Source organism: Hyla sarda, chromosome 2 (genome assembly GCF_029499605.1).
Source record: "Hyla sarda isolate aHylSar1 chromosome 2, aHylSar1.hap1, whole genome shotgun sequence".
Lineage (NCBI taxonomy): Eukaryota > Metazoa > Chordata > Amphibia > Anura > Hylidae > Hyla > Hyla sarda.
This window is the reverse complement of record NC_079190.1, coordinates 259,778,010-259,922,188: the sequence shown is the minus strand read 5'-3', so window position 1 is coordinate 259,922,188 and position 144,179 is coordinate 259,778,010. Positions and strand designations below refer to the sequence as shown.

At 44.7% G+C, this 144,179-nt stretch overlaps 1 long non-coding RNA gene across 1 annotated transcript; it reads left to right on the top strand.

Moving 5' to 3' along the window:
* Positions 1 to 63,974: 63,974 nt before the first annotated feature.
* LOC130357846 (uncharacterized) lies at positions 63,975 to 127,732 on the top strand. Its single transcript, XR_008889294.1, has 4 exons — positions 63,975 to 64,026; positions 64,519 to 64,659; positions 112,965 to 113,086; positions 127,614 to 127,732. It is a non-coding gene; the product is annotated as an uncharacterized LOC130357846 (long non-coding RNA).
* Positions 127,733 to 144,179: the final 16,447 nt, after the last annotated feature.

Below are 144,179 nucleotides of genomic sequence, written 5' to 3'. Positions count from 1 at the left end.
CGTGGCTGGTAGGCCTTGGGACTCCTTGGTTACAACACTTGGTAACAAGGTACATAACTACCTCAGCAATGGATCGTCCCCCCGCGATTCTACTGCAGGGTGGGGGTGATCCACCCCACTTGACCACCAATGACTGTTCAAATTACCCTATAGACGCCGCTGTCAGGTTTGACAGCGGCGATCTAAAGGGTTAATACCCGCCTGCGGTGATCGCCCCCTGTCGGCTATTAACGCCGGCCTTCAGCTACAAGAGTCAGCTTGGGGCCGTCAGGTATGGTGCGGGCTCAAGTCGGGAGCCTGCGCCATACACAGTTAATGGCACAAGAACGTCTATACACATCCTTGGTCGTTAACCAGTTATATTCTGCTGTGTGCACAGCACAGAAGAATCCCATTGAAAACAATGGGAGGCTGCTGTACCGGAATTTCCGAGCAGAATTGTTTTTACTGGATTCAATTTGGAAATTCTGCTGTGTAAAAAAAGATATGAGAGTGTGTTTTCCTAAAAAGACAAACAAACAGATGGATATTTAGGGCAGTTATATCCAACCAAAAACCAATTAATCACTTCAGAACACTATTTTGTATGGTGCAACCTTTTGTGAGATTTTTTTTTAGAAGTGCCCTCCAAACGAATTTTTGTAAGCCAGGTCTGACCTGGCTTTGCAACTTTTTTTTATGCCTACGTGCAACATTTGCCCTCCATAAATTCGCAACCACTGCAAAAGTGAAAACTGGAAGTTGCTTAAATAAAGGTTATTTGCTACTTTATGCGTACCCACAAATGTTGCGTAGGAAAAAAAGTGCTTAGGCGCACGTACAACATTTTGTGCACCCAGAGCAAGGTTTGGAGGCGGGGCCAGCCTGTCGGTGGGACTGTGATGTGCAGCCCCGCCTCCAAGTCTTACAGCAAACACAGGGCTGCTGCCAAGTAGCCCTGAGTGTCTGCTTATAGGAAAATAGGCAGCACATTTCCCGCTGTGCAGCAGATTTTGTGCAGTGTGAAATACGCTGTGTATATGCTACTTGGGACCGAACCCTAAAACTGTATTCTATAAAGATCCCCTATTATGCTTGTCAAGTTTACTTAAAAATTTGCTTGGGTCTTTATGCAACTCCCGTAGGGTATGTTCACATGGCAGAATGTCTGTGTGGAATTCCTTATTCCGCTGCAGCAGAGTCCTTTTGAATTCAATGGAATTCTGCTGCACTGTTCAGATAGTGGAATTCCCCAATTCCAGTGACCGCGAAAACAATAGACATTTTTGCGGATGTAGTCCAGAAATGCATTGCCGCCTATAAGATGCTGCGGCCGCATAGCGGACACCGGATTCTTCAAACGGGTTTTCCATGTGGACATTCCACACATATTACGCTGTGTGAACAAGGCTATAGACTTATAATGGAGCTGTTCTTTGAAGCAGGGCTTAGATTGCTGTGAGCCGGGGAATGAAGAGTGCTGCCGCTCACTTATCCCCGCTTGTTCTCCTGATCAGTGGGGGTGTCAGCTTTGAGACCCCTACCAATCAAAACTTATGACATGACACTATAATAAATTATGCATACAAATAAATAATGAAGCATATTTCTCAGCCTTATTGCCTGGAGGTTTACATTGTCCTTTTTCATATATATATGCTAATTATCACCAAACAGAAGTTGGGAGCGGTAAGGTTCCATAAATGGATGGGTTTCGCGAACCTGTGATTAAGAAAATATAGTAATAGCGCTATAACCTCCGCTTAATCTCCCATAATCTCTTTCAACTGGCCAGCCTTAAAAGCAGTTACAATCCTAGAAATGGTTTTAAGCATTCCAGTAGGGCCCAGGGGCATCTCTATAGCCCTCTTTATTGTTCAAAACCTGAATTATGACCTAAAGGCTTGATGTTTTTTTGTTTTAAAGCCGACAACTACCCTGACCAGAATATGTCTTTACACTAAAAGAGTACAAGTGTTATTGGTTAAACCACACACACACACACACACACACACACATATACATATATATATATATATATATATATATATATAGATATGTGTGTGTGTGTGTATATCTATATGTTTATAATATATATATATATATATATATATATATATATATATATATATGTATGTATATATATATACATATTATAAACATATAGAACAGCTGAACAGCTATAACATTAGAATCTTTACTATGCATAAACATGGTCCTAAACAGCTCTGTTTTTTTCAACTGTAATAATTTTTTTAAGTTTTAGAACTTTTCATTTATTTTTATTTTTTTAATTTTTTTTTTAAGTCTCCACTCTTATACAGTGGGGGTCAAAAGTTTGGCCACCCCAGGTAAAAATTTGTATTAATGTGCATAAAGAAGCCAAGGAAAGATGGAAAACTCTCAAAAAAGGCATCAAATTACAGATTAGACATTCTTATAATATGTCAACTAAAGTTAGATTTTATTTCCATCATTTACACTATCAAAATAACAGAAAACAAAAAAATGGCATCTGCAAAAGTTTGGGCACCCTGCAGAATTTATAGCATGCACTGCCCCCTTTGCAAAGCTGAGACCTGCCAGTGTCATGGATTGTTATCAGTCATCATCTGAGAAGACCAGGCGATGTCAATCTCAATGGTTTTAAATGCCCAGACTCATCTGACCTTGCCCCAACAATCAGCACCATGGGTTCTTCTAAGCAGTTGTCTAGAAATCTGAAACTGAAAATAGTTGATGCTCACAAAGCTGGAGAAGGCTATAAGAAGATACCTATTCAGATGTCAATATCCTCTGTTCGGAATGTAATTAAGAAATGGTAGTCATCAGGAACAGTGGAAGTTAAAGCAAGATCTGGAAGACCAAGAAAAATATCAGAACAGCTCGCAAGATTGAGAGAAAAACCTTTCAAAACACACGTTTGACTGCACAATCCCTCCAGAAAGATCTGGCAGACACTGGAGTTGTGGTACACTATTCCACTATAAAGAGATTCTTGTAAAAATATGGTCTTCATGGAAGAGTCATGAGAAGAAAACCTCTTCTACATCCTCACCACAAAAATCTGCGTTTGAACTTTGCAAATGAACATATAGACAAGCCTGATGCATTTTGGAAACAAGTTCTGTGGACCGATGAGGTTAAAATTGAACTTTTTGGCCGGAATGAGCAAAGGTACATTTGGAGAAGAAGGGGAACAGCATTTAATGAAAAGAACTTCTGTCCAACTGTTAAGCATTGTGGTGGATCAATCATGCTTTGCGGTTGTATTGCAGCCAGTGGCACAGGGAACATCTCACGAGTAGAAGAAAAAATGGATTCAATAAAATTTCAGCAAATTTTGGATGCTAACTTGATGCCATCTGTGAAAAAGCTGAAGTTAAAGAGAGGATGGCTTCTACAAATGGATAATGATCCTAAACACACCTCGAAATCCACGGGGGATTACATCAAGAGGCATCAACTGAAGGTTTTGCCATGGCCTTCACAATCTCCTGACCTTAACATAAATGAAAATCTATGGATAGACCTTAAAGGACAACTGCAGCGGCATTACACTTATCCCCAATCCACAGGATAGGGGATAAGTGTTTGATCGCAGGGGGTCCGATCTCTGGGACCCCCCCGATCTCCCTAATGTGGCGCCACCATAAGCGCTCATGGTGACGCCCCATCTCCTCCCCGTCCCCATACAGTTCTATGGGGGATGCGGGGAGGGACGAATGCTGCCTCCCCGCCTCTCCCATAGAGATGTATAGAGGAGGCGTGCCGGCCGCAACGTCATGCTGCGGCTGGCACGCCCCCTGCACGGGAGAGCTGCGGCCCTGTACAGGAGATCGCCGGGGGCCCCAGCGTTCAGACCCCCCCGCGATCAAACACTTATCCCCTATCTTGAGGATAGGGGATAAGTGTTTGTAACACTGCAGATGTCCTTTAAAAGAGCAGTGTGTGACAGACAGCCCAGAAATGTCAAAAAACTGGAAGACTTTTGTAAGGAAGAATGGGCAAAGATACCTCAAACAAGAATTGAAAGACTCTTGGCTGGCTACAAAAAGCATTTACAAGCTGTGATACTTGCCAAAGGGGGCAGTACAAGATATTAACTCTGCAGGGTGCCCAAACTTTTACAGACGCCATTCTTTTGTTATTTTGAAAGTGTAAATGATGGAAATAAAATCTAACTTTTGTTGACATATCATAAGAATGTCTTATCTATAATTTGATGCCTTTTGGGGATTTTTCCATCCTTCCTTGGCTTCTTTATGCACATTAATGCAAAATTTTACCTGGGGTGCCCAAACTTTTGATCCCCACTGTATGTAATCATTAGGCTACGTTTACTGTATTATTCTATGTCTATTGTATAGCATTATACAGTGTGATCGGCACTATGTTGATACCTTATTGGATCGTTGATCTGGTGGCAGGTAAAGGGATTCTCCACTGCCATTTTAACTCATCTGACCCCCTCGATCACATGTCAGGGGTCATGAGCTTCCTGAGCTAACCGGCATGTGTGACTTAATACTTTAGATGCCATGATCAACAGAGTTGAGCGAACAGTTAAAGAGATTGCCTAGGTGGGCTTGCCGTGGCAAGTGTTTCTGCTGCGGCAATTCATGTTCTGCCAATGCATGCAGAATGTCTGCCCCCAGAAATTTTCCGGATGGACATTCCACCATGTGAACAGAGCCTAACATTAATATGGTCACCCAGTTTTAAAGTGGTTTTAAGGCTCAGTTAATGTCAAAGTTATGGAAAAATAGGGTAACCCATGGCAACTAACTGCCCTTGTATGCTTTTTAACACCAAAATGAAAAGGTGCATAATGTATCTTTTGTTAGCAAATGTTTGCCGGTGTTAAAATGCAAATGGGGTATCGGAAGACTATGGCTTTTTCTAAGCAACAGGTTTGGGGTCCCAAAATTGTAAAGAAATAGCTTTTGTAAACACTGAAGAGTTAAAAAAAAAAATCATTTTTGGGATCATGGCGGGTAACAGCAGCAAGGGTGGTGGACTAGTTGTCGTAGCCAGCGTACAGGCCCTGTGATGCCGCTCCATGTGCTTAGAAAGAGCCTAAATACCTTAAAGGGGTACGCCAGTGGAAAACTTTTTTTTTTTTTTTATCAACTGGTGTCAGAAAGTTAAAAAGATTTGTAAATTACTTCTATTAAAAAATCTTAATTCTTCTAGTACTTATTAGCTGCCGAATACTACAGAGGAAATTATTTTCTTTTTGTAACACAGTGCTCTCTGCTGACATAACGAGCACAGTGCTCTCTGCTGACATCTGTCCAATTTAGGAACTGTCCAGAGCAGCATATGTTTGCTATGGGGATTTTCTCCTACTAAGGACAGTTCCTAAAATGGAGAGAGATGTCAGCAGAGAGCACTGTGGTCGTGATGTCAGCAGAGAGCACTGTGTTCCAAAAAGAAAATAATTTCCTCTGTAGTATTCAGCAGCTAATAAGTACTAGAAGGATTAATATTTTTTAATGGAAGTAATTTACAAATCTGTTTAACTTTCTGACATCAGTTGATTAAAAAAAAAAAAAAAGTTTTCCACTGGCGTACCCCTTGGTCTGTAAAATGGGCCAAAAACAGGAATCCTATGGCTCAAAAAATGGCCATATTTTTTCCCCATGAAGCTTAATAAAAATGTCACTCAGTGCCTACACCGAATAATTTTATGGCATAGTTGTTATGTACAGAAAAATTCAGTGACAGACCCTTTCATTGTCCAACGAAAAGAGAGAAACAGAAACATAACCGTACATCCACAATTTGCATTTTGATCTACTTGCTTCCGTTTACATGCTAAAATGCAGAAAATAACCCAAATTACATCCTTGTCAGAAAATGCAGTGAAATTATCAATTATGTGTATATTTATGAGCTACATCTCAGTAATTGACTGTATAATGAGTCATATGTATATTAACCAAATTAAAAGATGTACTCCGATGGAAATAAATATTTTTTTAAATCTACTGGTGCCAAAAAGTTAAACAGGTTTGTAAATTACTTCTATTTAAAAATCTTAATCCTTCCAGTACGTATCAGCTGCTGTATCCTACAGAGGAAGTTGTATAGTTCTTTTCTGTCTGACCACAATGTTCTCTGCTGACACCTCTGTCCATGTCAGGATCTATCCAGAGCAGGAAAAAATCCCCATGGCAAACCTCTCCTGCTCTGGATAGTTTCTGACATGGACAGAGTTTTCAGCTGAGAGCACTGTGGTTCGACAGAAAATAAATTAAAAATGAAAATAACTTTCTGTGGAGCATACAGCAGCTGATAAGTACTGGAAGGATTAAGATTTTTCAATAGAATTAATTTAAAAATATGTACACCAATTGATTAGAATTATTTTTTTCCAGCGAAGTACCCCTTTAATTCATTTTGCAATTACTTTTAATACAGCTTAAACAATGGCTGAAAATATCACCAGAAATTAGCCCAAAAACAAAACAAACAACAACAACAAGGAGGGCCCTTACCTGCCTCCTCGGTGTCCGATCGACGAATGACTGCTCCGTGCCTGAGATCCAGGCAGGAGCAGTCAAGCGCCGATAATGCTGATCACAGGCGTGTTAATACACGCCAGTGATCAGCATAGGAGATCAGTGTGTGCAGTGTTATAGGTCATTTAACCCCTTCCCCTAATAAAAGTTTGAATCACCCCCCTTTTCCCATAAAAAAAATAAAAAACAGTGTAAAAAAAAAATAAAACAGTGTAAAAAAATAAATAAACATATGTGCTTTCGCCGCGTGCGTAAATGTCCGAACTATAAAACTATATCATTAATTAAACCGCACGGTCAATGGCGTACGCGCAAAAAAATTCCAAAGTCCCAAAAAGCGTATTTTGGTCACTTTTTATACCATTAAAAAATTGAATAAAAAGTGATCAAAAAGTCCGATCAAAACAAAAATCCTACCGATAAAAACTTCAGATCACGGCGAAAAAAATGAGTCCTCATACCGCCCTGTATGTGGAAAAATAAAAAAGTTATAGGGGTCAGAAGATGAAATTTTTAAACGTATAAATTTTCCTGCATGTAGTTATGATTTTTTCCAGAAGTGCGACAAAATCAAACCTATATAAGTAGGGTATCATTTTAACCGTATGGACCTACAGAATAATGATAAGGTATAATTTTTACCGAAATATGCACTGCGTAGAAACGAAAGCCTCCAAAAGTTACAAAATGGCGTTTTTTTTTCGATTTTGTCGCACAATGATTTTTTTTTCCGTTTCGCCGTGCATTTTTGGGTAAAATGACTAATGTAACTGCAAATTAGAATTGGTGACGCAAAAAGTAAGCCATAATATGGATTTTTAGGTGGAAAATTGAAAGGGTTATGATTTTTAAAAGGTAAGGAGGAAAAAACGAAAGTGCAAAAACGGAAAAACCCTGAGTCCTTAAGGGGTTAAAAAAAATGACGTTTTCTATGTTTTATCTGTGCTTAAAAAAGCTCAAGAGCACATTTTCCCCCAATTCATACACAGACTTTGGACCAAAATCCGAACACAGGAAGTGCCGCCTGGAGTGCTGAGGGGGGGGTCCAACCAAAAACATATTGCAGTTATGTGTGAGAGGAGCTATGATTGGATGAGGCTGGACACCCCCCCCCCCCTCAGCACTCCAGGCAGCACTTCCTGTGTTTGGTCCAAAGTCTGTGTATGAGTTGGGGGAAAATGTGCTCGAGCTTATTTAAGCACAAATAAAACATAGAAAACTTCATTTTTTTTTAAACAAAGTATATTAGAAATATTTTTCATTTACCATAAGGCGCGCAATAGCTACATTTTTTTTTTTTTTTATAATATATTTTTATTAACCATTTTGCAAAACAAAATTATAATCATACAAAATTGACAGTATAATAAACTGTTCTAAGAGTAGCAATAATAAAGAACCAAATAATCCCCTTCCTTCACCCCTCGACTCCCGTGGGAGTCCATTTGTCATCTAGATTCATTGATCAATCAGCTCCTAGCTGTCCGGAAGCTGTAGCGCTCCCAAAGTGCTCTTTAGGAGCTCCAAAATATACCACTCTGTGTGCCTGAAGGGTCTAACTATGTCAGCTATCCCCTGGGAATCAAAGTGTGTTACAATAAAGGACTTCCATTTAGAGAAGAACTTCTTTGTTCCTGAGTTGCGATGGAGTTCTGCATCTAAACGGTCTACCCCCATATAAACCTTCAATTGGGTTATCAATAAGCTTAAGTCTGGAATCAGCTGTTCCAACCACCTCAAAAAGAGACACCGCAAAGCCACCAGTAGCACTACATGAATGATATGCGGTATATGTCTACCCTCCCCCCCCCTCCCTCCGGTGGCCTAAATTGGTGAAAGAGCAGGGCCTGAGGTGTGAAAGGGAGAGTAACCCTCCACTTATCATGTATATAAGTACATACCATCCGCCAGTAGTCAGCCGTGTCCGGACAACTCCAAACTCCATGATATAGATTAGTCAAGGGTGTGGTACATTTAGGACAACTCGTGAGTCTATCAGGAAATGTGGGTGAGGGTAGGATATTAAATCTGTAAAGAGCTGCATGAGATAATTTGTAATAAGTCTCCCTCCATCTCTCGTTGATGATGTGTTTGCGCACTAAACCCCAACCCGACAAAATATTCGTGTCCCCCGTCCAGCGTTCCCATGTGGGGAACAGTTTCTGCGGGTCCAGTTTAATAAGTCTATTCCGAAAAGAGGAGTAGAGCGAAGAAATAGACGCCCTCCTCAGCTCCAGGCCAATAACATGGTCAAGGGGGTGATCGACAGCTTCCCCTGATAGATCTCTCAACCTGGACGAGCAGAAGGAGTACAGTTGGTTGGCATAGAGTAAATGTGACTGGGGTAAACCAAAGGTCCTTAAGATATCCCCGGGTGAAAGCCAATGTGCATTGTTCTTGTCGATAAGGTGACCCGCCGTCAGTACCCCCCTAGATTCCCAAAGTCGTAACCAGTGAGAGGTGACACAGTGGGGCAGTTCGGGGTGGCCTCTAAAGGGCATGTGTTTAGAAAGGAGAAAGGGAAGGCGATACAGCTTGCGCACTTCCCTCCAAGCCACTATAGTGTCTCGTAACAAGATAGAAGACTTGACCATAGGAGGCAACTTAGCATACAATGTGTGAAGTAACGCACTCAGAGACCAAGGTGCCGCCAATGCTCGTTCTACCAATATATTAGAGTAATAGGTTGTGCCATGCAGCCAGTCCCTTACATGTCGGAATAAGCACGCCAAATTGTATCCCCGCACATTCGGGAAGTTGACTCCCTCCTCCGCCTTGCTCAGCATAAGTTTTTGTAGGGCAATTCGTGGGCGTTTCCCCTGCCATAGAAAGCGGGTGAAATCAGCATTAAGTTGACGAATATGAACATGTCGCAAAAGTATAGGCAGCGTTTGGAGAGGGTATAGGAGGCGAGGAAAGCTAATCATCTTGACCAGGTGACAACGTTCCAGAAAAGATAGTGGTAAATTTTCCCAGCGTTTTAGTTCCAATGAAATCTTTTTAAGAATGGGGGCAAAAATTTTTTTAATGAGAGTGACCCTTTAAGAGAATTTTGAGATCTGCAATCTGAAGAAGGGATATGCTGATCCCGAAACGCGTTATTGCCTGCATGCACTTTTAAACAATAGTTTTATTTATTTGATATATAAATAAACCTTTTTTAAACTTATATCTTGCCTGAACCATCCTTGGACCGAGCAGCGCTGGATACAAGGGCCTCCTCTTTCCTCCTCATTCAAGTACTCTACGGGTTCCTTCCCAGGTTACCGGTCTAGGCACCTTCAGCTGCAGCACGGATTCCACCCAATACCCCTAAAACGGGGAGATACGCTTAACCCCAAGAGGGTCACCAGGTGAGAGCACACCCTGCTGGGGGATCCACCTGGGTTTTCCTGTTTGTACGGTATCACACGAGGCGCTGCCCTCTCTTTTTTGTTTCCTCAATTTCCTTTAAGAGAAAGTATTTATCTTTTTCAAGTAAAGGGAACTGTTATACAAAAAAGGAGGATTGCAGCAGCACACATTAGTCAAAAAAATGAGGCTCTTAGCGCACTTTTTGATCAAAACGTGTCTCCCATCCACCACGGGGAGGTGGCCTCATTTAGGATGGGACCCTAGCACAAATTCTGAGCCTAACGCTCAACTATCCACTCACCTCTGCTGGGCATATAGCCTCTGACTGGGTGACATGCTGGATCCATTTAAAACTCCACCTGTGAAAAAGGGGGAGGGGTGCACAGCTAAAGAGGGTGCCATTTCCCCCTGAATTGTACATACAAGAAAAAAGAAAGATAGCCAGCACAACAGCCTAATACACAGGTGCACACTGCCATGGCAGATACAGAGTATACAAAAAAAAGAGGATTGCAGCAGCACACATTGGTCAAAAAATTGAGGCTCTTAGCGCACTTTTTGATCAAAACGTGTTAGCAAGATTGATCAAAACCTGTGCAGAGGAAAAGTTGACCAGTTGCCCATAGTAAGCAATCAGATCTCTTCTTTCAACTTTTAAAGAGGCCTCTGAAAAACAAATGAAGCAATCTGATTGGTTGCTATAGGCACCTGGTCAACTTTTTGTCTGCACAGGTTGTAATAAATGTCCCCCCAGTGAAATTTCAGTCGTTTTTATGAACCATAAAATATGGTTCAAAAATAGTGTGCACATTTGTGGTGACTAAAGGATTCCGAACGCTTGGAGTGGGCAACAGGATCATGACATCATGGCCACACCCCTCTTGACGGCATGACCCCCGACACTGCCCAGCAGCAGGACCCCTGAGATCAGACATCTTATCCTCTATCCTTTGGATAGGGTTTAAGATATCTAAGGGTACCCCTTTAAACAAAACAAAAACCTTACTTTCGACTGACACATTTTTTGTCCAACCCTCAAAAAGTTGTAGTTCCCACCTATGTGTTCTAGCTTCCGACACATATATTAAAGGAGTATTCCGGGCAAAAACATCTTATCCCCTAGCCAAAGGATAGGAGATAAGATGTCTGATCGCAGGGGGCCCGCTGCTGGGAGCCCCCCCGCGATCTCCCTGCAGCACCCGCGGGGCTGCGTCTCCAGTTTAGGAAACCTCCCGGTTTCCGGGACTGGGGACGTGACGTCACGCCACGCCCCTCCATTCACGTCTATGGGAGGGGGTGTGATGGTCATCACGCCCCCTCCTATAGACATGAATGGAGGGGGCGTGATGTCACGTCCCCAGTCCTGGAAATCCGGAGGTTTCCGAAATTGGAGACACAGCCACGCATAGAATGCGGGTGCTGCAGGGAGATCGCGGGGGTCCCAGCAGCGGGCCCCTCTCAATCAGACATCTTATCCCCTATCCAAAGATGTTTTTGGTCAGAATATCCCTTTAAAGTAATGGCAAGCATTTGACAAGCACTCGTCTTCCCGAGATGTCTGCACCGCAGCATAGATCCCCAGCAGCTGATCCTGTGTAGCAGTGATGTCACGATGCCGGCTGGCAGGAGGTGGATCCTCTGTGCCAGAGAGGGATTGGCGTGGACCGTGCTAGTGGACCGGTTCTAAGTCACTACTGGTATTCACCAGAGCCCGCCGCAAAGCGGGATGGTCTTGCTGCGGCGGTAGTGACCAGGTCGTATCCACTAGCAACAGCTCAACCTCTCTGACTGCTGAAGATAGGCGCGGTACAAGGGAGTAGACAGAAGCAAGGTCGGACGTAGCAGAAGGTCGGGGCAGGCAGCAAGGATCGTAGTCAGGGGCAACGGCAGGAGGTCTGGAACACAGGCTAGGAACACACAAGGGAACGCTTTCACTGGCACAATGGCAACAAGATCCGGCGAGGGAGTGCAGGGGAAGTGAGGTATACATAGGGAGTGCACAGGTGAACACACTGATTAGAACCACTGCGCCAATCAGCGGCGCAGTGGCCCTTTAAATCGCAGAGACCCGGCGCGCGCGCGCCCTAGGGAGCGGGGCCGCGCGCGCCGGGACAGGACCGACGGAGAGCGAGTCAGGTACGGGAGCCGGGGTGCGCATCGCGAGTGGGCGCCACCCGCATTGCGAATCGCATCCCGGTTGGAGGCGGTATCGCAGCGCACCCGGTCAGTGGATCTGACCGGGGCGCTGCGGGAGCGAGAGTGTAGCGAGCGCTCCGGGGAGGAGCGGGGACCCGGAGCGCTCGGCGTAACAGTACCCCCCCCCTTGGGTCTCCCCCTCTTCTTGGAGCCTGAGAACCTGAGGACCAGATTTTTATCTAGGATATTGTCCTCAGGTTCCCAGGATCTCTCTTCAGGACCACAGCCCTCCCAGTCAACCAAAAAGAAGGTTTTTCCTCTGACCTTCTTGGAGGCCAGTATCTCCTTTACAGGAAAGATGTCTGAAGAACCGGAGACAGGAGTGGGAGAGATAAGTTTAGGAGAGAAACGGTTGATGATGAGTGGTTTAAGAAGAGAAACGTGAAAGGCATTAGGAATACGAAGAGAAGGAGGGAGAAGAAGTTTATAAGAGACAGGATTAATCTGGCACAAAATTTTGAAAGGACCAAGATAGCGTGGTCCCAATTTGTAGCTGGGAACTCGGAAGCGGACATATTTAGCGGAGAGCCATACCTTGTCTCCGGGAGAAAAAATGGGGGGAGCTCTTCTTTTCTTATCAGCAAACTTCTTCATGCGTGATGAAGCCTGTAAGAGAGAATTTTGGGTCTCTTTCCATATGGTGGAAAGATCACGAGTTATTTCATCCACAGCGGGCAAACCAGAGGGCAAGGGAGTAGGGAGGGGGGGAAGAGGGTGACGGCCGTACACCACGAAAAATGGGGATTTGGAAGAAGATTCAGAAACTCTGAAGTTATACGAGAATTCGGCCCATGGTAGAAGATCTGCCCAGTCATCCTGGCGGGAGGAAACAAAATGCCGTAAATAATCACCCAGGACCTGGTTAATTCTTTCTACTTGCCCATTGGATTGAGGATGATAAGCAGAAGAAAAGTTTAATTTAATCTTGAGTTGTTTACAGAGAGCCCTCCAGAATTTTGACACGAATTGGACGCCTCTATCCGAGACGATCTGCGTGGGCAACCCGTGAAGACGAAAAATGTGTACAAAAAATTGTTTTGCCAACTGAGGCGCAGAAGGAAGACCAGGAAGAGGGATGAAATGTGCCATCTTGGAGAATCGATCAACGACCACCCAAACAACAGTGTTGCCACGGGATGAGGGTAAGTCTGTAATAAAGTCCATACCAATCAGAGACCAAGGCTGTTCGGGAACAGGCAGAGGATGAAGAAGACCAGCGGGCTTCTGGCGAGGAGTCTTATCCCGGGCACAGACAGTGCAGGCCCGCACAAAATCAACAACATCCGTCTCCAGAGTCGGCCACCAATAGAAACGAGAGATGAGTTGCACGGATTTCTTGATGCCCGCATGGCCTGCGAGTTGGGAGGAGTGTCCCCATTTGAGGATTCCGAGGCGTTGGCGTGGAGTGACGAAGGTCTTCCCTGGAGGAGTTTGCCTGATGGAGGCTGGAGAAGTGGAGATCAGGCAGTCAGGAGGAATGATGTGTTGCGGAGAGAGCTCTACTTCCGAGGCATCCGAGGAACGAGAGAGAGCATCGGCCCTGATGTTCTTATCGGCAGGCCGAAAGTGAATTTCAAAATTAAATCGGGCAAAGAACAGAGACCACCTGGCCTGGCGAGGATTCAGCCGTTGGGCAGACTGGAGATAGGAGAGATTTTTGTGATCGGTGTAAATAATAACTGGAAATCTTGATCCCTCCAGCAGATGCCTCCATTCCTCAAGTGCTAATTTAATGGCTAGTAGCTCTCGATCCCCGATGGAGTAGTTCCTCTCCGCCAGAGAGAAGGTCCTAGAAAAAAAACCACAAGTAACAGCATGCCCGGAAGAATTTTTTTGTAGAAGGACCGCTCCTGCTCCTACTGAGGAGGCATCTACCTCCAATAGGAAGGGTTTAGATGGGTCAGGTCTGGAGAGCACGGGAGCAGAAGAAAAGGCAGACTTGAGCCGTTTAAAGGCGTCTTCCGCTTGAGGAGGCCATGACTTAGGATTGGCATTCTTCTTGGTTAAAGCCACGATAGGAGCCACAATGGTGGAAAAATGTGGAATAAATTGTCTGTAATAATTGGCGAACCCCAAAAAACGTTGGATAGCACGGAGTCCGGAGGGGCGTGGCCAATCTAAGACGGCAGAGAGTTTGTCTGGATCCATTTGTAGTCCCTGGCCAGAGACCAAGTATCCTAGGAAAGGAAGAGATTGACATTCAAACAGACATTTCTCCATCTTGGCATAAAGTTGATTGTCACGAAGTCTCTGAAGAACCATGCGGACATGCTGGCGGTGTTCTTCTAGGTTGGCAGAAAAAATCAGGATATCGTCCAGATACACAACAACACAGGAATATAAGAGATCACGAAAAATTTCATTAACAAAGTCCTTTTTTAAATTTTCCTGGATGTACTCAGACATAGCAAGAGTCTCTGGGGCGGACAGAGGATAAATTCTGCCCCGGGGTGGAGTAGTGCCCGGGAGGAGGTCAATAGGACAGTCATAAGGCCTGTGAGGAGGAAGAGTCTCAGCTTGTTTTTTGCAAAACACATCAGCAAAGTCCATATAGGCCTTAGGGAGACCGGTTACAGGGGGAACCACAGGGTCACGGCAGGGAGTACTGGTAACCGGTTTAAGGCAGTCCTTGAAACAAGAGGGACCCCAACTCTTGATCTCCCCTGTGGACCAATCCAGGGTTGGGGGAATGGTGTTGAAGCCAGGGTAGTCCAAGGAGAATTTCGGAAGTGCAATTGGAGAGGACCAAAAACTCAATTTTTTCGTGGTGAGGTCCGATGCACATTAGGAGGGGTTCCGTGCGGTAACGCACGGCACAGTCCAATCTTTCATTGTTAACGCAATTGATGTAGAGAGGTCTGGCGAGACTGGTCACTGGGATGTTGAACCTGTTGATGAGAGAGGCCAAAATAAAGTTTCCTGCAGATCCGGAGTCCAAGAAGGCCTTAGTGGAGAAGGAGAAGGTAGAGGCAGATATCCGCACAGGCACAGTAAGACGTGGAGAAGCAGAGTTGACATCAAGGACTGTTTCACCTTTGTGCGGAGTCAGCGTACGTCTTTCCAGGCGGGGAGGACGGATAGGACAATCCTTCAGGAAGTGTTCGGTACCGGCACAGTACAGGCAGAGATTCTCCATGCGGCGTCGTGTCCTCTCTTGAGGTGTCAGGCGAGACCGGTCAACTTGCATAGCCTCCACGGCGGGAGGCACAGGAACGGATTGCAGAGGACCAGAGGAGAGAGGAGCCGGGGAGAAAAAACGCCTCGTGCGAACAAAGTCCATATCCTGGCGGAGCTCCTGACGCCTTTCGGAAAAACCATGTCAATGCGAGTGGCTAGATGAATGAGTTCATGTAGGTTAGCAGGAATTTCTCGTGCGGCCAGAACATCTTTAATGTTGCTGGATAGGCCTTTTTTAAAGGTCGCGCAGAGGGCCTCATTATTCCAGGAAAGTTCTGAAGCAAGAGTACGGAATTGCACGGCGTACTCGCCAACGGAAGAATTACCCTGGACCAGGTTCAGCAGGGCAGTCTCAGCAGAAGAGGCTCGGGCAGGTTCCTCAAAGACACTTCGAATTTCCGAGAAGAAGGAGTGTACAGAGGCAGTGACGGGGTCATTGCGGTCCCAGAGCGGTGTGGCCCATGACAGAGCTTTTCCAGACAGAAGGCTGACTACGAAAGCCACCTTAGACCTTTCAGTAGGAAACTGGTCCGACATCATCTCCAAGTGCAGGGAACATTGTGAAAGAAAGCCACGGCAAAACTTAGAGTCCCCATCAAATTTATCCGGCAAGGATAGTCGTAGGCCTGAGGCGGCCACTCGCTGCGGAGGAGGTGCAGGAGCTGGTGGAGGAGATGATTGCTGAAGCTGTGGTAGTAGCTGCTGTAGCATCACGGTCAGTTGAGACAGCTGGTGGCCTTGTTGCGCTATCTGTTGTGACTGCTGGGCGACCACCGTGGTGAGGTCGGCGACAACTGGCAGAGGAACTTCAGCGGGATCCATGGCCGGATCTACTGTCACGATGCCGGCTGGCAGGAGGTGGATCCTCTGTGCCAGAGAGGGATTGGCGTGGACCGTGCTAGTGGACCGGTTCTAAGTCACTACTGGTATTCACCAGAGCCCGCCGCAAAGCGGGATGGTCTTGCTGCGGCGGTAGTGACCAGGTCGTATCCACTAGCAACGGCTCAACCTCTCTGACTGCTGAAGATAGGCGCGGTACAAGGGAGTAGACAGAAGCAAGGTCGGACGTAGCAGAAGGTCGGGGCAGGCAGCAAGGATCGTAGTCAGGGGCAACGGCAGGAGGTCTGGAACACAGGCTAGGAACACACAAGGGAACGCTTTCACTGGCACAATGGCAACAAGATCCGGCGAGGGAGTGCAGGGGAAGTGAGGTATACATAGGGAGTGCACAGGTGAACACACTGATTAGAACCACTGCGCCAATCAGTGGCGCAGTGGCCCTTTAAATCGCAGAGACCCGGCGCGCGCGCGCCCTAGGGAGCGGGGCCGCGCACGCCGGGACAGGACCGACGGAGAGCGAGTCAGGTACGGGAGCCGGGGTGCGCATCGCGAGCGGGCGCCACCCGCATCGCGAATCGCATCCCGGCTGGAGGCGGTATCGCAGCGCACCCGGTCAGTGGATCTGACCGGGGCGCTGCGGGAGCGAGAGTGTAGCGAGCGCTCCGGGGAGGAGCGGGGACCCGGAGCGCTCGGCGTAACAAGTGATAACATACACGGCTTATAGAACAGAGCACGCAGCAGTACCTTATAGCTACTTTGTATCCTATTCACTCCATATATTAAAGTGTACCTAATCTTTATTTAACCCTTTCCCCCTTATGATGTCTATTACGGTCATAGGCAGGAATATGTTAACGTGAAATGACTTAAATTTACGTAATAAAGGTTTAAAAGTCTATGAATGAGCGCAGGAGCTGCACTCACTTCAAAGACTGAGTAATGGCTGCAGCCAGGACTCACTGCTTACACCAGCCATCCACCATCACACCAATCCCCAGCATTAACCCTTTAGATCTACTAATCACAGGATCTAAAAGAAAAAAAAAATACTGGTGCCAGGAGATTTAGTGGCGGGTGAGTGGGGCTGATAATGACCTCCACGGGGTAATCATGGGGTCCCAATCAGCTGTGATGGCTTACTCTATGCTGTCCTATTAGCAATCTAAAATTACAGGCAGCTTTGTCAGGCTGTATAAGCAGAGCTCTGATAACACTGATAAATGCCAATAGTCCGCTATAAGGCTTGAAAAGAATAAAAAAAAAAAAAAAAAAAAAAAAAAGTGAAAAAATTATTCAAAAAGTTGTAATAAATGTTGATAAGCCCCTCCCCTAAGAAAAGTTTATATCACCTCCCTTTCAAATTTTTTAAAATAAAATAATTTATATAAAAATATGTTTGGTATCACTGCATGCAAAAATGTCCAGACTATTAAGATATCATGTACATGAAACTGCATATTTAACTCCTTAAGGAGACAGGAAATTTTCTTGGTCAATTTAGCAATTTTTTTTTTTTTTGGGGGGGGGGGGGGGGTATGTATGTTTTTATGCAGTGCACTTTACAGTAAAACTGACATGTTATCTTTATTTTGTGGGTCAATACGATTCAAATGATACCCATTTTTATACATTTTTATTATACTACTTTGAAAAAAGAAATGGTACAGATTAAAACTACAAATCTCGTCGCTCAAAAAGTAGTCTTCATGGGGGCGTGGGCTGGCTGCTGAGCTGCATGGTAGCACGCTAGAGAGCTCCTCACGACTTTCCCAAAACGAATTGCCGGCTGTTTGCTACACCCGACCTTACCGGAAAACCACTGAAGTTGCCTGGGAAGTGGAGAAAGCTTGTTAAGCACGATCCTCCGCAAAAATGTTGCTTTATTCCCAGGGGACCCGCTCGCGAAGATGGTGCCAGCACCTTTCCCTCTGAGTCTACCCCGGCTGCCTGTTCTCCATTCTCATTGCCTCAAGACCGGCCTCTACCTTCATTACAATGCCGCGCATCTTCTGACCCAGCTCTGCACCCACCTCAGAGGGCTAGCTAGCTCAGAACCAGCAGGAACCCTCAGCAACCGCGGAGGCAGCGCGGAGGACTTGCATAGTCCATCCTCCTCCCAGCTACTCACAGAATCGCCATTTTGTCCACACCACTGTACAAGAAATAGGCGACAGAGTGAACCATCTGGAGGAAAAGTTTGGTGAATTTGCAGATTCCCATTCCCTTAAATTGACTCTCATAACTCCTTGAAGGATGAGGTTATTGTTATTAGAGCTAAAATCGCAGACCTAGAGGACAGGAGCCACCGAAACAATGTCAATTTACGCGGCATCCCAGAATCAGTAGCTCCAGCAGACATCCCGGATTATGTTCGCTCTATTCTACATGCTGCAACCCTCAGGAACTAGAAATTGATCGGACACACTGAATACCTCGTCCTAAACATCTGGAGGTCTCTGTGCCTCGGGACGTACTGGCCTGCATGCATTTCTTTACAATCAAGGAGAGATTCCTGGACTATACCAGACACCATGACGGCCTCCCTGCACCATACCACCGCATTTCTGTATACACTGACCTCTCCGCTGCCACACTTCAAGCCCGCAGAGCACTCCTACCCGTCACTACTGCCTGGAGATCTGCGGAAATAGCCTACCGATGAGGTTTCCCCCTACGCCTTCTGATAAGATAGGATGACTCACTCCATGTTGTGCGCTCCTTCGAAGAGGCCCTTGAATTGCTTAAATCTTGGAACTTGTCACCTGTTTACCCAGCACACCAAGGCCAGGTGGAAAAAGATTGGTCTGCAGCTTGACTCGGTCGGTATTCTATATCATCGCTTGGATGAGTGAGCTCTGGTGCTGGGTCCATTGCTCTTGGCATCAGAATGGACTCTGACCCCCAGCTGTTGATGGATGTCTCCCCCTGTGGGCCACAACTTTCCTCTTGCTGATGATGTTACTCATTGTCATGATGCTCAGGTTTTTTGTTGTTGTTGTGGTGCTTTCTCTGTACTCCACTCTCAGGTACTGTCTTTACTAGGGATCGACCGATATCGTTTTTTTAGGGCCGATAACGATAATCGGTGGAGGTTAGGGCCGATAGCCGATAACTTATACCGATATTCCGGTATAAGTTATCGGCTATTTATCCCCCCTCGACACCGCTGCAGAGCATTGATTTAAAGCGGGCGCTTTAAATCAATGCACTGCGGTGGCTTTTGCGGTGCCATAGGCCGCCGCCGCCACCCGCTTCTCTCCTCCTACCTGTCAGGGTGGTCCGGGACATCCATTCTCCCTTCCTGTAGTGTCCGGCGGCATTCCGGGTGGAGGGTGAACCGGTCCGGGCTGTCCTTCTTCTCCGGCGGTCATCTTCTCCACTCCGGGCAGGCTCCGGCCTAGTACACTGCATAGACGCCGCTACGCAGTGACGCCCGTGCACAGTGACTCGGAGGGTGGGGGAGGGGCCCGACCGGTATAGCGGTATGGGCAAAAATCCATACCGGTATACCGCCCAGCACTACGGCGGGCGGTCGCGGTGCGGTGGATCAGGGGGGGGGGGGGGTTCACGGTGCGTGCGGCGGGGCATTATCAGCAAGGTAATTGCCGATACCGATAATGCCCAAAATCGTGATTATCGGCCGATAATATCGGCCATACCGATATTCGGTCGATCCCTAGTATTTACCCACTGCTGACAGGCGCATGCTGGCTGGGAGGTACATCCTGTCATACCCGATTTTCTTTACTATCTCTATCTTATTGAATGATAAATGGTTGTAACTATTGCTAGCTTAAATGTCAACAGTTTAAATGCTCCACATAAACATTCTTATCTTTGGAGGGAGGCGCAGTCCTTGGATTGCGATATACTATGCACACAGGAGACGCACCTTCTCGCTAGAGATTCTCATAGAATACACCACCCAGCTTACCCTCATTTTTCAATCCCACCACAGCTCGAAGTCCAGAGGGGTCCTGATAGCAATCAAGAACATGGTAGCCTTTACTCTTCATGATGTGGCACTGGACGCTCAGGGCCGGTACGTACTGCTCCGTTGCACCATCAACGCTACAGATTTTACTATTCTCTCTTTGTATGCTCCCAATACCGGGCAGCTCCGTTTCTTAAAGCATCTCTTCAGGTCTGTCCGCAAATCTCCTTGGGTACCGTTACTTATATGTGGCAGCTTCAATAAGATCACTGATGCTATCCTTGACTCAACCTCTTCCTCTCATTTTCCTACTTCTACTCTTTCTACTTTGCTCTGGGAGGAAGATATGCATGACATTTGGAGAATACAACATGGTTTGGAGAGGGACTATACTTTTTTTCAGGTTAAATGGTTAAGATGGCGGCCACTGCGCCATAAATGGTTATGATGTCGGCCGCCTGTGCTATAAATGGTTAAGATGCCTGCCGCTGCGCTATAAATGGTTAAGATGCCGGCCGCCTGCGCTTTAAATAAATGAGATGCGGCGCTGGAAACGATTACTTGCAAGTGGAAAGCGGTCAGCTCCCCCTGCAAGCGCTAAAAGTCCCTCACATCTCCTTTAACGTCTCTGCCGGCGGTTATAGACAATATATTCCACTTTGGTTTCCTCTCCTATTACCACCTCAACGCATCTAAAACACAAGCCCTTCGTATTAACCTTTCTGATAGGACTATAACTTCCTTAAAAGACGCCTGCATCTTTGACTGGCAATCACATCTTTGACTGGCAATCTGATAGCATTAAGTACTTGAGGATTTCTCTTTCCTATCCGCATAAACAACTATATACAGCTAACTCACTCTGCTCTTGTCGAACATAGCTACGGACATAGCAAACCTCTCGAAGTCAGACATATCTTGGTTTGCAAGGGTAGCCTCATTTAGGGTGCGTTCACACGCCATTTGTTTTTGTGGGCTTTCCGCTGCATATTTCAAAGGGGGCGGGCTCTTCTGTCCGTAGAAGATTTTCAGCTGCGGAATTTACGCTGCGGAAAATCCGCCGCAAGCCCCATTGATGTCAGTAGGGACTGCGGCGGATTTTCCGCAGCGTAAATTCCGCAGCTGAAAATCTGCTACGGATAGCCAAGGAAGAGCCGTCCACTTTCAAATATGCAGCGGAAAACCCGCAAGAACAAATAGCGTGTGAACGCAACCTTAAGATGTTCTTGCTTCCCAAATTTCTTTCTCTCTTCCGCCCTTCCCCAATCTTTCTTCCTGCATCTTTTTTTTTTTCCGTAAAGTTCACACTCTCCTTTCCTGATTTATCTGGGCAGGCAATTGCCCAAGAATTTTAGTGGGCATTCTTACTAAAGCATAGCTGGCCGGTGGATTGGAATCGCGAGACCTAAAACATTATTATACTGCCACCCTAGTTTCCATGCTTAGACGTTGGTGGAGCAACTCCACACAGCTGCCCAGGGTAGACAATGAAACTATCTCCATAACCCCATTTATTACCTTTTACATCTCCAGTTTTGGAATATCCCAGCTCCCACTATATACAACCTGTTTGTGAAGGCTTCTTATGATGCTTGGGTAGCATTTTCTAGCCACTCTGATATGCGAAGAGCAGCCGTTAGTAGAGACCTTCCTTCCTTCACTCATACAGGCCTCTGTTGGAAATTTGGATCTGACTAAGTGGATGGCTCAGGGACTCACACATGCCCGAATGTTATATGAGGCCTCAATCATTAAAACATTCCAGGACTTGAAAATTACCTATTCTATACACCTCTCCCCCCACTGATTTTTACAAGTATCTCCAGGTCTGCCATTTCCTCCATTCATTGGCACCTTCACCGAACTCAATGGACTGTAATGCCTTACGTCTTCTTTCCTCCCCCTCAAGGGCCCAAAACTCCTATACCATAGCCTTACACATGATGTTTTCTTCTCCAACCCCCCCCCCCCCCCACACACACACACACTATTGGGAAAGGGACCTAGGCTGCGTACTTCCAGCTGCAGATTGGCAACACACTTTTAGCTCCATTCACGCGGCTCTCCAATGTTCCTCTCACTTAGAGTCAGTCTTTAAGATCATTCTTAGATGGAATTAAACGCCCGATAGGCTTTAGATGATGGTGTTACATGCTTATATCCGGGCACGTCCCATCTATGTTGGCTTGGCTGTGGATCACGAGGCACATTGTTTCACATATTGTGGGACTGTCCAATGATCAGCCCCTTCTGGATTTCTTGGATTCGACTATTAAAAGAATTTTTTGGGCCCCAACATCATCTCTACTGCCAAATCAATGTTGCTTTTCCTTGGACTTCAGAGCCTCCACATAAATCGCAGAAATTTTTATTGCATTCTCTGCATTCTTGCCAAAATTGATCTTGCAGGCTACTAGAAAACACCACAGGTCCCCTCACGGGAACTGTTGATTGGTAAAATTAACACCACATACTGATTCGAAAAAATCATTGCTAATGGGGCAGGAAGGAACCTATCTTTTATTGCCCAGTGGAGATGCAGGCCAGACTCCCCCTACTGTATAGACATTTAGTGATGGCTGCTAACCTCTATATTTTCTCCCCCACCTCTCCTGTTCACCGAATGGTGTCATATCTATAAAATCACTATAATCCTGCTTACTTAGAAAATCAGTACCAAACTGGGAACATCCTCATTCATAAATGTATGCTTACAGAGATGTTTTCGCATTCATAATCCGCTATCCATCACCACTTGTTGGTTTGTTAATTTTATTTTTATTTGGGACTGTATGCCCTACTTAACCACGGATTCTATGTATATTGCTCCTTTGAGCTCTTGTATGTACATGCATACTCCCTTGTTTATTGTACTGAAAAATCCTCATATAAAAAAGTCCTCATATGTAATATAAAAATTATGCATAAAAAGGAAAAGAGTCGGAGGACAATTTTAAGCATTTTCTTAAATTATAACTTTTTTTTTTTTATAACCAAACCTATAGAAATTGGGTGTCGTAATAATTTCAAGAAGATGGTTAACGTGCGATTTTAATCGGTAAATGAACTGGGTAGAACCCCCCCCCCCCCCCCCCACCAAAGTTTTCAATGAACGGGGGATTTTTCCCACCCTATCAATCATTTTTGGCCTTGCTGTAGATTTAGTGGTAAATGTCACTACAAAGTACATTTAGTTCCTCGTAAAACAAGCCTCATGTGGCCCTGTAAAGTTATGTTCACGTTGAGTAATTTGAGCAGAATTCTGTGAGTGCTCATTGAATTCTAAGCAAAGAATGAACAGAATTCACTGCAGCTGAAATTCCGGAGTGGGAACGGGTCATTAATGCTAGGGATTCACACCGCGGAATTCTCACGCCCAATTCCACGCCCTTAGTGAGGAAAAAAAATGCAAAAACGAAAAGTCATTAATCCCTTACCGCCCTAAGACGTATGCATATAGTTAGCACAACTGTACGTATGCATAAGTCCTTGCGATCTCCTTCACAGCGCGATGTGCTGCAGGACAGGAGATTGCCGCCAGGACCCAGCTGTCAATCACAACCGGGGTCCAGCCTCAGCTGCCAACATTAACCCATAGTTGCCGTGATCAGTCCTGATCATGGCATCTATGGGGCTGACGGGGGAAGTACGGCAGTACGGAGGTCCAGCCATAGGCTGGATTGCACAGGCTCTTATTCAGTGTAGTACTGACTATTATTCTGTGCTGCAGTACAGATGCTCACTTTATTCCTTGTTACGTTCCTCAAGGGGTCTAGTTTCCAAAATGGTATGCCATGTGTTTTTTTTTTTTTGCTGTTCTGGCACCATAGGGGCTTCCTAAATGCGACATGCCCCCCGAGCAAAATTTGCTCTCAAAAAGTCAAATATCACTCCTTCTCTTCGGAGCATTGTAGTTCGCCCGTAATGCACTTCATGCCAACTTATGGGGTGCCTCCATACTCAGAAGAGATGGGGTTACAAATTTTGGGGGGTATTTTCTGCTATTAACCCTTGCAAAAATGTGAAATTTGGGGGGAAACACACATTTTAGTGAAAAAAATAATAATTTTTTTTACATATGCAAAAGTTGTGAAACACCTGCGGGGTATTAAGGCTCACTTTATTCCTTGTTACGTTCCCCAAGGAGTCTAGTTTCCAAAATGGTATGCCATGTGGGTTATTTTTGCTGTTCTGGCACCATAGGGGCTTCCTAAATGCAACATGCCCCCCCAAAAACCATTTCTGAAAAACGTACTCTCCAAAATCCCCTTGTCGCTCCTTCACTTCTGAGCCCTCTACTGCACCCGCCGAACACTTTACATAGACATATGAGGTATGTGCTTACTCGAGAGAAATTGGGCTACAAATATAAGTATACATTTTCTCCTTTTACCCCTTGTAAAAATTAAAAAATTGGGTTTACAAGAACATGCAAGTGTAAAAAATAAAGATTGTGAATTTTCTCCTTCACTTTGCTGCTATTCCTGTGAAACACCTAAAGGGTTAAAACACTTACTGATTGTCATTTTGAATACTTTGGGGGGTGTAGGTTTTATAATGGGGTCATTTGTGGGGTATTTCTAATGGGAAGACCCTTCAAATCCACTTCAAACCTGAACTGGTCTCTGAAAAAAAGCGAGGTTCAAAATTTGCATATGTAAAAAAATATATATTTTTTTTTCACTAAAATGTGTGTTTCCCCCCAAATTTCTAATTTTTGCAAGGGTTAATAGCAGAAAATACCCCCCAAAATTTGTAACCCCATCTCTTCTGAGTATGGAGGTACCCCATAAGTGGACCTGAATTGCACTACGGGCGAACTACAATGCTCAGAAGAGGAGGAGCACCATTGAGCTTTTGGAAAGAGAATTCGTTTGGAATGGTAGTCAGGGGCCATGTGCATTTACAAAGCCCCCCGTGGTGCCAGAACAGTGGACCCCCCCCCCCACATGTGACCCCATTTTGGAAACAACACCCCTCACAGAATTTAATAAGTGGTGCAGTGAGCATTTACACCCCACTGGCGTTTGACAGATCTTTGGGACAGTGGGCTGTGCAAATGGAAAATTACATTTTTCATTTTCACGGATCACTGTTCCAAAAATCTGTCAGACACCTGTGGGGCGTAAATGCTCACTGTACCCCTTATTACATTACATGAGGGGTGTAGTTTCCAAAATGGGGTCACATATGGGGGGGTCCATTGTTCTGGTACCATGAAGGCTTTGTAAACACAAGTGGCCTTCAATTCCAGACAAATTTTCTCTTCAAAATCCCAATGGCGCTTCTTCTCTTCTGAGCATTGTAGTGCACCCATAGAGCACTTTACATCCACATATGGGGTATGCTCTTACTCAGAAGAAATTGGGTTACAAATATTTTTTTTTTCCCTTGTGAAAATGAAAAATTTAGGGTGACACCAGCATTTTAGTGAACATTTTTTTTTTCATTTTCCCATCCAATTTTAATGAAAATTTGTCAAACACCTGTGGGTGTTCAGGCTCACTATACCCCTTGTTACGTTCCGTGAGGAGTGTCGTTTGCAAAATGGGGTCACATGTCTGTATTTATTGTTTTGTGTTTATATCAGAACCACTGTAAAATCAGCCACCCCTGTGCAAATCACCAATTTAGGCCTCAAATGTACATGGTGCGCTCTCACTCCTGAGCCTTGTTGTGCGTCCGCAGAGCATTTTACGCCCACATATGGGGTATCTCCGTATTCAGGAGAAATTGAGTTACAAATTTTGGGGGTCTTTTTTTCCTTTTACCTCCCGTGAAAATAAAAAGTAAAGGACAACACCAGCACGTTAGTGTAAAAAAAAATTTTTTTTTACACTAACAGGCTGGTGTAGACCCCAACTTTTCTTTTTCATAAGGGGTAAAAGGAAAAAAAGCCCCCAAAATTAGTAACGCAATTTCTCCCGAGTATGGAGATACCCCATATGTGGCACTAAACTGTTTCCTTGAAGTACGACAGGGCTCCGAAGTGAGAGAGCGCCATGCGCATTTGAGGACTAAATTAGGGATTGCACAGGGGTGGACATAGGGGTATTCTACGCCAGTGATTCCCAAACAGGGTGCCTCCAGCTGTTGCTAAACTCCCAGCATGCCTGGACAGTCAGTGGCTGTCTGGAAATGCTGGGAGTTGTTGTTTTGCAACAGCTGGAGGCTCTGTTTTGGAAACACTACCGTACAATACGTTTTTTATTTTTTATTAGGGGGACAGTGTAAGGGGGTGTATATGTTGTGTTTTACTCTTTATTATGTGTAGTGTAGTGTTTTTAGGGTACATTCACACTGGCGGGTTACGGTGAATTTACCGCTAGGAGTTTGCGCTGCGGTGAAAAATTTGCCACAGCCCAAACTTGAAGCAGAAAACTTACTGTAAACCCGCCAGTGTGAATGTACCCTGTACGTTCACATGGGGGTGCAAACCTCCAGCTGTTTCAAAAGTACAACTCCCAGCATGTACTGACAGACCGTGCATGCTGGGAGTTGTACTTTTGCAACAGCTGGAGGCACACTGGTTGGAAAACCTTCAGTTAGGTTCTGTTACCTAACTCAGTATTTTCCAACCAGTGTGCCTCCAGCTGTTGCAAAACTTCAACTCCCAGCATTTACTGATCGCCGAAAGGCATGCTGGGAGATGTAGTTATGCAACAGCTGGAGGGATCGCAACTACAACTCCCAGCATGCAGAGACAGCTGTTTGCTGTTTAGGCTTGCTGGGAGTTGCAGTTTTGCAACATCTGTAGAGCTATAGTTTAGAGACCACTGCATAGTGGTCTCCAAACTGTGGACCTCCAGATGTTGCAAAACTACAACTCCCAGCATGCCCAGACAGCAAACTGCTGTCTGGGCATGCTGGGAGTTGTAGTTTTGCAAGATCTGGAGGTGCACAGTATAGAGATCGCTTTGCAGTGGTCTCAAACTGTAGACCTCCAGCTGTTGCAAAACTGCAACTCCCAGCAAGCCTAAACAGCTCTCTGGGCATGCTGGGAGTTGTAGTTTTGCAACATCTGGAGGGTTACAGTTTAGAGACCACTATAGTGGTCTCAGACTGTAGCCCTCCAGATGTTGCTAAGTAACTCACCGGCTTCCGTTGGATCCAGGGAGCTGCGTCGCGGTCCTCTTCTTCCGCCGATCGTCGCCCGCTGCCGCCGCTGATCGTCGCCGCTGCCATCGCCGATGGGTAAGTGGATCTTCGGCGCCGGTCCCTGTCTGTTTCCCCGTCCTTCCCCGCCTATTGTGGGAGGGCAGGACGGGGAAACCGAAAGTAAACCCCTCCGCCCCCGATCTGCTATTGGTGGTCGCGTCTAGACCACCAATAGCAGAGATAGGAGGGGTGGCAACCCTGCCACCTCACTCCTATCGCTACAGGGGGATCGTGGGTGTCTAGGACACCCGCGATCCCCCTTCTATTCCGGGTCACCGGGTCACCATAGACCCGTATGACCCGGAATCGGCGCAAATCGCAAGTGTGAATTCACTTGCGATTTGCGCCGATCGCCGACATGGGGGGGTCTAATGACCCCCCTGGGCATTTGCGCGGGGTGCCTGCTGATAGATATCAGCAGTCACCCCGGCGCGATCCCCGCCCGTTGCGCGGCGGGGACCGAAATTCCCACGGGCGTACAGGTACGCCCTTGGTCCTTAAGTACCAGGGAGCAAAGGCATACCTGTACGCCCTTGGTCCTTAAGGGGTTAAAGAGGCACTGTCATTGTTAAAAACTTTTCATATATTGCAGGACTCAATATAATATGACATTTCACAATATACACCTGTTAAAAAAAAAAAAAAATTTCACCTGAAATTCAAGCTCAAAATAGCCGCCACTAGGGGGTCGCCTGTCTTTTAGCCAGACAGACTAGTCTACTTTACAGCATACTGGATACCGGCCATAAAGCATACTAGTATCCAGTATAGGAGATTTCTATTGAGCGTATGCATAACTACAGATAAAGGATGTGTGGTTATGCTGGGAGCTGTAGTTTTACAAGAGCTGAAGGCAACACTGCTCTAACACAGTTATTTACAAACATTGCAGCTTCAGTTGTTACTAAACTACAACTCCCAGCATGCTGAAATAGTCAAAGCTTTCTCGGACTCCTGAATGACAAAGAAGTTGAGCAGACATTCAGGAGTCTGTGAAAGATGAATGACACACATAGTGACAGCTATGCTGATTAGCATCCAGCTTTACTAGGAGAAGATAAAACAGAGAGAACATGTATTCATAAAAATGCTGTACTTTTATCTAAAAAATCCTTGCACTAATTTTATAAAGATCTATTCTTATATTTATACATTTTATCCTGTTATGAATTCACCATAATGTCTTCTGATTACTGCAGGCAAGCTTCAAGTATCTTCCTCTGACACATGACACAGCATAAAACCAGAGAGGAAAGGGTTACAGAGTAGAGAGTACTGATTGGCTGACTGCACAGGCTTGCTCCTGTGAGGGAGACAGACTGACACACCCCTCCAGCCTGCACAATGAAAAAGTAACTCACCAGCAGATAAATGTTTATATCTCTGGATATATAGGTCCGAGACACATAAAAATTATAAGCACATGATCAGAATTGGGTCCTGAGTAACATATCACTTTTTTTTGCACTATGACAGGTACGCTTTAAAGCGGTACTTCGCCCCTAGACATCTTATACCCTATCCAAAGGATAGGGGATAAGATGTCAGATCGCCACAGCCCTGCTGCTAGGGACCCCCGGGATCGCCACTGCGGCACTGCGCTATCATTACTGCACAGAGCGAGCCGTGATGTCACGAGGGGCGTGACGACCTGACTCCGCCCCTCGTGACATCACGGCCCGCCCCCTTAATGCAAGTCTATGGCAGGGGCGTGAAGACCGCCACGCCCCCTCCCATAGACTCGTATTGAGGGTGCAGGCCGTGATGTCATGAGGGGCGGAGCCGTGATGTAGCGATGCTCCAACCCCTGTATTGCCCATCATTACCTGCAAAGCAAACTCGCTCTGTGCAGTAATGACAGCAGGGTGCCGCAGCGGCGATCCCGGGGATCCCCAGCAGCGGGACCGCGGCGATCTTACATCTTATCCCCTATCCTTTGAATAGGGGATAATATGTCTAGGGGCGGAGTACCCCTTTAAAGGGGTAGTCCAGTGGTGAAAAACTTATCCCCTATCCTAAGGATAGGGGATAAGTTTGAGATCGCGGGGGGTCCTACCGCTGGGGCCCCCTGCGATCTCTCTGTACGGGGCCCCGGCTTTCCGCCCAGATAGCGGGTGTCGACCCCCGCACAAGGCGGCGGCCGACACGCCCCCTCAATACATCTCAATGGCAGAGCCGGAGATTGCCAAAGGCAGCGCTTCGGCTCTGCCATAGAGTTGTATTGAGGGGGTGTGTCGGCCGCCGCCTCGTGCGGAGGTCGACACGCCCCCTTCCCGCGGGCTGTCGGTGCTCCGTACAGGAGATCGCAGGGGGCCCCAGCGGTCGGACCCCCCACGATCTGCAACTTATCCCCTATCCTTAGGATAGGGGATAAGTTGCTCACCACTGAGTCACCACTGGACTACTCCTTTAAGGACTGAGCCCTTTTTTTGCAATTCTGACCACTGTCATTTTATGCATTAATAACTCTAAGATGCTTTTACCGATTATTCTGAGATTTTTTTTCCCTGACATATTCTACTTTATTTTAGTGGTAAATTTTGTGGTAACTTGCATGCTTTCTTGGTGAAAAATCCCAAAATTTCATGAAAATTTAGAAAATGTAGCATTTTTCTAACTTTGAAACTCTCTGCATGTAAGGAAAATGGATATTCCAAATAAATTTTATATTGATTCACAAATACAAATATTTATCAATTTTGTCTGTTGACAGTTTCTTTTTACCCTTTTTTTTTCACTTTGGTTTTCTTGGACATGCACCAAATTTATGGCTCAAATGTTGAAATCAGCTGTTCACAGCGCCTTTTACACAGAACTTACCGCCACAGAGGACGCGTATTTTACCCTGTAGAGCAGCCATTTCGGAGTCCCTCCTGCAGTATATCAGCAAGCGACATGAGTAATTTTCTTTTGTGGGGTTTATAGCCACCATGTGAAATGGATTTTATTTTCAACTTGGGTAGTTTTTTGTTTTTTTTGTTACTTTAGTGCAGTGGTCTTCAACCTGCGGACCTCAAGAGGTTGCAAAACTACAATTCCCAGCATGCCCGGACAGCCGTTGGCTATCCGGCATGCTGGGAGTTGTAGTTTTGCAACATCTGGAGGTCCGCAGGTTGGAGACCACTGCTTTAGTGCTTACCTTTCCTGAAACTGTGTGGCCATGTCCAATACAGGCTCAACGGAGGGTGAAGGTTCCGCAGAGACAACTATGTCGCAGGATAGTATTGAACAGCCCTGGAGGCGTCGCTGCTTTCACAAAAAACATTTTTTTTTATGTATTTTGATGCCTTTACATTTTCTGACATTGCTATGTGTGTTTTCCATGTGCAAAATTTCTTGGCGGGGATTTGCGCCCAAAAAAATGGGGATTTTTGCCATAATTGCCCAAAGATCGATTGGCGCAAATGATGAATTACTAACTAAAGTTAAAATCACACACAGGACCGTGATTTTGAGAAAGTTGTAAAAATGACAGTGGAGAAGATGCGCAAACTTTGGTGTAAAAAGACACTGCGCCAAAGCATTGCGCCAAAGTAATGTGAAAAAAAACACATAAATCCTTTGATAAATACCCCCCAATATGTCTACTTTATGTTGGCATCATAAAATGGACATATTTTTACTTTTTGAAAACATTAGATGGCTTCAAAGTATAGCAGCAATTTTCAAAATTTTCATGAAAATTGCAAAATCTGAAGGGACAGATGTTACAGAACTACAACTGTAATAGTGGTCTCCAAACTTTGACCCTCCAGATGTTGCAAAACTACAACTCCCAGCATGCTGGGAGTTGCAGTTTGGCAACCACTAGGAAGGCAGCAGTAAAGATCGCTTTACTGCCACCTTCCTTGATTGTCAGCGCCGTCGCCTCCCTACTTGCACCGCTGATCTCCGCTGATGCCACCGCTGATCGCCGGTCCCCACCGCATCTTCTTCTCAGGTACCGGCTGCCATCTTCTCCCCGACATCCCGGAGTGGGCAGAGCGGGGGGGGGGGGGGGGGGCGTGCATTTCCATGCTAACCCCCCATCTTCAACTGCCATTTGTCAGTACTCATTGCTGACTAATGGCAGGGGATAGGAGGAGGTGGCACCACAGCAACCTCGCTCCTATCCCTTTGGATGATCGGGGCTGTCAGTGACATCTCCAAACATCCCTATTTTCCGGGTCACCAGGGTAGCAGAAAATCACGTCTGAATTGACATGCGATTTCCTGCGATCGCTGACATGGGGGGTCTCAGGACCCCCCTAGGCGATGTGCCGGGATGCCTGCTGAACGATTTCACACGGGCGTGTTCATACACCCTCAGTCCTTAAGTACTTTGAAACGGGGGCGTATGGATACGCCCACCGTCCTTAAGAGGTTAAATTAATAAAGTGTAAAAACATTTTTTTTTTTTATAAATGCCCCTTAAAATTTTTTATAAATGTCCCAATAAAACCCTATATTATCACCCAAAAATAAAAACACCCAAATCCATAAATAATAGGTATTGCCACATCCTTAATTAATGACTTGTGCAATAAAACGATAATGGTATTTATTCCACGCGGTGAACGCTGTAAAAGAAAAAAATACAAAGAACTACGAAATGCAAACAATGCAAATTTTGGCTGAAAACGTAGAATAAAAAGAAAATCAAAAGGTAGCATGAATCACAAAAACGATACCAATAAAAATGTAAACTTGTCCCGCTAAAAATAAGCCCTCACACAATGGCATTGGACAAAAATTAAAAAAGTAATGGCTGTCAGAACATGACAACACAAAAAAAAGGGGAAAAAGGGATTTTGTTGAAAAAAAGAAAAAAAACATAAAAAATAAAAGTTATATAAATTGGATATTGCCATAATCATACCAACCTACAGAGTAAAAACAACAATTGTTACTATATAGTAAATGCTTAAAAAAAAAAAAAATTATATATATGACAGTTACATAGTTAGTATGGTTGAAAAAAGACATACGTCCATCAATATATATATATATATATATATATATATATATATATATATATATATATATATATATATATATATATACACATATATATATATATATTTTATTTTAAATTTTTTTGGAGTTTTTCACAAAAAACAAAAATGCTGCATGAATCAACAAAGATTTACCACTAATATAAAAGTACAATATGTCATGAAATAAAACTCTCTCAGAATGTTGTCAAAAAGTAAAAGCACGTCAGAGGCATTACCACTTAAAGAGACACAGGACAGATTTGAGAAATTGGGCTTGGTCATTTCAGGTAAAATCAGGTGGCGTCCTTAACCTCTTAAGGACCAATGACGTTGTGGAACGTCATGGCACCCTGGGCTTTAAGGACCAATGACGTTCCACAACGTCATGGCGTTCTCCGGTCCCTGCTGCTCGCCGGGCAGAGATCGGAACCGGATGCCTGCTGAAATGCTTCGGCCCCGACACTCACCTCGTCCCTGAAGACCCGGATCCTGGCGATGAAGACAGCGGCGGCGGCGACAGGCGAGTTCCTCTTCAGCCGTGGTCGGGCACTTTACAGCAATGCACGTCGCTGTAAAGCGACATGCATTGCTGTATTGGGACCCTGTATACTACAACTCCCAGCATGCCCAGAACTACCCTTGGCGTCTGGGCATGCTGGGAGTTGCAGTTTTACAACATCTGGAGGTCCGCAGTTTTGGGACCACTGTGCCCTTCCAGACGTTGCAAAACTACACATCCTCAGCATGCCCTTCCTGTCCAGACATGCTGGGAGTTGTAGTTCTGTAACATCTGGCCCTTCAGATGTTGCAGAACTACAACTCCCAGCATGCCTGGACAGTTGTAGTTTTTTGAACATCTGGAAGGGCACAGGTTGGGAACCACTGTATTAGTGGTCTGCAAACTGTAGTCCTCCAGATGTTGCAAAACTACAACTCCAAGCATGCTGGGAGTTGTAGTTCGGCAACATCTGGCTCTAAAGATGTTGCCGAACTACTACTTCCAGCATGCCTGAGGATGTTTGGGAGTTGTGGTTTTGCAACAACTGGAGGCACACTGGTTGGGAAACATTGTCTGTTTCCTAACTCAGTGTTTCCCAACCCGTGTGCCTCCAGCTGTTGCAAAACTATAACTACCAGCATGCACTGATAGACTGTGCATGCTGGGAGTTGTAGTTTTGCCACAGCTGGAGGTCCCCCCCCCTGTGAATGTACAGGGTACATTCACATGGGCAGGGGGCTTACAGTGAGTATCAGTCTGCAAGTTTGCGATTCAGCAATTTTTGCGCGGCAGCTCAAACTCACAGCGGTAACTCGCTGTAATCCCCCGCCCATGTGACTGTACCCTAAAAACACTACACTACCACAAAATAAAAAGTAAAAAACACTACATATACACATACCCCTACACAGCCCCCCTCCCCAATAAAAATGAAAAACGTCTGGTACGCCACTGTTTTCAAAATGGAGCCTCCAGCTGTTGCAAAACAACAACTCCCAGTATTGCCGGACAGCCGTTGACTGTCCCGGCATGCTGGGAGTTTTGCAACAGCTGGAGGCACCCTGTTTGGGAATCACTGGCATAGAATACCCCTATGTCCACCCCTATGCAAATCCCTAATTCAGGCCTCAAATGCTCATGGCGCTCTCACTTTGGAGCCCTGTCGTATTTCAAGGGAACAGTTTAGGGTCAAATATGGGGTATCGCCGTACTCGGGAGAAATTGCCTAACAAATTTCACCTATTATGAAAAGGTGAAGCTGGGGTCTACACCAGCATGTTAGTGTAAAAAAATACATTTTTTACACTAACATGCTGGTGTTGCCCCATACTTTTCATTTTGACAAGAGGTAAAAGGGAAAAACGCCCCCCAAAATTTGTAATGCAATTTCTCCCGACTACGGAGATACCTCATATGTGGGCACAAAGTGCTCTGGGGGCACACAACAAGGCCCAGAAGGGAGAGTGCGCCATGTACATTTGAGGTGATTTGCATAGGGGTGGCTTATTGTTACAGCGGTTTTGACAAACGCAAAAAAACAAAAAACAAAACCCCACATGTGACCCCATTTCGGAAACTACACCCCTCACGGAATGTAATGAGGGGTGCAGTGAGAATTTACAGCCCACTGGTGTCTGACAGATCTTTGGAACAGTGGGCTATGCAAATTAAAAATTTTGTACAGCCCACTGTTCCAAAGATCTGACAGACACCAGTGGGGGGTAAATGCTCACTGTACCCCTTGTTACGTTCCTCAAGGGGTCTAGTTTCCAAAATGGTATGCCATGTGGGGGTTATTTTGCTGTCCTGGCACCATAGAGGCTTCCTAAATGCGACATGCCCCCCCGAGCAAAATTTGCTCTCAAAAAGCCAAATATGACTCCTTCTCTTCTGAGCATTGTAGTTTGCCCGTAGTGCGCTTCAGGTCAACTTATGGGGTACCTCCATACTCAGAAGAGATGGGGTTACAAATTTTGGGGGGTATTTTCTGCTATTAACCCTTGCATAAATGTGAAATTTGGGGGGAAACACACATTTTAGTGACATTTTTTTAAAACTTTTTTACATATGCAAAAGTCGTGAAACACTTGTGGGGTATTAAGGCTCACTTTGTTCCTTGTTACGTTCCTCAAGGGGTCTAGTTTCCAAAATGGTATGCCATGTGTTTTTTTCTCCCTGTTCTGGCACCATAGGGGCTTCCTAAATGCAACATGCCCCCCAAAAACCATTTCAGAAAAACGTACTCTACAAAATCCCCTTGTCACTTCTTCGCTTCTGAGCCCTCTACTGCGCCCGCCGAACAATTTACATAGACATATGAGGTATGTGCTTACTCGAGAGAAACTGGGTTACAAATATAAGCATACATTTTCTCCTTTTACCCCTTGTAAAAATTCTAAAATTGGGTCTACAAGAACATGCGAGTGTAAAAAAGGAAGATTGTGAATTTTCTCCTTCACTTTGCTGCTATTCCTGTGAAACACCTAAAGGGTTAAAATGCTGACTGAATGTCATTTTGAATACTTTGGGGGGTGCAGTTTTTATAATGGGGTCATTTGTTGGGTATTTCTAATATGAAGACCCTTCAAATCCACTTCAAAACTGAACTGGTCCCTGAAAAATTGTGATTTTGGAAATTTTGTGAAAAATTGGAAAATTGCTGCTGAACTTTGAAGCCCTCTGGTGTCTTTCAAAAGTAAAAACACATCAATTTTATTATGCAAACATAAAGTGGACATATTGTATATGTGAATAAAAAAAAATTATTTGGAATATCCATTTTCCTTACAAGCAGAGAGCTTCAAAGTTAGAAAAATGCAAAATTTTAAATTTTTTCATCAAATTTTGGAATTTTTCACTAAGAAACTATGCAAGTATCGACGAAATGTAACAATAACATAAAGTAGAATATGTCACGAAAAAACTATCTCGGAATCAGAATGATAGGTAAAAGCATCCCAGAGTTATTAATGCTTAAAGTGACAGTGGTCAGATGTTCAAAAAACGCTCTGGTCCTAAGGTGTAAAATGGCCTGGTCCTTAAGGGGTTAAGGCCAAAACATGAAATCAACAATGGGTTACCCTCATTTAACCTTTGCACAAAATGCTGCGTAAACAAAGCTCCTTTGCCATACGTCAGGAAATCCTACCTGATTATGGCCAAATTGGTCCCAAGAAGCTGCAACCACGTCCGTTGATAGAAGCAGGATCTGCACAATATGGGAAGGCCAAGCTTGGGCTAGAAATAGAAGAAGCCTTTCTCTCCTGCTAATTCAGCAGCCTCCTCAGCTGATCACTGAGCAGGATCATTGGGGGAGATTTATCAAAACCTGTGCAGAGGAAGAGTGGTGCAGTTGCCCATAGCAACCAGATTGGAAAAATTAAAGAAGCAATCTGTTTGGTTGCTATGGGAAACTGCACCCCTCTTCCTCTAGACAGGTTTTGATAAATTTCCCCCATTGTGCAGCCATTGCAAGTCAATTGCAGATAACCTCTTCTCGTGTTATTTATATGGTTCTGACCACCATGACCTAAACCTCTTTATAATCCCCAACCTATGGCTCTCCATCTGTTGCAAAACCACAACTCCGAGCATGCCAAGAGTTGTAGTTTTGCAACAGATGGATTTGGCTGTCCAGATATGCTGGGAGTTGCAATAGCAGGAGAGCCACAGGTTGGGGGGTCTCTGCTCTATAGCATACATTAGAGTAGATAAACTATAACATGTATAATATAATTTTTTTTTCTCTTTCATAAATAAGCTGTGCTGCAAAAAGAAGTTGCATGTCAAGATAGATATTTCGAACACTGCAATACTTCTATTTTACAGTGTATTGATCTGTGATCCATGGACCTTTACTTGCTTGTGGCTGCCATCTTGATACCTCAACAGACCTCAGTAGGGTTCAGGGCCTGTTTGGAACATGTTTGAGTGTATTCACACTTTCAGCATCCTGCACATATTTGATGCAAACAATTTGAAGCTGCAGATTTGATATTGTGTTCAGTTTACATTGAACTCCACTGCATAAAATCTGCAGCTTTAAAGGGGATAAGATGCCTGATTGGGGGAGTCCTGCTGCTGGGGATGGCCGTGGTCATGCACGCGGCACCCCATTTGCAATCAGTCCCCGGAGTCCCCGGAGCCCTACGGGAGGGGGTGTGATAGCTATCACGCCCCCTCCCGTAAGCTTGCATTGAGGGGCGGAGCGTGATGTCACACGGGGGCGGGGGCGTGACATCACACGCCGCCCACCCTGTAGTCACCGGTAATCAGTCCCGGAGCGAACACGCTCCGGGGACTGATTACAAACGGGGTGCCGCGTGCATGATCCCGGGGGTCCCCAGCGGCGGGACTACCGCGATCAGGCATCTTATCCCCTATCCTTTGGATAGGGGATAAGATGTCTTAGAACTGGAGTACCCCATTAAATCTGCCTTACGTATGCGCAGCATACTGTATGTGTGAATACACCCTAAGGGTAGGGTCACATGTGCCATATTTTGCTTCATATTTGCTGCTGTGAATTTTACTACCCATTAAAGTCAATTGCTAGTAACACCTGTTGCAGAAAATACACAGCAAAATACAGCACTGGGACACTATTCTTAACCAGTTGCCATCCAAGTATGAGCCGGCTCATCCTAAGACAGCAAGCAGTGTATGGCACAGGCACCTGACTCAAGCCTGCGCTATACCGTCCGGCCCCCATCTATTTCTTGTAGCTGAAGGATGCTGTCAAATTAGACAGCGGCATCTAAAGGTAGCTTTAACCAGTCCCTGGCGGTCCAGTGGGGTGAATCAGCCCCCAGCAGCGCAATAGCTGGGGACGATACACTGTGGAGGTAGCTAGAGGGCTTACCTCTCCTGTAGTCTGGTCTGTGATTGATAAAGCCTGGCTGGACCAAGCTTTATCAATCGAGTGCAGAACACACAGATCAATGTAGTTCTATGGAACTACATTGATCTGTATGAGGAATGTAATGATTCCTCCTAAAAGTCCTCTAAGGGACTAATAAGGTGCAAAAAAAAAAAAAAAGTTGAATTCAAGTCCAAAAAAAACACACCCATTAACCCTTTTTCCCAAAATTCCATATAAAAAATATGTAAACAATAAAAATAAATATGTGGTGTCGGCGGGTGTGCAAACGTCAGAACTATAAAAATATAACGTTAATTAAACCGCGCGATCAATGGCGTTTATGTAAAAAAGTAACAAAGTCCAAAATTGCATAATTTTGGTAACTTTGTATACCCTAAAAAAATTTATAAAAAGGGATCAAAAAGTCCCATCGAAACAAAAATGGTACAGATGAAAACGTCAGATCATGGCACAAAAATTAGCCCTTATACCACCCCGTATGCAGGAGAATAAAAAAGTTATGGGGGTCAGAAGATGACAATTTTAAACATTCTAATTTTGGTGCATGGACCTACAGAATGTTATTTTTACCGAAAAGTGCTCTGTGTAGAATGAGAAGCCCCCTTAAGTTACAAAATGGCATTTTTTTCCCAATTTTGCCCCACAAATATTTTTATTTCTGGTTTTGTCATAGATTTTGTGGTGAATTTATTGATGTCATTCCAAAGTCAAATTGGTGGTGCAAAAAAAAAAAAAAAAAAAAAAAAAAAATGGGTCTGTAGGTGGAAAATGTGAAAAATGTGCAAAAATGAAAAATGGCCTGGTCCTTAATAAAAATGAAAGTGATCTGATCCACAATAAGTAGGACTACAATAAGACTATGGCTGGGTTCACACCATGTTTTTGCAATACAGTTCCCGTATCAGGTTTTTAATAAAAAAAAGGGATTCCTCAAAACCTGACTGAACTGTACAAACTTTAATATGTTTGAAAAATGATGTCCGGTTGCATCCGTTTTTTAAGAAAAAAAAGTATAGGTTTTTAAAGGAGTAGTCCAGTGGTGATTCAGTGGTGAGCAACTTATCCCCTATCCTAAGGATAGGGGATACGTTGCAGATCGCGGGGGGTCCGACCCCTGGGGCCCCCCGCGATCTCCTGTACGGAGCCCCGACAGCCCGCTGGAAGGGGGCGTGTCGACCTCCGCACGAGGCGGCGGCCGACACGCCCCCTCAATACAACTCTATGGCAGAGCCGAAGCGCTGCCTTCGGCAATCTCCGGCTCTGCCATAGAGATGTATTGAGGGGGCGTGTCGGCCGCCGCCTCGTGCAGGGGTCGACACCCGCTATCTCGGCGGAGAGCCGGGGCCCCGTACAGAGAGATCGCAGGGGGCCCCAGCGGTCGGACCCCCCGCGATCTCAAACTTATCCCCTATCCTTAGGATAGGGGATAAGTTTTTCACCACTGGACTACCCCTTTAACTTTTCACTTCATTATGAATAAAGTTTCACTTGTTTGATTGAAATTCCAAGAAAAAAACTGTGCAAAGTCAAAAACTGTATGGTGAAAACCTGATGGAACCGTATGCACATACAGTTCTTTACCGTTCCCATTGACTCCCATGTTAAAAAAAAAAAAAACATACGTTTCAATACAGTTTTTCACGCGGACCAAAAACCGTGGGAGGCTATGGTTTTTGGTAAGGGAAAAAACTGACAAAACTATACAGGATGCAAAACAGACACAACTGGATGCATCTTTTGGCATATGGTTTTCAATGGAGAGTCAATGCATATGGTTTTCAATATAGTTCCGTACGGTTTTCGAATTGAAAACGTATACGGGAACTGTATAGCAAAAGCGTGGTGTGAACCCAGCCTTACTGCCACCTGTCCCCTCCTCCCTGTATGAGGTTCTCACAGGCAGCACAGTGTAGGGATCGTAAATGCCAAACATCGGGCTGCGTGTGTGAGAGAGGAAAGCAGAGGACCTCATTACCATGTGATCAGTCATATGGGTGGGAGGAGCCTGACTGCTGTGCTGTGCAGTCCCATGAAAATGTTCTTGTATGGGGAAATATGCTTTTCGTGAGAAGGTTACCTATGGTACGTACACTTCTATACACACACACACTCTAACCAGTGTGCCCCAGCTGTTGCAAAACTACATCTCCCGGAATGCCCGGACAGACAATGGCTGGGAATTGTTGCTTTGCAACAGCTGGAGACACACTGTTTGGAAAACACTGCACTATATAATACACACACACTGGCTGACATTTATCATTGTCTTTAGACTGTTTTTCGTGTTTAGGTTTACACATTTCTGTTGATTTTGAGTTGCAATCCACTGATTTTGGCAATACACATGATATGGAAGGGTTTTAATGAACTGCGCCTTTTTGTGAAAAGAAAGGCGCAAAAAAGGTGCATAGCCACTGAAGTCTCTAAAACTACACCAGCCCAGACTTAACTTAGCTTTTTAGTGTATGTGAAGAGGGAAATTTCAGAAAATGTGACCTGCACAAAATGTATCAAATGCTCTGTGATCATTTAATAAATGTGGTGCTCCTACACATCACCAGCACACACAAAGGTGTAAAAAATGCTGCACTGAAAATGTGGGGTCCCAATCAGCTGGGAGCACAGAGTGAGGTCACTTACCCTCCTTCAGTCTGTGTGATCGGTGCTCCTTTACTGCAGGAAATGTCAGCAAACTGCACTAATGACACAGCAATAAATCACACAGCACTTATCAGGATATGCAATCTAAAGACATAGGGGTATTTATCAATTTTGCCTGTTGACAGTTTCTTTTTACCCTTTTTTTTCACTTTGGTTTTTGTGGACATGCCCCAGATTTATCATTTGGTGCAAGTTGTTAGTAATTTTGGCTCAAATGTTGAAAGCAGCTGTTCACAGAGCCTTTTACACAGAAGTTACCGCCACAAAGGACGCGTATTTTACCCTTTAGAGCAGCCATTTCGGAGTCCCTCCTGCAGTATATCAGCAAGTGACATGAGTTATTTTCTTTTGTGGGGTTTATAGCCACCATGTGAAATGGATTTTATTTTCAACTTGGATAGTTTTTTTTTTCTTTGGTTACTTTAGTGCTTATCTTTCCTGAACCTGTGTGGCCATGTCCAAAGCTAGCTCAATGGAGGGTGAAGAGACAACTATGTCGCAGGATAGTATTGCGCAGCCCCGGAGGTGTCAATGCTTTAACAAAAAATGTTTTTAATGTATTTTGACGCCTTTACATTTTCTGACATTGCTATGTGTGTTTTCCATGTGCAGAATTTCTTGGCGGTGAATTGCGCCCAAAAAAACCTTTAAAGGCGCAAAATTACACCAAAGATCGATTGGCGCAAATGATGAATTACTGACTAAAGTTAAAATCACAAACAGGATCGTGTGATTTTGAGAAAGTTGTAAAAATGACAGTGGAGAAAATGCGCCAAACTTTGGCGCAAAAAGACACTGCGCCAAAGTATTGCACCAAAGTAACGTGAAAAAAAACACATAAATCACATAAAACACGTAAAAAATAAGTTTATAAATGGGATTAAGTCCCTTATAAACATTTCAGTTACCCCCCTTTTCTCATTCTTTAAATAATATAAAAAACAAACATTTGTGGCATCGCTGCGTGCGTAATTGTCCAGACTATTAAAATATAATGTTAACCCCTTAATGATGAAGGACGTATATTTACATCCTTGACCGACTCCCGCAATATAATGCATGTCATATAGGGTCGGTCCTGGCATGTATCTGAAGCCGGGACCCGGGGCCAATAGCGCGCGGCAGCGTTCGTGGTGCCGCGCCCTATTACCGCGCCCTATTAACCCTTTAGACACGGAATTCAAAGATGAACACCGCGTCTAAAACTAAAGTAAACGCTTCCCGGCTGCTCAGTGGGGCTGATCTGGACCACCGCAGTGAAAATGTCCCGATCAGTTGGGACGTGAGCGGAGGTCCTCTTACCTTCCTCCGGCAGGCTTGAGCAATTGACCCCCGATAACACTGATCAATGCAAAGCTATGGCTTTGCAGTGAACAGTGTAAAAGATCAGTGTGTGCAGTGTTATAGTCCCCTATGGGAGCTATAACACTGCAAAAAAAAAAGTGTAAAAAAAAAGTTAATAAATGTAATTTAACCCTTTCCCTAATAAAAGTCCAAATCACCCCCCTTTTCCCATAAAAACAAAACAAAAAAAACGTAAATAAAAATAAATATAAACATATGTGGTATCGCTGATAAGTACTGGACGGATTAAAAATTTTTAATAGAAGTAATTTACAAATCTGTTTACCTTTCTGGTACCAGTTGATTTAAAAACATTTTTTCCACCGGAGTACTCCTTTAAAGAATACAGGGCGTACATGTACACCCTGCACCCGCTTCCCTTCTATGACACAGGCTCAGGAGCTGAGCCTGTGTCATAGTAGGGTGGTCCCGGAGGCTATCAGCATGCCTGATGAGGTAATGCCCAGCATTAACCCCTTAGATGCCACAATCAAAGTTGATTGCGGCGTTTAAAATAAAAAAAAATACAGTCCCAGCAGCTCAGTGAAGCTGATGGGGACCACCGATGTAAAACCGTGGTGTCCCGATCAGCGGAGAAGGCGGCCCTAACCTGCCTCCTCGCCGTCCGATCGTGCTCAGATTCTCCAGTCAGCCATGACAGGCTGAAGCAATCATAAACCAATAAGACTGATCAATGATATGCTCTGGCAAAGCATTGGAAAATGTATGCAATCCAAGGATTGCATGCAATAGTCCCTATGAGGACAAAAAAATTGTGTAAAAATAGTAAAAAAAAAAAGAAGTTAATAAATGTGAATTAAACCCTTCCCTAATAAAAGTTTGAATCACACCCCCCCCCCCCTTTTTCCCATTAAAAAATAAATAAATATGTAAGCAAAAAATATATATAATGTTAATTAAAAATATAAAGTTCAATAAAAAAGTTATAGGGGTTGGAAAGAGGACAATTTTAAACATACAAATTTTCATGCAAAAAGTTATACATTTTAGGATAGGGAGATCCCTAGTTAAAGGGAATAAGTCCCTGAGCGCAGGTTCTAAAAGGGTTTGGTATATTGTATTGCTCCTGAGATCCTCCTGGGATATTTTGGTTTTATTTAATAAATGGTATTTGTGTTGTTGTTATTGTTGTTGAAGCTTGTAAGGGGTTAAACTGGAGAGGTTCAGGTGATTCAACACAACCGAATCAGTTTCCCTAGTTACTGGAGTAAGGTGTATCTGTATCCAAGTTTTTGAGCAACTATGCTGTGCTGGATTCTGTACTTTGCTTTAGTATTCATGGTCTTGCCTTATACCTTCCTTGCTGCAGCCTGCCTGATTTAGGTGAGCTGGATCTGCACTTGCTTTCCTAAATGTAAGGAAACATACATCTGTGTGTACTTTCTGAAATTAGTGTTGCTATATATTCCCCTCAAAACATAGTAAAGTAGAGATGCTTTTGTAGAAAAATCTGTGTGTGTGTGTTTGTGGCTGGTAGTAGCAGCAGCAGCAAGGGTGGTAGAGTATTGATTGTAGTATCGAGTGGAGAGTAGGCAGTGTTGGCTGGTGTTATAGTAGTAGCCAGCGAACAGCAGGAAGTGGTTGATTGGTGGTAGTTGTAGTAGCCAGCAAAAATACTGAAAAAATTATTCTTTTTTTGGGATCATGGGTTGTGTATGTGTAGGCTTGCCTGAATGTAACAGCAGCAAAGGTGGTGGACTACTGATTGTCAGGTGTAGTATCCAGCGGACAGTTTGGTGGTAGTTTATAGTAGCCAGCAGATAGGCACTGGTGTATTGGTGTTAGTTGTAGTAGTTAACAGACAGCAAGCAGTGGTGGACTGCTAAAAAATATTCCTGTTTTTGGGATCATGGGTAGTTGTAGTTGACTCCTGATAGTTGTAGTATCCAGTGGACAGCAGGCAGTGGTGGACTGATGGTAGTTGTAGTAGCCAGCGGACAACAGGCAGTGGTGGACTCACGGTAGTTCTAGTAACCAAATGACAGCAGGCAGTGGTAGACTGGTGGTAGTTGTAGTAGGCGGTGGACAGAAGGCAGTAGTGGACTAGTGATACCTGAAGTAGCCATCGGACAGTAGGCAGTGGTTGACTTCGGTAGTTGTAGCCAGCAGGCAGTGGTAGACTGTACATAGTTGTAGCCGGCAGACAGCAGGCAGTGGTGGACTAGTGGTAGTTTTAGTAGCCAGAGGACAGCAGGGGTGGTGATGGCTAGAGATTAGTGAATCAAATATGACGAATCCTAATTCATTACGAATTTCATGAAAAATTTGATTCACTTAAATCACTTCATTAAACTCCAATTAGTACGATCCAGGCTCCAAGGCATCTAAAATGGAGGATCCATGTGTGAGGACATGGGGCAAGGAACTCTAGGAAGGCGGGAACAAGGGTGGGAGGGATGACCCTGAATCACATGCAGAATGCAGCCTATCAGCAGCCAGTCATCCCTGTGATGTCACAGCCCTATATAATCGGCAGCCATATTCCGGCTAGTCACTTGATCCCTTCACTGCAGAGAGATAGGACTGTCAGCGCTTTGTGTGTTACACAGAAAAGCTTTTTCCAGCAGCGTTTCACCTCCTAGTCACGTCAGCGTTCTGGTGGACAGAGAGCAGTGCGTTTTTCACTGAAAATAATTTACTGCAGCCATTAACCTCCCAGTCACTTTCTACAGCATTGTATTACAGAGAGGGGCAACTCTGTGTCTTTGTTCCACAACAAATGGCCTGCTGGTTATACTCGTCTGTAATACCCAGAAGTCCATTCCTAATAGTCTTTGAGAGAGTGCAATTTTGGGTTTAGAACACAGCAACTATGTGCTGCAGCACTCTTATGTACTGCTGTTGTTGTGCAAAAAAAAGTTTTTTAAGCATACTGTAGCGCATTTTTCTGCCCTCATAAGTGCATATCACATATGTACATCTAAGTCAGTGGTTCTTAACCTTGTTGGAGGTACTGAACTCCACCAGTTTCATATGCGCATTCACCGAACCCTTCTTAATTGGAATAATAAAATATGATTTTTTCAAATTCAAAACATAGGAGGTATATATTTAAGTATATATTTATACATAGGTGCACAAAATGAACAAAACCATTAAAGAACAAAACCATTAAGACACATTAGGCGCATGCAGTGTTCCCCCACACATTAGGCGCAGCCAGTGTTCCCCCACATTAGGCGCAGGCAGTGTTCCCCCACACATTAGGCGCAGGCAGTGTTCCCCCACATTAGGCAGGCAGTGTTCCCCCACATTAGGCAGGCAGTGTTCCCCCACAGACATACAGCCTCCAGCCATATACAGTGTATGGCTGGAGGCTGTATGCCTGTGTACTGCCCACTTCTGTGCTCCGGCTATAGCAGTAGGTCCCGGGACCGGTGGTCGGAGCACTGAAAAGGACGTGCCGCTGGTCACTTACCAAGCTGGCAGGCGCGTGTCTTCCTCCTTCTCGATCCTCCGGTCCTCGGCACCTTCGTTTTTATGGGAGCACGTACGGGACGTCAGCCCCTGCATTTTTAACCCCTTCCCGCAGAATGTCATATATAAACGCCGGGTTTTGCAGTGCGTTCGCGCATCCCGACGTTTATAAATGACATTCAGTTAACCCGGCGATGCGCAGCATCGCACGGGTTAACTGGCAGAAGTCCCGCTGTTTCCAGCAGGGGACAACTTCTGCTTCACCCCCAGGACCATCCATTGATGGTCCTGGTCAGTGATCACTGTGATTGGTCCCTGTGGACCAATCACAGTGACCTGGGGTGAAAGTTCATGCCGCATAGGAGGGGAACACGTGGGGACCGCGGCCTTACCTGGAGCAACGGCGGGACCGAAGAGCAGCGCGGGACCGGCCACGTGGATAAAGCAGCGACGGGACCGGCAGGTAAGTATATGGGGTCCTCAGAGGCAGCAGTGAAGATCTTCACTGCTGCTTCTAGGAGTCTGAAATCTACAACTCCTAGCATGCCTAGACAGCCTTTGGCTGTCTGGGCATGCTGGGAGTTGTAGTTTTGCAACATCTGGAGGGCCCCAGTTTGGAGACCATTGTATAATGGTCTCCAATATGTGCTCTTCCAGCTGTTGCAAAACTACAACTCCCAGCATGCACTGACTGTCCAGGCATGCTGGGAGTTTTAGTTCAGCAACATCTGGCCCTTCAGATGTTGCTGAACTGCAACTCCCAGCATGCCCTTCAGCTGTCTGGGCATGCTGGGAGTTGTAGTTTTTCAACAACTGGAGACACACTGGTTGGGAAACATTGTTTCTAACTCAGTGTTTCCTAACCTGTGTGCCTCCAGCTGTTGTAAAACTATAACTCTCAGCATGCACTAACAGACCATGCATGCTGGGAGTTGTAGTTTTGCAACATGTGGAGGGCCCCAGTTTGGAGACCATTGTATAATAGTTTCCAATCTGTGCTCTTCCAGCTGTTGCAAAACTACAACTCCCAGCATGCACTGACTGTCCAGGCATGCTGGGAGTTTTAGTTCAGCAACATCTGGCCCTTCAGATGTTGCCGAACTACAACTCCCAGCATGCCCGTCAGCTGTCTGGGCATGCTGCGAGTTGTAGTTTTGCAACAAGTGGAGACACACTGGTTGGGAAACATTGTCTGTTTCTAACTCAGTGTTTCCTAACCTGTGTGCCTCCAGCTGTTGCAAAACTATAACTCCCAGCATGCACTAACAGACCATGCATGCTGGGAGATGTGGTTTTGTCACATGGGCGAGGGTTTTACAGTGGGTTTCTCCCTGCAAGTTTGAGATGCAGCAAATTTTGCGCTGTAATCCCCCGCCCGTGTTACTGTACCCTAAAAACACTACACTACACTAACACAAAATAAAATAAAAAGTTAAAAACACTACATATACACATACCCCTACACAGCCCCCCTCCCCTCCCTGAATAAGAACGTCCGGTACACCACTGTTTCCAAAGCAGAGCCTCCAGCTGTTGAAAAACAACAACTCCCAGTATTGCCGGACAGCCGTTGACTGTCCACGCATGCTGGGAGTTTTGCAACAGCGGGAGGCACCCTGTTTGGGAATCACTGGCGTAGAATACCCCTATGTCCACCCCTGTACAATCCCTAATTTAGGCCTCAAATGCACATGGCGCTCTCACTTTGGAGCCCTGTCGTATTTCAGGGCAACAGTTTAGGGCCACATATGGGGTATCGCCGTACTCGGGAGAAATTGTGTTACAAGGTTTGGGGGGCTTTTTCTTCTTTAACCCTTCATGAAAAGGAAATGTTGGGGTCTACACCAGAATGTTAGTGTAAAAAAACAAAATTTTTTACACTAACATGCTGATGTTGCCCTATACTTTACATTTTCACAAGAGGTAAAAGGGAAAAAAGCCCCCCCAAAATTTGTAATGCAATTTCTCCCGACTACGGAGATACCACATATGTGGGCGCAAGGTGCTCTGGGGGCGCACAACAAGGCCCAGAAGGGAGAGTGCACCAAGTACATTTGAGGTGATTTGCACAGGGGTGGCTGATTGTTACAGCGGTTTTGACAAACGCAAAAAAAACAAAAACCCCACATGTGACCCCATTTTGGAAACGACACCCCACACCAATGTAACGAGGGGTGCAGTGGGAATTTACCCCCCACAGGTGTCTGACGGATCTTTGGAACAGTGGTCCGTGAAAATGAAAACTTGTACAGCCCACTGTTCCAAAGATCTGTCAGACACCAGTGGGGGGCAAATGCTCACTGTACCCCTTGTTACGTTCCTCAAGGGGTCTAGTTTCCAAAATGGTATGCCATGTGTTTTTTTTTGCTGTTCTGGCACCTTAGGGGCTTCCTAAATGCGACATGCCCCCCGAGCAAAATTTGCTCTCAAAAAGCCAAATATGACTCCTTCTCTTCTGAGCATTGTAGTTCGCCCGTAGTGCACTTCAGGTCAACTTATGGGGTACCTCCATACTCAGAAGAGATGGGGTTACAAATTTTGTTTTGTTTTTCTGCTATTAACCCTTGCAAAAATGTGAAATTTGGGGGGAAACACACATTTTAGTGAAAATTATTTATTTTTTTTTACATATGCAAAAGTCGTGAAACACCTGTGGGGTATTAAGGCTCACTTTATTCCTTATTACGTTCCTCAAGGGGTCTAGTTTCCAAAATGGTATGCCATGTGTTTTTCTTTGCTGTTCTGGCACCACAGGGGCTTCCTAAATGCGACATGCCCCCGAGCAAAATTTGCTCTCTAAAAGCCAAATATGACTCCTTCTCTTCTGAGCATTGTAGTTCGCCCGTAGTGTACTTCAGGTCAACTTATGTGGTACCTACATACTCAGAAGAGAAGGGGTTACAAATATTGGGGGGTATTTCTTCTATTAACCCTTGGAAAAATGTGAAATTTGGGGGGAAACACACATTTGTTCTGGCACCATAGGGGCTTCTTAAATGCAACATGCCCCCCAAAAACCATTTCAGAAAAATGTACTCTCCAAAATCCCCTTGTCGCTCCTTCGCTTCTGAGCCCTCTACTGCGCCCGCCGAACACTTTACATAGACATATGAGGTATGTGCTTACTCAAGAGAAATTGGGCTACAAATATAAGTATACATTTTCTCCTTTTACCCCTTGTAAAAATTCAAAAATCGGGTCTACAAGAACATGCGAATGTAAAAAATGAAGATTGTGAATTTTCTCCTTCACTTTGCTGCTATTCCTGTGAAACACCTAAAGGGTTAAAACGCTGACTAAATGTCATTTTCAATACTTTGGGGGGTGCAGTTTTTATAATGGGGTCATTTGTGGGGTATTTCTAATATGAAGGCCCTTCAAATCCACTTCAAACCTGAACTGATCCCTGAAAAATAGTGCGTTTGAAAATTTTGTGAAAAATTGGAAAATTGTTGCTGAACTTTGAAGCCCTCTGGTGTCTTCCAAAAGTAAAAACTCGTCAATTTTATGATGCAAACATAAAGTAAACATATTGTATATGTGAATCAAATTTTTTTAAATTTGTAATATACATTTTCCTTACAAGCAGAGAGCTTCAAAGTTAGAAAAATGCAAAATTTTCAAATTTTTCATCAAATTTTTGGAAAGGATGCAAGTTACCACAAAAATGTACCACTATGTTAAAGTAGAATATGTCACGAAAAAACAATCTCGGAATCAGGTTGATAACTAAAAGCATTCCAGAGTTATTAATGTTTAAAGTGACAGTGGTCAGATGTGCAAAAAACGCTCTGGTCCTTAAGGCCAAAATGGGCTTGGTCCTTAAGGGGTTAAACTTAACGCGGGGCCGCAGGGAGTTAATAGTGATGGGGGGAATTGCCCCGTCGCTACAGGACAGGAAAACACCGGCTCTGCTCCGTGCCCCGAGCCAGCTCGGGGCCCCAAGCAATTGCTTGGTTTCCCTGTCCTGTTGCGACGGGCCTGGAGTCGGGTGTGTGTCTTGACCTCCGCCGAAACCGCGAGACTGACTCACCGAACCCAGGTTAAGAGCCACTGATCTAAGAAGTGTACTATTTTGTACCTGTTAATCTGTCAAGGGCCTAGATACTGTGAAAGGCCAGGCAAAAGTAATCACCAGCTGTTGTTTTAATCCAATACGTTTTTTAAGCATACTGTAGCTCATTTTTCTGCCCTCTTTGTTCCACAACAAATGGTCTGCTGGTTATACTAGTCTGTAGACAGTATAATACACACCCAGCAGTCCATTCCTAATAGTTTGTGAGAAAGTGATGCAGCACTGTTGTGTACTTCTGGTGTTGTGCAGAAATACATTTTTAAAGGGGTACTCCACCCCTAGACATCTTATCCCCTATCCAAAGGATAGGGCATAAGATGCCTGATCACCGGGGTCCCGCCGCTGGGGACCCCCGCATTTTGCCATGCGGCACCCACCTGTAACGGCTAACGGATCCAATGGAGGCCCTCAGGCTAATACCATCCCGACCACGGGGACGTACGATCGTGACGTCACGACTCCGCCCCGTGTGATGTCACACCCCGCCCCTTCAATGCAAGTCTATGGGAGGGGTCGTGACAGCCTCATCCTCCACCTTGTACTCAGCCTCCACTGCACAGACAAGTCTCAGTGCCCCTTCAGCATACCATGTGTGCAGGGCACGGCGGTGTCACGCTGTTCTTCACATGGATTGCCTTGGCGAACGGAGTCACACAGGGGAGGAACTACTAAATGTCATTCATAAAGAAATCGGAGCATGGCTTACACCACGAGAACTGGAAATGGGAACCATGGGGACTGACAACGAGAAGAACATCTTGTCTGCGCTGTGACAAGGAAGGCTGAGCCATGAGCCTGCATGGCACACGTGTTCAATCTGGTTGTCAAGCGGTTCCTGAAGTGTGCCCCCCGTTTGCAAGACATCCTAACAATGGGAAGGAAACTTTGCATGCACTTCAGCCATTCGTATACCGCAAAGTACACCCTCCTTGAGCTGCAGAATGGTATCTCACAACATTGTCTGATTTGCGATGTTGCCACACTTTGGAATTCCACCCTCCATTTGTTGGACCAACTATACGAACAGAGAAAAGCCATCACCAATTTCTTGATGTTCCAAGTGGATAAGGGGATTCCCCTGTGTAACTTCAATGTCAACCAGTGGCAGCTCATACGTGACACCTGCCGTTTGCTCAGGCCCTTTGAGGAAGCCACATTATCAGTCAGTCACCAGGATTACGGGATGAACAACATCATTCCACTGCTTCATTTCCTACAACACGTGTTCGAAACAATGGCTGGTCAGGGCAATGGAGACGTGATGCCTTCATCTCAAGGCCACATGAGCCTTTTGGGGGCTGAACTGTAGGATGAGGGGGAGGGGCACAGGGGAGCACAGTTCCGCGAAATGGGCAGTTTTTCTAGTCATCTGACAGGAGAGGAGGAGCAGGAGCAGCCAGAGGAGCTAGAGGATTATGAGAAAGGTGAGACAAAGGACCCAGACACACCATGGCAGTATGCAGTGGAGATGTTACATATGTTATACTCATGCTGCTGCCAACTCCAGGCTGTGCCATTCAGCCACTATATGTTCTACACATGCTGCCACCAACTCCAGGCTGTGCCATTCAGCCACTATATGCTGTCCTCATGCTGCTGCCAACCCCAGGTTGTGCCATTCAGCCACTATATGTTCTACACATGCTGCCGCCAACTCCAGGCTGTGCCATTCAGCCACTATATGGTCTCCTTATGCTGCCACCACCTCCCGGCTGTGTCATTCAGATGCTATATAATCTCCTCATGCTTCTGCCACCTCCAGACTGTGTCATTAAGCCACTATATGTTCTACTCATGCTGCCGCAAACTCCATGATGTGTCATTCAGCCACTATATGTTCTCCTCATGCTACTGCCAACTCCATACTGTGTCATTCAGCCACTCTATGGTCTCCTCATACTGATGCCACCTCCAGGCTCTGTCATTGTGTCGCCATGTGACATGTGAGTCCTTGTTAGATTTGGTTCAATAAAAAATTGGGAGTGTGATATTACATTTCAATTTCAAAATCTTAAATTTCAATTTTAAAATCTTAAATTTCAATTTAAAAAAATTGATGTAATCTTTTCAAGACTGAGGCCCTATGGTCGTCGACATCGTATAGTAGTTGTGGAATTACCAAAGAATCCAATGAAACAGGTTGGAGCGATGACATTAAACCATACCGGATTAAAAGAAACATTTGCACAAAGAGTAAGACAGTGTGGGGGGGGGGGGGGGGGGTTTGGTGGATGCAAATTAATTCAAATTAAATAAAATAAAAATTACATAAAACATCTATTTATTCTCTTCAATTTATACGCCATATGGTCTCCCTGCTGCCACATCCAGACGCTCTTCTAATAGCGATGCCTATAATCTGCATGTCATACTGAATAACAGTATTATTTCACTAACACAGCACACCATGCATGTTAGGACAAAGTAAAGTGCTCTACATCCCTATTTAGGCTCTCTGTAGGCCAGAAATAGTCCTTTACAGTGATTTGCCCCAAATAAATTCGACCCAAAAGATTTTTTTCTGAAAATTCGGCGAATCGGCCGAATCTAATTTTTCAAACATTCACTTATCTCTAGTAATGGCACTATTCAGTCAGGGGCATCAGGCACAGGAGTTTTAAATTCCTCATTGATCTATGCCTGATTCATTTTAACAAAAGTGAATTTTTCCACAATGCTGGCAGACAATCTTGTTTGCTTAGGGGTGATGTCACAGCCTGCCACATGGAATATACTCTCTGATGCTACACTGAATGGTGAACAAGACCGAACACTAATTGCAAACTGAGCAAGTTCTCGCTAATGTTCTCTTCTGGTGACCCAGAAGTCTATGAGGCCGGGTCTCGTGGTGTCTGCCAGAGAAAGGTACGCATCGACCTGGTTGTTCAGGTGGTGGTGTACATCCCTTTGGTGATGATTCATGTCAGGTTGGACTACCAGATGTAAAACTTTGTCATCATGTATTCTACGATGAATATGCTGCTCTTGTCTCTTTCAGGAGTAGTGCTGGCAGATGAAGTGGAGCGTTGACTCCGCAAAGAGAGACCCCCATTCGGCAGGTGTTGGTGTTTGAAAGCCATGACAAGCTGGCTGTGTAGCTTGCCCCTATACAAATCTAATATAGCCTCCTTCTCAGAAGGTAAACAAAAATTCCCCATATTGGCTTTATAATGAGGGTGTAGGATTGTGGCTATCCAGTACTCATCTCTTTCCTTACATGCATACAATACGTCTATCAGCACACAGGGCACAAAAGAATACACTCGCCATCTTTGACATCTTTTCTGAAGATCTGGCGGTTCGGCCTCCGTCCCATACTGCCAAGGTTGGTTATTATGTTTGTTGTGATCATCATCCCTCTTACCTCATGTAAGTTACTCGTCCCTTTCCTCCATCCCTTGCTCAATCATCACCATGAACGTTTGCTCCAAAAGGAATATCTGCAGCATTACAACACTAATTCCACTGTTGTCCTTGCTGACAAATCTTTTTGCTTCTTTGAAAGGCTTGAACACATGACAGGTTTACCTGCCAATGCCTGAGCTGAAAGTCACACTGGCTCAAAAAGCAGTCTGTCTGCTGCATTAGGTAATCAGTCAATGCTTTGCACTGCTGGTACAGGTGGTCCAATGTGTGTAATGTTAATTTCTACTGTGTTGAAATGTCACAAATGAGGCAGTGTTGCAGAATGCCTTCATCTACAGGATGTTGACCCAGTGGATTATAGAATACATGTATTGGCCCTGGTCATAGCTACTATTCCAAGTATCTCCCATGGCATGCACTGTCATGCACACCAAAAATTGCATGGAGTGGCCCACCCTCTCTGCCACATAATTGTGGAAAGAGGGGATAGCTTTTTAAGCAAAATAATGATTTACTACCTCTGCTCCTCTTCATTGCTTACAGTACCACTACCCCGCTGCTTTGAACACGTCCCCTCCTCATCAGCTGGTTCCTACCTTCTGTCCTAAACTACATTATCGTGATCATCAAAATTTTATTGTCCCTGCCACTCCTCTTAGCATGAACTTCTGATGTCTGATCGTGGGCTCTTTTCTCCCCCTCAGCATATTCACCATGATGCTTTTCAATATCATTACCTTGCCTACAACCACCAGTTCCAGTAGTGCTATGCTCCTCCTGAGATGGCTGAGAATGAGCCAACCAGCCCACAATGGCTGTATTATCCTCTTAAACATCACAACCCCTGGAATAAATTGACAACTTTGCATGCTACTGCTGCTGCTACTACTACCACAGGCATCAGGCTGCTGCTGCTGCCTGTGCTCGGCCTGAATAAATGTGTGGTTACCACAGTGCAAGGGCAGCCACCAAGATGCCTACTGGCAAAGGACATGGCAGGAGGGTTCTTTCCTCGTCAAACCATTCCTTTAACAGATATTTTGTTTTTTGATTGAAAAATATTTTTAGCTGATTTTTTGTTTTTGCGATGATTCGTTACGCACCAACTAGTCAAGTGGTGGAGAAAATGCCAGCCAATTGTCACTTTCACAGCTAGCAATTCTGTTTTTTGTTAAAGCCTGCTAGAAATGCTCTGTTTTGGCTTACGTCCGGTAAATATAGGTAACGTGGCATGAAGAGCAGCAGAATCACTTGACACAGTAATGCAGGCCAGTCCACTGCACAATGCTTAGCTCAATTTGTTTGGTGTTATAGTTTAATAGTTTCTATTGCTGGATGCAATGCAGTGCACAGGGTTTTATCTCTCCTTTTAGACCCACCCCATGCGGTCTCCTGATTGGCCTGGGAGCTGTATGCAGCATTGATTGGCTAACCTGCGGTCATGTGATGTTGCTGATAGCTGTAAAGTATTCTGGGCTACCTTGACGTCATTGAAAAATTTGCTTACTTCCTCATTCTATGCATTCACGTGCCAAAATACCATGTGTTTCTCATCCCTTTTCCTATAATAGCGCTGTCACTAAGCTCACACGAAGCAAATCTGGCAAAGTTCTAATGTTTGATGAACAGCATTTTATGCAAAGTTCTGAGCGAAACTGGGTTCTACGATTTTGGCTTGTTCATCTCAAGTAATAAGGAGAAAACAAATGCTTTTCTAGTTACTGCCTTGTTTAAGTACATGTACAACACAAGTCACTAGCAACCTATTAAACATTAATACAATATCAACAGATTTAAAAAGTTTTGACAAGTTCACGCAAGAGACTTAGGAACATGGAGTAGCCGATTTATTTTTAATTGTTATGTACCTGAAACTGCATATTTTATTGCCTGCCCCTTTCAGAAGTTAAGGTTATAAAAGAGTTGAAAAAATAATTATCAGAACTTTTCATGTCAGGCACACCCTAGACATAAAGTGTACTCAGTATAAATTCTGGTTTTGGATATTAAGTTTTTTATGCACATATAAATTTTAATCAACAGTTTCATGTATACACCAAGGCATCACCGATTTTTTGATCACAAAAATTACTATGAATACTTCCAGCTTGTGTGAGGTTTTTCTGCCTCAGTATTTCTCTAATTTCATAGATCTGTCACATTCAACATAAAAAAGAAGAAAAAAACAATACGTATATATCATTGGTAAAGGGAAACAGCCTAATAGTTATGTCCACTCTGCTTCAATACTCTCACACATCCCACCGTATATGGTAACTTCTGCCAGAGCTTGTAGAACAAATTGGCTGCTTCAAGTACTTATCTATCTGCTAGGAACAGAATTTTCATCTCTGTATCTTTCCTGACAGTTCTGAAACTGAAATGAGTCAAAGAGGATATTTACATCAGCTATAACTCATTGGCATAGTTTTTCCTTATTTAGTGGGTAATGGTTAAAGGTGTTCTACTATGTAATATGCTGTCGATATGACACACAGTGGTTTCAATGTGTAAGTCATGTTGTAAAATTCTAGAGGGTTTATCAGATGATGGCATTTCATAAAACTGTACCATTTTAGTGTTTGCTGTACATTAATACCCCCAGGAGATGATTTTATTGGCTGCACAAAAGATCCAAACATCCAAAAAAAATAGCTAGTACTTCAGCTGATCATTGGCCCTTTTGTATGGGCTAATTATTAGGATCGAGCATTCCTACTGCTCATTCACCTGATAACTGGCCTGTGTAAAAAGGCCTTAAACGGGCACTGTCAGATCCCAAAACTTTTTATATGTGTTTACTGATGAAAATGAAAGACATTTTGTAATATAGGTAATCATTTTTTTTTAATACCTAATGAAGAAAACGCCTCCTAAAAATACCACCACTAGGGTTCCCCATACTTACTGGGACTCTAACCAGTCCTGCAGCTGCATCAGCCTTATCCGAGTCGTGGACAAGAGATGACTCATGGACAAGGCTGCATGAGCAGACTCATAAATCACCTCCCACCACCACAAGGGAGGGACACGCCCCCTTCCCCTGAGAGGACCACAAATACTGTGAGCTAAGGAAAATAGGTATTTTTACAATAAATATAGGTGATAGAGGCATAAAAATTAGATGTACATGATCAGAATTAGGTACGGAGTAACATATTTTTTTTTGTGGGATCTGACAGGTACGCTTTAAGATCAATACCTATAGTATAGAATAGTGTTTAGGGCATCTTCTACATCTACAGGAAAGAATGTTTATATACCAACACAAACGTTCTTCACTGTAAGAGCAGTGATACTAGGAAACAATTAGCCAGCAGAAATTCTTTTGGTGAGCTCGATAAAATTCCTTTTTGGAGCATAACAATTAGTGTTGAGCGGCATAGGCCATATTCGAATTCACGATATTTCACGAATATATGGACAAATATTCGTCATATATTCATTAAATTTGCATATTCGTAATATTGACGTTTTAGTTTCACATATGCGAAAATTTGCATATGCGAAAATTTGCCAAAGCTCAGCATTGAACAGTGTATGCAATCGCAAGATTGCATGTTATAGTCCCCTATGGGGACAAAAAAAAAAGTAAAATGTGTAAAGAGAAAGAGTTAATAAAAGTGAATTAACCCCTTCCCTAATAAAAGTTTACATCACCCCCCTTTTCTAATTTTTTAAAATAAAAACATGTAATAAAATATAATAATGTGGTACCGCTGCGTGTGTAAATGTCTGAACTATTAAAAAATAAGGTTGGTTAAACCGCACGGTTGATGAGGTACATATAAAAAAAAAGTCTAAAGATGCGCATTTTTGGTCACTTTATTTACAATAAAAAAATTAACCCCTTAAGGACGCAGCTCATTTTCACCTTAAGGACGAAGCCATTTATTGCAATTCTGACCACTGTCACTTTAAGCATTAATAACTCTAAGATGCTTTTACCAATTATTCTGATTCTGAGATTGTTTTTTCGTGACATATTCTACTTTATGTTAGTGGTAAATTTTCATCGTTACTTGCCTTCTTCCTTGGTGAATAATCACAAAATTTCATGACATTTTTTAAAATTTAGCATTTTTCAAACTTTGAAACTCTCTGCTTGTAAGGAAAATGGATATTCCAAATAAATTTTATATTGATTCACAAAAAAATATGTCTACTTTATGTTGGCATCATAAAATAGACATATTTTTACTTTTGGAAGACATCAGAGGGCTTCAAAGTACAGCAGCGATTTTAAAAATTTTCAGGAAAATTTCAAAATCTGAATTTTTCAGGGACCAGTTAAGTTTGAAGTGGATTTGAGGGGCCTTTCTGTGAGAAATGCCCCCTAAATGACCCCATTATAGAAACTACACCCCTCAAAATATTCAAAATGACATTCAGAAAGTTGTTTGTTAACCCTTTAGGAGTTTCACAAGAATAGCAGCAAAGTGGAGGAGAAAAATCAAAATCTGCATTTTTTACATTAACATGTTCTTGTAGCCCCATTTTTTTCATTTTTAAAAGTGGTATTAGGTGAAAAAAAAATAATTGTAGCCCAATTTCTCTCGAGTACGGAAATACCTCATTTGTTGGCATAAAGTGCTCTGTGGGCTCACAACATGACTCAAGAGGGAAAGAGCAACTGTGAGATTTTTGAAAAAAATGTTGCTGTCATGGTTTTTGGGGGCCATGTTGCATTTAGGAAGCCCCCATGGTGCCAGAACAGCAAAGAAAACCCACATGGCATACTATTTTGGAAACTACACCCCTCAAGGAACGTAACAAGGGGTATAGTGAGCCTTAACACCTCACAGGTGTTTGATGACTTTTCGTTGAAGTTGGACGTGAAAATGGAAAATGAGATTTTTTACACTAAATTGATGGTGTTACCCCAAATTTTTCATTTTCACAAGGGGTAATAGGAGAAAATGGACCCCAAAATTTGAAGCCCAATTTCTCCCATTTAAGAAAATGCCCCATATGTGGATGTTAAGTGCTCTGCTGGTGCACTACAGGTCTCAGAAGAGAAGGAGCAAACTTTGGCTTTTTGAAAGAGAATTTTGCTGAAATGGTTTCTGGGGGGTATGTTGCATTTAGAAAGTCCCCAGGGTGCCCGAACAGCAAAAAGAAAAAAAAAACACATGGCATACTATTTTGGAAACTACACCCCTCAAGGAACGTAACAAGGGGTATAGTGAGCCTTAACACCTCACAGGTATTTGACAAATTTGCGTTGAAGTTGGATGTGAAAATGGAAAATTAGATTTTTAACACTAAATTGATGGTGTTACCCCAAATTTTTCTTTTTCACAAGCGATAATTGGAGAAAATGGACCCCAAAATTTGAAGCCCGATTTCTCCCGATTAAGAAAATGCCCCATATGTGAATGTTAAGTGCTCTGCTGGTGCACTACAGGTCTCAGAACAGAAGGAGAGCCATTGATCTTTTGAAGAGAGAATTTTGCTGAAATTGAAGTCGGGGTCATGTACATTTTCAAACCTCCCATGATGCCAGAACAGCAGAAACCCCCCACATGTGACACCATTTTGCAAAGTAGACCCCTCCAGGAATGTAACAAGGTTACAGTGAGTACTTACACCTCACAGGTTTTTTGAACAGTGGGCCGTGAAAGTGAAAAAATTTATTTTTAACACTAAAATGGTGTTACTCCAAATTTTTCATTTTCACATGGTGTAATAGGAGAAAATGGACCCCAAAATTTGAAGCCCAATTTCTCCCGATTATGAAAATGCCCCATATGTGGATTTTAAGTGCTCTGCTGGCGCACTACAGGTCTCAGAACAGAAGGAGCGCCATTGGTCATTTGAAGAGAGAATTTTGCTGAAATTGAAGTCGGGGTCATGTACATTGTGAGAACCTCCCATGGAGCCAGAACAGCAGAAATCTCCCACATGTGACACCATTTTGGAAACTAGACCCCTCCAGGAATGTAACAAGGGGTACAGTGAGTACTTACACCTCACAGGTTATTTGAAAAGTGGGCCGTAAAAGTGAAAAATTTTATTTTTAATACTAAATTGCTGGTATTAACCAAATTTTTTTTAGTTTCACAAGTAGTAAGAGAAAAAAAGCTCCACAAAATTTGTAGCCCAATTTCTCCAGAATAAGAATATATCCCATATATGGCGGTAAAGCACTGTGCGGGTGCAAAACAGGTCTTAGGAGTGAGACAGCACCGATGAGATTTGAAGCCTAAAGTGGTGCTTTGCACTGCAATGGTTGAGGTTCTGGCGTAAAAGCTAAAAAAAACCCCCCGGCAAGTGACCCCAATTTTGAAACTACACCCCTAAAAGAAGGTAACAAGGGGTACAGTGAGTACTTATACCTCACAGATTTTTTGAACAGTGGGCTGTAAAATGAAAAATTTGATTTTTTACACTAAAATGCTGGGGTTACCCAATTTTTGACATTTTCACAAGGGGTAATTAGAGTAATTGGGTTACAAATTTATGAGGGATTTTTCTCCTGACTATGGAAACACATCCACATATGGGGTAACGTGTTGGGCGGGCGCACAACAAGGCTCAGAAGTCATAGAGTTCTGTTTGCATTTGAGGCCTATGGCATATCAGTAGCTGACTATTACATACATTTAGAGGAAAATACAAAAATGAAACAACCTCATGTGACACCATTACAGAAAGTACCCACCCTGAGGAATGGGTATAGGGCTAAAGAGGATATTTTGAACGCACAGGTGTTTCGTAAATTTATTTTCCAGGAATGGATGAAGGGTAGCTTTTGAAAATTGCAATTTTCAACCTATGCTCTGCTTCATCTTTATGGGAACAACTAACATGTGACTCCGAATTGTCACCTGGAAATACGACATTTGAGGCCGGTGTTTCTAACGGACCTAACAGTTACATACATTCAGAGGAAACAAGAAAGGAACACCCACATGTGAGAATATTACAAACAGTACACCCCCTAGGGAAGGTGTACAGGAGTGGACATTTGGAACAGACGGGTGTTCCCTAAATTTATTTTCCAGGAATGGATGAAGTGTACTATGGGGGGGGGGGGATGAAAATTGCAATTTTAATACTGATATGCCAATTCCCAGAATGATGACCCAGAGTATAGCCGAAAGTAAAAAAAATATACCCTCCCCATACCCTATGCTCTGAATCATCATTCTGGGAGTGTGATGTGTGTGGCCGTCCCTAACCTGTTACCTCAAATGCGCAACTCGCTCAGGTGGAGAGAGAGCGCTGCGCATTAGAGGCAACTGTAAACCCCCAATGCTGTTGACTCTGTGTCCCATGACCCACTTTTTGGGTGGGAAAAAAAAGAAACCAGGGTTTAGGGGAAGAGGTTTTGGGATTTTTTTTTTTTGGGGGGGGGGGGGGGTGTTTTGATTTTAAAATTTGGAAGACAATGTACTCTGGACTGGTACATTGGAGTTGAATTCTGGGGAATGAAAATCAGGTGAAAGGATAAAAACTTTAGTACTCCATGGAAGTGTGATACTCCCTGAAGCAATCCTTAATGCAGAGGCCCGGATGATCGGGGCAAGTGTCGCATTGAGTGGTGGTGTCCTCACGAATCCCCCTCTTGTGACACACTCTGCATTTTTTCTGAGATCGTTCCTTCTTTCTAGTGTGGGGGACCTCACCTGGAAAGTGTTGGCCGGGGACGATCCGGGAGCCCACAGTTCCAGAGGTGCTCTGACCCGCTCTTTGGCGGTCACCAAAGATGAGGGTCTTTAGAACTTCCTCTTGAAACTGCAGGAATGTCCCTGTGTTGCCAGGGTACTGGGACAGTACAAAAGCGTTGTACCATACCCGTGTTTTCCACATGGCATTATATGGTTTGAGGACTTTATCAGAAAGATCTACTCCCCCCATATACCGATTGTAGTCCAGAATACAATCGGGCTTGAGGACCGGTCCCACGGTACCTCACACAGGGACAGGGGTGATGCCGTTCCCATGGATAGTAGTGAGCATAAGGACATCCCTCTTGTCCTTGTACCTGACGGCCGGTCCTTAAGAGGTTAATAAAAAGTAATCAAAAAGGCCAATAAAAAAAAAACATATAGATAAAAACTACAGATCACGGCGCAAATAATGATCCCTTATATCGCCTCTTAAGGGGGTATTCCAGTGGAATTTTTTTTATTCAACTGGTGCCAGAAAGTTAAACAGATTTGTAAATTACTTCTCTAAAAAAATCTTTACTCTTCCAGTACTTATTAGCAGCTGTATACTACAGAGTAAATTCTATTCTTTTTTTCATTTCTTTTTTTGTCTTGTTCACAGTGCTCTCTGCTGACACCTGATGCCCATATCAGGAACTGTCCAGAGCAGGAGAAAATCTCCATAGAAAAGCTATGCTGCTCTGGACAGTTCCTGACACGAACAGAGATGTCAGCAGAGAGCACTGTGGACAAGACCAAAAAGAAATTCAAAAAGAATAGAATTTCCTCTGTACCATACAGCTGCTAATAAGTACTAGAAGGGTAAAAAAAAATTTTTTATAGAAGTAATTTACAAATCAGTAATCTGTTTAACTTTCTGGCACCAGTTCATTTAAAAAAAAAAAAAAGTTTTACATCGGAGTACCCCTTTAGGCAGAGAAGAGGACAATTTTAAGCATGCTCATTTTGGTGCATGTACTTAAAACCTACATAAATTGAGTATCTTTGTAACAGTATGGACCTACAGAATAAAGACAAGGAATTTACCAAAAATTGCACTGCGTAAAAAACCTCAAAATTTACAAAATGTTTTTTTTAATTTTATTTCACCCCACAAATATATATTTTTTTGTTTCACTGTAGATTTTGTACTGAAATAATTGATGTCATTTCAAAGTACAATTGGTGACAAGAAAAACAAGCCCTTATATGGGCCTGTAGGTGCAAAATTGAAAGTGTTATGATTTTTAGAAGTGGAAGAGAAAAAAATGAAAGTGCAAAAATAGAAATTGGTCTGGTCCTTAAAGGGGTACTCCACTGGAAAACATTTTCTTTTAATTCAACTGGTGACTGATCACAGCCCATTCTTGCCAACTCAGTGCTTGCAGTTTATCAAATTTTCCATTTTTTTGTTTCTCCGCCCATTTTTTAGGATTTACCACAGGTTCTCAAATGGGTTGACATTTGGGGAGTTTGCTGGCTATGAACCTAAAATGTCAATGTTTTGTTCACTGAACCACTTGGTTATCATTGCCCTGTGACATGGTGCTCCATAATGCTGGAAAAAGTATTGTCTATTACTAAATTGGTCCTGGATTGCTGGGGAATATTTAGATACCAATTTTTATTCATGGTAGTATTTTTTGTCAAAACTGTGAGTAAGCCCACTACCTTGGATAAAAAGCAACCCCACACATGATTTGTCTCCACATGCTTTACTGTTGACATGACACAGGACTTGCGGTAGCTCTCACCTTTTTTTCTCTAGGCAATCATTCTTCTAGATGTCTTCCAGATGTCCCAAACAGCCCTCTGCAGTGCACTCCCTGTAAGTTTTGCAAAATATCAGTCTATTGCCCTAGAATCTTGACAACCTTCAAAAGCCTTTACCGCACTATTCGTGCAGAGTCATTGACACCTGCTGCTATTCCTGTACAAGCTCTGTATTGGTGTGAAACCACTCCCATCCGTAGCTGAACCCTCTTTAGGAGATGGCCCTGGAAACATCTGGAAGCGTGTATCCTCCAAGGGCAACTTGGAGCATCATGCCACAAAAGTGATAGCGAAATGGTTCGGTAAACAAAACATTGAAAATATTTGTGTGCATGTCCAGGAAACTCACCAGAACTCAATCCGATTGGAAACCTGTGGCCAATCCTTAAAAAAGTGGGTGGAAAAACAAAAACAAAGAAATTGTTATAGATTCCAAGCGCTGAATAGGTTGAAATCAGTCAGGATATCAAAAGTCTGAAAAAAGAAGGTTCAACGCTAGAAATATTGAGAATTTGTACAACTTCATGTATTTGTTAATAAAAGTTCAAAAACAAATGAATTGCTTCAGTATAGTATAGAGACATCTAAAATCACTTAGGCAGCAAAGTTTGAGAAAACCCAAATTTTATTCAGTCTCAAAACTTTAGGCCAAGACTGTATGTTTGACGTTTCATTGGCTTGTCCTGCACGATGGGCATTCTGGGGCAGGATTTTGGTATTAAAATAGGCAGTTTAATACATGTGAATAAAATTTTGACAATGTAATTCATGCTGGGGAGTACCATATAAATCTGTAGCATGCCTTATATGTTGTTAATTGGCTACTGAAATCTGATGTTTCTACAGCTTGGGAGGCCTTTAACCCCTTAACGACCACGGACGTAAATGAATGTCCTGTTTTGGCGGTACTTCGCGCACCAGGACGTACATTTAGGTCCTGTGTATGACCGCAAGCATACACATATTTGGTATCGCTGTGTGCGTAAATGTCCAAACTATCAAAATATAATGTTAATGATCCCATACAGTGAACGGCATAAACATCAAATAAATAAGTCTCAAAATGCAGCTTTTTTGTCACATTTTATTCCCAAAAAAATGTATCAAAAATTATTTAAAAGTTTTATATATGCAAATGTGGTTTAAATAAATAGTACAGATGGCAGCGCAAAAAATGAGCCCTCATACCGCCCTATATAGGGAACAATTAAAAAGTTATAGGTGGTCAAAATAGGGCAATTTTAGATTACTGATTTTGTACAAAAAGTAAAATAAAATTTGTAAGCGGTACAAAAATATAAAAGTATCTAGCCATGGTATTATTTTAATCGTATTGACCCACAGAATAAAGAACACATTTTTACAGAAAATTGGACAGTGTGAAAACGATACCCTCCAAAATGTGCAAAATTGTGGTTTTCATTAAAATTTCCTCGCTAAAAAAAATATTTTTGGGGGGGTTTGCTATACATTTTATGGTAAAATGAGAGGTTTATTTACAAAGTACAATTGGTCACGCAAAAAACAAGCCCTTCTATGGGTCTGTAGATTGAAATATAAAAGAGTTATGGATTTTAGAAGGCGAGGAGGAAAAAAACGGAAACGCAAAAATAAAATTGGCCTGGTCATTAAGGTCAAAATGGGCTTGGTCCTTAAGGGGTTAAAATTGCTCTAAAATACTCTTGAAGTCATATTTGTATTTGTCTTTTTTGTCCTTCCCATAATGTAAACATTACTTTCTCATAAAGGCAGGAATGTAATTTTGAAAATCAACATTAAATGTGGAAAACCTCTTGCAAAACCTTTAGGTGTAGCCGAAATCTGTAAACAATGATTCATTATTACTTTTGATCAGAATAAGCTGATCACCTCTGGCTTCTCTTATCCTTAGGCCAATATTACATGGCAGTATTTTGGTCAGGATTTTGCATCTTTGAGTATTTGTACGTCAAACCAGAAGTTGGTGAAAAATATGGAAGAGGCAAAAATAGTTTAATTGGGGGAGAATTATGAAAAACTGTGTAGAGGAAAAGTTGCTCAGTTGCCCATAGCAACCAATCAGATTGCTCCTTTCATTTTTTAGAGGCCTTGTTCAAAATGAAAGAAGCGATCTGACTGGTTGCTATGGGCAACTGAGCAACTTTTCCTCTGCACAGGTTTTGAGGACTCTCCCCCATTATGTTTTTCATACTGTAGGTTTTACTAGTGATATGGGCTTACACATACTGGTGCAGACTACTGACCAAAATACTACTAACTACTGTCCAATTGAAATTAGTGGGAGCTTTAGGACAGGCCCCCCTACACTGATTGTTGCTATAAGAAAGCCATGTTACAGTGTTTCACACAGGCAAGGTTTTGCCCATGTTTACATTCCCTTAAACTAGACAGTCTAAGAATGTGCCAGAGTGGCTCATGCTGTTTGTTTAATCTATGACAGTCATTAAAAATAATTCTATTCATTAATAAGATAAATAAAATATTTAGTAACACTGTCTCGTACTGAGCTATACCTTTTATGTCACATTCGAAGCGCTACAGTGTAGGCTGAGACACAAAGACCAAGGAAGCCCAGGTCTTCCGCCTTACAACCTGCAAGGAAGTGTGCATCTGCTTTACATAAATTCCTAAAGTGTTACAGAAACAATCTCTGCTCAGTAACTTCTTCCTTTTTATCACAACAGAGTATGACTTGTACATTCCTTCTGATCATTTTTCAAGATGATACCTGAAGGAAAAGTTCAAGGAAGCATCAAGTGACAGTGTACAATGATCTTCATAATTTGGAGAAGATGTGGTCTCTTTGGCTGTCCACTTATAACCAGGTAAATGATGTGTGAGTAGTTACATGAAGACAAGCATAACCAGGATGACAGAGCTAGAGGTCAAACTATTGCCAGGACCAAAATTAAGGTTGGTGTTAAAACCGTTAAAGGGGTACTCCGGCGCTAAGACATCTTATCCCCTATCCAATGGATAGGGGATAAGATGCCTGATCGCAGGGGTCCCGCCGCTGGGGACCCCCGTGATCTTCCATGCCGCACCCCATTAGAATCAGCCCCCGGAGCGTGCTTGCTCCGGGTCTGATTACTTGCGATCACGGGGACGGAGCATAGTGACGTCATGGCCCGCCCCGTGTGACGCCATGCTCCGCCCCCTCAATGCAAGCCTATGGAGGGGGCTAATATTTTGAAAAGAAAAATCAATACTATTGCATTGACATAAGTATTTTAGACCCTTTATTCAGTACTTAGTTGAAGCACCTTTGGCACTGATTACAGCCTCCAGTCTTCTTGGGTAGGATGTCACAAGGTTTGTACACCAGGATTTGGGGACGTTCTGCTGATCTATTCTGCAGATTCTCTCAAGCTCTTTAACCCCTTAAGGACCCAGGACGTGCAGGTATGTCATGGTACTTAAGGACCGGGATGCCTGCAGAAATTGTTCAGCAGGCACCCCGTGCAAACCCCTGGGGGGGTCCTGAGACCCCCCTCCCCATGTCGCCGATTGCCACAAATCGCTGATCAATACAGATCAGCGATTTGCGGTGATTCCGGGCTGATCGGGTCTCTGGTGACCTGATTACCCCAAAAATAGGGATGATCGGAGCTGACAGAGACAGCACCGATCACCCTAAAGATAGGAGCAAGGTGGCTGGGGTGCCACCTCTTCCCATCCCCTGTGATTGGCCGGTAAGGACTGAACGGCAAATCGCAGGGCACGTGCGGGGGGTGAAAGTTCGTTTCCCCCACTCTGCCTGCTCCTAGAAGTCCGGGCAAAGCCGGGGAAGATGGTGGCGACGGCTGTGGAGCCTGTTGATGCGGGGAGGGGGACTGGCGGCAGATACCTGGAGGGGACCGGCGGCAGAAAGGAGGTACAGGCAAGTGGATGCAGTGACATGAGAGGCAGCAGTGAAGATCACTGTAAAGTGATCTTCACTGCTGCTTCTAGGTGTTTCAAAACTACAACTCCCAGCATGCCACGACAGCCTTTGGCTGTCTGGGCATGCTGGGAGTTGTAGTTTTGCAACATCTGGAGGGCCACAGTTTGGACACCACTGTGCAGTGGTCTCCAATCTGTGCCTTTCCAGATGTTGCAAAACTACAACTCTCAGCATGCGCTGACAGTCCAGGTATGATGGCAGTTGTAGTTCTGTAACATCTGGCCCTTCAGATGTTGCCAAGCTACAACTCTCAGCATGCCTGGACAGTCTCGGCATGCTGGGATTTATAGTTTTGCAACATCTGGAAGGACACAGTTTGGAGACCACTATACAGTGGTGTCCAAACTGTAGCCCTCCAGATGTTGCAAAACTTCAACTCCAAGCATGCCGAGACTGTCCAGACATACTGAGAGTTGTAGCTCGGCAACATCTGGCCCTTCAGAAGTTGCCAGACTACAACTCTCAGTATGCCTGGACAGTCTCGGCATGCTTGGAGTTGAAGTTTTGCAACATCTGGAGGGCTACAGTTTGGACACAACGACACAGTGGTCTCCAATCTGTTCTCCTCCAGTTGTTGCATAACTACAACTCTCAACATGCCATTTGGCTGTCAGTGCATGCTGGGGGTTGCAGTTTTGCAACAACTGGAGGCACACTGGTTGGGAAACATTGTCTGTTTCCTAACTCAGTGTTTCCCAACCTGTGTGCCTCCAGCTGTTGCAAAACTATAACTCCCAGTATGCACTGACAGACCATGCATGCTGGGAGTTGTAGTTTTGCAACAGCTGTTGGCACACGGGTTGGGAAACACTAAGTTAAGTAACAAACTCTCAGTGTTTTGCAACCAGTGTGCCTCCAGCTGTTGCGTAACTACAAGTCCCAGCATGCCCTTTGGCTGTCACTGCATGCTGAGTGTTGTAGTTTTTGAAACAGCTGGAGGCACACTGGTTGAAAAACACTAGGAGTTTGTTACGTAACTCACTGTTTCGCAACCAGTGGGCCTCCGGCTGCTGCAAACTACAACTCCCAGCATGCACTGATAAACCCTACTTGCTGAGAGTTGAAGTTTTGCAACAGCTGAAGGCACACTGGTTTCATAACACTGATTTAAGTAACAAACTCTCAGTGTTTTGCAACCAGTGTGCCTCCAGCTATTGCATAACTACAACCCCCAGCATACACGGACAGCCAAAGGGCATGCTGGGAGTTGTAATTTTGCAACAGCTGGAGGTTTGCCCAACCCATGTGAATGTACAGGGTACATTCACACGGGCGGGGGTTTACAATGCGTTTCTTGCTGCAAGTTTGAGATGCAGCTAATTTTCCGCTCCAAGCACGAAACTCGCTGTAAACCCCCTCCCCTGTGAGTGTACCCAAAAAACACTACACTACACCTATACAAAATAAAGGGTAAAACACTACGTATACCCCTACACAGTTACCCCCCCTCCCCTCCTATAAAAATGAAAAACGTCTCACACAGTCTTTCCAAAACAGAGCCTCCAGCTGTTGCAAAACAACAACTCCCAGTATTGCCCGACAGCCATTGACTGTCCAGGCATGCTGGGAGTTTTGCAACAGCTGGAGACACCCTGTTTGGGAAACACTGTCGTAGGGTATTTTTGGTATCGGAGGCAAGTGTAATCCTTGCATCTGGGTCAGTCCCTAAGCAAATCCCTAATTTAGGCCTCAAATGTGCATGACACTCTCTTACTTCGGAGCCCTGTTGTATTTCAAGGCTACAGTTTAGGGTCACATATGGGGTATCATCGTACTCGGGAGAAATTGCCTAACAAATTATGGTGGGCTTTTTCTCCTTTTACCCCTTATGAAAAGGTAAAGTTGGGGTCTACTTCAGCATGTTATTCTAATTTATTTTTTATACTAACATGCTGGTATTGCCCCATACTTTTAATTTTCACAAGAGGTAAAAGGAATAAAAAGACCCCCAAGATGTGTAACGCAATTTCTCTTGAGTACAGAAATACCCCATATGTGGGCGTAAAATGCTCTGCGGGCGAACAACAAGGCTCAGAAGTGAGAGCACCATGTACATTTGAGGTGATTTGCACAGGGGTGGTTGATTGTTACAGTGATTCTGACATAAACGCAAAAAAAACACCCACCTGTGACCCCATTTTGGAAACTACACCCATCACATAATGTAACAAGGGGTATAGTGAGCCTTAACACCCCACAGGTGTTTGAAGAAGTTGGATGTGGAAATGAAAAATTTGTATTTTTTCACTAAAATGCTGGTGTTATCCCAATTTTTTTATTTTCACAAAGGGTAATAGGAAAAAGCCCCCCAAAATTTGTAACACCATTTCTTCTGAGTATATAAATATCCCATATGTGGACGTAAAGTGCTCTGTTGGTGCAATACAATGCTCAGAAGAGAAGGAGCGCCATTGGGCTTTTGGAGAGAGAATGTGTCTGGAATTGAAGGCCATATGCGTTTACAAAGCCCCTATGCTGCCAGAACAGTGGAACGCCCAGGTGTGACCCCATTTTGGAAACTACACCCCTCACGGAACGTAATAAGGGGTGCAGTGGGCATTTACATCCCACAGGTGTCTGACAGATTTTTGTAATAGTGGTCCATAAAAATGAAAAATTTAAGTGCCAGTGGGGTGTAAATGCTCACTGCACCCATTATTACATTATGTGAGGGGTGCAGTTTCCAAAATGGTTTCACATAAGGGGGGTCCACTATTCTGGCACCAAGGGGGCTATCTAAATGCACATGGCCCTCGACTTCCATTCCAAACAAATTCTCTCTCCAAAAGCTCAATGGCGCTCCTACTCTTCTGAGCATTGTAGTTCGCCTGCAGAGCACTTTACATCCACATATGGGGTATTTCCATACTCAGAAGAAATGGGGTTAAAAATTTTGGGAGGCTTTTTCTCCTATTATCCCTTGTGAAAAAGAAAAAATCTGGGGTAACACCAGCATTTTAGTGAAAAAAAAATCAAATTTTTCATTTTCACGTCCAACTTTAGCAGAAATTTGTCAAACACCTGTGGGATGTAAAGGCTCACTGTACCCCTTGTTACGTTCCTTGAGGGGTGTTGTTTTCAAAATAGTGTGCCATGTTTTTTTTTTTCTGTTCTGGTACCACAGGGGCTTCCTAAATGCGACATGCCCCCAAAAACCATTTCAGCTAAATTTGCTTTCCAAAAAGCCAAATGTGACTCCTTCTCTTCTGAGCATTGTAGTTAACCCGCAGTGCACTTGACGTCCACACATGGGGTATTTCCATACTCATAAGAGATGGGGTTACAAATATGGAGGGGGGGGGGCATTTTCTCATATTACCCCCAGTAAAAATGTATTTACACATCCAACTTTACGAAAAGTCGTCAAACACCTGTGGGGTGTTAAGGCTCACTGTACCCCTTGTTACATTCCTTGAGGGGTGTAGTTTCCAAAATTGTATTCCATGTTGTTGTTTTTTTTATTTTATTTTTTTACTGTTCTGGCACCATAGGCACCTAAATGTGACATGCTCCCCAAAAACCATTTCAGAAAAACTCACTCTTCAAAATCCCATTGTCGCTCCTTCCCTTCTGAGCCCTCTAGTGCACACACAGAGCACTTAACATCCACATATGAGGCATTTCCTTACTCAAGAGAAATTGGATTACTCATTTTAGGAAGATTTCTCTCCTTTTACCCCTTGTAAAAATTCAAAACCTAGGTCTATAAGAACATGCCAGTGTAAAAAGATGAAGATTTTGAATTTTCTCCTTCACTTTTCTGCTATTCCTGTAAAACACCTAAAGGGTTAACACACTTACTGAATGTCATTTTTAATTCTTTGAGGGGTGCAGTTTTTAAAATGGGGTCATTTAAGGGGGATTTCTAATATGAAGACCCCTCAAATCCACTTCAAAACTGAACTGGTCCCTGGAAAATTCCGATTTTGAAAATGTTTTGAATTGCTGCTGAACTTTGAAGCCCACTGATGTCTTCCAAAAGTAAAAACATTTCATTTTATGATGCAAACATAAATTAGACATATTGTATATGTGAATCAATATATAATTTATTTGGGATATCCATTTTCCTTGTAAGCAGAGTTTCAAAGCTAAAAAAAAATGCTAAATTTTCAAATTTTTCATCAAATTTTTGAATTTTTCACCAAGAAATGATGCAAGTATCGACAAAAATTTACCACTAACATAAAGTAGAATATGTCACGAAAACAAAATCTCAGAATCAGAATGAAAAGTAAAAGCATCCCAGAGTTATTATTGCTTAAAGTAACAGTGGTTAGATGTGCAAAAAATGCTCGGGTCCTTAAGGTAAAAATGGACTGGGTTCTTAAGGGGTTAAGGTTGGATGGGGACCAGAGTTGAAATTCGTTAAAGTGCCAGAAACAGTAAACAGGCTGTTTCATGACTTTGTATTACTCCCATAATTTGAATTGTGTAAACAGTTTAGCACCGCAAGCTATCATGCTTCCATAATTCGGGAGGATTTGCAGGTGCAGTAAAACAAATGAATGCATCTGCACCGGAGTACATACTTGTTTTGTAGAGACTTCTAAAGGTATATTCATACAGTATATTTTACTTACTTGAAATTTTGAGGATGGGAATTCATTTCTGTCATACATTAACCCCTTCCCGCAGAATGTCATATATAAACGCCGGGTTGTGAAGTGCGTTCGCGCATCCCGGCGTTTATAAATGACATTCAGTTAACCCGGCGATGCGCAGCATTGCATGGGTTAACTGGCAGAAGTCCCGCTGTTTTCAGCAGGGGACAACTTCTGCTTCACCCCCAGGACCATCCATTGATGGTCCTGGTCAGCGATCACTGTGATTGGTCCCTGTGGACCAATCACAGTGATCTGGGGTGAAAGTTCAGATCCCCCGCACTGCCCGCCCCTGGAAGTCGGGCAAAACGGGGGACGATGGCTGCGGGGGCTCGCTCGGGACCTGCAGCATAGGGGGGGAACACGTGGGGACCGGCAGCCTTACCAGATCCAGCGGCGGGACCGAGGAGCAGCGCGGGACTGGCCACGAGGACGAGGAGCGACGGGACTGGGAGGTGAGTATATGATCCTCAGAAGCAGCAGTGAAGATCTTCACTGCTGCTTCTAGGAGTCTGAAAACTATAACTCCCAGCATGCCTAGACAGTAGTTTTGATACATCTGGAGGGCCCCAGGCCCCAGGCATGCTGGGAGTTTTAGTTCAGCAACATCTGGCCCTTCAGATGTTGCCGAACTACAACTCCCAGCATGCCCTTCAGCTGTCTGGTCTGGGCATGCTGGGAGTTGTAGTTTTGCAACAACTGGAGACACACTGGTTGGGAAACATTGTCTGTTTCTAACTCAGTGTTTCCTAACCTGTGTGCCTCCAGCTGTTGCAAAATTATAACTCCCAGCATGCACTAACAGACCATGCATGCTGGGAGTTGTAGTTTTGCAACATCTGGAGGGCCCCAGTTTGGAGACCATTGTATAATGGGCTCCAATCTGTGATCTTCCAGCTGTTGCAAAACTACAACTCCCAGTATGCACTGACTGTCCAGGCATGCTGGGAGTTTTAGTTCAGCCACATCTGGCCCTTCAGATGTTGCCGAACTACAACTCCCAGCATGCCCGTCAGCTGTCTGGGCATGCTGGGAGTTGTAGTTTTGCAACAACTGGAGACACACTGGTTGGGAAACATTGTCTGTTTCTAACTCAGTGTTCCCTAACCTGTGTGCCTCCAGCTGTTGCAAAACTATAACTCCCAGCATGCACTAACAGACCATGCATGCTGGGAGTTGTGGTTTTGCAACAGCTGGTGCACCCCCCCCCCCCCCTGTGAATGTACAGGGTACATTCACATGGGCGAGGCTTTTACAGTGGGTTTCTCGCATCTTGAGATGCAGCAAATTTTGCGCCGGGAAACTCGCTGTAATCCCCCGCCCATGTGACTGTACCCTAAAAACACTACACTACACTAACACAAAATAAAATAAAAAGTTAAAAACACTACATATACACATACCCTTACACAGCCCCCCTCCCCCAATAAGAACGTCCGGTACGCCACTGTTTCCAAAGCAGAGCCTCCAGCTATTGAAAAACAACAACTCCCAGTATTGCCGGACAGCCGTTGACTGTCCACGCATGCTGGGAGTTTTGCAACAGCTGGAGGCACCCTGTTTGGGAATCACTGGCGTAGAATACCCCTATGTCCACCCCTATGCAAATCCCTAATTTAGGCCTCAAATGAGCACAGCGCTCTCACTTTGAGCCCTGTCGTATTTCAAGGCAACAGTTTAGGGCGACATATGGGGTATCGCCGTACTCGGGAGAAATTGCGTTACAAGGTTTGGGGGGCTTTTTCTTCTTTAACCCTTCATGAAAAGGAAATGTTGGGGTCTACACCAGAATGTTAGTGTAAAAAAATTAAATTTTTTACACTAATATGCTGATGTTGCCCTATACTTTAAAAGGTAAAAGGGAAAAAAGCCCCCCAAAAATTTTTATGCAATTTCTCCCGACTAAGGAGATACCCCATATGTGGGTGTAAAGTCCTCTGGGGGCGCACAACAAGGCCCAGAAGGGAGAGTGCACTATGTACATTTGAGGTGATTTGCACAGGGGTGGCTGATTGTTACAGCGGTTTTGACAAACGCAAAAAAAAAAAAAAAAACACATGTGACCCCATTTCGGAAACGACACCCCTCACGGAATGTAATGAGGGGTGCAGTGAGAATTTACCCCCCACAGGTGTCTGACGATCCGTGAAAATGAAAACTTGTACAGCCCACTGTTCCAAAGATCTGTCAGACACCAGTGGGGGGCAAATGCTCACTGTATCCCTTGTTACGTTCCTCAAGGGGTCTCGTTTCCAAAATGGTATGCCATGTTGGGGTTTTTTGTTGTTCTGGCACCATAGGGGCTTCCTAAATGCGATATGCCCCTCGAGCAAAATTTGCTCTCAAAAAGCCAAATATGACTCCTTCTCTTCTGAGCATTGTAGTTCGCCCATAGTGCACTTCAGGTCAACTTATGGGGTACCTCCATACTCAGAAGAGAAGGGGTTACAAATATTGGGGGGGGTATTTCCTGCTATTAACCCATGCAAAAATGTGAAATTTGGGGGGAAACACACATTTTAGTGGAATTATTTTTTTTTTTTACATATGCAAAAGTCGTGAAACACCTGTGAGGTAATAAGGCTCACTTTATTCCTTGTTATGTTCCTCAAGGGGTCTAGTTTCCAAAATGATATGCCATGTGAGGATTTTTTGCTGTTCTGGCACCATAGGGGCTTCCTAAATGCAACATGCCCCCCAAAAACCATTTCAGAAAAACATACTCTCCAAAATCCCCTTATCGCTTTTTCCCTTCTGAGCCCTCTACTGCGCCCGCCGAACAATTTACATAGACATATGAGGTATGTGCTTACTCAAGAGAAATTAGGCTACAAATATAAGTATACATTTTCTCCTTTTACCCCTTGTAAAAATTCAAAAATTGGGTCTACAAGAACATGCGAGTGTAAAAAATGAAGATTGTGAATTTTCTCCTTCACTTTGCTTCTATTCCTGTGAAACACCTAAAGGGTTAAAATGATGACTGAATGTCATTTTGAATACTTTGGGGGGTGCAGTTGTTATAATGGGGTCTTTTGTGGGGTATTTCTAATATGAAGACCCTTCAAATCCACTTCAAACCTGAACTGGTCCCTGAAAAATAGTGAGTTTGAAAATTTTGTGAAAAAATGGAAAATTGCTGCTGAACTTTGAAGCCCTCTGGTGTCTTCCAAAAGTAAAAACTCGTCACTTTTATGATGCAGACATAAAGTAGACATATTGTATATGTGAATAAAATTTTTTTTTATTTGTAATATACATTTTCCTTACAAGCAGAGAGCTTCAAAGTTAGAAAAATGCTAAATTTTCAAATTTTTCATCAAATTTTCGAATTTTCACAAGGAAAGGATGCAAGTTACCACAAAAATTTACCCCCATGTTAAAGTAGAATATATCACGGAAAAAACTCTCGGAATCAGAATGATAACTAAAAGCATTCCAGAGTTATTAATGTTTAAAGTGACAGTGGTCAGATGTGCAAAAAACGCTCTGGTCCTTAAGGCCAAAATGGGCTTGGTCCTGAAGGGGTTAAGTTAGGAAACATGCCTATGACTTCTAAAGCAAAGTAATGCATTTCAGGAACAGGTGAGACACTAGACATGTATAGGATTTGTTGACTAATCCATCAGGATTCGTTGTTTTCCAAAAACATACTGCAGAAAAACAAACATTCTAGAGATATTTGGACCAAGTGTTAGCAAATTAGAATCTCACAGAGATTTTGAACTTTATGCTATTTCCTACCCTCCTGAACATAATAACTAGGCTTCCCGATGTCTAACACAATAAGGACCATGATTAGGATATCTTTTTCTCCTTCTTTCTCAGTCTGCACTCCATCCCTCAGCCCTAAGGCTGTTTTAGGAATTGTAAACATCATATGATGGATTGGTGTTAAGATAGGTACAATAGACAAAACAAACTAAGAATAATGCACCTGTGCCACTTCAGGCTTGACCTTCCAGGCCCAGAATTGATAGATGAATAGATAGCATATACAATTAGAAAGCTAGCCACACACAAAATACCCGTCTAATATACACTGATCAGCTCTATGGGCAACATAAGACATTTAGACACAACATAAAACTATCACTGAGCAGACAGTCTATTGCCTGTTACTTCTAGGCTGCTTTAGGCCTTCAGTTGAGGATGTCTGCCTGCACAATGGAATCAGCATCCATCGTAGGAGGCAGTAGAATAGGAGCAGGCAAAGGCACTATTATTGGAAGGGGTGTGTGTCTATAGAAGAGAGCCAATAATAGTTTGGTGGCACAAAAGAGGGCTTTTTCTACAGTGTGGGGATGCAGAATGAAGCCTTTCTATATTGTGAAGGGACAGAAGGAAGCATAAAGAAGGCTAATTACTGTGTGGGGCTTTATTAGTGTTTGGGTAACTGAAAATGCGAGGAGCCTAAAATATTTGTGCTGAAAATACTGCAGAAACAAGTAGTGGCAGGGAGAAGTCATCATGGCGGTCTGGGCTGGAGGAAGAAAAAAATTAAGGAGAGTGCCTTCAGCCAAAGAAGACACCTCCTGTAGTCAATGGACTACTTTGACTGTAATCTTATATGGTCTGCAGTGCACCTGGGTAGAGCTGTTATCTACCATGTCTGAGGAGAATATTGTTGCTACTTGGAAGTGTAAGGTGCTTGTGGTTTGGCAGTATTTCTTTATCCCTTGTATAGTGGTGTTATTGGTAATATTAGTGTTGGAATACTGGGTTTAGTTTGGTAACAGTATGGTGATATTTGTTCCTTGGATACTGGCATTATTTGATAACTGTATTAGAGGAATTAAAGGGGTACTCCACCCCTTGACATCTTCTCCCCTATCCTTCGGATAGGGGATAAGATGTCTGATCGTGGGGGTCCCGCCACTGGGGACCCCCGCAATATAGCATGCAGCACCCACCTGTATCTGCTACCGGCAACGCTGGAGGTTCTGGCTCCCGACCATGGGAACGGAAGATCGTGACATCGCACCCCGCCCCCTCAATGCAAGTCTATGGGAGGGGGCGTGGGATAGGGAATAAGATGTCTAGGGGTGGAGTACCCCTTTAAGTATTATATTATCAAATTATCTTATAGCTATGATGAGAAATATATTTATTCTTTTGGTAGAAGGTTTGCAAAACAATTATGTCCTAGTGGGCTTGTGTTTATACACAGTAGCCAACCTGAAAACCCAGAGCTTCAGTATAAAACATGAGAGTTAAGATGACTGAGCAGCTGATGAAGCAGGAGGTGGGTTCACATTACCTCAGTCTTTGTTTGCAGCTAAATTGCACTCCATAATATGTGCCATAGTGGAACTAGGTGGTAACAAAACAGCAAAGCAACTAAGATTGGATAGATAAATGACGGGTAAGCATCATCCTCAATGGAATTCATCTTCAGTGCCAACATAACCCATGCATCCTATATTTAAATAATTGTTGGTCTTTGGTAATACAAGCCATGAAAGACACTCCCTCTGAATCATTCTTATTCTCCTTACATAGAGATAATTAAAAGGTATGTGGTAGCAATGAACAAATCTGATCATTTACTTGCTTTTGTCATAAAGTGATTCAACCATACAATACAGATAACATCTATTATCCCTACATGATTTTGTTTGTAGCCAATGGTTTAAGAGTCCCGCAGAAGAAGAAGAAATATGAACTTCAAATCGAATAAAGTATACTTTAAACTATTAATAAGAACCTTCTTATACAGTACGCAGTTAATTAGTGATTCATACAGGGAAGGTAGAAGGAAGGAAAGAATCAAAGCAAGTACAATATGCTTGCCGCAGTGTGTGTCAGAAGTATTTTTTCCTTTCTTACGCAGTAGTTAGTAATCAAACTTTCCAAAATGTCTGTATAGAAGTAAAATGGCTGCAGATATTAGAACAGCCACAGATTTTATGTTTTTTTTTTTATTATTTAATTTCATTATCCATGATCTTTTTAAAGAAAATAAATAATTTTCTTAATAACTTGATAAATCATTTCAATTACAAAAAATGAACCCTTAAAGGGTATTCCACTGGAAAACATTTTTTGTCTCAATCAACTGGTGCCAGAAAGTTAAACAGATTTGTAAATTACTTCTATTGAAAAATGTTCACCCTTCCAGTACTTATCAGCTGCTGTATGCTCCACAGGAAGTTCTTTTCTTTTTGAATTTCCTTTCTGTCTCACCATAGTGCTCACTGCTGACCCCTTTGTCCATGTCAGGAACTGCCAGGACAGTTCCTAAAATGGACAGAGGTGTCAGCAGAGAGCATTGTGGTCAGACAGACAGGAAATTCAAAAAGTACTTGAAAGCTAAAAATGTTTAAATAGAAATCATTTACAAATCTGCTTAACCCCTTAACGACTCAGGACGTAAATGTATGTCCTGGTGAGCTGGTACTTAACGCACCAGGACGTACATTTAAGTCCTATGCATAACCGCGAGCATCGGAGCGATGCAGGTCCCGGCTGCTGATAGCAGCCAGGGACCCGCCCGTAATGGCAGACATCCGTGATCGCGCGGGTGTCCGCCATTAACCCCTTAGATGCCGTGATCAATACAGATCACGCCATCTGCAGCATCACGGTACTTTAAATGGATGATCGGATCGCCCGCAGCGCTGCCGCGGCGATCCGATCATCCAGCATGGCGGACGGAGGTCCCCTCACCTTGCTCCGGCTGCCTCCCGGGGTTTTCTGCTCTGGTCTGCGATCGAGCAGACCAGAGCAGAAGATCACCATAATGCTGATCAGTGCTATGTCCTATACATAGCACTGAACAGTATTAGCAATCGAATGATTGCTATAAATAGACCCCCATGGGGACTATTAAAGTGTAAAAATAAAAGTAAAAAATAACAGTAAAAAAAAATTTGAAAAACCCCCTCCTCCAATAAAAATTTAAATTGTCCCATTTTCCCTATTTCATCCCCAAAAAGTGTAAAAAAATATATTTTATATACATATTTGGTATTGCCACGTGCGTAAATATCCCAACTATTAAAATAAAATCTTAATGATACCGTACGGTGAACGTCGTGAACGTAAAAAAATAAAATAAAAAGAGTCCAAAATTGCTGCTTTTTCATAACATTTTATTCCAAAAAAAAAAAAATTATAAAAAAAGCATTAAAAGTTTTATATAAGCAAATATGGTATCAATAAAAAGTACAGATCATGAGTACAGATTAATGAGCCCTCATACCGCCGCTTATACGGAAAAATGAAAAAGTTATAGGTCTTCAAAATAGGGGGATTTTAAACGTACTAATTTGGTTAAAAAGTTTGCGATTTTTTTAAGTGCAACAGTAATAGAAAAGTATATTATTGTTAGAATCATTTTAATCGTATTGAACCAAAGAATAAAGAACACATGTCATTTGTACCTAAATTGTACGGCATGAAAAAGAAGCCTTCCAAAATTAGCAAAATTGCGGTTTTCTTTTTAATTTCCCCACACAAATAGTATTTTTTTGGTTGCGCCATATATTTTATGGTAAAGTGAGTGATGGCATTACAAAAGACAAAAAAATAAAATTGTCTGAGTCCTTAAGGCCCAAATTGTCTGAGTCCTTAACCTCTTCAGGACACATGTCGTACCAGTACGTCATGGGACCCTGGTACTTAAGGACCCATGACGTACATGTACGGGTGTGGGAATTTCGGTCCCTGCCGAGCAGCGGGCAGGGATCGGACCGGGGTGACTGCTGATATCGATCAGCAGGCACCCCACACAAATGCCCAGGGGGGTCATCACCCCCCATGTCGGCGATCGGCGCAAATCCCAAGTGAACTCACACTTGCGATTTGCGCAATTCCAGGTCATTACGGGTCTATGGTGACCTGGTGACCCGGAATATAAGGGGGATCACAGTTGTCCAAGGCACCCACGATCCCCCTGAAGGGATAGGAGTGAGGTGGCATAGGTGCCACCCCTCCTATCCCTGCTATTGGTCGTATAGATGCGACGACCAATAGCAGATCAGGGGCCGGGGGGTTGACTTTAATTTTCCCCGTTCTGCCCACCCACAATAGGCGGGGCAGAACGGGGAAACAACAGAGGACCAGCGCCAACGTCCACTTACCCTGCGGGCGACTATCGTATCGGAGATCGGCGGCTGGCATGTCGTGCGGCTGGCTCCCTGGATCCTACGGAAGCCGGTGAGTTGCCTAGCAACATCTGGAGGACTACAGTCTGAGACCACTATACAGTGGTCTCTATACTGTAGCCCTCCAGATGTTGCAAAACTACAACTACCATCATGCCCAGACAGCTGTTTAGGCATGCTGGGAGTTGTAGTTTTGCAACAGCTGGAGGTCTACAATTTAGAGACCACTGCATAGTGATCTCCAAACTGTAGCCCTCTAGATCTTGCAAAACTACAACTCCCAGCATGCCCACAAAGCAGTTTGCTGTCTGGGCATGGTGGGATTTGTAGTTTTGCAACATCTGGAGGGCCACAGTTTGGAGATCACTGTGCACTGGTCTCTAAATTGTAGACCTCCAGATGTTGCAAAACTGCAAAACCCAGCATGCCCAAACAGCAAACAGTTATAGTTGCGTACCTCCAGCTGTTTCATAACTACATCTCTCAGAATGCCCTTCCGCGATCAGTACGTGCGGGGAGTTGTAGTTTTGCAACATCTGGAGACACACTGGTTGGAAAATACTGAGTTCGGTAACAGAACCTAACTGAAGGTTTTCCAACCAGTGTGCCTCCAGCTGTTGCAGAAGTACAACGCCCAGCATGCACGGTCTGTCAGTACATGCTGGGAGTTGTAATTTTGAAACAGCTGGAGGTTTGCCCCCCCCCCATGTGAATGTACAGCGTACATTCACAAGGGCAGGTTTACAGTAAGTTTCCTGCGTGAAGTTTGAGCTGCGGCAAATTTTTTGCCGCAGCGCAAACTCCTAGCGGGAAACTCACCGTAACCCGCCAGTGCTAATGTGCCCTAAAAACACTGCACTACACTAACACATAATAAAGGGTAACACACTACATATACACCCCTTTACACTTTCCCCCCAATAAAAATGAAAAACTTTTTGTGTGGCAGTGTTTCCAAAAGGAGCCTCCAGCTGTTGAAAAACAACAACTCCCAGCATTTCTGGACAGCAACTGACTGTCCAGGCATGCTAGGAGTTTAGCAACAGCTGGAGGAACCCTGTTTGGGAATCACTGGCGTAGAATACCCCTATGTCCACCCCTATGCAATCCCTATATAGTCCTCAAATGCGCATGGTGCTCTCTCACTTCGGAGCCCTGTTGTATTTAAAGGAAACAGTTGAGGGCCACATATGGGGTATCTCCGTACTCGGGAGAAATTGCACTACAACATTTGGGGAGCTTTTTCTTCTTTTACCCCTTATGAAAAGGAAAAGTTGGGGGCTACACCAGCCCTTTAGTGTAAAAAAAAATCATTTTTTACACTAACATGCTGGTGTTGCCCCATACATTTTGTTTTCACAAGCTGTAAAAGCAAAAATAGACCCCCAGAATTTGTAACAAAATTTCACCTGAATTTGGAAATACCCCATATATGGACGTAAAATGCTCTGCGGACACACAACAAGGCTCAGGAGTGAGAGTGCACTATGTACATTTGAGGCCTAAATTGGTGATTTGCACAGGGGTGGCTGATTTTACAGCGGTTCTGACATAAACGCAAAAAATACATACCCACTTGTGACCCCATTTTGGAAACTACACCCCTCACGGAAAGTAACAAGGGTATAGTGAGCCTTAACACCCCACAGGTGTTTGACGAATTTTCATTAAAGTTGATTGGGAAAATGAAAAAAAAAAAAGATAATTTCCCTAAAATGCTGGTGTTACCCTAAATTTTTCATTTTCACATGGGAAAATAGGAAAAAGCCCCCCAAAATTGTAACCCCATTTCTTCTGAGTAAGAACATACCCCATATGTGGATGTAAAGTGCTCTGCGGGCAAACTACAATGCTCAGAAGAGAAGGAGCGAAAATTTGTCCGGAATTGAAGGCCACGAGTGTTTACAAAGCCCCCATAGTGCCAGAACAATGGACCCCCCCACATGTGACCCCATTTTGGAAACTGCACCCTTCACGTAATGTAATAAGGAGTACAGTGAGCATTTACCCCCCCCCCCCACAGGTGTCTGACAGATTTTTGGAACAGTGATCTGTGAAAATGAATTTCATTTGCACAGCCCACTATTCCAAAGATCTGTCAAACGCCAGTGGGGTGTAAATACTCACTGCACCCCTTATTAAATTCTGTGAGGGGTGAAGTTTCCAAAATGGGGTCACATGTGGGGGGGGGTCCACTTTTCTGGCACCACGGGGGGCTTTGTAAACGCACATGGCCCCTGATTTCAATTTCAAACAAATTCTCTTTCAAAAAGCTCAATGACGCTCCTTCTCTTCTGAGCATTGTAGTTCGCCACTTGACGTCCACACATGGGGTATTGCCATACTCAGAAGAAATGGGGTTCCAAATTTTGGGGGGAATTTTGTCCTATTATCCCTTGTAAAAATTTTTAATTTGAGCATTTTAGTGAAAGAAAAAAAAGCATTTACACATCCAACTTTAACGAAAAGTCGTCAAACACCTGTGGGGTGTTAAGGCTCACTGGACCCCTTGTTACGTGCCTTGAGGGGTGTTGTTTCAAAAATAGTATGCCATGTTTATTTTCTTTGCTGTTCTGGCACCATAGGGGCTTCCTAAATGGGACATGCCCCCCAAAAACCATTTCAGCAAAATTTGCTTTTCAAAAGCCAAATGTGACTCCTTCTCTTCTGAGCATTGTAGTTCGCCCGCAGAGCATTTTACGTCCTAACATGGGGTATTTCCATAGTCAGAAGAGATGGGGTTACAAATTTTGGGGGGCAATTTGTCCTATTTTCCCTTGTAAAAAATTTTAATTTGAGGGAAAACTATCATTTTAGTGAAAAAAAAAGAAAAAAATTACACATCCAACTTTAACGAAAAGTCGTCAAACACCTGTGGGGTGTTAAGGCTCACTGGACCCCTTGTTACATGCCTTGAGGGGTGTAGTTTCCAAAATAGTATGCCATGTGTTTTTTTGCTGTTCTGGCACCATAGGGGCTTTCTAAATGGGACATGCCCCCCAAAAACCATTTCAGAAAAAGTCACTCTCCAAAATCCCACTGTCACTCCTTCCCTTCTGAGACCACTACTGCACTTGCCGAACACTTGACATACACATATGAGGTATTTTCTTACTCGAAAGAAATTGGGTTACACATTTTAGGAAAATTTCTCTCCTTTTACCCCTTGTAAAAATTCAATAACTGGGTGTACAAGAACATGCCAGTGTAAAAAAATTACGATTTTGAATTTTCTCCTTCAATTTGCTGCTATTCCTGTGAAACACCTAAAGGGTTAATGGGGTCATTTATGGGGTATTTCTAATACTAAAGCCCTTCAAATCCACTTCAAATCTGAACTGGTCCCTGAAAAATTTTGATTTTGAAAGTTTTGTGAAAAATTGGAAAATTCCTGCTATACTTTGAAGCCCTCTGATGTCTTCCAAAAGTAAAAACATGTAAATTTTATGATGCACACAAAAAGTAGACATATTGTATATGTGAAATCAATATATAATTTTTTTTTGGAATATTTATTTTCCTTATTAGCAGAGAGCTTCAAAGTAAAAAAAAAAATGATACATTTTTAATTTTTTCATAAAATTTTGGAATTTTTCACCAAGAAATTAAGCGAGTATCGACAAAATTTTACGACTAACATAAAGTAGAATATGTCACGAAAAAATGATCTTGAAATCAGAATGAAAGGTAAAAGCATCCCAGAGTTATTAATGCTTAAAGGGGTACTCCGGTGGAAAAACAATTTTTCATTTCTTTTTTAAATCAACTGGTGCCCGAAAGTTAAACATATTTGTAAATTACTTCTATTAAAAAATCTTAATCCTTCCTGTATTTATTAGCTGCTGAATACTACAGAGGAAATTCTTTTCTTTTTGGAATGCTCTCTGATGACATCACGAACACACTGCTCTCTGCTGACGTTATCATAATAATAATAAGTCTTTATTTATTGTTGTCCTTAGTGGGATTTGAACCCAAGGCCCCAGCACTGCAAGGCAGCAATGCTAACCACTAAGCTACCATGCTGTCCTTAGCATACATTTGCTATGCACGGTTGCTAAAATGGACAGAGATGTCAGCAGAGAGCACTGTGGTCGTGTTGTCATCAGTGTTCCAATAAGAAAGGAATTTCCTCTGTAGCATTCAGCAGCTAATAAGTACTGGAAGGATTAAGATTTTTTAATAGAAGTAATTAACAAATATGTTTAACTTTCTGGCACCAGTTGATTTAAAAAAGAAAAAAAAAGTTTTTCCACTGGAGTACCCCTTTAAGCTCAGTCTGCATGTAGCAGACTAACAGGACAGAATGCAGGAAGTGGGGATGAGGCTTAGCTACTGCTATATGCAAGAGAGGATGAGAGCAACTGTGTACATGCAATCTGTAATACTGTCTGCATTTTACGGAGGATCCTCACTATCCCTAAAAGATAAATCAAGGTTTCCCCCTCATATCAGCACCAGTGGTTCAGTGCATTGGGTAACCCATCCAGGAGTCAGTCATCCAAACAGTCGGGGAGAGAGAGAGATATGCTTTGCTTTGGGCCTGCAATACCTCTCTCCCATTATGTCACCTAACCATAACATTGGTGATGAAAAGTGTTGCAGGCCTGAAACACAGCGGACATGCTTAACAATAACCAGCAAAAAAAAGAAGAAAAAGGAGAAAAAAGCAAATAGAAGACACAATTAATCTTTGTTAACCAAATATAATCAACATGATAAAAAATTACATGTAATAAAGACTATTCACAACAGACAAAATATGGAAGCAGCCATTTTTGTTAAACTTACATTGGGTGCAGTTGGGCTCTCCCTTTATCCCTACTCTTTTATACTTCCTTAATCTATTACCTATCTAGGTTTTGTAAGGTTTATTAATGGTGTTAATTCGGGTAGAAAAACAGACATGGTGCACATCTACAATCTTGTATAATGATCTGATTGCTTCTCAGCATAATATCAAAAACTAACAGGTTGTTAGTATACATTTTTGATCAAAAAGTACAAGCCCACTCGCCACGTCAAGGCCACCTATCCAGAGTGGGTCCCTAACGTCCCTAGCATAAAATGGCGCAGCACCGGGCGGAGACCACCACCGCCGCGACGCCAATGCCCACAGGGGGGAACAACCCACTGGCAGAGCAGCCCCAATGCCACTCAAACCAGTCTATGGGCCGCACCCCCCCGCAGACACGGCGCCACGGCAGCAACGGACACCGCACAGCACCACACCAGTGTGAACAGGGATGTAATAGCTCACTTACCATACTCTCCCAGTCAGACTGGGAGGCAGCTAGGAAAGAAATGGCCCATGTGCAGCTAACTACTGCTTATATAGGGTTGGGCTGGGGGGTGGGGAAGAGTGCAGCACATGTTAAAACAAAGAAAAAGGAGGGGATAGAAATCACAGAGTGAATTCGGGTAGAAAAACAGACATGGTGCACATCTACAATCTTGTATAATGATCTGATTGCTTCTCAGCATAATATCAAAAACTAACAGGTTGTTAGTATACATTTTTGATCAAAAAGTACAAGCCCACTCGCCACGTCAAGGCCACCTATCCAGAGTGGGTCCCTAACGTCCCTAGCATAAAATGGCGCAGCACCGGGCGGAGACCACCACCGCCGCGACGCCAATGCCCACAGGGGGGAACAACCCACTGGCAGAGCAGCCCCAATGCCACTCAAACCAGTCTATGGGCCGCACCCCCCCGCAGACACGGCGCCACGGCAGCAACGGACACCGCACAGCACCACACCAGTGTGAACAGGGATGTAATAGCTCACTTACCATACTCTCCCAGTTAGACTGGGAGGCAGCTAGGAAAGAAATGGCCCATGTGCAGCTAACTACTGCTTATATAGGGTTGGGCTGGGGGGTGGGGAAGAGTGCAGCACATGTTAAAACAAAGAAAAAGGAGGGGATAGAAATCACAGAGTGAATTCGGGTAGAAAAACAGACATGGTGCACATCTACAATCTTGTATAATGATCTGATTGCTTCTCAGCATAATATCAAAAACTAACAGGTTGTTAGTATACATTTTTGATCAAAAAGTACAAGCCCACTCGCCACGTCAAGGCCACCTATCCAGAGTGGGTCCCTAACGTCCCTAGCATAAAATGGCGCAGCACCGGGCGGAGACCACCACCGCCGCGACGCCAATGCCCACAGGGGGGAACAACCCACTGGCAGAGCAGCCCCAATGCCACTCAAACCAGTCTATGGGCCGCACCCCCCCGCAGACACGGCGCCACGGCAGCAACGGACACCGCACAGCACCACACCAGTGTGAACAGGTGTTACATTCAATCTTCATTTTCTTCCGTTCCACCTTATGTTTTAGTTTTTTTCCTTGGAGTGTAAAACACTTACATTGTGTTTTATTTTTTTGAGCATTGAGCATGAGCATCTGACCTTTTTTTAGTTGAATTTATATTACATGTGAATTTTTTTAATCATGATGGTTATTTTTGTATAACAATAAAGATACATTTCGTATACTACAAGCTATTTACTCCCTTTTTTTTCCTGCAACAACAAGTACCAAACTAGACCAGGAAGGAAGATACAGATATAGATGCAAGGTTTATATCGGGAACAGATGAAACCAGGAAAATAGACATGTAGACACAGTAGGCAGACATAGATACAGGACTAGACATGGTATCCAGAAGGGCTCGGCAGGAGCGTAGTCCAAGAGCAGACCAGATCAGAACCAGGAGACAACTAGGAAACAGACTAGGAACAGACTTTTTAACTTTGAATCAAGTTGAGCAGGAGTCCTTTGCATAGGGGATAATATGTCTAAGCGCCAGAGTACCCCTTTAACCCCTTAAGGACTGAGCCCTTTTTCACCTTAAGGACTAGAGCATTTTTTGAACATCTGACCACTGTCACTTTAAACATTAATAACTCTGGGATGCTTTTACTTATCATTCTGATTCCGAGAATGGTTTTTCGTGACATATTCTACTTTAACATAGTGGTAAAATTTTGTGGTAACTTGCATCCTTTCTTGTGAAAAATCCCCAAATTTGATCAAAAAAATGAAAATTTAGCATTTTTCAAACTTTGAAGCTCTTTGCTTGTAAGGAAAATGGATATTCAAAATAAAAAAAAATTTTGGTTCACATATACAATATGTCTACTTTATGTTTGCATCATAAAATTTATGAGTTTTCACTTTTGGAAGACACCAGAGGGTTTCGAAGTTCAGCAGCAATTTTGACATTTTTCACAAAATTTTCAAACTCACTATTTTTCAGTGACCAGTTCAGTTTTGAATTGGATTTGAAGGGCCTTCATATAAGAAATACCCCACAAATGACCCCATTATAAAAACTGCATCCCCCAAAGTATTCAAAATAACATTCTGTAAGTGTTTTAACCCTTTAGGATTCGCAGGAATAGCAGCAAAGTGAAGGAGAAGATTCAAAATCTTCATTTTTTACACTCGCATGTTCTTGTAGAACCAATTTTAGAATTTTTGCAAGGGGTAAAAATGAGAAAATCTTTACTTGTATTTGAAACCCAATTTCTCTTGAGTAAGGACATACCTCATATGTCCATGTAAATGGTTCGGCGGGCGCAGTAGAGGGCTCAGAAGGGAAGGAGCGACAAATGGTTTTTGGGGGCATGCCGCATTTAGGAAGCCCCTATGGTGCCAGGACAGCAAAAAAAAAACCACATGGCATACCATTTTGGAAACTTGACCCCTTGGGGAACGTAACAAGGGGTAAAGTGAACCTTAATACCCCACAGGTGATTCACGACTTTTGCATATGTAACAAAAAAATTTTTTTTTTTACCTAAAATGCTTGGTTTCCCAAAAAATTTACATTTTTAAAAAGGGTAATAGCAGAAAATACCCCCCAAAATTTGAAGCCCAATTTCTGCCGATTCAGAAAACACCCCATATGGGGGTGAAAAGTGCTCATCTGGCGCACTACAGGTCTCAGAAGAGAAGGAGTCACATTTGGCTTTTTGAAAGCAAATTTTGCTCGGGGGGCATGCCGCATTTAGGAAGCCCCTATGGTGCCAGAACAGCAAAACAAAACCACATGGCATACCATTTTGGAAACTAGACCCCTTGGGGAACGTAACAAGGGGTAATGTAATACCCCACAGGTGTTTCACGACTTTTGCATATAGTTTCCCAAAAATTTAACATTTTTAAAAAGGGTAATAGTAGAAAATACCCACCAAAATTTGTAACACAATTTCTCCCGAGTACGGCGATACCCCATGTGTGACCCTAAACTGTTGCCTTGAAATACGACAGGGCTCCAAAGTGAGAGCGCCATGCGCATTTGAGGCCTAAATTAGGGATTTGCATAGGGGTGCACATAGGGGTATTCTACGCCAGTGATTCCCAAACAGGGTGCCTCCAGCTGTTGCAAAACTCCCAGCATGCCTGGTCAGTCAGTGGCTATCTGGCAATACTGGCAGTAGTTGTTTTGCAACAGCTGGAGGCTCCGTTTTGGAAACAGTGGCGTACCAGATGTTTTTCATTTTTATTAGGGAGGGGGGCTGTGTAGGGATATGTGTATATGTAGTGTTTTTTACTTTTTATTTTATTTTGTGTAAGTGTAGTGTAGTGTTTTTAGGGTACAGTCGCACGGGCGGGGGTTCACAGTAGTTTCTCGCTGGCAGTTTGAGCTGCGGCAGAAAATTTGCTGCAGCTCAAACTTGCAGCCGGATACTTACTGTAAACCTCCGCCCATGTGATTGTACCTTGTACATTCACATTGAGAGGGGGGGAATACCTCCAGCTGTTGCAAAACTACAACTCCCAGCATGTATAGTCTATCAGTGCATGCTGGGAGTTGTAGTTTTGCAACAGCTGAAGGCACACTGGTTGTGAAACACAGAGTTTGGTAACAAACTCAGTGTTTTGCAACCAGTGTGCCTTCAGCTGTTGCAAAAGCTACAACCCCCAGCATGTACGGACAGCGGAAGGGCATGCTGGGACTTGTAGTTATGCAACAGCTGGAGGCATACCACTTTGGCTGGGGATTGTATTTATGCAACAGCTGCAGACACACTGGTTTGCTACTTAACTCTGAGTTTCACAACCAGTGTGCCTCCAGCTGTTGCAAAACTACAACTCTCAGCAGTCACCGACAGCCAACGGGCATGCTGCGAGTTGTAGTTATGCAACCAGCAGATGCACCACTACAACTCCCAGCATGCACTTTAGCTGTTTGTGCAAGCTGGGAGTTGTAGTTATACAACAGCTGAAGGTACACTTTTCCATAGAAAAAATGTGCCTCCAGCTGTTGCAAAACGATAAGTCCCAGCATGCCCATAAGGGAATGCTGGTAGTTGTGGTGGTCTGCCTCATGCTGTTTCATAACTACAGCTCCCAGCATGCCCTTTTTGCATGCAGGGAGCTGTTGCTAAGCACCTCCTACTGCTGCTCCGGGACACAGGTCAGTCCCTCGCTGCTGCCGCTGCTCCTGGGACCCCGATCCCAACATTGATACCGGGGATCGGGGTCCCCAGCTCCCGGGGTCTTCTTCCCGCACCCGCTCACGTCCTCCGGAAGAGGACCCGCAGCAGGTGCCCTCACTCCAGTGCCACTTCACTCCTGCTGGCTCTGGCTGTTCGGGGCCGTCAGAGACGGCCCCGATCAGCCAGTAATTCCGGGTCACCGGGTCACTGGAGACCTGATTGACCCGGAATCTGCCGCAGATCGCTGAGCTGAATTGTTCAGCGATCTGCGGCCATCGCCGACATGGGGGGTCATCATGACCCCCCTGGGCGATATGCCGGGATGCCTGCTGAATGATTTCAGCAGGCATCCGGCACCGGCTCCCCTCCAGCTAGCGGCGGGGGCCGGAAATTCCCTGGGGCGTATCCATACGCCCTTTGTCCTTAAGGACTTGGAAATGGGGGTGTATGGATACGCCCTGTGTCCTTAAGGGCTTAAAGGAGTACTCTGGTGGAAAACTTTTTTTTATTAACTGGGGCCAAAGAGTTCAACACATTTGTAAATTACTTCTTCTATTTAAAAATCGTAATCCTTACAGTACTTATCAGCTGCTGTATGCTCTAGAGGAAGTTGTATAGTTCTTTTCTGTCTGACCACAGTTCTCTCTGCTGACACCTCTGTCCATGTCAGGAACTGTGCGGAGAGCAAACCTTTCCTGCTTTGGACAGTTCCTGACATAGACAGAGGTGTCAGAAGAGTGTACTGTGGTCAGGCAGAAACGAACAATACATTTGTATCTGTAATGTACAGCAGCTGATAAGTACTGGAAGTATTAAAGGGGTATTCCACTGGAAAAGATTTTTTTTCCAATCAACTGGTGCCAGAAAGTCAAACATATTTTTTAATTACTTCTATTAAAACATCTTAATCCTTCCAGTACTTATTAGCTGCTATTTGCTCCACATTAAGTTTTTTCATTTTGAATTTCCTTTCTGTCTGATCACTGTGTTTTAGGAACTGTCCAGAGCAGCATATGTTTGCTATGGGGATTTTCTCCTACTCTGGACAGTTCCTAAAATGGACAGAGGTGTCAGCTTGAGAGCACTGTGGTCAGACAGAAAGGAAATTCAAAAAGAAAAGAATGTCCTGTGGCAAATAGCAGCTAATAAGCACTGGAAAGATTAAGATCTTTTTAATAAAAGTAATTTACAAATATGTTTAACTTTCTGGCACCAGTTGATTTAAAAAACATATTTTCCAATTTTCCAATGGAGTACCCCTTTAAGATTTTTATATAGAAGTAATTAAAAAATCTGTTTAACTTTCTGGTACCTGTTGATTAGAAAAAAATATTTGGTGTCAGCAGGGTGCAATGCAGGGTAGCTGTTATAACCCTAGGGGATGATGTTAAACCCCTTCTTGTCGTGATGCCAGGGCGTGGTTTAGCCTTAACCACCCGAAGGTAATACCACTGGTCCTGGGTTAGGCACTAGGGCCATGAAGACACCGACGCCAAGTTACATACAACAGTAGCTTTACTGAGGGTAGACAGATGACACAGTCTATGCAGTACAGCCAATATCCCAAGGAGGTGACCAGTGACACAGGAGGACCTCGCAGGCTTGCTGGGACTTGCAGTGTGTAGAGACACTTTAGTGCAGGCCACAGTGACTATATAGAAGACTTGACTGACTTGACAATTGACATGAAGATGACTTTGAGCTTACTTGTGCTGACTTGTGGCTGCAGACTTTAGGCTTGCGGCCTCCAATGCTCTGGACACACTCTGAGACGTCTTGATTGGACTGGACCTCAGCAGGAATAGCAATGAGCTAAGAGAGAGATTGCAGCCCCTCTCATGGTTTTATAGGGGGGCTGTGCAAGGAGCCCATAGGCCACTTGGGGAGTCACCTGGTCACTAGTGCCTCCTGTAGTACCTCACTAGTGCATGTAGGCAGCAGACTGAGCAACTGAGACAAATATGGTCTAAATTCTGGTATGTAAGTCTATTATCCGTCCAGTAACATTCATAGTATTATTGAACCATTAGATTTAAGCTTCAAGTTGACAATTATGAAAAAGTAATTTGTTGTTAGTAATCCAGTCCCCTCTTCATCCACCTACATAAGATTATTACAGTGATGTTAATCTGACATTGTCAATGTTATATATATAGAGAGAGACCCTGAGCCTGGTGCTACGCTACTACCTTAGTCCTGCAGCAAGTTGTGTAACAGAAACTAGATTGTGCAACAGTTGTACAACTCCCATTGATAACTTTTAAATAGAAGTAATTTACAAATCTTTTTAACTTTCTGGCACCAGTTGATAAGTAAAAAAAAAAAACTGCCAGTTTTAAATTCTATTATGGTGCTGTGTTTTTTTGTTTTGTTTATACAATGTGCAAACACTGCCTTAAGGTGTATTCCAGGTAAATGACTTAAAAGTAACATGTGTACTAAGTTTCATCAAAATCTTTCCAGCCATTTGGAAGTTATGCATGAACATACATTTCCCTTAGACTTGCATGGGACTTTAAACAAAAGCCCTGACCCTCGCAAATGGGGTTGGGTTAGGGTTAATTTACCTATCCTATGTTTGTAGTTGACATATTAGTAACATGTGTACCAAGTTTCATGTTAATATCTTTAGAGGTTTGGAAGTGATGCTGGAATACACACTTTGAGATATATATATATCCTTGCTGAGTACCTGGCGTTGCCCGTTTTTTTCTTCCTAATCCTTGTTGGGGAGGAAAATAAACAAAGGAGGAAGCTTTTGACTTCATATCCCGTCCACATATATTGTTGTCATATCCCGACCTGCTATCCCGTCATCATATCCCGACCAACTATCCCGTCCTCCTATCTCATCCTCCTATCTCATCCTCCTATCCCGTCCTCCTATCCCGTCCTCCTATCCTGTCCTCCTATCCCATCCTCCTTTCCCGTCCCCATATTTCGACCTCCTTTCCCGTCCTCCTTTCCCGTCCTCCTATCTCGACCTCCTTTCCTGTCCTCCTATCTCGACCTCCTTTCCTGTCCTCCTTTCCCGTCCTCCTTTCCCGTCCTCCTATCCCGTCCTCCTATCCCGTCCATCTATCCCATCCTCCTATCCTGTCCTCCTATCATGTCCTCCTATCCCGTCCTCCTTTCCCGTCCTCCTTACCCGTCCTCCTTTCCCGTCCTCCTTTCCCGTCCTCCTTTCCCATCCTCCTTTCCCGTCCTCCTTTCCCATCCTCATATCTCGACCTCCTTTCCCGTTCTCCTTTCCCGTCCTCCTTTTCCGTCCTCCTATCCAGTCCATCTATCCCGTCCTCCTATCCCGTCCTCCTATCCCGTCCTCCTATCCCGACCTCCAATCCCCGACCTCCTATCCAGTCCTCCTATCCCGTCCTCTATCACAACCTCCTATCCCGTCCTCCTATCACGACCTCCTATCCCGTCCTCCTATCACTACCTCCTATCCTGTCCTCCTATCTCGAACTCCTATCCGGTCCTCCTATCACAACCTCCTATCCTGTCCTCATATCTCGACCTCCTATCCCGTCCTCCTATCCCGACCTCCTATCCAGACCTCCTATCCCGTCCTCCTATCCCATCCTCCTATCTTGACCTCCTATCTCGACCTCCTATCCCGACCTCCTATCCTGACCTCCTATCCTGACCTCCTATCTCGACCTCCTATCCTGACCTCCTATCCAGTCCTCCTATCGCATCGTCCTATCCCGTCCTCCTATCCCGTCCTCCTATCCCGTCCTCCTATCCCGTCCTCCTATCCCGTCCTCCTATCCCGTCCTCCTATCCCGACCTCCTATCCCGACCTCCTATCCCGACCTCCTATGTCGACCTTCTATCCCGTAATATGTGTACCAGTTATTGAAATATCTCCAGCCGTACGGAAGTTATGTGGGAACATACATTTCCCATTGATTTGCATGGGACTTTAAACAAAAACCCTGACCCTCACAAAAGGGGGTAGTTAAGGGTTAAATTAACTATCCTATATTTTAGTGGATATATAAGTAACATGTGACCAAGTATTATCAAAATATCTCAAGCCGTTTGGAAGTTATGCAGTAACATATATTCCCCATTGACTTGTATGGGACTTTAAACATAAACCCCGCCCCTGGCAAATGAGAGTGAGTCACAATGAAGGGTTAAATCACCTATCCTATGTTTGTTGTTGACATATAAGTAACATGTGTGCCAAGTTTCATGCTAATATCTTTAGCCGTTTGGACGTGATGCTGGAACATACACACATACATACACACACACACGTTGAGTTTTATATATATAGACTAGCTGAATACCCGGCGTTGCCCTCTTTTTACTTCCTAATGCTTATTGGAGAGGAAAATAAAGAAAGGAGGAAGCTTTTGACTTCATATCCCGTCCTCATATATTGTTATCATATCCCAACCCCAATCCCCTTCTCATATCTCAACCCCATATCCCGTTCTCATATCTCAACCTCATATCCCGTCCTCATATCCCCACTTCATATCCCCACCTGCTATCCCGACCTCCTATCCCGACCTCCTATCTCGACCTCCTATCTCGACCTCCTATCTTGACCTCCTATCTCAACCTCTTACACCGTCCTCCCATCCCGTCTTCCTATCCTGACCTCCTATCCCGACATCCTATCCCGACATCCTATCCCGTCCTCCTATCCAGTCCATCTATCCCAACCTCCTATCTTGACCTCCTATCCCGTCCTTCTATCCCGTCCTCCTATCCCGTCCTCCTATCCCGTCTTCCTATCCCATCCTCCTATCCCGACCTCCTAGCCCGTCCTCATGTCCCATCTTCATATCCTGCCCTCATATCCCGTCCTTCTGTCTCGACCTGCTATCTCGCCCTTCTACCCTGACCTCCTATCCCGTCCTCCAATCCCGACCTCCTATGCCGACCTCCTATCCCGACCTCCTATCCCAACCTCCTGTCTTGACCTCCTATCCGGACCTCCTATCCTGACCTCCGATCCTGTCCTCAGTTCCCGTCTTAATTTCTCGTCCTCCTATCCTGACCTCCTATCCCGACCTCCTATCCCGACCTCATCCCGACCCGTAATATGTGTACCAGGTATTTAAATATCTCCAGCCATACGGAAGTTATGTGGGAACATACATTTTCCATTGATTTGCATGAGACTTTAAACAAAAAACCCGACCCTCACAAATGGGGGTAGTTAAGGGTTAAATTGACTATCCTATATTTTTAGTGGACATATAAGTAACATGTGACCAAGTTTTATCGAAATATCTCCAGCCGTTTGGAAGTTATGCAGTAACATATATTTCCCATAGACTTGTATGGGACTTTAACCTCTTAAGGACATAGGGCATACCTGTACGCCCTAAGCCCGGTCCCGGTGTGAAAAACGGGGTTACATCGATCGTTGTGCCGCGCGCTGTTAACCCTTCAGACACGGCGATCAAAGTTGACCGCCGCGTCTGAAAACAAAAGTAAACGGTTCCCGGCAGCTCAGATAAAATAACGATGTTACCGATCAGCTGGGACGCAGGCTGAGGTCTCCTTACTTCCCTCTGCGGCGTCCGATCGGGGATTGATTGCTCCAAGCCTGAGCTACAGGCTTGAGCAATTGAGCCCCTATCTGACTGATCCCTGCAAAGCTATGGCTTTGCAGGGATCAGCATAGGAGATCAGTGTGCGCAGTGCTATAGGTCCCTATGGGAGCTATAACACTGCAAAAAAAAGTGAAAAAAAAAAAAGTTAACAAAGGTCATTTAACCCCTTCCCTATTAAAAGTTTGAATCACCCCTCTTTTCCCATAAAAATAATAATGTGTAAATAAAAATAAACATATGTGGTATCGCCACATGCGGAAATGTCCAAACTCTAACAATATATTGTTAATTAAACCGCACGGTCAATGGCGTACACGTAAAAAAAAAATCCAAAATAGCATATTTTTGTTCACTTTTTATACCATTAAAAAATTAATAAAAAGCGATCAAAACGTCAGATCACGGTGCAAAAAATGTGCCCTCAAACAGCCCCGTATGCGGAAAAATAAAAAAGTTGTATGGGTCAGAAGAGGACATTTTTAAATGTATAAATTTTCCTGCATGTAGTTATGATTTTTTCATACGACAAAATCAAACCTGACAGTCAACGGCTGTCCGGGCAAGCTGGGAGGTGTAGTTTTGCAACATCTGGAGGTCCGCAGGTTGGAGAACACTGCACTAGCCCAATAGTTATCTATACCATTAAAGAAGGGAGGGTTCAATATTGGCGAATGTGCGCATATGCGAAGAGCAGAGAGGGATGATCAGTGATCACTGTGATGCGTACTGTGCACAAAAAAAAGCGAATATCCGTAATTGCGATTATATAGTGCTATATTCGCAATATTCGCGAATTCGCAAATATGCGATATTCGCGATTAAAATTCAAATTGCGAATATTTACGAGCAACACTAATCACAAGTAACATATATTTCCCTTAGACTTTTATGGGACTTTAAACAAAAACTCCGACTCTCGCAAATGTGGTGGGGGAAAGGGTTACATTACCTATCCTATGTTTGTTGTTGACATATTAGTAACCAAGTAACCATGTGTACCAAGTTTCATGTTAATATCTTAGCCGTTTGGAAGTAAGTTCTGAGAACACATCAGTGTTCCTACTGACGAACTCCTTGGCCTTCTGAGTCTGTGCAGAGGAAAGGCTGTCAACAATTTTCTCTGTGGCAATTGCTTCCCTCACACCAGACACCAGAGGGATGGGAAACTCCACTCCTAACAAACCTGGCTGGGGGCTGTCATCCACACTAGTCTCCCTATCTTTCCAAGGTTTCAACAAGTTTACATGGTACACTTGCTCTGGCTTCCTCCGCCCGGGCTGGTGTACCCTGTATGTCACCTCCCCTACCTTTTCGATCACTTCGTAGGGACCTTGCCACCTAGCCAGAAACTTACTGTCGACCGTTGGTACCAGAACCAAAACACGATCCCCCAGGTTAAAATTCAGAACCCGAGCCTGGCAATTTATAGACTCTACCCTAGGCTCGCTGAGCTGCCTTCATACGTTCCCTAACTAAGGGCAACACTGTTTCCATCAACTCTTGCAACTGAGTATACTCAACCACACTTTTGTGCGGCTTGGGCTGCTGGTCCCACGCCTCTTTGGCTATGTCTAACAGACCACGCGGATTTCTGCCGTACAGTAGTTCAAAGGGCGAGAACCCAGTAGAGGCCTGGGACACTTCTCACACTGTGAACATGATATAGGGCAGCAAAAGATCCGAATTCTTCCCATCTCTAGCCACCACCCGCTTAAAGGGGTTCTCCGGTGCTTACACAGCTAGCTGTCACGCCCCCTCCCGTAGGCTTGCATTGAGGGGCGGAACGTGACATCACTGCCGGCCCGGTGGTCACCTGTAATCAGACCCGGAGCGAACACGCTCCGGGGCTGATTACAAACAGGGTGCCGCTTGCAAGATCACGGGCGTCCCCAGCAGCGGGACTCCTGCGATCAGGCATCTTATCCCCTATACTTTGGATAGGGGATAAGATGTGTAAGCACCAGAGAACCCCTTTAACATATTATTTAATGCTTGATTAAACCTTTCTACCAGGCCGTCTGTCTGCTGTTTCACCTACAGTAACTTACTGAGCTCTTTCATTACCTTTGACATAAACGGGGTGCCCTTGTCAGTCAACACCTCTTTAGGTAAGCCCACTCGGGAAAACATCTCCATTAGCTCCTTAGGTATGAGTTTGGCCAAGGTATGTTGCAAAGGTAGCGCCTCGGGATACCGAGTCGCATAGTCCAGGACTACCAGGATGTGTTGGTGCCCCCTAGTGGATTTCGGCAATGGGCCTACAAGATCCATAGCGATCCGTTCAAATGGGACCTTGATAATCAGGAGGGGGACCAGGGGACTACGGTAATGTGGCTGGGGGCTAGTGATTTGGCATGTTGGACAAGATTCACATTCCTTATACACGCTGGAACAGTAAAAATGCTGCAAAATTCGGTCCTGTATCTTCTGCTGGCCCAGGTGCCCCCCCCCCCCCCAGAACATGTTGGTGGGGTAATTCTAACACAAGCCTCCGATGTGCTTTAGGCACCACCAATTGTTCCACACTCTCATCCTGTACCTGGTTTACCTGGTACAGCATCCCTTGGTGGACTAAAGGTGCACCTTCTACAATTAATACATTTTCCCAGGCCAGAGATAGAGTCAGGTCCTGGTGCTGTGCTGTACCAAAATTTTCTCCTGAGACATTGATGTCTGCCAACTCTGGTCCTGATGGCAGTTCCTCCCCATCTCCCACCATTACACTCAGTGGAGACAACACCTCCTCTTCCACCGTAGTTGTGGTCACCCCAACTCCTGTCCCTTCTGACTCAGGTTCCCAGGGTTTCTGGGTCACCCCTGAGTATGGCCAATCTATTGGGGACACCCCTACCTCACGGGTTTGGGGGACTCCTGTCTTAGGCAACAAAGACACGAACCCAGGAAAGTCTCTCCCAATTGTCAACTCATGTGGCAACTTCGTGGCAACGGCCATCTCATGAGTCCACCGGCCGGTCGCCATTGACAAAGTTTCCAGGGCAGTAGGATAGTCTTTCAACTCCCCGTGAATGCACACCACCCCCGATTTTCTGCCTGTATACTCGTTGGGTGATACCAGGTCCGATCTCACCTGTGTCACCATTCTACTGGAATCTATCAGGACCACCACAACACTATCTCCCACCCTCACCTGGCAGTCCGCTGCCCTGGGAACATTGGTAGCACACAGTCTCTGGGCATACATGGATGGGCGGAGAGCATAGTTCATGTCCATGGGCTCTTCCCGCTGGGGACAGTAGGCCTTAACATGTCCCGGTTGTTGACACCCCCAACACAGCAACAGGGTGGAGCCTTTCAGAAACACCTCCCGGGGTTTTTAAGGGTTTTATAGCCGCCTGGGCAATGGGCAGTTTTATGGTGGCCTCCAACCTCTCTACCAGGTCCACCATCCCAAGTGCATTGCCAGGGGTTACCTGGCCAATCCAGCTTTGGAGGGAATGAGGCAAAGCCCTCCAGAACATATCGGCCAGGAGATGGCCCAGCATAGCGTGGGGACTTAGCACCTCTGGCTGCAGCCATTTTTGCAGGCTGTGCAACAGGTCATAATACTGCGGCCTGACAGGCTCAGCCGGCTTGTATTCCCACTGATGAAGCCGCTGGGCCCAGACCAACACATTCACCCCCAGTCTTGCCAAGATATCACCCTTGACGACCTCGTAGTCAACAGCGTGGTCATCGGGCAAGTCGAAGTATGCCTGCTGGGGTCCAGATGTCAGAAACGGAGCGATGACCTCGGCCCACTGTTCTCGTAGTAACTTCTCTCTCATGGCCACTTTTTCGAAGACTGCCAGGAAGGTCTTGACATCATCCGAGGGGGTCATCTTGGTGATCGCCAACCGTACAGCTTTGCGGGTGTCAGGGGCGTTCCGGGTTGTCACTGCGCTTGTAGCGCCATTACATGCTGTAGTAACAGCTGGTTGGTTTCCTGCTGGTGCTTGTTGGACTCCTGCTGTTGCTTGGTGGACTCCTGCCGGTGCTTATTAGTTTCCTGCTGGAGCCTGTTGGTCTCCCGCTGTTGCAAGTTGGCCTACATGAACGCTTTTATAACAGCCTATATTTTGGCAACACTGCAGTCAAAGCTCTGCCTTGGCTCACTGGAGAAAACACTCCCGCTGTACTGACAGTCATTTGTTGGCAGGATCGCTGCCCCTAGCAACAGCGTGCTAGAACAAAATCGCTGACATCACTACATTGCCCGCATCCTCCACCAAATGTGATGACTCGCTCTTGCAGACAGGTGCAGTTGCAGTATAGAGGCACAGAAACAGTACTTTTCAAATCAAAGTTCTGTGTTTTATTCACACTTGGAAAACAGCAGTCTTAAATGCAAATCAAAGAAAAAGTAACAAAAGTCCACCTGCGTTTCTTAGGTGTTTGTCCATGAGTCCATGCCATGCCGCATCAACCAAGTCCTTTCCAAGCCTCCAGGCACTCTGCTCACCAGCTTCCACACTCCACAAGGAAGATCTCAAACTCAGCTCTCTGGCAGTGTGAGCTGCAACATGCAAATCCCCCTCAGCTGGTGAAGCAGGCTGCCTTTAAGGCCAACAAAAGGCACCCTGGATTGTGGGGAATGGCCCCCACCCAACACTTGACCATTCCCAGTAAGAGCTGTCCCGTATTGGCTTTCCACCTATACTACAGCAACACTGTCAGTATGCATCGCAGCACAGACACTGGAAAATTATCGGCTCTTACTTCAACAAGGCCAGGAGCCTTGGTGACACATACCGACCATTAACTACAATGTCCTTCACCTTGTCACAATATGTAGATGAGCATGGTGTGTTTACATACCCTCTTTGACATGTATGGAATAATTTTCTGCAACAAGAAATAAATGTGGTTTCACATGGCAGGAAATGCTCGACTCCAAATGCATTGTGCATTTATGCTGAGCAAATTCTGCGCTTGTGGTCCATTGGTAAAGGAAATCCCCAGCATAAAATGCATATAATGGGGGATGCCTGCAGCAGACTGCAAGTGCCACAATGGGCCAGTGGTCAACTACAGCGGCATTAGGTCTGACTCTCAGCCTCCTCCCAGTTCATTCCCTGCCATGTGAAACCACGTTTTTTTTCTTGTTGTTCAAATCTTGTACTTGGAGGTGTACAAACTCCAAATCTAATGCACTCTGGAAAGTTAAACAAATCAAATCAACATATCAGCCTACCTTGGTGGGGCTAATAGCCTTCCTACCTCTTCCCACTGTATGTGTACTTAGCCACACTGGAGTGGACTGGGAGCAGGCTGTGAGTCAGACCTAATGCTGCTGTAATTGCCCACTGGCCCCTGGTATTGCCCATACAGCACAGGTGTCAGGATCCGGGCTGGCGGATGGTGAGGACACTGTAGGTGGATCCTCTGTGCCAGAGAGGTGATGGTGTGGTCCGTACCAGGGGAACGGAGTCTAAGGGGTTACTGGTATTCACCAGAGCCTGCCACAAAGTGGGATGGACTTGCTGCGGCGGTAAACCCCAGGTCGTTCCACCCGGTAGCGACTCAACTCTGGCAGCTGAGATGGCGCGGTACAAAAGGACAAGGCAAGGTCAGACGTAGCAGAAGGTCAGGGCAGGCAGCAAGGTTCGTAGTCAGGGGCAACAGCAAAGGTTGTGGGAACAAGGATGTGGACACTCAAGAAACGCTTTCACAAGGCACTAGGCAACAAGATCCGGCAAGGATAGGAAGGGGAAGTGGGGTTTTATAATGTTTTACAGTGATTGGACCAGGCACCAATTAATGGTGCACTGGCCCTTTAAATTTAAGAGAGCCGGCACGCACGCATCCCCGTCGGCATCACTGTAGCAGCACTCCCAGTCAGAGGGACAGACTGGGGGGCTGCAGGAGGGCACACGCCGTGAGCTCCGTTACAGTACCCCCCCTTAGGTCTCCCCCCTCTTTTTGAATCCTAGGAACTTACGAATTAGTTCTTTATCAAGAATATTGGCCTCAGGCTCCCAGGACCTCTCCTCAGGACCGCAATTCTCCCAATTGACCAAAAATAATTTTTTACCTCTGACTGTTTTGAATGCCAGAATTTCTTTTACGGCAAAGATGTCGGAGGAACCGGAGACAGGCATAGGGACCACAACCTTGGGAGAATAACGGTTAAAAACAACAGGCTTGAGTAGAGAAACATGGATAGAGTTAGGAGTACAGAGAGAGGGGGGAAGATGAAGTTGGTAAGAGACAGGGTTAATTTGTTTTTTGACTTTGAAAGGGCCTAAAAATGGGGGGGCCCAACTTGTAACTGGGTACACGGAATCAAATGTACTTAGCAGAAAGCCATACCTTGTCACCAGGGGAAAATACAGGAGGAACCCTTCTCTTTTTGTCAGCATGTCTCTTCATACGAAAAGAGGCCAGTAGAAGCGACTTTTGAGTCTCACGCCAGATGGAAGAAAAATCTTGGGTCAATTCATCCACGGCAGGAACCTCTGAGGAAGTGGGGATGGGGAGGGGGAGAAGCGGGTGACGGCTGTACACCACAAAAAATGGAGATTTGGAAGAAGACTCAGAGTTTTTAAAATTGTACGAAAATTCAGCCCAGGGCAGAAGGTCGACCCAATCCTCTTGGCGAGAGGAGACAAAATGTCGCAGGTAGTCACCAAGTATCTGATTCACTTTCTCCACTTGTCCGTTGGATTGAGGGTGGTAAGCAGAAGAAAAATTTTGTTTGATTTTTAATTGACTGCAGAGAGCCCTCCAAAATTTAGAAACAAATTGGACGCCTCTGTCTGAGACGATGTGCGTGGAGGCTAAAAATTGTTTCACCAATTGTGGCGCAGAAGGAAGACCCTGCAGAGGGACAAAATGAGCCATTTTAGACAAACGATCAATGACCACCCAGATGACTGCATTGTTGCGTGATGGTGGCAGATCGGTGATGAAGTCCATAACAATATGGGACCATGGCTGTTCAGGTACAGGTAAAGGAAGGAGGAGACCTGCCGGCTTCTGGCATGGACTCTTGTCACGGGCACAGGTTGGACAAGCCCAAACGAAATCAGTCACATCCTTCTCCAAGTAAGGCCACCATAGTGTTTGGAAATCAACTGCACAGACTTCTTGACACCAGGCGTGAAGGTACAAAGGTCTTCCCTGGAGGAACTTGTACAAGAGTGGTTGGAGCGGAGGAGATCAGATACTCAGGAGGTATTATGTGCTGTGGAGGGGCTTCAGATTCGGAGACATCGGTGGAACGTGTTAGTGCGTCAGCTCTGATGTTCTTGTCGGCTGAACGAAAATGAATTTCAAAATTGAAGCGGGCAAAAAACAATGTCCATCTAGCTTGGCGAGGATTTAATCGCTGGGCAGTCTGGAGATACGATAAATTTTTATGATCCGTGTAAATGATGGGATGCAGGGACCCCTCCAAAAGATGTCTCCACTCCTCAAGTGCCAATTTAATGGCCAAAAGTTAACGATCTCCAATCAAATTATTTTTTTCTGCAGGAGAGAAAGTCTTGGAGAAAAAACCGCAAGTGCTATTTTTTCCAGTAGCATTTTTTTTAGTTAAAACGGCACCGGCACCGACAGAAGAAGCATCCACTTCGAGAATAAAAGGCTTTGAGGGGTCAGGCCTGGACAGAACAGGTGCAGAAGCGAAGGCAGCCTTGAGAAGGTTAAAGGCCTCCTCCGCCATTGGTGGCCAGGACCTCGGGTTCGCGTCTTTCTTGATCAATGCTACAATAGGTGCAACGATGGTGGAGAAGTGGGGAATAAATTGACGATATTAGTTAGCGAACCCGAAGAAACGTTGGATAACTCGCAGTCCAGAGGGGCGTGGCCAATCCAGAACCGCAGAAAGCTTGTCAGGGTCCATTTGAAGGCTTTGACTGGACACAATGTATCCCAGGAAAGGTAGACTGCTGCGTTCAAAGAGACATTTTTCAATCTTAGCATAAAGATGATTTTTGCATAGGCGCTGTAACACCTGACGGACATGGAGGCGATGTTCCTCAGAGTTGGAAGAAAAAATAAGAATGTCATCCAGATAAACTTCTACACAGGTATACAGCATGTCACGAAAATTTTTATTGACAAAGTCCTGGAAAACTGCAGGGGCGTTGCAAAGGCCGAAAGGTATGACAAGATACTCAAAATGTCCGTCACGGGTGTTGAATGCAGTCTTCCACTCATCTCCTTCACGTATATATGGATAAGATTATAAGCCCCTCTTAGATCAAGTTTGGTAAAACATGTTTGCTCCCCGCAGACGGTCAAACAGTTCAGAGATAACAGTTTATTTAAACCGCAGTAATCGATGCATGGACGTAGGGATCCATCATTCTTAGCAATGAAGAAGAACCCTGCTCCAGCAGGAGAAGAAGATTTTCTGATAAATCCTTTTTTTGGATTTTCTTGAACATACTCGGACATGGCTTGGGTCTCTGGAGCAGAGAGTGGATAAATCCTGCCACGAGGCGGGAAGCATCAGGAAGCAAGTCAATAGGACAGTCAAAGGGTCTGTGTGGTGGTAAGATCTCTGCTTGCTTTTTACAAAAAACCTCAGAAAAGTCCTGGTGGGCCTTAGGCAGGCCTGGCAGAGGCGAAGCGATGGGTACTTGACTGGTGGGTAAAGTCTTAAGGCATCGCTTGTGACAGGTAGGACCCCAACTCTTAATGTCCTCAGAAGACCAATCGAGGATAGGAGAGTGGCGCTGGAGCCAAGGCAAGCCAAGTAGAATTTCTGAGGTACAGTTGGGAAGCACAAAAAATTCAATGTCCTCATGATGGAGGACACCAATGTTCATGCGCAAAGGCTCTGTGCGATAGCACACGGTACAGTCCAGATTCTGTCCGCTCGCGGAGGAAATGTAGAGGGGCTTGACGAGATGGGTCACAGGGATGTTGAATCTGTTGACTAATGAGGCCTCCATGAAATTTCCTGTTAAACCAGAGTCCAGAAAGGCCGCAGCAGAAAAGGCAGTTTTAGCCGGCAAAGAAATCCGTACAGGAATTGTCAGGCGTGGAGAGGATGAATCCACACCCAGTAATGCCTCTCCCACGTTTACTAGGTGCGTGGGTCTTCCCAGACGCGGAGGACGAAGAGGACAGTCCTTTAGGAAATGCTCGGAGCTCGCACAGTACAGGCAAAGGTTCTCATTCCTGCGTCGAGTCCTCTCAAGTTGGGTTAGGCGAGACCGATCCACTTGCATAACCTTCTCGGCAGAAGGCACAGTAACAGGTTGCAGCGGATGCTCAAAGAGAGGTGTTAGTTGGGGAAACCGCCTGGTGTGAACAAGATCCTTTTCTTGGCATAGCTCCTGTCGCCTTTCTCAAAAACGCATATCAATGCGGGTGGCCAAATGAATTAGTTCAGACAGGGCTGAAGGTATCTCTCCTGCGGCCAGAACATCCTTGATGTGGCTGGATAAACCTTTCTTGAAGGTTGCGCAGAGAGCCTCATTATTCCAGTCTAATTCTGAGGCAAGAGTCCGAAACTGAATGGCGTAATCGCCCACTGTAGAGTTTCCTTGAACAAGATTCAACAAAGCCGTCTCGGCTGAAGAAACCCGGGCTGGTTCCTCAAAGACAGAGTGTACTTCTGAGAAGAAGGTCTGGACAGAAGTGGTGACTGGATCGTTGCGGTCCCAAAGCGGAGTGGCCCAAGACAAGGCCTTTCCAGAAAGTAAGCTGAACACGAATGCCACCTTTGACCGTTCAGTTGGAAATTGGTCAGCGGACAGCTCCAAGTGCAGAGAACACTGGGTCAGGAAGCCACGGCACAACTTAGAGTCCCCGTCAAACTTGTCAGGAAGAGAAAGACGGACTCTGGTACTGGAAGCGGCAGCTTGCAGTTGAGGAGGTGCAGGAGCTGGCGGAGAAGACGGCTGCTGCTGTAGAGGCAGAAGTTGCTGAACCATTGCAGTCAGTTGGGTCAACTGATGTCCTTGTTGGGCTACCTGTTGAGACTGTTGAGCCACAACGGTGGTGAGGTCTCCAAGGCTTGGCAGCGGCACCTCAGCGGAATCCATGGCCAGATCTACTGTCAGGATCCGGGCTGGCGGATGGTGAGGACACTGTTTGTGGATCCTCTGTGCCAGAGAGGTGATGGCGTAAGCCATACCAGGGGAACGGAGTCTAAGGGGTTACTGGTATTCACCAGAGCCCGCCGCAAAGCGGGATGGACTTGCTGCGGCGGTAACTCCCAGGTCATTCCACCCAGTAGCAACTCAACCCCTCTGGCAGCTGAGATGGCGCGGTACAAAAGGACTGTCACGATGCCGGCTGGCAGGAGGTGGATCCTCTGTGCCAGAGAGGGATTGGCGTGGACCGTGCTAGTGGACCGGTTCTAAGTCACTACTGGTGTTCACCAGAGCCCGCCGCAAAGCGGGATGGTCTTGCTGCGGCGGTAGTGACCAGGTCGTATCCACTAGCAACGGCTCAACCTCTCTGACTGCTGAAGATAGGCGCGGTACAAGGGAGTAGACAGAAGCAAGGTCGGACGTAGCAGAAGGTCGGGGCAGGCAGCAAGGATCGTAGTCAGGGGCAACGGCAGGAGGTCTGGAACACAGGCTAGGAACACACAAGGAAACGCTTTCACTGGCACAATGGCAACAAGATCCGGCGAGGGAGTGCAGGGGAAGTGAGGTATACATAGGGAGTGCACAGGTGAACACACTGATTAGAACCACTGCGCCAATCAGCGGCGCAGTGGCCCTTTAAATCGCAGAGACCCGGCGCGCGCGCGCCCTAGGGAGCGGGGCCGCGCGCGCCGGGACAGGACCGACGGAGAGCGAGTCAGGTACGGGAGCCGGGGTGCGCATCGCGAGCGGGCGCCACCCGCATCGCGAATCGCATCCCGGCTGGAGGCGGTATCGCAGCGCACCGGGTCAGTGGATCTGACCGGGGCGCTGCAGTGGCGAGAGTGTAGCGAGCGCTCCGGGGAGGAGCGGGGACCCGGAGCGCTCGGCGTAACAGTACCCCCCCCCCTTGGGTCTCCCCCTCTTCTTGGAGCCTGAGAACCTGAGGACCAGACTTTTGTCTAGGATATTGTCCTCAGGTTCCCAGGATCTCTCTTCAGGACCACAGCCCTCCCAATCGATCAAAAAAAAGGTTTTCCCTCTGACCTTCTTGGAGGCCAGTATCTCCTTTACGGAGAAGATGTCCGAAGAGCCGGAAACAGGAGTGGGAGAAACAAGTTTGGGAGAGAAACGGTTGATGATGAGTGGTTTAAGAAGAGAAACGTGAAAGGCATTAGGAATACGAAGAGAAGGAGGAAGAAGAAGTTTGTAAGAGACAGGATTAATCTGGCACAAAATTTTGAAAGGACCAAGATAGCGTGGTCCCAATTTGTAGCTGGGAACACGGAAGCGGACATATTTAACGGAGAGCCATACCTTGTCTCCGGGAGAAAAAATGGGGGGAGCTCTTCTTTTCTTATCAGCAAACTTCTTCATGCGTGATGAAGCCTGTAAGAGAGAATTTTGGGTCTCTTTCTATATGGTGGAAAGATCACGAGTTATTTCATCCACAGCGGGCAAACCAGAGGGCAAGGGAGTAGGGAGGGGGGGAAGAGGGTGACGGCCGTACACCACGAAAAATGGGGATTTGGAAGAAGATTCAGAGACTCTGAAGTTATACGAGAATTCGGCCCATGGTAGAAGATCTGCCCAGTCATCCTGGCGGGAGGAAACAAAATGCCGTAAATAATCACCCAGGACCTGGTTAATTCTTTCTACTTGCCCATTGGATTGAGGATGATAAGCAGAAGAAAAGTTTAATTTAATCTTGAGTTGTTTACAGAGAGCCCTACAGAATTTTGACACGAATTGGACGCCTCTATCCGAGACGATCTGCGTGGGCAACCCGTGAAGACGAAAAATGTGTACAAAAAATTGTTTTGCCAACTTAGGCGCTGAAGGAAGACCCGGAAGAGGAATAAAATGTGCCATCTTGGAAAATCGATCAACGACCACCCAAACAACAGTGTTGCCACGGGATGGGGGTAAGTCTGTAATAAAGTCCATACCAATCAGAGACCAAGGCTGTTCGGGAACAGGCAGAGGATGAAGAAGACCAGCGGGCTTCTGGCGAGGAGTCTTATCCCGGGCACAGACAGTGCAGGCCCGCACAAAATCAACAACATCCGTCTCCAGAGTCGGCCACCAATAGAAACGAGAGATGAGTTGCACGGATTTCTTGATGCCCGCATGGCCTGCGAGATGGGAGGAGTGACCCCATTTGAGGATTCCGAGGCGTTGGCGTGGAGAGACAAAGGTCTTCCCTGGAGGAGTTTGCCTGATGGAGGCTGGAGAAGTGGAGATCAGGCAGTCAGGAGGAATGATGTGTTGCGGAGAGAGCTCTACTTCCGAGGCATCCGAGGAACGAGAGAGAGCATCGGCCCTAATGTTCTTATCGGCAGGGCGAAAGTGAATTTCAAAATTAAACCGGGCAAAGAACAGAGACCACCTGGCCTGGCGAGGATTCAGCCGTTGGGCAGACTGGAGATAGGAGAGATTCTTGTGATCGGTGTAAATGATAACTGGAAATTTTGATCCCTCCAGCAGATGCCTCCATTCCTCAAGTGCTAATTTAATGGCCAGTAGCTCTTGATCCCCGATGGAGTAGTTCCTCTCCGCCGGAGAGAAGGTCCTAGAAAAAAAACCACAGGTAACAGCATGCCCGGAAGAATTTTTTTGTAGAAGAACCGCTCCAGCTCCTACTGAGGAGGCATCAACCTCCAATAGGAAGGGTTTAGAAGGGTCAGGTCTGGAGAGCACGGGAGCAGAAGAAAAGGCAGACTTGAGCCGTTTAAAGGCGTCTTCCGCTTGAGGAGGCCATGACATAGGATTGGCATTCTTTTTGGTTAAAGCCACGATAGGAGCCACAATGGTGGAAAAATGTGGAATAAATTGTCTGTAATAATTGTCGAACCCCAAAAAACGTTGGATAGCACGGAGTCCGGAGGGGCGTGGCCAATCTAAGACGGCAGAGAGTTTGTCTGGATCCATTTATAGTCCCTGGCCAGAGACCAAGTATCCTAGGAAAGGAAGAGATTGACATTCAAACAGACATTTCTCCATTTTGGCATATAGTTGATTGTCACGAAGTCTCTGAAGAACCATGCGGACATGCTGGCGGTGTTCTTCTAGGTTGGCAGAAAAAATCAGAATATCGTCCAGATACACAACAACACAGGAATATAAGAGATCACGAAAAATTTCATTAACAAAGTCTTGGAAGACGGCAGGGGCGTTGCACAGGCCAAAGGGCATGACCAGATACTCAAAGTGTCCATCTCTAGTGTTAAATGCCGTTTTCCATTCATCCCCCTCCCTGATGCGGATGAGATTATAAGCACCTCTTAAGTCCAGTTTGGTAAAGATGTGGGCACCTTGGAGGCGATCAAAGAGTTCAGAGATAAGAGGTAGAGGGTAGCGGTTCTTTACCGTGATTTTATTAAGACCGCAGTAGTCAATGCAAGGACGTAGGGAGCCATCTTTTTTGGACACAAAGAAAAATCCAGCTCCGGCAGGAGAGGAGGATTTGCGGATAAAGCCCTTTTTTAAATTTTCCTGGATGTACTCAGACATAGCAAGAGTCTCTGGGGCGGACAGAGGATAAATTCTGCCCCGGGGTGGAGTAGTGCCCGGGAGGAGGTCAATAGGACAGTCATAAGGCCTGTGAGGAGGAAGAGTCTCAGCTTGTTTTTTGCAAAACACATCAGCAAAGTCCATATAGGCCTTAGGGAGACCGGTTACAGGGGGAACCGCAGGGTCACGGCAGGGAGTACTGGGAACCGGTTTAAGGCAGTCCTTGAAACAAGAGGTACCCCAGCTCTTGATCTCCCCTGTGGACCAATCCAGGGTTGGGGAATGGTGTTGAAGCCAGGGTAATCCAAGGAGAATTTTGGAAGTGCAATTGGGGAGGACCAAAAACTCAATTTTTTCGTGATGAGGTCCGATGCACATTAGGAGGGGCTCCGTGCGGAGACATATGGTACAGTCCAATCTTTCATTGTTAACACAATTGATGTAGAGGGGTCTGGCGAGACTGGTCACTGGGATGTTGAACCTGTTGATGAGAGAGGCCAAAATAAAGTTTCCTGCAGATCCGGAATCCAAGAAGGCCATAGTAGAGAAGGAGAAGGTAGAGGCAGATATCCGCACAGGCACAGTAAGACGTGGAGAAGCAGAGTTGACATCAAGGACTGTCTCACCTTTGTGCGGAGTCAGCGTACGTCTTTCCAGGCGGGGAGGACGGATAGGACAATCCTTCAGGAAGTGTTCGGTACCGGCACAGTACAGGCAGAGATTCTCCATGCGGCGTCGTGTCCTCTCTTGAGGTGTCAGGCGAGACCGGTCAACTTGCATAGCCTCCACGGCGGGAGGCACAGGAACGGATTGCAGGGGACCAGAGGAGAGAGGAGCCGAGGAGAAAAAACGCCTCGTGCGAACAAAGTCCATATCCTGGCGGAGCTCCTGACGCCTTTCGGAAAAACGCATGTCAATGCGAGTGGCTAGATGAATGAGTTCATGTAGGTTAGCAGGGATTTCTCGTGCGGCCAGAACATCTTTAATGTTGCTGGATAGGCCTTTTTTAAAGGTCGCGCAGAGGGCCTCATTATTCCAGGATAGTTCTGAAGCAAGAGTACGGAATTGTACGGCGTACTCGCCAACGGAAGAATTACCCTGGACCAGGTTCAGCAGGGCAGTCTCAGCAGAAGAGGCTCGGGCAGGTTCCTCAAAGACACTTCGAATTTCCGAGAAGAAGGAGTGTACAGAGGCAGTGACGGGGTCATTGCGGTCCCAGAGCGGTGTGGCCCATGACAGAGCTTTTCCAGACAGAAGGCTGACTACGAAAGCCACCTTAGACCTTTCAGTAGGAAACTGGTCCGACATCATCTCCAAGTGCAGGGAACATTGTGAAAGAAAGCCACGGCAAAATTTAGAGTCCCCATCAAATTTATCCGGCAAGGATAATCGTAGGCCTGAAGCGGCCACTCGCTGCGGAGGAGGTGCAGGAGCTGGCGGAGGAGATGGTTGCTGAAGCTGTGGAAGTAGCTGCTGTAGCATCACGGTCAGTTGAGACAGCTGGTGGCCTTGTTGCGCTATCTGTTGTGACTGCTGGGCGACCACCATGGTGAGGTCGGCGACAACTGGCAGAAGAACTTCAGCGGGATCCATGGCCGGATCTACTGTCACGATGCCGGCTGGCAGGAGGTGGATCCTCTGTGCCAGAGAGGGATTGGCGTGGATCGTGCTAGTGGACCGGTTCTAAGTCACTACTGGTGTTCACCAGAGCCCGCCGCAAAGCGGGATGGTCTTGCTGCGGCGGTAGTGACCAGGTCGTATCCACTAGCAACGGCTCAACCTCTCTGACTGCTGAAGATAGGCGCGGTACAAGGGAGTAGACAGAAGCAAGGTCGGACGTAGCAGAAGGTCGGGGCAGGCAGCAAGGATCGTAGTCAGGGGCAACGGCAGGAGGTCTGGAACACAGGCTAGGAACACACAAGGAAACGCTTTCACTGGCACAATGGCAACAAGATCCGGCGAGGGAGTGCAGGGGAAGTGAGGTATACATAGGGAGTGCACAGGTGAACACACTGATTAGAACCACTGCGCCAATCAGCGGCGCAGTGGCCCTTTAAATCGCAGAGACCCAGCGCGCGCGCGCCCTATGGAGCGGGGCCGCGCGCGCCGGGACAGGACCGACGGAGAGCGAGTCAGGTACGGGAGCCGGGGTGCGCATCGCGAGCGGGCGCCACCCGCATCGCGAATCGCATCCCGGCTGGAGGCGGTATCGCAGCGCACCGGGTCAGTGGATCTGACCGGGGCGCTGCAGTGGCGAGAGTGTAGCGAGCGCTCCGGGGAGGAGCGGGGACCCGGAGCGCTCGGCGTAACAGTACCCCCCCCCCCCTTGGGTCTCCCCCTCTTCTTGGAGCCTGAGAACCTGAGGACCAGACTTTTGTCTAGGATATTGTCCTCAGGTTACCAGGATCTCTCTTCAGGACCACAGCCCTCCCAATCGACCAAAAAAAAGGTTTTCCCTCTGACCTTCTTGGAGGCCAGTATCTCCTTTACGGAGAAGATGTCCGAAGAGCCGGAAACAGGAGTGGGAGAAACAAGTTTGGGAGAGAAACGGTTGATGATGAGTGGTTTAAGAAGAGAAACGTGAAAGGCATTAGGAATACGAAGAGAAGGAGGAAGAAGAAGTTTGTAAGAGACAGGATTAATCTGGCACAAAATTTTGAAAGGACCAAGATAGCGTGGTCCCAATTTGTAGCTGGGAACACGGAAGCGGACATATTTAGCGGAGAGCCATACCTTGTCTCCGGGAGAAAAAATGGGGGGAGCTCTTCTTTTCTTATCAGCAAACTTCTTCATGCGTGATGAAGCCTGTAAGAGAGAATTTTGGGTCTCTTTCTATATGGTGGAAAGATCACGAGTTATTTCATCCACAGCGGGCAAACCAGAGGGCAAGGGAGTAGGGAGGGGGGGAAGAGGGTGACGGCCGTACACCACGAAAAATGGGGATTTGGAAGAAGATTCAGAGACTCTGAAGTTATACGAGAATTCGGCCCATGGTAGAAGATCTGCCCAGTCATCCTGGCGGGAGGAAACAAAATGCCGTAAATAATCACCCAGGACCTGGTTAATTCTTTCTACTTGCCCATTGGATTGAGGATGATAAGCAGAAGAAAAGTTTAATTTAATCTTGAGTTGTTTACAGAGAGCCCTACAGAATTTTGACACGAATTGGACGCCTCTATCCGAGACGATCTGCGTGGGCAACCCGTGAAGACGAAAAATGTGTACAAAAAATTGTTTTGCCAACTGAGGCGCTGAAGGAAGACCCGGAAGAGGAATAAAATGTGCCATCTTGGAAAATCGATCAACGACCACCCAAACAACAGTGTTGCCACGGGATGGGGGTAAGTCTGTAATAAAGTCCATACCAATCAGAGACCAAGGCTGTTCGGGAACAGGCAGAGGATGAAGAAGACCAGCGGGCTTCTGGCGAGGAGTCTTATCCCGGGCACAGACAGTGCAGGCCCGCACAAAATCAACAACATCCGTCTCCAGAGTCGGCCACCAATAGAAACGAGAGATGAGTTGCACGGATTTCTTGATGCCCGCATGGCCTGCGAGATGGGAGGAGTGACCCCATTTGAGGATTCCGAGGCGTTGGCGTGGAGAGACAAAGGTCTTCCCTGGAGGAGTTTGCCTGATGGAGGCTGGAGAAGTGGAGATCAGGCAGTCAGGAGGAATGATGTGTTGCGGAGAGAGCTCTACTTCCGAGGCATCCGAGGAACGAGAGAGAGCATCGGCCCTAATGTTCTTATCGGCAGGGCGAAAGTGAATTTCAAAATTAAACCGGGCAAAGAACAGAGACCACCTGGCCTGGCGAGGATTCAGCCGTTGGGCAGACTGGAGATAGGAGAGATTCTTGTGATCGGTGTAAATGATAACTGGAAATTTTGATCCCTCCAGCAGATGCCTCCATTCCTCAAGTGCTAATTTAATGGCCAGTAGCTCTCGATCCCCGATGGAGTAGTTCCTCTCCGCCGGAGAGAAGGTCCTAGAAAAAAAACCACAGGTAACAGCATGCCCGGAAGAATTTTTTTGTAGAAGAACCGCTCCAGCTCCTACTGAGGAGGCATCAACCTCCAATAGGAAGGGTTTAGAAGGGTCAGGTCTGGAGAGCACGGGAGCAGAAGAAAAGGCAGGGGCAACGACAGGAGGTCTGGAACACAGGCTAGGAACACACAAGGAAACGCTTTCACTGGCACAATGGCAACAAGATCCGGCGAGGGAGTGCAGGGGAAGTGAGGTATACATAGGGAGTGCACAGGTGAACACACTGATTAGAACCACTGCGCCAATCAGCGGTGCAGTGGCCCTTTAAATCGCAGAGACCCGGCGCGCGCGCCCTAGGGAGCGGGGCCGCGCGCGCCGGGACAGGACCGACGGAGAGCGAGTCAGGTACGGGAGCCGGGGTGCGCATCGCGAGCGGGCGCCACCCGCATCGCAAATCGCATCCCGGCTGGAGGCGGTATCGCAGCGCACCGGGTCAGTGGATCTGACCGGGGCGCTGCAGTGGCGAGAGTGTAGCGAGCGCTCCGGGGAGGAGCGGGGACCCGGAGCGCTCGGCGTAACAAGGACAATGCAAGGCAAGGTCAGACGTAGCAGAAGGTCAGGGCAGGTGGCAAGGTTAGTAGTCAGGGGCAAAAGCAAAGGTTCTGGGAACAAAGGTTTTCTGCGTATGGGGCGGTATGAGGGCTTATTTTTTGCGCCGTGATCTGAAGTTTTTAGCGGTACCAATTTTTGTATTGAAAGGACTTATTGATCTTTTTCATGATAAAAAAAGTGACCAAAAATACACTATTTATTTTGCGCGTACGCCATTGACCGTGCAGTTTAATTAACGTTATATTTTTATAATTCGGACATTTCCACACGTGTCGATACCACATATGTTTATTTTTGTTTACACTTTTTTTTATGGGAAAAGGGGGGTAATTCAAACTTTTATTAGGGAAAGGGTTAAATGATCTTTATTAACTTTTTCTTCACTTTTGTTTTGCAATTTTATACCTCCCATAGGGGCTATAACACTGCACACACTGATCTTTTACATTGATCAATGGTTTCTCATAGGAAACCATTGATCAATGATTATGCTGCTTGACTGCTCATGCCTGGATCTCAGGCACTGAGCAGTCATCCAGCGATCGGACACCAGGAGGCAAGGTAAGGGACCCTCCTGCTGTCTCACAGCTGTTCAGGATGCCGCGATTTCGCCGTGGACATCCCGAACAGCCCACTGAGCTACCCGGCAATGATTTACTTTCAGTTTAGACGCGGCGTTCAACTTTGATTGGCGTGTCTAAAGGGTTAATAGCGCATGGCACCGCGATCAGTGCAGGTTAGAGGCCGGGCCCGACCCGCTATGACACGGGGCCCCGCGTTATAGAACGGGAGCGGACTCATGACGTACCGGTACGTCATTGGTCCTTAATGGGTTAAGGGGTTAGGTCACACTTCCATATGATACTTGCCATAAAGAATAATAATACATTGTCAGAATCTGCCAAAATGTACACTGTATGGACAAAAGTGTTGGGACACCTATACATTACAATTATAAGAGCTTTTAGGATATCCCATTCTTAATGCTTAGGCATTACCATGGAGTTGGAAATGGTTAGTAGCTGCCAAAAACCCTTTGCTTATTGGAGATGAACTGAAAACGTTCATATACTATACCATTAACCAGATCTTAATCAGTAGGACTGTGCACTTTGAAGAACACCTATTAAAATATTGTAATGATTTAGTAGACTGTTATAATATACAACCTAATAAACATAATCCTATTCATTTAAAGACTTTGTTTTCTACTCTTTTTCGTCACCAAATAGCAATGATATGACTTCACGGTCTCCATTTCCTTGCTGAACATTCACAGGTGCACCTATGTAACCCGTTCACAGTAACCTGCCATTCTGTAGAAGAAAACCTATTTCTTGATGGTTCAGATCACTTGAAAGAATGAACAGAAAGTTTGTGGTTTGCACAATAACCTCTCATGTAAGTCTTGTGTATGTAATTACAGAGGGCTTAATTCTTGGGGATTAGAAATGACTATTATGTAGCACAAAAGTATTACACGCCAACAACGGAAATGTTCCATATAAGCACTGGTAAATGTCATTTTTATTACATTACTAGCTGAGTACCCGGCGTTGCCCGGTTTTTCCTTCCTAATCCTTGTTGGGGAGGAAAATAAACAAAGGAGGAAGCTTTGGACTTCATATTCCTTCCTCATATATTGTTGTCATATCCCGACCTCCTATCCCGTCATCATATCCCGACCTCCTTTCCCGACCTCCTATCCCGTCCTCCTATCCCGTCCTCCTATCCCGTCCTCCTACCCCGTCCTCCTACCCCGTCCTCCTATCACGTCCTCCTATCCCGTCCTCCTATCCTGTCCTCCTTTCCCTTCCTCATATCTCGACCTCCTTTCCCGTCCTCCTTTCCCGTCCTCCTATCTCGACCTCCTTTCCCGTCCTCCTGTCTCGACCTCCTTTCCCGTCCGCCTTTTCCGTCCTCCTATCCCATCCTCTTATCCCGTCCTCCTATCCTGTCCATCTATCCCGTCCTCCTATCCTGTCCTCCTATCCCGTCCTTCAATGCCGTCCTCAAACCCCCTCCTCCTATCCCATCCTCCTATCCCTTCCTCCTTTCCCGTCCTCCTATCCCATCCTCCTATCCCATCCTCCTTTCCCGTCCTCATATCTCGACCTCCTTTCCCGTCCTCCTTTTCCGTCCTCCTATCCTGTCCTCCTATCCTGTCCTCCTATCCAGTCCATCTATCCTGTCCTTCTATCCCGTGCTCCTATCCCGACCTCCTATCCCGACCTCCTATCCCGTCCTCCTATCCCGTCCTATCCCATCCTCCTATCATGACCTCCTATCCCGTCCTCCCATCTCGACCTCCTATCCCGTCCTCCTATCACAATCTCCTATCCCGTCCTCCTATCCCGACCTCCTATCCCGACCTCCTATCCCGACCTCCTATCCTGACCTCCTATCCCGTCCTCCTATCGCGTCCTCCTATCTCGACCTCCTATCCCGACCTCCTATCCCGACCTCCTATCCCGGTCCTCCTATCCGGTCCTCCTATCCTGGTCCTCCTATCGCGTCCTCCTATCCCATCCTCCTATCCCGTCCTCCTATCCCGACCTCCTATCCCGACCTCCTATCTCGACCTCCTATCCCGACCTCCTGTCCCGACCTCCTATCCCGTCCTCCTATCCCGTCCTCCTATCTCGACCTCCTATTCCGACCTCCTATCTTGACCTCCTATCCCGACCTCCTATCCCGACCTCCTATCCCGACCTCCTATCCAGTCCTCCTATCCTGTCCTCCTATCGCGTCCTCCTATCTCGACCCTCTATCCCGACCTCCTATCCCAACCTCCTATCCCGGTCCTCCTATCCGGTCCTCCTATCCCGGTCCTCCTATCGCGTCCTCCTATCCCATCCTCCTATCCCATCCTCCTATCCCGTCCTCCTATCCCGTCCTCCTATCCCGACCTCCTTTCCCGACCTCCTATGTCATACACATACACGCATACATACATACATACATACACACACATGTTGAGCTTTATACATATAAATTGTTATTTTTTTAATTAAATGATTATTACAAGGAATATGTTCACTGTAAAATATTGTGTGTTAATACCTTTCCCTACATACAGTATACTGTATGCCCGTTGTCAGGTTTATCCAACTAAGCTCCTTACAGGAAACTCATTTCATCACCAATATCCTATATCTATTATGTAAAGGTCTCGATATTTCAAAATAGGGAATGATTGAAAATTTCCTTTTAACAAATTCCACACCTGGTCATAGAAAAACATAAAGGCACCCGAAATTGCAGACAGAATCTAAATTCTTTATTGTATGATCACAAAGTACAGGGTTTAGAGAAGCCACTTGATGTCCATATGGTGCTTTTCTTGTTTTTCATATGTATTGTGTGGAATGTTTCCCTTAAGGTAAGAAACACTGAGTGTGTTGTATTTTAAGAGATTTCTTTACTTTATTGTTATATAAATATAGTAGTAATATATATGTATATATATATATATATATATATATATATATATATATCTTGTAAAGGTTATGTATATGCCATGCGTATGTTATGTTGTATTTTAGGATTGTCTTCCTTACATTGTCTGTGCACCCAGAGGTGCAGGGGTACTCAACTACTTTTAGTAGGGGTCCGCTCCGTTTTTCCAGGTCTGTCATCCGGTGAAGGTCCAAGCTAAACCCTAAGACCTGGTTCACACCTAGTGGCCATAGTGCCATGCCAGAAATAGGCACTTTCTGTTGTAGAACATAATTAGTACTTAAAGGGGTACTCCAGCCCTAAGACATCTTATTTCCTATCCAAAGGATAGGCAATAAGATGTCTGACGGTTGGGGTCCTGCCGCTGGGGACCCCCGCAATCTTGCATTCAGCACCCACCTCGGGGAGCTGCACGCCACGCTGCCAGCTCAGAATCTGCCATGTGATGACCACGGGGCCGAAGTATCGTGACATCACGCCCCACCCCCACCCTGCAAGTCTATGGGAGGGGGCCATCATGCCCCCTCCCATAGTCAGATTCTCCCGTAGTCAGATTCTGTGCGCCGTGCAGTTTTCCGAGGTGGGTGCTGAATGCAAGATTGTGAGGGTCCCCAGTGGCGGAACCCCTGCGGTCTGACATCTTATCCCCTATCCTTTGGATAGGGGATAAGATGTCTTTGGGCCGGAGTACCCCTTTAATAAGTCATAACCGTTCCCCAACTGCCACACATTGTGCCCCTGGTATAATACTGCCACACACTGTGCCCCTGGTATAATACTGCCACACACTGTGCCCTGAATATATAACTGCCACACACTGTGCCCCTGGCATAATACTGTCGCACACTATGCCCCTGAATATAATACTGCCACATGCTGTATACCGAAATAAAATGCTGTTAAACACTATGCCCCTGAGTATAATACTGCCACACACACCATACCCCTGAGTATAATACTGCCACACACACTGTACCCCTGAGTATAATACTGCCACACACACTGTACCCCTGAGTATAATACTGCCACACACACCGTACCCCTGAGTATAATACTGCCACACTTACCGTACCCCTGAGTATAATTCTGCCACACACACCGTACCCCTGAGTATAACACTGCCACACACACCGTACTCCTGAGTATAATACTGCCACACACACCGTACCCCTGAGTATAATACTGCCACACACCGTACCCCTGAGTATAATACTGCCACACACCGTACCCCTGAGTATAATGTTGCCAAACACACCATACCCCTCAGTATAATACTGCCACACACACCGTACCCCTGAGTATAATACTGCCACACACACCGTACCCCTGAGTATAATACTGCCACACACCGTACCCCTGAGTATAATATTGCCAAACACACCATACCCCTGAGTATAATACTGTCACACACACCGTACCCCTGAGTATAATACTGCCACACACTGTGCCCCTGAGTATAACACTACCACATGTTGGGCCCCCAAATATTATATTGCCACTTGCCCTGAAGCAAATTATAGCTCTGTGTCCCTTAAAACAATGAATGAGGATCCCCCCCATATGAACTGTTGCAAAACTACAACTGCCATCATGCAGACAGAAGAGCATGATGGGAACTGTAGTTTTGAAACAACTGTAGAGATAAAGGTTGGGAAATTCTTGTAATACACATACTTCCAGGGCCAGACTGGGAAAAAAAATAGGCCCGGCATATTAGACTATGCAGCCCTTTTATTTATTTTTACAGTAAGTGTCGCAGAAGTCAGACACCTATTAAAATAAAATAGGCTGCATAGTCTAAAATCACCTCGGTTTAAGTGGCTCTCCAGCTGTTGCAAAGCTTCAGGCATTATGGGAGTCGTAGTTTTGTAACAGCTGTAGAGCCACAGATTGGGGTACAGTGTCATCCATCATCACTGCTGAAATTACAAGTGACTCCAGCTCTAATGGGGCACCGTCAGGCAGCATACACAGTTGTGTAATAACTCACAGGAGACGTCTTCTCTGTTGTCCTTCCTTTTTTTTCTTCATCTGGTCCTTGTCTTCTTTCAGCTCCATCTTCTCTGCAGAGTCTGACACCTGCACATCATTTGTTACTTTGTTAGCAGATCCTCATCCTCCGTATAACAACAATAATCATTATAGCTCTGCCAGACATCATGACCCCTAAAAATAATACTGCCAGACACAGTTTTATCTGTTTGTCAGAATCCCACCCCTGTACTCCCCCCAGACCCATTTTCCCCTCCTCCTGCAGACACCTAAGAGCTTTTCCACACTGTGGACATTTGGTCAGTGAAATGTCCATTTGCTGCAGGCACCGCTGAAATCATTGGCGCTAGGACTGCACGGATGTGCGCCAGCTTTATAGATGACAATGCAGTCCAGTTGAATTCAACCAGCATAATGGACGTCCACTCACAGAACTAAAATGTTTGTTCTCAGGGTTTACATCCATTCTGCTGGGGGAATTCCACTGTGGCGATTCCACAGTATACACAGAGCAGCAGAAAGCCATTGAAAACATTTGGACTCTGCTGCAAGCAGATTTCTGCCGGAGGAATGTCCTCAATGTGGATGGGCCTTAAGTGCCCCCAGACCCCTAGGTTCTCTTCCAGACCCCTCTTCCCCCCTCCTATAGATCCCCCACAGACACTTCCGCCTCCCTGACCCCTAAGTCCTCATCCAGACTCCTCTGCCCCCCTGACCCCTATATCATCCTTCTTTAAATTTTTCTGTCCCTCCAGACCCCTCTGTCCCCTTCTGTCCCAACACTCTACACCAGCCAAGACCTCTGCATCATTCTTCTTTAACCTGTTGGGGACGAAGGGCGTATGCATACGCCCCTGTGAATTTCGGTCCCCGCCGCGTGCTGTGTGGGGACCGGACCGGGGTGACTGCTGATATCGATCAGCAGGCACCCCGCGCAAATTCCCAGGGGGGTCATCAGACACCCCATGTCGGCGATCGGCACAAATCGCAAGTGAATTCACACTTGCGATTTGCAGCTATTCCGGGTCATTCGGGTCTATGGTGACCCGGTGACCCGGAAAATAGGGGGGAACGCAGTTGTCCAAGAAACCACCGATCCCCCTGAAGGGATAGGAGTGAGGTGGCAGGGGTGTAACCCCTCCTATCCCTACTATTGGGTGTCTAGAAGCGACGCAAAATAGCAGATCGGGGGTTAACTTTCGTTTTCCCCGTTCTGCCCACCCACACTAGGTGGGGCATAACGGGGAAACCGAAGGGGACCGGAGACGAAGTCCACTTACCCTGCGGGCGAGGCTGCGGGCGAGGCTGTGGGCGACGACGTGCGTCTGGCTCCCGGGATCCGACGGAAGCCGGTAAGTTGCCTAGCAACATCTAGAGGGCTACAGTTTGAGACCACTATACAGTGGTCTCTACACTGTTGCCTTCCAGATGTTGAAAAACTACAACTCCCAGCATGCCCAGACAAGCTGTCATGCTGGGATTTGTAGTTTTGCAACAGCTGGAGGGCTACAGGTTTGGAAATCACTGTGCAGTGAACTGTGGCCCTCTAGATCTTGCAAAACTATAACTCCCAGCATGCCCACATATCAGTTTGCTGTCTGGGCATGCTGGGATTTGTAGTTTTGCAACATTTGGAGGTCCACAGTTTGGAGATCACTGTTCAGTGGTCTCTAAACTGTAGCCCTCCAGATGTTGCAAAACTGCAAATCCCAGCATGCCCAAACAGCAAACAACTGTCTCGGCATGCTGGGAGTTGTAGTTGCGTACCTCCAGCTGTTGCATGACTACATCTCCCAGCGTGCACTTCTGCGATCAGTACATGCTGGGAGTTGTAGTTTTGCAATTGCTGGAGGGACACTGGTTGGAAAATGCTGAGTAAGGTAACAGAACCTAACTGAAGGTTTTCCAACCAGTGTGCCTCCAGCTGTTGAAAAAGTACAACTCCCAGCATGCATGGTCTGTCAGTGCATGCTGGTAGTTGTAGTTTTGAAATAGCTGGAGGTTCCCCCCCCCCCCATGTGAATGTACAGGGTAAGTTTCCTGCTTCAAGTATGAGCTGCGGCAAATTTTTCACCGCAGCGCAAACTCGTAGCGGTAAGCGCATTGTAAACCTCCGCCAGTGCGAATGTACCCTAAAAACACTACACTACCACATAATAAAGGGTAAAACACTACATATACACCCCTTACACTGCCCCCCCCCCCAATAAAAATGAAAACGTATTGTACAGCAGTGTTTCCAAAATGGAGCCTCCAGCTGTTGCAAAACAACAACTTCCAGCATTTCCAGACAGCCATTGACTGTCCAGGCATGCTGGGAGTTTAGCAACAGCTGGAGGCACCATGTTTGGGAATCACTGGCGTAGAATACCACTATGTCCACCCCTATGCAATCCTCAATTTAGTCCTCAAATGCGCATGGCGCTCTCTCACTTCGGAGCCCTGTCGTATTTCAAGGAAAGTTTAGTGCCACATTCGGGGTATTTCCGTACTCTGGAGAAATTGCACTACAAATTTTGGGCTTGTTCTCCTTTTGTTCTCCTTTTACCCATTATGAGAAGGAAAAGTTGGGGTCTACACCAGCCTGTTAGTGTAAAAAAAAATATTTTTTACACTAACATGCTGGTGTTGCCCTTTACTTTTAATTTTCACAAGAGGTAAAAGGGAAAAAAAGACCCACAAAATTTGTAACGCAATTTCTCCTGAGTACGAAAATACCCCATATGTGGGCGTAAAATGCTCTGCGGGCGCACTATGTACATTTGAGGCCTAAATTAGTGATTTGCACAGGGGTGGCTGATTTTACAGTGGTTCTGACATAAACGCAAAAAAAACAAAAAACACGTGACCCCATTTTGGAAACTAAACCCCTCACGGAATGTAACAGGGGCTATAATGAACTTTAACACCCCACAGGTGTTTGACAAATTTTCATTAAAGTTGAATGGGAAAATTAAAAAAATATAAAAAAAACATTTTGCTAAAATTTTCATTTTCACAAGGGAAAATAGGATAAAAGCCCCCCAAAATTTGTAACCCCATTTCTTCTGAGTATATAAATACCCCATATGTAAATGTAAAGTGCTCTATGGGCGAACTACAATGCTCAGAAGAGAAGGAGCGCCATTGGGCTTTTGGAGAGAAAATTTGTCCGGAATTGAAGGCCACATGTGTTTACAAAGCCCCCATAGTGCCAGAACAATGGACCCCCCACATGTGACCCCATTTTAGAAACTACACCCCTGACAGAATGTCATAAGGGGTTCAGTGAGCATTTACGCCCCACAGGTGTCTGACAGATTTTTGGAACAGTGGTCCGTGAAAATGAAAAATGTAATTTTTCATTTGCACAGCCCACTGTTCAAAAGATCTGTCAAACGCCAGTAGGGTGTAAATGCTCACTGTACCCCTTATTACATTCCGTGAGGTGTGTAGCTTCCAAAATGGGGTCACATGTGGGGGGGTCCACTGTTATGGCACCACGGGGGGCTTTGTAAATGCACATGGCCCCCGACTTCCATTCCAAAAAATTTTCTCTCTAAAAGCTCAATGGCGCTCCTTCTCTTCTGAGCATTGTAGTGTGCTCACAGTGCACTTGACATCCACACATGGGGTATTTCCATACTCAGAAGAAATGGGGTTACAAATTTGGGGGGGGGGGCATTTTCTCCTATTACCCCTTGTAAAAAAGTAAAATTTGGGGAAAACCAGCATTTTAGGGAAAACATTTTTTTTTATTTACACATCCAACTTTAACAAAATGTTGTCAAAAACCTGTGGGGTTTTAAGGCTCACTGTACTCCTTGTTACTTTCCTTGAGGGGTGTAGTTTCCATAATAGTGTGCCATGTGTTTTTTTTGTGTTTTTGTGCCATTTCAGAAAAACTCACTCTCCAAAATCCCATTGTCGCTCTTTCCCTTCTGAGCCCACCGAACACTTTACATACACATATGAGGTATTTCCTTACTCGAATTGGGTTACAAATTTTGAGAGGATTTTTCTCCTTTTACCCCTTGTAAAAATTCAAAAACTGGGTCTACAAGAACATGTGAGTGTGAAAAATGAAGATTTTGAATTTTCTCCTTCACTTTGCTGCTATTCCTGTGAAACACCTAAAGGGTTAACACACTTACTGACTGTCATTTTGAATACTTTGAGGGGTGCAGTTTTTATAATGGGGTCATTTATTGGGTATTTCTAATATGAAGACCCTTCAAATCCACTTCAAACCTGAACTGGTCCCTGAAAAATTCAGATTTAGAAAATTTTGAAGCCCTCTTCCAAAAAAATCAATATATAATTTATTTGGAATGTCTATTTTCCTTACAAGCAGAGAGGTAGAAAAATGCTAAATTTTCAAATTTTTCATCAAATTTTTTAATTTTTCACGAAGAAATGATGCAAGTATCGACGAAATTTTACCACTACCATAAAGTAGAATATGTCATGAAAAAACAATCTCGGAATCACATTTATAAGTAAAAACATCCCAGAGTTATTAATGCTTAAAGTGACTGTGGTCAGATTAGCAAAAAATGCTCCTGTCCTTAGGGTCATAATGGGCTCTGTCCCCAAGGGGTTAAACTTTTCTGCCCCCCAAGACCCCTCTGTCCCCTTCTGCCCTAATACCCCCACCCCCCAAGCATCATTCTTATTTTCACTTTTATGCCACCCCAGACCCATTTATCCCCTTCTGCCCTAACACCCCACAGACCCATTTATCCCCTTCTGCCCTAACACCCCCCCAAGACCCCTGCATCATTCTTATTTTTACTCTTATGCCCCTTAGACCTCTTCATCCCCTTCTGCTCTAACACTCCCCCCACCCCCCAAGACCCCTGAATCATTCTTATTTTGGTGTTTTAACCCTAACGCCAACACCCCCCAAAACGCCTTACTTTCACTTTAATGGCGCCGGGCGCAGATGACTGGCCCCGCGGATGGCCCGGTCCTGCTGCTTCTCAGGTCCCACGCTGCTCCACTGCTCTGGCCTCTTCTGGTCAGGCCTGTTTAGAGCAGATGATACAGGCAGCGCTAATAGCACCGCCTGCATCATAGGACAAGCACTGGCTGGGCAGGGAGCTCAGCATTCCCTCGCTCCGGCAGCGCTCAGCTATATATTTGTAATGGTGTCTTAAGAAGGGGCAAATGGCAATCAGGCCTGGTGCAAGGATTTTTGCCACCCTAGGCTAAAGCTAATTTTGCTGCCCCTTGAACCTGCCCATTGGCTCCTCCCTATGTATGGAGGCAGGCGTGATGTCAGGATGTTGGACGGACCTGACCTTAGTGATTGCCCCGTCTGCCTTGGAGATGGTGCTGAGCTCCTCCAGCAGGCTGAAAAAAACTGATTGGGGTAGCCTGGAGGGGTTTTGCTTGATGGGCAGGTGATTTGGATGGGCGGTTGCATCGGATGCTGGCTAACTTTATTGAACCAGGCAGAGCTGCACCCCTATCAAGAGGGCGCTCTGGGCGGCTGCCTATTCTGCCTATGGGCAGAGCCGGCCATGGTGGCAATGTGGCTGCCTTGTAGCTAGGGCCGGTTTTAGGCTTAGCGTGCCCATTGGCAAAATAAAAAATGGGACCCCAAAAGTCTGCACTAACCAGATTTGCACATTTTTGGTCACTTCAAATACCATAAAAAATATCTAAACAGCAATTGAAAAATTCTGTCAAAACAAAAATGGTACAGATAAAAACTACAAATTACAGCGCAAAAAAATACCCTCATAAATCCCCATATACAGAAAAATAAAAGAGTTATAGAGATCAGAATAGTACAATTTTATATTTTTGTATAGTTCCCCCACATTAGGTTGGCAGCATAGTTCCCCCACATTAGGTTGGCAGTATAGTTCCCCCACATTAGGTTGGCAGTTCCCCCACATTAGGTTGGCAGTATAGTTCCCCCAGAGTATAGTTTCCCCACATTAGGTTGGCAGTATAGTTTCCCCACATTAGGTTGGCAGTATAGTTTCCCCACATTAGGTTGGCAGTATAGTTCCCCCACATTAGGTTGTAGTTCCCCCACATTAGGTTGGCAGTATAGTTCCCCCACATTAGGTTGGCAGTATAGTTCTCCCACATTAGGTTGGTAGTATAGTTCCCCCACAGTATAGTTTCCCCACATTAGGTTGGCAGCATAGTTCCCCACATTAGGTTTTAGTTCCTCCACATTAGTTTGGTGGTATAGTTCCCCCACATTAGGTTGTAGTTCCCCCACATTAGGTTGGCAGTATAGTTCCCCCACATTAGGTTGGCAGTATAGTTCCCCCACATTAGGTTGGCAGTATAGTTCTCCCACATTAGGTTGGCAGTATAGTTCCCCCACATTAGGTTGGCAGTGTAGTTTCCCCACATTAGGTTGGCAGTATAGTTCCCCCACATTAGGTTGGCAGTATAGTTCCCCCATATTAGGTTGTAGTTCCCCCACAGTAGGTAGGCAATATAGTTCCCCAACATTATGTTGTAATTCCCCCACATTAGGTTGGCAGTATGTTCCCCCACTTTAGGTTGACAGTATAGTTCCCCCACATTAGGTTGTAGTTCCCCCACATTAGGTTGGCAGTATAGTTCTCCCACATTAGGTTGGCAGTATAGTTCCCCCACAGTAGGTAGGCAGCATAGTTCCCCCACATTAGGTTGTAGTTTCCCCCCCAGTAGGTAGGCAGTTTAGTTCCCCCACATTAGGTTGGCAGTATAGTTCCCCCACATTAGGTTGGCAGTATAGTTCCACCACATTAGGTTGGCAGCATAGTTCCCCCACATTAGGTTGGCAGTATAGTTCCCCCACATTAGGCTGGCAGTATTGTTCCCCCACATTAGGTTGGCAGTATAGTTCTACCACATTAGGTTGGCAGTATAGTTCCCCCACATTAGGTTGGCAGTATAGTCCCCCACATTAGGTAGGCAATATAGTTCCCCCACATTAGGTTGTAGTTCCCCCACATTAGGTTGGCAGTATAGTTCCCCCACATCAGGCAGGCAGTATAGTTCCCCCACATTAGGTTGGCAGTATAGTTCCCCCACATTAGGTTGGCAGTATAGTTCCCCACATTAGGTTGGCAGTGTAGTTTCCCCACATTAGGTTGGCAGTATAGTTCCCCCACATTAGGTTGGCAGTATAGTTCCCCCATATTAGGTTGTAGTTCCCCCACAGTAGGTAGGCAATATAGTTCCCCCACATTATGTTGTAATTCCCCCACATTAGGTTGGCAGTATGTTCCCCCACATTAGGTTGGCAGTATAGTTCCCCCACATTAGGTTGTAGTTCCCCCACATTAGGTTGGCAGTATAGTTCTCCCACATTAGGTTGGCAGTATAGTTCCCCCCACATTAGGTTGTAGTTCCCCCACAGTAGGTAGGCAGCATAGTTCCCCCACATTAGGTTGTAGTTTCCCCCCCCAGTAGGTAGGCAGTTTAGTTCCCCCACATTAGGTTGGCAGTATAGTTCCCCCACATTAGGTTGGCAGTATAGTTCCACCACATTAGGTTGGCAGCATAGTTCCCCCACATTAGGTTGGCAGTATAGTTCCCCCACATTAGGCTGGCAGTATTGTTCCCCCACATTAGGTTGGCAGTATAGTTCCCCCACATTAGGTTGGCAGTATAGTCCCCCACATTAGGTAGGCAATATAGTTCCCCCACATAAGGTTGTAGTTCCCCTCATTAGGTTGGCAGTATAGTTCCCCCACATTAGGTTGTAGTTCCCCCACATTAGGTAGGCAGTATATTCCCACACATTAGGTTGGCAGTATAGTTTCCCCACATTAGGTTGTAGTTCCCCCACATTAGGTTGGCAGTATAGTTCTCCCACATTAGGTTGGCAGTATAGTATCCCAAATTAGGTTGTAGTTCCCCCACAGTAGGTAGGCAGTATAGTATTCCACATTACGTGTAGTTCCTCCACATTAGGTTGGCAGTATAGTTTCCCCACATTAGGTTGGCATTGTAGTTTCCCCACATTAGGTTGGCAGTATAGTTCCCACCACATTAGGTTGGCAGTATAGTTTTCCCACATTAGGTTGGCAGTATAGTTCCCCCACAGACAGACAGCCTTCAGCCATATACAGTGTATGGCTGGAGGCTGTATGTCTGTGTACTGCCCCACTTCAGTGCTCCATCCACCGCTTCTCTGGTCTTGGGTCACGATCTACTGCTATGGCCTATAAGCCTTAGGTCTTGGGACTGGAGGAGCGATGGTTGGAGCACTTAAGATGAAGTGCTGCTGGTAACTAACCATGCTCTGCTCCTATGGGCCCATGCACGGGACATCAGTGACGTCCCTGCGTGTGCTACCTCCCGGTAGCCCCTGCATTTTTAAAGTTAACGCTGGGCCGCAGAAAGGTAACCAGGACATCCTTTTGTCCCAAAAAGATATTTTGGACCACAGGGATGCCCCGCCCATTGCCCCCCCCTGGATCCACCACTGAGCAGCCCGCAGGGGGCCCCCTGGGGGATGGCGGCCCAGGGCAATTGCCCGGTTTGGCCCACCTTAACGCCAGTACTGCTTGTAGCCTATGATGTGGCATGGATATTTCAGTTCTGTAACTAAGTGGAAGGGAGTATAGGAGGAGCTGGCTGAAGGAAAACTCTAAGGAATAAACCAAAAGCCAGAAGCCCTTAAACACAAGAGGTCATTCCAACCAAGTAATTGGAACTGTTTTGGAGGTTTGTCTTTAAGCAGCTAACTTTGACCTACCTAGAGTTAATGTTTATTTGATCTATGAATTGGAATAGTTGGGTTCTACACTGCTCAAAAAAATAAAGGGAACACTTAACACAATGTAACTCCAAGTCAATCAGACTTCTGTGAAATCACACTGTACATTCAGGAAGTAACACTGATTGACAATCAATTTCACATGCTGTTGTGCAAACGGAACAGATAACAGGTGGAAATTATAGGCAATTAGCAAGACACCCCCAATAAAGGAGTGGTTCTGCAGGTAGTGATCACAGACCACTTCTCATTTCCTATGCTTCCTGGCTGATGTTTTGGTCACTTCTGAATGCTGGCTGTGCTTTCACTCTAGTGGTAGCATGAGACGGATTCTACAACCCACACAAGTGGCTCAGTTAGTGCAGCTCATCCAGAATGGCACATCAATGTGAGCAGTGGCAAGAAGGTTTGCTGTGTATGTCAGCATAGTGTCCAGAGCATGAAGGCGCTACCAGGAGGCAGGCCAGTACATCAGGAGACATGGAGGACGTTTGGCATTTTCCAGAGAACACCAAGATTGGCAAATTTGCCACTGTGCTCTTCACAGATGAAAGCAGTTTCACACTGAGCACATGTGACATAGTCTGGAGACACCGTGGAGAATGTTCTGCTCCCTGCAACATCCATCAGCATGACCGGTTTGGCGGTGGGTTAGTAATGGTGTAGGGTAGCATTTCTTTGGGGGGTCGCACAGCTCTCCATGTGCTTGCCAGAGGTAGCCTGACTGCCATTAGGTACCGAGATGAAATCCCAACACCCCTTGTGAGACAATATGCTGGTGCGGTTGGCCCTGGGTTCCTCCCAATTCAAGATAATGCTAGACCTTATGTGGCTGGAGTGTCAGCAGTTAATGCAAGAGGAAGGCATTGATGCTATGGACTGGCCTGCCTGCTCCCCAGACCTGAATCTGATTGAGCACATCTGGGACATCATGCCTTGCTCCATGGTCCAGGTCTGGGAGGACATCCCTCAGGAGACCATCTGCCACCTCATCAGGAGCATGCCCAGGAATTGTAGGGAGGTCGTACGGGGATGTGGAGGCCACACACACTACTGAGCCTCATTTTGACTTGTTTTAAGGACATTACATCAAAGTTGGATCAGCCTGTAGTGTGGTTTTCCACTTTGATTTTGAGTATGACTCCATTCCCAGACCTCCATGGGTTGATAAATGTGATTTTCATTGATAATTTTTGTGTGATTTGGTTGTCAGCACATTCACCTATGTAAAGACAAAAGTATTTCATACGATTATTTAATTCATTTAGATTAAGGATATGTTATCTTTTTTTTTTTTTTTTTTTTTTTTTTGAGCAGTGTAAAGCATTCAATTGTTCTGCACCACTAGGAGTGCCCACTAACCACCAAATGTATAGCACCATCTAGAATTTACTAAAACCAGCAAGCGTATTTTATTCCTAATGGAAACTGTAACCATCAAGTGTAAACTGCCTCTGTTGTGAGAACAAAAGCACAGTAATGTGTCTGATTATTTAATAAACTTCTGTAGCAACTTCAAAGTTTGTCTTTGTTCAACAAAGTTTGTCTGGAATACTTGTAAGATCAGGATTGTCCCTGGGTGAAGCCTGGAGTGCAATATTTGAAACCTCTATATGCTCTGTCTTCTTCCCCTTCCTAACATAAGATTAGGCAACAAACGTGTATATACAGTAGTCTGACTTGTTTCTGATGATTGATGATTACTCCTGATATAGTGGCTTTAAAAACATAGGTACATTCTTTTTCCCTTTCATACAGGTTTCCTTTTGCTTCAGTATTACTATGGAAGGTATTCTCATGCTTGGAACACTGAAGGCAGCTCATTTCAGCACCTGATATCATTCTGTGACTGTCTAATAAACTTAATTTGCTTTCTGTACTAGTTTTATAATTTGCAGCTCAAATGCTGGCACTTTACAATATGTCCTGTAAAATATTGCCACAGAAACCAACCCGCGGGCAGAGAAAGCAGGGACTTTTTATAAACTAAATAAGGATTAGCATTCTTTGCTAACAGCACAAATAGTTATTTACCCAACTATACAAATATATCCATCTATCTAAATATATATATATATATATATATATATATATATATATATATATATATACTTATTGCAGACACAAAAGATGAAAGCATCCAAAAGGAGTGTAGAAAAATACTTCGAATATGTGTTTTTTTCCAAAAACCTTCCAAACATGAAAGAACTTGTAGACAAGTGCTGAAGTCTCACTGAGAGTTACAGAAATAGCTCAATTGCAGTGACTGCCTTAAAAGGTTGTGCAACAAAATATTAAATGGAAACCATAAGATTAAAAAACTTTTTATATGTTGTATATCTTGGCAAAACATAAACCTTTTTAATATACTTCAAAATAAGCTTTTTGTGAGAGAAATATAGGTGCTGGACACATAGAGTAAAATTTTTTGTGAGATATGAAATATACTTTTTATTTTCAGGGAAGCATCATTTTTGTCCAGGCCAGATTCATTATTTAGTTTTTTTTTAAATAATTCCGTTAAACTAAACTTTAAAAGAAATGTCTGAATTTCATCAATTTCAGTAAATCTTTATTCAGTATCACTTTTGTCATTTTTAGTTAATTTCAGGGAGCATTGTCAGGGAGTGTTTAATAAGGTACTGACTAAGGGTACTGACATTTTTGTCCACATCTGTGAATGTATATCTCCACAAAACTAAAGAAATTACACCATTTTCCCTTCCCAGTGTTATGTGACTCATTAGTGTTACAAGGTCCCAGGTGTGAATGGGGAGCAGGTGTCTTAAATTTGGTGTTATCGCTCTCATACTCTAATACTGGTCGCTGGAAGTTCAACATGGTACCCCATGCCAAAAAACTCTCTAAGAAGTTGAACAAAATATTTGTGCTCTACATAATGATTAGTGTTGCTCGCGAATATTCGCAATGCTAATTTTATTTGCGAATATCGCATATTTGCGAATTCGCGAATATTCGCAAATATAGCACTATATATTTGCAATTACAAATATATATATTATTTTTTTTACAGAACACATCACAGTGATCATCCCTCTCTGCTTCCAGGCTCTAATACTACTGTGTGAGACTGGTGTGCAAATTTTCGTAAATGTGGAAATTTGCATATGCGAATTTTCGCATATGCGAATTTTCGCATATGCTAATTTTGTTATATGCTAATTTGCGCATGTGCAAATTTTTGCATTTGCAACTTTTCGCATATGCGAAAATCAATTACGAATATGCGAATATATGAAGACATATATTCACAAAATATCGCGAATTCGAATATGGCCTATGCCGCTCAACACTAATAATGATAACAAAAGCTATAAGGAGATTACCAAACCCTGAAACTGAGCTGTAACATGGCGGATAAGACTATGCAATGGTTTAGCAGGACAGCTTTCACTCATGGCTCAAGACTTAAAACCTTATTGAGCCTCTTTTGGGCATCTTCAACTGAAGGTGGGGAAAGCAAGGTCTCTAACATTCACAAGTGTCGTCATGTCATCATGGAGGAGTCGAAAAGGACTCCAGTGGCAACCTGCAAAGCTCTGGTAAACTTGATGCATAATTCTTCCTTCCAATTCCATGCCATATCAGTCTTAAATACAGCTGTGTGTAAGTGCAAAGTAGGTTATGTAGGGAAATTATAGAGAAAAAGGAAAGCTTACATTTTTTATAGTTCAGAAACTAAAACTATTGGAAAAATACACATTGTGAGCATATTGTCTGACTTTTTCTACCACTCCCTCTTTTTTATGTTTCAAACATTTGCTTTCATTAATGAAACATTTCTATAAGGAGTAAAAGCATAAAACAAGATTTATAGCCAAGTAACATAAGCAAACATTACATTGTCCTTGTGGTTTCCAATTGAAGGATTTTCTTCTATTATAGAATGGGGGAATTTATCAGTGCTTGACACCAGAAAACTTGAATAAAAAAGTGGAAAATGTTTGTGCAGTGCTGAAATTTGTGCACAAAACAGAGAAAGTGTAATTTTTTTCTGTAAAACCTGATGCTTGCACATACAATTTGCAACATTTTCATGCAAGATTTCTAGAGATAAATTCTCCCCTTTAATTTCAGACAGATTTATTGCTATATTGTGGACTACTCATAGTAATTTAATGAACCTTTACCTACAAAACTATATATGACAGGTTCCCTTTAAATCCACAACAGAATGTTATGTAACACATTTAATGTGATAGAAAACCCCATGAAATCTTAACTTTACAATAAAACGAAAGATTAGTCATAAGATCCAATGTGCTACTGTGTAAAAAACTGTGTTTAAAAATTCTGAAAAAATATGTTTATTATTAAAACATAATATTAAACAAGGTGTAATTTTCTGATAAAACATTCCCTTCAAGTTGTTTTACATGGGCAGCTATTTAGAATGAAATCAAATTAGTTAGATTTGGCAATATTTCTTCTTTTTAAAGGGGTTGTCCAACAATTTTTTTTAATGGCTTAAACAAACCTTTCAAAGAGAGAAGTAAACTTCATTTTTGCATTTGTAAGGAACACATAAGATATGTTTTACAAAACTATTCGAAATTTGCTCCCTTTGGTATATTAGGGACAAAGATGTATACAAAAGTAGATATCGCCTGTAAAGGCTATAGTTACCTTTACAAATCATTTGTATTCTTGCTTTGTACTTATTATGGTTGAAAAAAAAAACATTTCTTTATAGGTTTCTATTAAAATGTTCTGCTTACTTTTGCTGTACTTATCTCTATACACAGCATATATGATATCCCCTTTACCATTAGCGAGCTCTGCTTCCCTTCTCCAGTCTGAGTGAGTCCTTCAAGGTTTCTCTCCCCCTGTCTAGCTCAGCTGGTGTAATCCCTATCTCTAACACAGAGGGAGCAGAAAATCCATCTGATGCACTTATCTTTTTCTGAGTAGAAGCAAAATGGTAGGGAATTTGAATAGAAAGTTGCTTCATTTTGCATTCAGAAAACAAAAAAAAAACATGTGGCAAATGTGTACATAGCCATAAAAGCTGCTGCAGACATAGAGTGATTATCTGGTAACTGTAACAGGTCATGGCAAGTGGGGGATCCTCTGGGCCTCTGTGGATCCTCTGTGGATGATGACGTGAGCCGTACCAGGGAGCGGAGTCTAAGCTAACGCTGGATTTCACCAGAGCCCCCCCGCAAAGCGGGATCGTCTTTCTGGGGCAGGTGGCACCCAGGTCGCTACCCCTGGCACGACTCGTCCACACAGGTAGCTGGGATGTGGTGTGGCAAAAAAGGAAACCGGCAAGACGTGGTCAAGGTAGCAGAAGGTCAGGGCAGGTGGCACAGGTGCAGGATCAGGAAATGGAACAAGTATATCAGGAACGCAGAACACAGTATGCCTTTTCTAGGGCAAAAAGGCAATAAAGATCTGTCAGGGATATAAGGGAGGAGCAAGTACTTATAACAAGAGTACAGGTGAATACACTTAATTAAATAAGTACTGGCCCTTTAAATGTAAGAGCTCCGGCATGCGCGCCCTAGGAGGCAGGGGCACACGCGGGAACACAAAGACCAGGGAGGTGAGTGACGGGCTTGGATTCACATGCCTGCGCGTCCCGCAATGCGAATCCCAGCCCCGCTGGCAGCGGGGACATGACAAGAGAGCGCTCACGGCCAGCGTGTTTGGCCAGTGCGCAGATGTTACAGTACCTCCCCTATGGTCTCCCCCTCTTCTTTGAAGCTCAGAAAGTTCCCCCACTACATAAGACCAAAGGGTTTCTGTCCTGGAGTCTTCCGTCTTCTAAGGTGACCAACTGGCAAAGAAGAATGTCCCCAATTCAAGACTTTACATCTGAGTTTAACAGGCACAGACGATAACACATGAAGAACATTATTCCTTGGCTTGGGGTCCAATCCTGCGACATCGGAGGATTTGAAAAGATCATCAGCTCTGAAGCTTTTATTAGCAGGCCTAAGAGGAGGTATGAGAAGTACAATGTGGTAGCACATAAAACTAAATTTTTTTATTATGCAAATCCCCCACTTGCATGACGAGGGGTCCAGTGCGGAATTGCACCTTACAGTTCAGATTTTGTCCATTAACAGAAGAAATGTAGAAGGGCTTGACAAAAGGCGTCACTGGAAGACAGTGTTTATGGGAATGGGCACCAATGAAGTTGCCAGAGGAACCAGAGTCCAAAAAAGCAGAAGCCATGAAAGAAGTCTTGGCAGAGGTAAACACTTGAACCGGGGTGGTCAAGCGAGGAGAGGTAATATTCACATCAAGGATGCCACTCCTACTTGTCCAAGATGAGAGCGTTCTCCTGGATGTGGAGGACAAACAGAACAGTTTTGAGAAAGTGCTCCGGACTAGCACAATATAGGCACAAATTCTCATTGCGTCGACGGGATCTTTCCTGCTGCATTAAGCGAAAACGGTCAACTTCCATAGCCTCTTCGGCAGGAGGCAAAAAAGACAGTAGAGGTGGATGTTGGAACACGGGTGCCAGACGAGGTAATCGCCATATACAGGCAGGTTCTTTTTCCAAAGGAAGTTCTTCCAAAGGAAAACGGTCATCAATTCGAGTTTATAAATGGATAAGTTTGCTCAGGTTAGTCGGAGAATCTCGTGCAGTGAGAGCATCCTTGATTCTAGAGGAAAGTCCATTTTTAAAGGTAGCACACAAGGCCACGTCATTCCAAGCAAGTTCAGAGGCAAGTGTGAGGAACTGAACTGTGTAGTTGCCTAAGGAGGAGTTCCCTTGGCAGAGGTTCAGAAGAGCCGTCTGGGCAGAGGAGGCTTGCGCGGGTTCTTCAAATGCATTGCAGAATTCTGCAAGGAAGTCCGACAGGTTCAAGGAAACTGGATCTCTACTATACCAGAGAGGAGTAGCCCAGGGTAAAGCTTTTCCAGACAGTAGACTGACCACAAACGCCTCTTTAGCACGCTCCATCAGGAACAGATCCGCCATGAGTTCTGGATGGGTAGAACACTGTGTCACAAAGCCTCTACACAGCCTTGGATCTCCGTCATACTTAGAAGGCAAGGACAAATGAAGCTTGGTCCCAGGAGAAGCTGCTGACACAGGAGGAGGCTCAGGAACAGGTGGCTGCTGCTGTTGTTGCTGCTGAGTGGCAAGAAGCTGTTGCACCATGGCTGAGCGTTGATTGAGTTGTTGTGCCTGACGGGCTAACTGCTGCGACTGTTGAGCCACGACAGTGGAAAGATCCGAGACATCTGGCAAAGGCACCCCAGCGGGATCCATGGCCGGATCTTATTGTAACAGGTCATGGCAGGTGGTGGATCTTCTGGGCGTGTATGGATGATGACGTGAGCCATGCCAGTGCGGTGCCGTCTAAGGTGCCGCTGGTTTTCCCCAGAGCCCACCGCAAAGCAGGATGCTCTTGCTGCGGCAGGCGGCACCCAGGTCGCTACCCCTGGCACGACTAATCCACACAGGTAGCTGGGATGTGGCATGGCACAAAAGGAAGCCGGCAAGACGTGGTCAAGGTAGCAGAAGGTCAGGGCAGGCGGCACAGGTGCAGGATCAGACAACGGAACAAGAATATCAGGAACACAGAACACGGTATGCCTTCTCTAGGGCACAAAGGGAACAAAGATCCGTTAGGGATACAAGGGAGGAGCAAGTATTTATAACAAGAGCACAAGTGAATACACTTAATTAAATGAGTACTGGCCCTTTAAATATAAGACCTCCGTTGCGCGTGCCCTAAGAGGCAGGGGCACACGCGCCGGGGCTGCGGGAACAAAAAGATCAGGGAGGTGAGTGACGGGCTGGGATTCACATACGGGCGCGTTCCACGATGTGAATCCCAGCCCCGCCAGCAGCGGGGACATGATAAGAGAGCGCTCGCGGCCAGCGTGTTTGGCCGGAGCGCAGATGTTACAGTAACTTCCCTATTGTGCTAAACATGCAAGCTATCGTAATAGAGGTGGGGAAAATGAGGGAAACCTCTGGCTTTATTTCTCTCTCTTGAAAACAACAGAACCAGGCTGTATCTAGGACATGTACTATACTATAACACTTCTCTTGTTTTAAATTATGAAGTCTAGAGAAACTACAATTCCATTCTGTCAGTCCTTAATCCACCTCCCACAGAATCTTGTACCAGATTACCACCCCATAAAATTTGAACAATATGATTAAATTATAGACAGCTTTACACAGTAGAGTTAATCAGAGATAATGGCAGTGAAATGCTTGCTAACATTTGTGTGCTGTCCATCAGGATTAATATTAAAACTGTGTTCCTAAAACATAAGTTCACATAGACTGATTTATCACATTGTAAATATAGATCTTTAAACTTAAGAACATTATTTTAGTAGTCCAAGAGCCTCAGATATCAAGTGAGTGGTAATGCAAGAACCACATCTGAGAATTATAGTAAGACCATGATATATCCTCTTTGGGTTCTAAATTCATGGACCCATAACCTGTAACATTTATTGGAACACAACATTGACTAACTGCAAGTAAACTCCAATCATTCCCAACTTTATTATTTTTGGCAAATCACTATTCATATTCCTATCTCAAAGAAGCTAGCTATAGAAGCGGATAAACTATTTTACAATTTTTATATTCTTATTGAGATCTGTTGTGTCATCATTGCAACCATTTTAGGCAGGCTGAAATCACGTTGCCACCCCTCCTGTAAAAGCTATAACTTCTGCTTCTGCCATCTGGGTAACTCAAAAATATGTTCCAAAGAACCTCTAGACTTTAAAACCTTCTCAGGAATCATATATAAATTTTCAGCATCATAAATAAACTAATTAAAGGTGTATTTCCATCTGAAGAAGTTATCCCCCTACCTTGTAGACTGCTGGGACCCCACTGATAGTGGGAATAAGAAAAAATAGTCACCAAAATGAATTGTGCACACTGCATTTCATTTATTCTCTATGGGCTGCCTTACAGTTGAACGATAAATTCTGTAATGATTAGCAGCCCATTTATGAAAGCCACACCCCCTTTGGTACCAGGCCACGACTATTTGATATACCCAGCTGAGAAGAGGTGTACCTAGTGTCCCATGCACCCTTAGCAAGGTGATGTACCCATGCCTCCCCAACCCCCACCTGTGACAACACCCTCCTCCCCCATGGCAATGCAACCCCCCCCCCCCATTTCTCTAACTGGACTCACCTTTTCCTTTTCTTCTATGCCAGGCTGAGACCACCATGCCTCCTTCTCCCAGCCAAAACTCCTCTGTTCAGCACCTGCAGGACAAACAGCTAAGCATTTTACAAGTGCCCCCCTTCTTCTACACAATCTCCCTATCTGGTAAATTGGAAGGTAGCTAGGTAGGTAGCCAGATAGTTAGCTAAGTAGCTAGGGAGGTAAGTTAGTAGCTATTTAGGTAAGCGGGTACATAGGTAGGCAGGTAGTAAGCTAGCTAGCTGGCTAGCTAAGTAGGTAACCAGGTCGGTAAGTAGGTAGGTAGCCAGGTAGTCATCTATGTATGTTGGTGGATAACCAGGTAGCTAGGTAGGTAACCAGCTAGGTAGGTAAGTAGGTAGGTAGCTAGATGGGCAGTCATGAAGGTAGCTAGCCAAGTAGGTAGCCAGAAAGATAGTAAGTCCCCCCCTCCCCCAAGATACCAGGGTTAGAACAAAAAAAATGTAAGATATCTTTTTGGCACTGCACCAATATCAAAACTGGGCCATGCGGTTTAAACATCTGGTAAAACTTTTGCACCTTCGATTAGTTTGCCAATAATATGCGCTAAAGTAGCAACATTTTGGAGCATTTAAAGGAAATATGCAGCCAAAACAGCTTAGCCCCTATCCTGTGGATAGGAGATAAGTTGTTTTTGCTGCATATTTCCTTTAAATGCAGTGTCTGATCGTGGGGGGTCCGAACACTAGCACACCCTGCGATCTCCTGCATAGGGCCTCGACTCTGCCGTGGCTCTCCTGTGCAGCAGCAGTGTAGGTTGCGGCTGACATGACCTTGTGGCTGACACACCCCCTCCGTGTATCTCTATGGGAGAGGTGGGGATGGAGTGTTCGAGAGAGGTCGACGCTACGCACATTAGCCGGCGCACAGCGTGGCAATGCAGGGGCCCCGTTCAGGAGATCGCGGGGGGTCCCAGTGGTTGGACCCCCCGTGATCAGACACCTATTCCCTATCCTGTAGATAAGTGATAAGTTGTTTTCACTGAAGAAGTCTTTTAAGCCATGTCCTTTTACCAAACTCATGCCCACTCTCGGGTTAGCCATACCCTCTTGTGAAGCAAGGAGCAAAAGTGCCTAAAAAGTGTCCAGAAGACATTATTAATGGTGTGCAATTCAAAGCCACCTTTTGGTGTTAATTGCACTAGATTGCTGGCATGAGCAGTTTTGACCTCTCCTAATGTAGACATATTTTAAAGCAGAGGTTGTAAAACTTTGATCGCCAGTGCTCCATATTTACAACTTCAGCTTATCTTACGCTTTTCTGTGCACAAGAATTGTGTAATACTTGTAAAATAATGGACAAGAACTTGTTAAATGATCACATGACTCTATAACATATAGATTATAAAGATACAGTATAAAGCCAAAGCAGTACTACTAAAACAAATTTTAAACAAAAAGAAGACATTAAAGGGGTAGTCCCATGCCCCAGCATTCTGAACATTTTGGTCAGAATACTTGGAGCGGACGGCAGTGATCGGGAAGTCACGGCCACGACCCGTAGACATGAATGGAGGGGGTGTGGTGGTGTGGTGTGACGTCACGATCATGGTGACCCGCTCCAAGCACTCTGAACAAAATGTTTAGAATGCTGAGGTATGAGAGTATCCCTTTAAGATGGGATATATATAATATATTATAATGAACAAATGTGTTATTGCTGTGTTATAGACACTGAATATATTTAAAAAAATATTACATTTGGTAACATTTGGAGTCTGTGGATCTGTTCACACTGCCATTAAGATCCATTTTATTAAATTTTTTTATTTTTTGTTTTTATGGCCTGCTACACTAGTCTTTCCTACATTGTGCATCAATGAGCTCTGTCAGGATCTGTTACACATCTATCACAACTGTCATGTTTGTCATAATAAAGATAGTTTTGAACAGAGTCTAATTTATAATTTATGTATAACATAAATACAGTGGTCCCTCAAGTTACAATATTAATTTGTTCCAGGACGACCATTGTATGTTGAAACCATGGTATGTTGAGACCAGAACTCTATGGAAACCTGGTAATTGGTTCTGAAGCCCCCAAAATGTCATCCAAAAATAGGAAAAAGTGAGGATTAAACAAAAAAATAAATAGATAAGTAATACAGATAAAGCAAATCCTTATATATAAAAGTAAGAAAGAGCTGCTGGGAGCTGAAAATCACTGTCTATGTAGAGGACAGGAGCTTCTTTAGGGTCCTGTACAGTACACACAATGACCTAAAAAAAAGGAAAATGGAGCCGCCCTTACTTGGTGTCCAAAGGAGCAGCTAACCGTGGCACAGGTAAAGAGTAGTACAGAACATGTAATACCTCCCTGTACTGTAGGGGGCGCTACCAGACAGGAATTCAGTGCATACGCTTCAGTAATACAGGGGTTTTACCAGTGAATGCCCATTCTGATTGGTCATTTTCTCCAGCCATTGACACATTTCACAGATCTGCACTGTCCGTAGCATTGTATGTTGAGTCTGGTTTCAAGGTACAATGGTCCAGTAAAGACCATTGTATGTTGAAACTATTGTATGTTGAGGCCATTGTAAGTTGAGGGATTACCGTAATGTTTATTTTATGGTCCTTTTTATATACAGAAATCAAAGGGTGTATCTAATGTGATGTCATTGTCATTCAGGAAGTGGTGCGTTCACAAATTTATTGTTACAAACCATATAATTAGAGTACCCCATTCATTATACACCTGCAGAGAACTAAAAAGTAAAATCTCCTTCAGTAACATGGTATTCAGAATGCTAGAGGCTGCTGGTGAAGACAACTGTGAAACAGAGGCCGGCCGAGTATTCAGAATGCAGACACCTGTTTCCGTACCTGGCAGTCACTGTGATTTAAAGCCTGTCATTTTCGTGAGTAACCAAATGCCCATCAGGAAAGATTTCAACATTTCCTGCAGTCATAAAGTCCTATACACTGCACATTCCTTACATGCACAAGATCACTAAAAGTCATCTCAATTCTTACATCTATTGTATCTGTATCAATGATAGCAAATACAAATTATTATGTTATTCAGGAGAATCTCACATAACTAATTACATCGCTCTACGTAAAAATAATGGTGTGGATAAAAGTATATCAGAAAATCCACATCATAAAATATGGCATGTGTGAACATACCATACATTTTACATAACATTTTTTTAAATCAACTGGTGCCAGAAAGTTAAACAGATGTGTAAATGACTTCTATTTAAAAAATCTTTACCCTTCCAGTACTTTTTTGCAGCTGTATGCTACAGAGGAAATTCTTTTCTTTTTTAATTTCTTTTTTGTCTTGTCCACAGTGCTCTCTGCTGACACCTGATGCCCGTATCAGGAACTGTCCTTTGCTCTGAGGTGTCCACAGAGGTTTCAGCAGAGGTGTCAGCATTGAGCACTGTGGACAAGACAAAAAATGTAAAAAGAAAATAATTTCCTCTGTAGCATACAGCTGCAAAAAAGTACTGGAAGGGTAAATATTTTTTTAATAGAAGTGATTTACAAATAAATCTGTTTAACTTTCTGGCACCAGTTGATTAAAAAAATAAATAAAAATGTTCTCCACCGGAGTACCCCTTTAAGAAAGAGAGAGGCTGTATGCTGCAAATTATTATTTAAATGGACACTGTCAGCTACAAAAACATTTGATATGTTGTAAAGCATGCAAAACCAATAGTTTTTGAAATAGATTTCATTAGAATGTATTTCATACTGAAAAAGCCAGTCAAACAACTACCCCCCGCCCCCCCGCCTGCTTGGACACATACTAGTCCTGCTGTGTCCATGCATCATCACCAAGTCATGGACACACTTTCTTGATTGACAGCTGTGAGCACAAGGCTCACAGCTGGAGGAAAAATCCTCCTGCTGTCAGCTTGTGTCCCGCTACTGTCAGTGAGGACAAGCTGGGAGTTGTAGTTTTGCTAATGCTAGGGGAGATGTGAGCAGACAGCATACTGATGGAGGGGGCGGAGACCTGCACAGTGAGGACACCCCCCCTCCCTTTGAGAGGAATTCAGACTAGTGAGCTAAATTAAAAGTGTAATAAAAAAATAAAGGTGCGCAACACAAAAATTAGATGTACATGCTCAGGATTAGTTACTGAGTGATATATATATATATATATATATATATATATATTAATTAAGAAAAAATTTTGAGATCTGATGGGTACGCTTTAAATTTATTTGAGTGCTATTGTTAAGATTGTCAGAAGCATTTTTTATACCCCCCCCCCCCTCCCCATTCATAGCCATGGTGATCACTACATGAACATTAGGTGAGCTATAGTGTAAAAATTATAATTTATGTTATTTTTCATTATGAATTAAATACAGAAAGAGAGCAATTGTGATATTTTATTTATGCTATTTACCAATCAGCATAATAATGTTATTGTATTTTGAACTTTTTGCTTATATAATAAAGGGTCTTCAAATGTCTTCTATTGCTAATGTTTTGTGCTGCTTTTTAAAAACTGACAGACATAGATATACACACTATGGCTATGTTCACACTATGGAATGTGCACATGGAGAATCTCAGTGTGGACATTCCGCAAACTGCGGGGTGCTGACATAATATGCCGGAGTAATGAAGAAACCTGTGTCCCTGTAGCGGAACGTGACCTTCTGCACAAGAACACAGTTTTCTGCTTTATAAGCCGGCTCCCTCTCACTCCATCCCTGCTACCCTCTCTCATAGGGACAGAGACACAGTTTCTCTGCATATATCCCAGCCTTTCTCCCACCCACTTTGCCGCACATTTACTATCTGCTCGCTTGCTGTTGCAAGACTACAACCCCCAGCATGTCCTCACTGTATGGGCATGCTTTGGGAATTGTGGTCTTGCAACAGGTAGAGAGCAGATGGTAGATGTGCGATGCATGTGTGGTGTCATCGGGGTGTGATGTGAGGTGTAAGAGGCAGATGTGTTGCCCAGGGGTAGATGGTATTAACCCCTTTGTGTTTGTGACACCAGGGCGTGGTTGGCCTTTGTAACCACCCGAAGGTAGTTTCGCTAGTCCTAGGTTAGGCCGGGGAAAATAATAGTCCAAGGCCAGGTTAAGGTTAACGATAGCTTTTACTGAGGTAGACAGATGGTACAGTCTATACAGTTCGGCCAGGATCCCAGAGAGGGGAACAGTAACACGGGGGACCTCACAGCTTGCTGGGACTTGCAGTGACTTGAGATACTATAGGTGCAGGCCACGCTGACTAAAATTGACTTGACTGAAGATGATGACAGATGAGAAAGATGACTTGACTTACTGACTTGTGGCTGCAATTTAGGTTGAGGCCTCCAGATGTGCTGGACACTGACCCTGAGACGTCTGGACTGGACTTAACCTCGGCAGAAAGTGAAACACAAGAGAGAGATTGTAGTACCTCCCCCTCTTATAAAGGGGGCTGAGCAAGGAGCCCATAGGCCAACTGCGGATCACCTGGTGCTCTCCGGGTAACAAACATATGACTTAAACATGTGACAAACATTATCATGTGACTAACAATCATGTGACCCACGTCAAAGGTCCTTTGCACTTAATATACAACCTATTCACATTATGGGGGAACACTGCAGGAGAGCCCTGAGGACGTACAGGGACTCAACCTGACAGGACTGAAGGAACATATCCCGTACTGAGACATCACGAATCCCCCTACTTAAGTAAAGTCGCCCTCTACATCTGTCCTGGAAGGCTTGAGGAGCAAAACGGCCATGGGGCCACATGCAGTCCTGGGGCATTGCAATTAACGTCCATTTCCAGGCTGTTATTGACAAAAACTGATAACACAAGAGTCTTTGTATCAACATACCTATAACTATAGTATAAACATGACTTATGGACTATGACTATGCATATTATGACATTTGACTATAACAACACTTTATACATATGACTAAGACATGATACTGGCGGATTGGGTTGCTGGAGGCTTTCTGCCCAATGCCTTGGCTACTGGGGTCCCTTGGCATTGAACACTTCTCCCCTTAACACTATATATATAGAAATTGATTAGATAACATTAGACATGTGTTACCTTTTGACTTTTTTAGGTTATGTGCTTTGTGAGTACAGGAATACCTTCTGGCCAGCAAAGTATCCTGAGCACGTTCGCACAAGAAATAACATAAGACGTGCAATTAAAGATATTTGAATGGAGTGCTACAGCCCTAATATATATGAGACATGCGTACTAGAGATGTCGTGAATTGTTCGCCGGCGAACAGTTCCCGGCGAACTTAGCATGTTCGCGTTCGCATCGCCGGGCGAACATATGTGAAGTTTAATCAGCCCCCTATACTTTAACATTGTGGTAAACTTTGACCCTGTGAGTCAGAGTCAGCAGACACATTACAGCCAATCAGCAGCAGTCCCTCCCTTCCAGACCCTCCTACCTCCTGCACGGACGCCATTTTACCTTCATTTGTCATGCTGCAGGCTTCAAAGTGGAGGGACAGAGAAGCTGCTCCTGCTGTAATAGGGAAAGTGATAGCTAGGTTGCTGCTAGGTGGTGTATTCAGGGTCCACTTTACTCCTAAAGCACTAGTCTAAAATCTGCTTTAAGGACAGCACCCAAAAAAGCCCTTTTTAGGGCTCAAATATCAGTCCGTATGTCTTGCAACAGCTGGAGGCACCCTGGTTGGGAGGGAACCGCTGGTTAAAAGGGGTACTCCAGTGTAAAACTTAAGTTCCTTCAAGCAACTAACTACAGTATTAAAAGGGCTATAAGTTCAGTCCGTGTGTCTTGCAACAGCTAGAGGCACCCTGGTTGGGAGGGGACTGCTAGTTACTCCAGTGTAAAACTTAAGTTCCTTCAAGCAACTAACTACAGTATTAAAAGGGCTATAAGTTCAGTCCGTGTGTCTTGCAACAGCTGGAGGCACCCTGGTTAGGAGGGGACCGCTGGTTAAACGGGGTACTCCAGTGTAAAACTTAAGTTCCTTCAAGCAATTAAAGACAGTATTAAAAGGGCTATAAGTTCAGTCCGTGTGTCTTGCAACAGCTGGAGGCACCCTGGTTGGGGACCTCTGCTTAAAAGGGGAACTCCGCTGGCAACCTTTTTTGCTCATTGTCACACTAGTGCAAATCACATTTGGTGTGACAGTTGTTCAAAAAAAACAAAAAACCTTTTTTGGCTGTGAAATAAAAACAGTCAGTTCACGTCACAGTTGTGAGGTTTTTTTTGCCTGCAGGGCTAATTGTGGCACCCTAGTGCAAATCACATTTGGTGTGACACTTGTGCAAATAAAAATAAAAAATACCTTTTTTGGCTGTGAAATAAAACGAGTCAGTTCACTTCACACTTGAGAGTCTTTTGGCCCTTAGGGCTTAGGCTAGGTTCAGACTACGGAATCTCCGGGCAGAAAATTGCACCTATAGACTGCTATGTGTTCCGCTAGGATTTCCGCCTGAAGAAATGGCAACCCCTTTCTTCAGGCGGAAATTTTCTAGCGGATTTTTCATCCGGATTTTCCGCTTCACAAATTCTGAAGTGTGAATTTGTGAACGGAAAACCATTCACTACACTATGCATTATAGTAAGCAGAATTTCTGCTGAAAATTTCAAAGCAAAAATTCCGGCGGAAATTCCGTAGTCTGAACCTAGTCTTATTGTCACACTAGTGCAAATCATCTTTGGGGTGACCGACCATAGTGTAAATTTGAAAAAAATAAATAACTTTTATGGCTGTGAAATAAAATCAGTCAGTTCACTTCACACTTGGGAGTTTTTTGGGCCTGCTGGGCTCATTGTCACACTACTGCAAATCATTTTTGGGGTGACCGTAGTGTAAATTTGAAAAAAAAAAAATACCTTTTTTGACTGTGAAATAAAATCAGTCAGTTCACTTCACACTTGGGAGTTTTTGGGCCTGCTGGGCTCATTGTCACACTAGTGCAAATCATATGTGCTGTGACAGTTGTGTAAATTTAACAACAAGAAAATACAATTTTGACTGTAATAGATTGAATAGCAGTTAGTTGTCTGCAAGCGTGTGTGTCAGGCCTACAGCGTCTACTCTACGTCTACGTCTGTCAAGGACATGTTTGAGCGTAAGATGCCAATGTCACAAGGTCACCCCCTAGCCCAGCATCTGACAGCTGGCTTGTCTGAACTCATAGCCTGGCAGCTTTTAAAAAACTAATTTAAAAAAATGTAAAAAAATGTTAAAATAAAAATAAGAATTACAAAAAAATAGCTAACATTTTTTTTTAGCTATTGGGACACCGCAGTGGAAGGTACCCGCCCAAAATTTCTTTGCACAAAAGGCAATCCTCAACCAGTACTCGATTGTGCAACAGGAAGTAATGGCATGTCTGGCACACAGTGTTGGGGCAAGGGTCCATCTGATCACTGATACCTGGTCTGCAAAGCATGGTCAGGGCAGGTATATGGCCTACACTGTGCATTGGGTAAACCTGGTGACACTGTGCAGGGTTGCCGTGGTGGATTTGGAATGAAGATGGGCCTCTTGAAGCTGATTGGTCGCTCGCTGCTGAATGGTATGGGGGCGACCAATAAGGAACGTTCCGTACATGGCTGTGTACAGTTACGCTGTCATAGGAAAAAGTCGGTGAGGGGACGTCATCCAAACACGGGCATGGGAATGGTAGGCTTAACTCTGATTGGGTGTTCGGGATGTCGAGGGAGCCAATCAGAGAGGGGACGTATGAGTTCAGGTGCAAGTCTTTGCCGCTGGTGGCGGCAGGATGTCTTTCAAATCTTTCAGCTAATCGCTGCTGGGCAGGTCCGGGCGGCGACCAATCAGGTTAAAGACGTGTAATACCTCTTTGGGGGATTCCTAGAGGCATCGGCGGCAAATCTTTTTTGAAGAATTCGACCAATCGCTGCTGGGCAGGTCCGGGCGGCGACCAATCAGGGATGAGGCGTGTATTTTCTCTTTGGAGAATTCCAAGAAGCATCAGTGGCAACTCTTTTTTGAAGAATCCGACCAATCACATTCCGTCTGGGTAAGGTGGCGACCAAGGATGACTTGCATGACTTATCCGCCACCAACTATGGTTCAAGCCGCAATGTTTTAGGGCACTTTCTGGCTGGGAAACAAACAGAAATTTTTCTGGCTGCTGCTACAGCAGCGGCTGCAACAATACAACATTTTTCAGCTATGTGTAC